This window comes from Thamnophis sirtalis, unplaced genomic scaffold (assembly GCF_051295495.1).
Source record: "Thamnophis sirtalis isolate CommonGarterSnake01/CBP01778 unplaced genomic scaffold, rThaSir2_p1.2 scaffold_5, whole genome shotgun sequence".
NCBI lineage: Eukaryota > Metazoa > Chordata > Lepidosauria > Squamata > Natricidae > Thamnophis > Thamnophis sirtalis.
Genome location: NW_028261385.1, coordinates 77,256,024 through 77,393,217, shown reverse-complemented (window position 1 = coordinate 77,393,217; position 137,194 = coordinate 77,256,024). Strand labels below are relative to the sequence as shown.

Sequence of the window (137,194 nt, the reverse complement as noted above, 5' to 3'; positions counted from 1 at the left end):
TTGGATTAAAAGTTGTAAGGGGTACCTTCAAGAATCAGTTCTTGTATTAGATGTGCAAGAAGCCTTGAAGGATTAGGTTAATTTGCTTCAGGGTTTATCATCTTATTTACAGCCTCAAAGCGAAATCCATTTCATTTGGGCCAAGGTTTTCAGCATTGACATGAAATTGTATTATGAAATTTCCTAACTGGGAGATGCTCAATGTTTGATATAAGATAAGGGCTATATCAATTTTATAACCAACCAACTCAGAATTTCCCAACATTTCTGGATTTGCAAACCAGTGGAGTGAGGAGGATGGTTCTGTGTGAGTGGCCAGAAAATGCACACGTACCTGCCGTTCACACAAATGGAGCGTGCACATGTGTTTGCCCACTGCTCGTGTAAGTAAGGATGTGCATATGCACATACTTGTTAACAATTTCCATGGCCCTGTTTCAATCCCCTCACAGCCCACTACTGGGCCACAGCCCACAGGTTGGGGACTCCTGAACTAACTAACTAAATGTCCCAGTTACATTAAGGAATATTAGAGTTATCAGTTTGCATTTGTACAGGCCTGGAAAGATGGTCTATTTCCATTGAAAAATATTGTAACCTGATTCTAAGATATTGACCTGTAATTATGCGGTTCTATCATACAGTATGCAGATCTGTTTAAATAAACCTTCTTATTCAGACTGGATAGAAGCTTTTTAGTTGACAAGAAATAAATCCGACAGAGTAGTCTATAATAGAATTTTGATGTTTTGACCCACACATAGTTATATAAATAAATCTGATTGCTTGCCAATTTAGCTTCAAAATCCAAACTGGATCACTTTCTCCAGTTCTACCTCCCCTGTGTATTTTCTATAACGTGGGGGGAATATTATTTACATGATAAAAAGGCAGTGTGCAAAGGGAAGAACTGATAACCTACTTTTCACTAGACCGAAGGAAGTTAATGATCTATCTTTTATTCCCTGTGCTGTTGCTTCCCCTGTAGCTGTGACTGAAAAAATGTGTGCTAAGTCAACATACAGCGGTCACGCATGAATAATCAATAGTAAGCTATTCACAGCAAACTTGTTGTATTCAGTAGAATCAGAGTACAAGTTCAAACAAGATCAAGGCGAAAAGTTGGAAGTGGGGGGGAGGGGAAATCAGGCGGCAATTCTCTACATTGAGTAAATTCTGAGACAAAAAGATTTGTATTCTTACCCATCAGAAACTTCCATAATATCGTATTTTCAGCCGTCACACTTATTGAATAAATCTAATCACTCTTCTAGAAAGAGCCACATCCTCAATATATGATGGCAATGAACACATTTCCAGCTTCAGGAAATCAGCAATTCACAACATTTTGGGGATTCAGGGCATCCTCTTTAAAAAAAATTGCCAGAAATGTCAGGAGATGTCAACATTTCACAATAGTTAGAGATTTAATGCAAGAATGATTTGATAAGATTGTAGGATTTTGTCCATTATTTTTCCAGGCATTTCAAGTTTTTTTCAACAACATGGTTGATGATTTTGGAGGTAACATGTATTCCAATACTGCTGTTGCTGATCTGCCTAATCACAACCAAAGGATTTCCAGTTTATTGCCTGTTCATGCGATCAATTTTATTACTGATCAACATATGTCTAGAATTGAAGTGTTCCGATCCAAAAACAAACAGTAATCCATCCCAATTCTCTTCAGCTCCATAGCTATTTGGTATGGGGGATATAGGATGGAGAGGACCGGTGCAGACATCCAAATATAGATAGTTCTAGATAGTTCTAGAACCTACAGTTCAAAGTTACACTGGTAAAAAAGTAATTTATGAGTTCATAGTTATAATTGTTTCAGCATGCCCATGGTCATCTGATCACAAATCAGAAGTTGGCAATGGAGTCAGACTGATGATAATTGCAGTGTTCCAGTGTCACGTGATCACCTTTTGCAACCTTCTGACAATGGGGAAGCCAGGTTCACTTAATAACCGTATTACTACTGCAATGTGCTCTACATGGGGCTGCCCTTGAAGAGCATCCGGCGACTTCAGCTAGTCCAGAATGCAGCCGCGTGAGTGATTGTGGGCGCACCGCGGTTCGCCCACATAACACCTATCCTCCGCGAGCTGCGCTGGCTACCTGTTGATCTCCGGGTGCGCTTCAAGGTGCTACTTACCACCCATAAAGTCCTCCATGGTAGTGGATCTGAGTACTTGAGAGACCGCCTCCTGCCAATTACCTCCCTTCGACCTATTAGATCGCACAGATTAGGCCTCCTCCGAGTTCCATCCGCCAGTCAGTGCCGACTGGCGACTACGCGGAGGAGAGCCTTTTCAGTAGTAGCTCCGACCCTTTGGAACGATCTCCCCGTGGAGATTCGCACCCTCACCACCATCCAGACCTTCCGCACAGCCCTTAAGATCTGGCTATCCCGTCAGGCCTGGGGATAAAGATTTTAATCCGCCCCACCCGAATGTTGAATGAAAGTTGTGTTTTATTGTTTATTTTTTTATTCACGTACTGTCTTATGTTTTGTCTTGCACACCCCCTCCCATGAATTGTAAGCCGCCCTGAGTCCCCTCAGGGAAAAGGGCGGCCTATAAATAATAAATAAAATCTAAAATCTAAATCTAAATCTACTAACTCAACAACTGGAATGACTCCCTTAACAACTTTGGCAAGAAAGTCATAAAGTGTGGCAAAACTCAGTTAACAACCATCTTGCTTAGCAACAGACATTTTGAACTCAATTGTGGTAAAAAATCAAGGACTGTCTGTACAAGTAATACTCAGTTAACGACTACTTGTTCAGCAACTATTTGAAGTTATGATGGTGCTGGACAAATGGTGGTTGTGGCCAGTTCTCAAAATTCTGGTCTTCCCAGCAGTTGCCACCTCGCTCACGCCTACAATGGTTGCAGTGTCCCAAAGTCATTTGATCACAATTTACCAATTTCCCTGCCAGCTTTCCCGCAAGCAAGTCAATGGGGAAACCGGCAGGGAATGTCACAAGTTACTTTGTTAATTCTCCCTTACCCGTATTTCCTGCCTTAGACCTTCTGAACTTGCACTGCCCCAGCCACCCACATCCTGTTCCAGTGCCTTGTTGCAGGTCTTGCCTTTCCAGTCACTGATGCACCCTCTCCATCAACTTGTGCTTTCTTGTACAACCTTGCCTATCCAGAAGCAATTATCCCAAGTCTGACTCTGCTTGTATTAAATTTTGGGGAATTCTGGGAGTTGAAGTCTGCGGTCTTAAAGCTACCAAGTTTGAAATATACCGCTATAAAGTTATAACTTTGCTTCCCTCTTCCCTTTTTAAATTCTAGAGTGTACAATATTCAGCCCGAATATTGACAACATTGTGGTGAACCGAGTTAAACCTTTGTCCCACACTGATCTGGGTTTCCATCTCCCTGTTTAAACCCTGAAATTAAAACTGCCAAAACGAATTGGTTTGGTTTCATCCGTGCACTTTAAAGTAAGAGAGAACTCCAGGGTCAAAATATTTGGATGCTCTGCATAAGCAGGTAACTAAATTGTAACTAATTTCATTTGGGAGTAAATGAAGTATGGCTGGCAAAGCAGTTTGTGCAAAATGCCAACCGAAAAGACAATAAAAATCACAGAAAAGCAGATTTGCCAGCGGTATACCCCAGCAATTTATTTTTCACTGGAGCAGAACACAGGGTGGTTTATTCTCTTTCAGAAGCAAACTTTAATGGCATCAAAGCAAAGGCACTGGGGGGAAAATCCTGATCAAAATCAGCTCAAAGACCTGTGGTTATTCATTAAACTGGGAAATGGCTCTGTTAAAAATAATGTAGTGTTATAGAAAATATTATTTACCGAGAGAAGAATTTTGCAGTCCCAGCAATGGAGAAAAACGGCAATGAGCTTTCAATTGGTATAATTCTGATAGAGAACATTCTGAGATTTTATCCATAGCTCTCACACTTAAAGAGTTAACGTGCCCATTGTAACATAAAATACTGCTGGTTTACTGTCAGTTAGTCACATTTTTATGGTCTCAAGATATTGTATTGAAGCTCATATCCAGAAGGGAAACCAAACAATGCTTGCTTGTTTCAAGAAGAGAGAGACAAAGACAGAGGGAAAAGCGCGCGCGCGTGCGCGCAGACACACACACACACACACACACACACACACAGAGACACACAAACACATGGGGGTGGACAGAGACAGAGAGAGAGAAAGAAAGAAAGAGAAAGAGAAACAGACAGGGAGGGAGGAAGAGAGAGACAGCAAGAGTGAGAGAGAGAGGGAGGGAGGGAGGGAGGGAGGGAGGGAGGGAGGGAGGGAGATTCTTCTGGAGAGGAAGCAATAATGCAGGATCCATTGGTATCTACCGAATGATATCCTTTCTTGGACATTGAGAAGCAAAATTATCACAGTTCACCAAAGCACCCAAGAGCAGTGCAAAGTCCCAAAGTCACCTGTCATCTTTGGTTTACAATGAAGTCTAACTTCACAAAGTGTCCATAAGACATTCGTTCACAGCTGTAATAAACATAAGCAGAAAAGTAAGCAACAAAGATGATTAGGGTGTCAGGCTTGCCACAAGCTCTCTCTTTCTTTGCTATGCTGTTTCATTAGTGGGGTAATTGGGAGGGGGAATAGTAAGCAGTAGAACTGTAGAATGTGTTGTCAAAATAAAACATTCCTTTCTAGAAGCCCAAGGTCATTCTTCGTCTCCACACCTCTGCCCCTGATCTGAATTAGATGGGTGGAAATACCAGCGTGGAAGAGGACGATTGGACCATGTGATGGACTTGTAGGTGAGGGACAAAATCATGAACTTTCAACTTTCAACCCCAGGAAGCTTTCAGATTCGGGTTTTCCACAGATTGTACCAACATGTCTCTCTTATTAAATTGGAACTTTGATGAAAGCTATGCCTTGGACTCTGATTCTGGATGATAATTGGAACACTGACAAAACTTCCTTGGATTTGCCAATTTCTACAGACAGTTCATTCTGACTTTTGCGGAAATTGCCCTCCCATTGACTGAGCTATTAAAAACAGGACCTTCTCCAACGAAGCCATAAGCAAACCAACCCCTGAAGTGGACAATGGACCACCTCTTCCTCCCCCCATTTTGGGTACTTGGAGCTTGGCTTGGAAGGTGAAGGGATGCATGGCTGGACAAGTGGGCACCTACAATAAAGTGTGAGGATGGCATGAGGAAATTAATTATTGGCTTTGGGCCATTACCACAGGTAGAGCCAAAAGGCAACCCAGGAATAATTTAACTCAACTGCAAGCTAAAGCATATAAAGAACAGTTGCAGAAACTGAGTATGTCTAGTCTGATGAAAAAAAAAAGACTAGAGGTGACATGATAACAGTATTCCAATATCTAAAGGACTGCTACAAATAAGAGAAAGTCAATCTATTCTCCAAAGCACCTGCTTCAAGGCAGGACAAGAAGCAATGGGTGTAAACTAATCAAGGAGAGAACCAACCTAGAAATAAGGAGAAATTTCCTGGCAGTTAACAATTAATCAATGGAACAACTTGCATTCAGAAGTTGTGGTGCTCCATCAATGGACATTTTTAAGAAAAGATTGTGCAGAATGGTATAGGGTGTCCTACTTGAGCAGGCTGTTGGATTAGAAGATCTCCAACATCTCTTCCAACTCTCTTATTCTGTTCTGTTCTCTGGCAGATGGAGGGCAGAGACAGGGAAAGTGGTAGCAATTTTGGGAAATCTTAAAAAAAGGCAGAATATTATATTTCCCTAAATGAGAAAATGGAGAAAATATCTTTTTTTTAAAGGCAGGAAGCAGCCCCAGTCTCATTGCCCCCAAGCAGAAACTGAGGAGGCAGCTTTCAGAAATGCAGATTTGGTAATTCATTCAAGACAGGATATTTTGAAACTCCTTGACAGAATGGTAGGATTAGAAGCAGCCTCTCCCCCCTACCCAAGATGCAACACAGGACAAAAGTCATTAGATACAATAGGAATTGCTCAACTCCCTTTCAGAACACAAATCCCTTCATTGCATATCCCCCAGAGCAGTCCAACAAATTAGCTTAGACAAACACCTAGGACTTGCACTTTTTCTTTTGCCTATAGAGGCAGCTATGACCCCTACATGACCCCATAGGAATCTGACAACAGCCAATAAATACTTGTCCTTGCACAGGAACAGGAAGCTCAAATACAAAGGCCCAAAGATGGTATAATCTCCCCTCTCCACTCTCCACTCAATTTTCTCAGCGGCCCCAGAACCACAAACCCATGTGGTTCTGCTTCATCAATAAACCATCTTTCCAATCAGCCTCCATGTTTCAGTGTCTTTCTCGCAGCTTGAAACTGAACCAGATAGCCATTTCTTCCAAAACATCTAAGCAGAGATGAATGCAGCCCTTCTGTTTCTAGATCTGTAAAGACCAGGTTGCTAGAGGAAATAGCTTGTTTACTAATTTGTGAGTCTGTAGCTGTCATTAAGCACTGATTATGCTGCTGAGCACTTCCTGGCCATCAGCAGAGCCTGGGCCCTAGGCAATTATCAGCCACTCAATAGGTGATTCCCAAGTGACTAGAAAACATCCTTTCAAGAAGCGGAAATGCCAGAGCTCCATGGGGGTCTCTAACACACACAGAGAGATCATTTTAGAAGGGAGAAATACATTGGCAGTCATCATGCAGTATTACTAATCATTCTTTAATTGCAGAAAAGCAAAGGGAAAACTGGAGCTAGTTCTTTTTTAAAACAGTTTCTGTACATTTTCAGTTTGTTTAAGATACTTGTGCTGTTGGTTCCAGTTTTTTGTTGGATAATCTCTTTCTCATCCCTGCAATGTCTTAAATGTAGGACAGGAGGAACATTTCAGCTTGTCTTGCCTTAAAAAAAAAACCAGTGAAAATTTGAAAAGCTCTCTTCTCCCTGCTGTTTTAACCCCCCTCCCAATAAAGCAATAGCAGGCCTTACCAAAATATCTATTGCCAAATCTGTTGTTGAATTGAATCTTCCATCTCTGAATGGCTCAGAGTCGATTGGCCCTTAAACCCCAAATTCAGATGGATTCATGCCCTCTTTGACTCTTAGCCTCCACTTTCATCACATGAGGACTGATCTTCACGGATCTATTAGTTTTTGCTTGCTTCATCTTGCGGATGCAAGATGGTATTTTTAATTGAATGGTTTAACACTCAACAGTAACTGCACTGATACAAGCTCTGAAGCCACAGTCAGAAATTTAAAGTCAAAGTAAAAGTGACTCAGCTAGACTGACCTACTTTGCCAACAGAATAACCTACATTTAAAAAGTAAGGTAAAAAAAATCACTCCATATAATTCCGAAGAACATTATCTGCTTATTTCTTACTTTAATGTGCATAAAAGTCAGCCATTTAAAGGATCATTTAATGTGATGCAAAACGAGACCATTATTTGTATGAAATAATAGACCTACAGAAGGCAGAATTTAATCTTGGGTGACTTCCTCACCACAATAAAACTTTATTTCTGTATCTCTTAAGAACTAACCAACCAATTCCTCCTTACTAAATATTTCAAGTTTTGACAACCCACAGAGCCATTATTATTTTTCTTTTAGTCTACTTTGACCTTAGCTGCAGAAAAGTCAGGGCTCTCCTCTGCCATTTTAATGTAAAAAAAAACCATTAGGACTAGTATAAACCTAGCAAAGAGACATGGTGGTTCAGTGGCTAAGATGCTGAGCTTGTCGATCAGAAAGGTCAGCAGTTTGGCAGTTTGACTCCCTAACGCTGCGTAATGGAGTGAGCTCCCATTACTTGTCCCAGCTTCTGCCAACCTAGCAGTTTGAAAGCATGTAAAAATACAAGAAGGAAAAATAGGAACCACCTTTGGTGGGAAGGGAACAGTGCCTTCAACATTTAGTCATGCTGGTCACATGACCATGGAGACATCTTTGGACAGCGCTGGCTCTTTGGCTCTGAAACGAAGATAAGTACCCCCCCCCAAGTCGGGAATAACTAGCACATATGTGTGAGGGGAACCTTATAAACCTAGCGAGTACTTCACACAATTTTACAAAAAAAAAAGACACCTCCACTAAATGGAAAAAATATTATTTTCTTTGAATGTGTATTTTAAAGACTCATTTTCAATGTGTATTTTATTTTCTTCTTCTCCTATGAGTTATTCAAAAAACCAGTGACTGATGGATTAAAGTTCCATTAGGAAAGAATCACTAAGAATTATAGGTCTGATCTATACCACACGGGGCAACAAATGAAGGATGTCATTATATTTAATAATCCTACATCAGTGGTTCTTGATCTGAGGACCCCTGGAGGGCATGATGTCATCATAGGGGGTCTGTGAAGGCTGAAAGAAATATTATAATTTAAATCCTGAATTAAGACTTGGGCATCTATGGCCACAAAAGATATTTAAAGCAGGTCCATGGTGAAGGAAAAGGTGAGAACCAGTGTGGGATTAAATTTTTTTTTACTACTTGTTCTGTGGGTGTGGCTTGGTGGGTGTCACAGGGGAAGGATACTGCAAAATCCCCATTCCCTCCCAATCAGCTGGGACTCGGGAGGCAGGGAATAGATGGGGGTGGGGCCAGTCAAAGGTGGCATTTACCGGTTCTCTGAACAACTCAAAATGTCTGCTACCAGTTCTCCAGTATTCTACCACCTCTGATGAGAACCTCTGTCCTACATTATTCAAATTGAAAATTAAACACATACACCCACATACCAACCCTTCTTGCATACAAAGAACCCCAAAACAAGCTTCTAGCTCAGTTTAATCCTTGTAAACTTAAACTTAAAATGAGTTCTGTATATAGCACAAGTGATAAGTCCCCCCAGTTGCAGCTGGGTGTGTGTGTGTGTGTGGGTGTGGGTGTGGTATCATCCATCCTGCACCACATTGGATTCTTTCCTGGGGTCTTAGTGCAGAGTTAGATCAAGCGTATACTCTTTACCTCTGTAATTTATTTTCAGCAATTCTTAATGGCTTGGTTTGTTCAGGTTCCTCAATGTTAACCAGTTGTTCTTTGCCCCTTCAGAGTGCTGTACTCTTTGGCAGGTAAGCCATATCCATAGACTCAAAGCAAACAGACTGAAGCTGCTTTTACTTAGTATGATTAAATCAAACAATATAGGTTTGAAGTAGGTTAGGAAAGCATTAATTTCTCCTGACAGAAAAATCTACTCAATAACAATCCTAAACCTGCACCCACCCAAAACTTCACATGCAAGGTTTGTAAATAACCCAGAAATGTAATGTTAAGAACAATGAGCCTGCAGCCTGGCCAGTTTAACACTTTCACCCATGAAAACCCTCAAAGGGGACCAAGCAAATGATGATGATGATGATGATGATGATGATGATGATGATGATGATGACGACAACAACAACAACAACAGTTACCTTAACAGTTCCTTGGTCCTTGGTTAGGACTCGAGCTGTTAGGCTACCAACCAGCCCCAAAGGCTGTGAATCTCACCAAAGATTAACCACATAATAATAATAATAATACAGATTAAATAGATGGAAAACCAAAGCTTTGCATGGACAGCTTGAAAAACATTGAAGTAAAATGTGATGATAACTTGACATGGACATGGTTTAAGATGGGAACTATCAAGAAAGAAACAGAAGGTTTAATACTGGCTGCTCAAGAACAAGCACTACAAACTAATGCCAACTTGAGAATGAAGAAATGATAAATGCAGTAAAACCAGAAGAAGGCTACAAGTACTTGGGGATTTTAGAGGCCTCTGACTTAATGCATAATAAAGTCAAGGAATTAACTTCAGCCAAGTACAATCGACGAATTCCCAAGATATTGAAGTTGAATGGAGGAAACATCATAAAAGCCATAAATACTTGGGCTATACGTGTGATTCGATACTCTGCAGGAATAATTGACTGGACTCAGATGGAGTTGGACAATTTGGACAGAAAAACAAGGAAGCTTATGACAATGAATCATGCTTTGCACCCTAAAAGTGATGTAAATAAAGGAGGCCTTTTAAAGACAACTAAGTCAAAAGCTGAATATAAGAAAGAAGTAATTGAGAAGCGAGCTGAAAATTGGAAAAAAGAAAGTTATGCATAGCCAATACTTTAAAAGTATTGAAGGCAAAGCTGATCAAAAGCTAACTTGGAACTGGTTAAGATCAGGAGCACTGAAAAAAGGAACAGAAGGCTTTATTTTGGCAGCTCAAGAACAAGCCTTAGTCACAAACTACATGAAGGCAAAAATTCAACATGTTATCACCAACAGCATTTGAGAGGATTTCTTCTCCATGAAACGCCTTGGTGAATATGGCAGATTAAAAGTAACTAACTCCACTGGAATGCTTGGCATCACCTATTGATCATTCATGCCATCACTCATTCACTCAACCAATCAAATTTGTACATACAACTTGTGTTTTCAAAATTGCCACCGGTTAAAAAGCCAAAAATGATATTTCAGAAGCAAATCCAAAAGACTGGAGTAAAAAACAATGACAGGATTAGAAAAGATACAGTTGTTCCCAAACAAGAGGGTGCCTAAATAAAGTCCTTGGCTTACGAAGAACAAGTGAACCAACATTTCCATTTGTAAGCAAGGCAGTCATTAGGTGACTTTTGCCCCACTTTATTACCTTTTGGGCACAGTTGTTAAATGAATCACTGCAGTTGTTAAGGGAATTGTGTAGTCATTCAGCGAATCTGGCTTCCCCCATTCACTTTGCTTGTCAAAGGCCAACTGGGAAGATGCTGTAGGTCATATAGTCCGTAGGCCTATGTGTTTGTTCCTGATTGATACTTTATCAAGGCATGACTCCTAAATGATCCGTTTCTATATTATCCCATTGACAGAGGTGCTTTGCTTCCTATTTAAAGAAATTTATCTCAATATTAGTTTATATTGGAATTATAGATCTGAAATAGATGATAATATTCAACTAGTGTATGTTTTCTCTCCAGCTTTGTCTTCCATAAAGATGTCAAATTAGTCATATTCTGTGAAGCTGGGTTCCATTTTTCTGGCATTCCTTGACACCTCAGTAGCTCCTTTGAAAGATTCATGCTGTTAATTTCAGTAGTCTGAAACTATTACTCAAATTCTTTTCATTCCAATGATCTATTCCTACGCAAACAGAGCTCAGATTTGTCCAACTATGTCCAACTTTGTCCATCATATATTCTCTGAATTCTAAGATATTTTTTGGTGATTTATGTTTACATATGGCTGCTCTTCTCACAACACAGATGTTTAATATATTGTTCTGTAGAGAAACTATAGACATGCTGCCAGTATTTGTTCAATACTGCAGGGGAAGAAGGAGATACTTTCTTCTATATGGATCAGAAGTGCGTTGCTACTGGTTCACACCGGGTTGGGCAAACCAGTAGTGGAAATTGTGACTGGATCGCTGAACCAGTAGGGATGGCAGGCTTGCTCACCCCTGAACTGGTTCTCCGGTCACAGTGGCATGGTTTTGTTTGACATTTTTAATGTTCTGCACATGCACAAACCTACTTACAGACAACTGTGCACGTGCGTGGAGCAAATCATGCATCAAACTGGCAATAATGCTGGCAGAAACCCACCCCTGATATAGATCATTCCAGGTTTGAATTATTCCAAAGTTGTATATAAACTGGTTTCAAGAGTACAGCTCTTCCTAAAAAGGAACTTATGAAAACAGGGAAATATGAATGATCTTATAGTCCTTACTCCAGTATGGCAATCAACATGGCCTAGATTTCATTCACAGGATATATCAAATCTATTTTATTGATCTTCAGAGCCATGTCATCCCTAAATATGCTACTGAATTCTAACAAATTCTCTGCTGTTTTAAGGTTTATTTTGAACTTTGCAATTTAGAATAGACTTAAACCTTTAAAACCATCCTTAAAAAGCCCTCGAATGTCCTTTAAAATGGAAAAAAGAGAAAATGATTCCATTTTTAAAACAAACAGAACAAAAGTGCAGCCCTTCTTTTATACCAATTGTCAATCTCAAGGCTTGTTTTAATGTCCAAAAACAGGAGCGAGGAAACTATTTTGATAAAATAAAGTTAGTCAGTGATTCTGATTTTTTTTCCTGCCATTTCATAATTTTCAGAAAGAATTGCATTTCCCACCCCACTCCCTACATGGCTGAAAAAAGATTGACCTAAAGCGAAGCTATGGCACGCATGCCCAAAGCGGCACGCGAAGCCATGCCGCCCAGCACACGCAGCCTTGCTTGTTTGTCTTCTGGGTTTCTGGTGCACATGCGTGTGCAACAATCAGCTGTCCTTCGTACTCATGGCAGTGTCAAAAGCTGATGTGTGCATGCATGCCAGCCAGCTGTCAGGTGCACATGCATTCCAGAACCCAGAAGTTCGGCTTTTCCGGAGCACGATCTCTTTGCATGTGCAGCAGTGCCGAAAACCAGCCTGCACATGTGCGCTGGCCAGGTGATCATTGGGCACACAAGCACTCTAGAACTAGAAGTTCAGCTTTTCCAATGAGCGTGAGCACATGTGCACAACGTTTCCATAAAATCTTTTTGGCACACGGTGCCGACAAGGTTCGCCATCACTGACCTAAAGTATTGATCTAGTTCCTGTTGCACACTAAGTTGAGATAGGCTCACTTACTCAATAATAACCCAATGCCCAAGTCAAACCAGAGTACTTAAATTGTGAGAAAACATGTATGAGGATCCTTATATAGGTAGTCCTCGATTTACGAGTACAGTTAAGCCCAAAATTTCCATTGCTAAATGAGACTTTTGCTCCATTTTACAACCTTCATGCCACAGTTGTTCAGTGACTCACTTCAGTGGTTAAATTAATAACACAATTGTTAAGTGAATCTGGCATCCCCAGTGAGTTTCCTTGTTAGAAGGTTGCAAAAGGTGATCACATCACCATGGAATACTGCAATCGTTATAAATATGAGTCAGTTGCCAAGCACCTGAATTTAGATCATGTGACCATGGGGATGCTGCAACAGTTGTAAGTGTGAAAAATAATCATGTCACTTTTTTTTAGTGCTGTTGTAACTTTGAACAGTCACTAAATGAACTGTTGTAAATTGAGGGCTCCTGTATGTATAGAGATTATGCTAGTCTAGCTCTCTGTGTTTACCCATTTTTATTTGATTATTCATAGTATTGTATTGGGCATTCTGGAACAATAATGGAATAATAAACAATAGTTGAAAATTCTCTTAAAATGTGGATGAATCAAGGTTGCTGTGATAACATACTAAGTACAAATGTAGAACAATTGTATAAGCTTTTTTTTTCAGCTGGCAACCAATAATATTCACCTTTCACAAAATATTTGTAAGTTGGTTCAATATGTATATGAACATATATATTTGAGCAACCAATAACAGAGTTATGCTTTTGAACCCAGAATATCTATTCTAATGAATTTGGCCCATACCATACTAACTAACTAACTAACTAACTAACTAACTAACTAACTAACTAACTAACCAAACAAACAACAAACAAACAAACAAACAAACAAACAAACAAGAACAATAAATCCCCAATTATAAAAAAACAATGAAACCCACAAAATTCTGTCTAGATTATGTCTAGTCTATATTTTCCTACATGTTTGTACTATTTGGCAACATTTTGCTAGTAAACTATACCTTTTGCAGTTATCCATAAATGAATGTAGGTATTAGCTTCTTGTGTAACAACCAGAACGATATTACTAACAGGTTGTGAGGATTTTTTTGAAGGCCAAAAAATTGTATAGAGGGGTTTATTGGGCGCAAGAGAATGAAATCTGGAAAGAATGCTGTCTTTCTGGATGATCATCAGAGAAGCTCCTTGGAAAAAGATCAGATGAAATACGTAGCAGCAAAAAAAAATATATATTAAAAAGAGATAAGGCCAAGCACTTGATATTTTTCCTTGGCAAAATCTGATATTGGCAGAAACATTTGATAAGCTTACAAGGTATTTTCCATCTTTAATTTCTATGTCTCTAACAGATATACCCATCAAAGAATGCTGAAGCAAGAATATCTATCCTGCTTCCCTGAAAATAAGAAAATAAGACCTCCCCAGATAATAAGCCCAATCGTGCTTTTGAACGCATGCACTAAAATAAGCTCTCTCCCCAAAATAAGCCCTCCCTGAAAATATTGCAACAAAGCAGCAGCCATGAGGTGACCTCACTTGCTGCCTCCTGCACCTCAAAAATAATAAGACATGGTATCTCAAGGGCTATTGGCAGTTCTGTGACATATATTTGATTAGATGGACACAGTAACCATTTTTATGGCCCTGACTTTCACTTAGTTGCTGAAAATATATTTGTTTGTTGTTGTTAACAAATTTGTACATATTTGTGGATCTTCTTTCTTCTCCTCACTTCCATACCTATTTCCTTGACAAGTCGTTGTTAGAGACAGTAGTCTCCAACTGGCCTCTGTGTCTCTGCTTTAGCTAAATATAAGAAGTATTACTATCTCTTGGAAATTATCAGATCAGCTGAAATCCTTGGTCAGCAATGTAAGTGTGGGAAGAATTTATAAATTTATAGCAATAGCACTTAAACTTATATCCCAGCATACAATGCTTTACAGCACTCTCTGAGTTCTGCATATTGCATATCGCAGTGTCAGCATATTGCCCACAGCAGTCTGGGTCTTCATTTTACCGACCATGGAAAGATGGAAGGCTGAGTCAACCTTGAGCCCCGTCAGGATCAAACTCCAGACTGTGGACCGAGTTTGCCTGCAATACTGCATTCTAACCACTGTGCCACCAGGACTTTATATAATTCTGTTAGAAATGTTGTATACTTGGGATGTCAAACTCACAACCCATATCACGAGCTGGCCATGTCCAATCTTGTTTAGTGAAAGGGAAAAAAGAAAAAAGAAAGAAAGAAAGAAAAGCAACCACTAGATCAAAACAGAAAGTTAGAAGTTTCTTGATTTCTTTGTTGCTAGCTGGGAACCATTTGGATTTTTTAAAGCCTGCGTGGGGCAACTGGACACATCTCTTAATCAAAGAGAGCAAGGAAGTAACTCAAAAACACCAAACTCAGAACCAGCTGAAAATGAACAGGTCCCTGATATTTGGAGGGTAACCAGACCAGGAACTTGAGTCCAGGTCTCCAACCACTTGGAAAGGCTGGTGGTGGCATAGAAAGAGACTGAAGATTGGAAGACACATGAGTAACTGTTAGCAAGGGAGGTTGGGGCATTGCAGAAGCTGACCCAGTAAATCAGAGTAGTCCAGCTGCAGCTGCATATTTAGATTTGGTTTTGGAGCAACTTCTGTACTAGTTTCTACTTTACTGTTTTGGAATTTGCCTGGTATGTTACTCTGGACCTGGCACTAGGTTATTTCATTGTTCCTTGAACCTTAGTCATTTTTCTTGAACTCCTCATTGAGAGTTTTAACTTTGGCCTGATCTACTTTTGGGTTCTTTACAGGGGTGGGTTCCTGCCAGTTTTAACGTCTTCTATAGAAGAGGTTCCATAAATCTACAGTGCTGTTTAGAACCGGTTCCCACTCCCTCCCCCCACCCATCCACACATCATTAAGATGAAGAGCAAGAGGAGGAATTCTGGGAGTTGAAGTCCACAAGTCTTAAAGCTGTCAAGTTTGAACACCCCTGGGTTTTTTTTTCTAAAGGGTTAGGGGTGCAAGGGTCTTGTAACTTGACAGCTTTAAGACTTGCGTGCTTCAAATGCCAGAGTTTCTGAGCCAACATTTTGGTTGCTAAGCAAGAGCGTTGTTAAGTGAGTTTCACCACATTTTACAAGTTGACCATGCCCACCCAGTCACATGACTGCTAAGTCACTCCCACTCAGTCACATGGCTGGCAAGCCACTCCCATCCAGTCACATGGCTGGCAAGCCACTCCCACAAAGCAGGCCATACCTACAGAAGAGGTTCTAAAAAAATTTGAAACCCACCACTGGTTCTTTTCCAGTCAGTCCCATCACAACTGACTTGACTATTAAATGATTTAAGTTTATCACTGTGGGAAGAAACATACAGAAGAAAACAAAATATTCAAGTTCTCAGGTAAAAACTGACTCATATCCCATTTAACTGGGTGGTTCAGTGAAATGGATCCCAATATGCTATTGCATTTTCAAATGATAAGCTGTATCAATGTTGCTGATAAATGCATAGAAATGTTTAACATCCACTGAGCAGTAGGGTTGTTCAGATCGGAAAGAAAGGATGCTGTATTTTTGGTTTCACCTAGTGATCAAAATGGTCCAGTGTTTTGAGAAGAGCTCATATTTTAATTAGAAGTTATGTTTTCAGCAAGATTGGTAGGTGGTTGTAGCAGACACAGACATAAAGTACTGATTGTACTGTCCAAAATTTTTTGGCATGGTTTTGAGATGTTGTTCAGCAGTTTAAAATATTTTTATAGGGTGAGAATGTGGACAGTATCGACCGAAATGAATGCTTTGAAGACCTGAGGTTGATGTGAATGGAAACTGAACTGTTTCTGGCTGGTCTACAAAGGAACAGGACTATTTTCTTAAATGAGAGAGAGAAAAACTCATTGTACGGTACTCTTACAAGTGCGCTTCTGCTATTGTTACTAAGAACACATAGGCATACACTCCCAATGCGTGTCCCGTTGGATCTGTATTGAACCAAGTATGTGTCTGCTGCTAAGGGTTCTTCCAAGCAGCTATAGCTGGATAATGGCCTTTGTCTATTGCTATCAGTTGACAGATGAGACCCTCTAAGGGATACTTTGTGAAATGTAATTTGGGAGTTTGTCCTCTGAAGCTGGTTCATGGGGTGCTTTAGTTTCATTTGGGCTAATGGAGGTTGGCTGATGCCCCCATCCTCAGATGCAATTTTATTTAATCTAGCTGGTATTCTGATCTTGAAAAGGGATGGGATACAATTTAGAGCAGTGAAAGGGGACATTTTAAGGCCCTGACCTCCAAATTACAGCATTTCAGATCTTTAAAAAAAGAGAGAGAAAGAATCATTTTTGAAAATAGATTGATCAAATAGATTGATCATTTTCTCTTAGATCAGTGCTGCAGAGTTTTTAAATTCAAGGACCAAATTATGAGTGATATGAAGCACATCATGTAACACCATACCACAGCAGCCTTCAACCTTTTTGATACCAGGGACTGGCTTCAGGGAAAACAATTTTTCCATGGACTGATGGTGGCGGGGGGCGGGGGGATAGTTTCATGTGCTACCGATATCCTGCACACATATAGATGAAGTACATGCTCATTTGCATGGGGGTTGGAAACCCCTGCTCAGGAGTGGGATTCAGCAGGGTTGGACTGGTTTGGGCCAACAGGTAGCTCCAACAATCAGCTGTGAGCAAATCAGTTTGCTCCAACAATCAGGTGGGCCTGCCTGCCCACTTCCTCCTTCTCTATACTGACATATATTTTCTTTGTTGGAAGCCAAGCTGATAGACGCGGCTCTTAAGTTGTTTTACTCACTGATGCGGCAGTAGAAGGTAGGTTTTTGAGTTTTCAACTGCACTGCATGTACACAAAGCACATGCTCAGTGAGCTGGTTGTTACACCAGTTGAATCCCATGACTGCCAATGCTATACTGCATTATTGTGTGTGTGTGTGTGTGTGTGTGTGGGTAGGTATTTTGGCAACTTAAAACTGCATCAAAATCTTAACTCAAAACATGGGATTTCAACTCTTCCTCTCCATTATGGTTTTAAGTAAAAATGGCTGCACCATGATGCTGCTGTTTAGCTTAAGAGGACACCTTGCACTGATAGTTTAACATTGTGAACTTTAACATTACCTGAACTTGAATTCTCACCATTGGTTTCTTGGTGTCATCTGATCTTGCTTTTCTTCTTGCAGATATTTCTAGACTAGGTAACATCAGCAGTGCACAATGGAGTTATGTTTGATGGCTATTTTTAATTCTCATTGTTTCAGGGCTGATTTGCATAAACCATGCCATACCATGAGGATTAACCATTGAACTTTTTTTTTTTGAAGACAAGAATATACAATATTCTCTGTTTACTCCCAAATTCACAAAGGAGGCAATATCCACCCATCTGTTGCTTCTACATGTCAACTTGTGCTTGCATAAATGGAGCTGCAAGGCTCACCTGTCTGGTTTAATTCCCTTCTGGCAAGTGAAAAAACTTCCTTGGCTACTTTGTGCCATGACAGATTCATTCCCTCCCTTACTCTTATTGTTCTCTGCCCTCTATTGCTACTTAATTCTGTACTACTGGATGAATTTGGTGTTTATTTTTTTTAACAAGATGACTGTAGAAGAGCAGGCAGAATTTTGGGGTCAAGTGAGTAATCACCCTAGAGTCATTAAAGGTAAAGGTAAAAGTTCCCCTTGCACATATGTGCTAGTTGTTTTCGACTCTAGAGGGTGGTGCTCATCTCTGTTTCAAAGCTGAAGAGCCAGCATTGTCCAAAGACATCTCCGTGGTCATATGGCCGGCATGACTAAATGCTGAATGTGCATGGAACGCTGTTACCTTCCCACCAAAGGTGGTCTCTATTTTTCTACTTGCATCTTTATGTGCTTTTGAGCTGCTAGGTTGGCAGAAGCTGGGACAAGTAATGGGAGCTCACTCCATTACATGGCACTAGGGATTTGAACCACCGAACTGCCAACCTTTCTGATCAACAAGCTCAGTGTCTTAGCCACTGTGTCCCCACTAGAGTCATTACATTCCCACAAATGCTCCAACCCATCTTAAATTCCATTAACTCTTATCTAGTGCCAATTTAGTGATGATGGTTAGTTGACTAGATTCTTGTGTATAGGCATGAGTAATAAATTAGCTTAAGTGGAACTTAACATATGATCCTGATTCTTCACACCTGAAAGTGGCTAATGGAATTATAAACATCTGAAACTTTTTAAAAACAAATTATTTAGTTGACTGGTGAAAAGTATTTTATTTTAATAGTTCACTACTAGAATAATAAAAGCATAGTGATAAATACGGTAATGAACAGCAGAAAACATCTTGGCAAGTTTCATGTACAATGTTTGTGGCATGAAACTAGCCAATTATGACTTAAGGAAACAAATGTAATAGGAGAATCCAGTTTAAAGCATCACTTCAGGAAAAATCTGATGTACATTACCTTTTCTGAAAGACTTACAGCCTGCTCAACTCAACAGCAGGTGTAGTCTTTTATGGCATCACATGGCAATAATTATTGTCTCTCTCCATCGCCATAGTCCAATCTATTGTTGAAAGCTGATGTGTGAAAGCTGTTTTTTTTTTAAAAACAACAATGACCAACTGCACACACCACCAAATGTAAATAAAATAAATCAATATGTTTCCACGAGAAATTTGAATTTTCTTTTGACAACTAATATATACTTCAGTTGATAGAATAGATTTTGTAGAGAACTGCAGTATGTGAAGTAAAGTTGATTCTCAACGGGACAATTTAGTGACTGTATCAACCAAACTGCAGCTATTTACTACTACACTATCATATATAACCAAGACAAAATATCAGGTCATAAAAGATTCTTCACATTTCCTAAGACTGTTTTCCCCTCCCATTAGGGCAGTATTTCTCAACCTTGGCGACTTTAAGTCCTGTGGACTTCAACTCCAAGAATTGGAAGTTGAAGTCCACAGGACTTAAAGTCGCCAAGGTTGAGAAACACTGCATTAGGGTGTTTACTAGATTCTTCACTATCTTACTAAAACAGAAAGGCCTGCTTTTGTTCCCGCAACAGAGTCTCCAAATAGGCAAGATTTCCTCATTCTGTCATATTGTTTTGTGCTGATTTATGGACAAACTTGAAAATGTTATGCTGCTGGATCCAATCTCTTTTTGAGTGAGGTATTGCAATTGCCTAATAAGGCCCGAATCTTTTTCTGCTTCACCTATGATTTCACTTTTTGTTTGCAGTAAGTAAGGAGTGGGGCCATTTCCCTGTTCCACTTGGACTAGGACCCTGCTAAGTATTTAGTTTATTTATTTGTCAATTTTTAAAATTGCCCATCTCTGGACTCTGGGTGGTGTACAATTAAAACATTAAAAATATTATATAAAATTTAAAAGAGACAAGCAATGTTAATAATTAAAAAGCAGGGGGAGGGCTTGCATCTCTGTATGTCCTAAGCAAGACCACGGAGCCATGTTTTCATGTCTTTCTGCAAGCTCAGGAGAGGTGTGGGTGAGTGACTCACTTCTGAGTGGAGAGTGTTCCACAGAGAAGGACAATAGCAGAAGAGGGTCTCTTCCTGGAACCCACCAGTCAGAATTCCTTGGATTAGGGGGTCTGCAACATAGCCTCAGGTGCTTCAGGTATGTTTTTTCATTGTACAAAGTTAAGAGGATGTAAAAGTGAGGGGGACACCAAGATCATCTCTGTAGACAAGACCAGGGACAGAAACAGAATTATGACAGAGTATGTGAACATTTTCAGCACATATTTTAGAAAAACTGTCTCAATATTAACTGTTTGCAGTGTACATTATTAGTAATGGACTACATTTAGTTAGGAGCTGAGCAAAAAATGAGATTTGAGAAATCAGCTAATCTTTAATCATTCTTTCCTTTCTAGTTTATTGAAAATTTCAGATCAAAACTTTTTTGCACACACTTATAAACATTATTTAGGGATGCGGTGGCTCAGTTGCTAAGACGCTGAGCTTGTTGTTCGGAAAGGTTGCAATTTGGCAGTTCGAATCCCTAGTGCTGAGTAATGGAGTGAGTGCCTGTTACTTGTCCCAGCTTCTTTCAACCTAGCAGTTTGAAAGCATATAAAAACGGAAGTAGAGAAACAGGGACCGCTTTGGTGGGAAGGTAACAGCATTCTATGTGCCTTCAGTGTTTAGTCATGCCGGCCACAGGACTACAGAGACATCTTCAAACAGCACTGGCTCTTTGGCTCTGAAACGGAAATGAGCACCACCTTGTCGGGTCAGAAACGACTAGCACATATGTGCAAGGAGAACCTTTACCTTTACCTATAAACTTTATAACAGAATTGCTTTCCTCTGGTTTCCTTTAAAGCCTTGATTGAGACAAAATGATGGCCAAATTACTATAGGGTAGATTTGTAGATTTAGAAAATTGTTAATTTCTTCAGTGAGCGCTAAAAATAGAACAATACTATTTGTGACAAACATTAAGACATTTTATTGTTGCTAATTTTATATGAAATAAAGATGATAATTACAGGTAATTTAAACCCTCAGTTTAATGGTTCTGTGTTCACCATTCCTTTAGATGGCAATGTGTATTATTTCACTGAAATTTAAAGCTTGGTAAGCCCAGAACCATGCAGTTGAGCGCTTTATGACAAAAAAGTTAAAGGAATGCAAAATGAGTATTAGGTGATTACAGAGAATCTGAATGAATTCTTTGTTTCATTTTCAACAATGTCTTCTATTCTCAGAATATTGTGCTGTTCCCCCCCTCACATTCAGACAAGAAATCATACTACCTTAAATCTTGTTGAGGCCACTGTGTGTAATGGCTGTGAGAATAAAGTTGAGGAAGAACACAGCCAAGGCAATGGTCAGATAAGAGAAACCTCAACCCAAGGCAGAAATGTAATCTGAGAAAGCATCTCAGGCTGGATCCTTCCTTAGTTGTCCTCAGGATAAAGGCAGAGATGAGAGAGGCACATTCAAAACCGCAAGCTTCTGTTACTGTAACTCTATAATAAAAGTCATTTTAGTGTATTTACTATAGTTTGAGGATCTAGTCTGATCTACATCGAATGGCTGACAGTGACCCTTTGTCCTGCAAAAGGAACAAATCTGTGTTGCAGTGCTGTCCATGCAGCTTTAACAAGTCACATCCTGAGGACTTCAATTGTTGATTCCCTGGCTGAAATCTGAGCTCCATCTAATTTCATCCTACCATTAAGGAGCCTCCTGCGTACAATGTTCTACTTACTCCATGCCATCCTGTAATGATTTGATTCATGTTATCTTTTATTTTTTTATTTTTAATATGTCTACTTGGAATTCATTTTTGTTCCTGTGGTAATAAAGATAGGGATACTGTAGTAAAAATAATTTCTAGTCATCCTGCCTCTGTTGACTTCCTGTTTCCCTAATCAGCTTCTGCATTATTGTATCAAAGTCAGAACAGACTCTTTATTTAAAAAAAATCACATGAGAAATCACATCATTGTTATGTAGTACAACAATCGAGATCGCAAAGTCATAAACCTTTTCCGTCTCGCTGGTAGAAATGCTATGGGCTCACCCCAAAACCCAATCATAAAGTGATTTGGAATGTCTACATTCCTGCTGTAGAATCTAGGTCACAAGTGGAACAAAAAGTTGTGTAGAGGAAATGAATAATGAAAGCCTTCTGTTCATATATGTATTGGGAGAATGTGTGAGAGCAGACAAAGAATACTGCACATTGTACGTTGTCCTGCGTCATACACCTACAATAAAAAAATGAAAGTCAACACAACTCCCCATCCCCTTAGGCATCTTAAAAGATGAGTCTAAACTGTATGGGACATGCTTGCTTTTCAAATGTGTAGCCTCTCTTGATAAAAAATCGGGTTCTTAATTTGAGAGTCAAAATTGTGAATTACTCTGCTATCTTGCTTTGAGAGCACTTCTGGAGTGATATCTTAATGTATTCTCTTGTAAAGATAAGTAATACAACTGAGATCAAAAGAAGTATTTGAAATACACAATAATTTGATCTGGGTAATAAGTGCAAAACTAGATTTGAGTATTGTGTTTACCAATTCAGCTAATGGATTGTTTGAATGACAATAATATAAAAGCACAGAAAATAATAGGATCTTTTTAAGGAACTGTCTTGTCGCAGTTCAATAAACTCATGAAAATAAGCTTATTAGTACTATTAATATGACATAAGGCAACAACATATGATATCATATAATTTGTCCCAGGGTAGATATTTTTTTTTGCAAATTACCTTATATTAGCACAGTGTGGCTTTAGGAAAACGTTCTCATCTAATACAGCTAAAATGCAAGGAAACATTACATTTAAACAGAACTGCATAATGAAGTTGCTACTGAAAATGCAATCTTCTAATTCTAGTTCAATTTACCTGGCATTCTTGCAATGTGTTGGGAATAAACTTGGGGACTGGCCAACATGGTTAAATTGAGGGATGTTGTCCTAGTACATTTGGAGGAGCCCTGGTTGCTGAAAAGTGTTGGAATTCATAATTTAACATTGTTTGACCATATCTATTTTGGTCTAGAAAAGCTATTTTCTTCTTTGATGGATGGTATTCAAATCTATTCCTTCTTCTCTAGAACAATAAAATTAGGAGTAAAGAAATTAACACCCTTCCTTCCTTCCCTTCCTCCTCCCTCCCTCCATCTTCTCTCCTTCTCTCTTTCTCTACTAAAATATACTGTAATGAGATAAATATGCTTCCATTGGATTATGATGAAAGGTTAATTACTGAACAAGATTTGTAAAACTGCACAATGGCATATTGTAAATTCCAGTGCTATGTTTAATGAATGGTTTTTATTTTGATTGTAATCCAATATACTTGAACTCCTTGCTGCCCTAGTCTCCTTCAGAGACGGATCACAATCTGAGTTAAGGGAAGAAATTAAGTTCTTAGATACTATCTTATGCCTTCAATGTAATATCCGGTTGAGTTAGATACGGACTGCCCTGAATTCAAATATCTTTGCTAGGAAATGGGTAACATTATATTCAGGTACATGCAAATAAAATAAAAGTAGGATAGAGTCTATCCTGGAGCCCATTTTGTTTCCTTAGTAATTTCATTAGTCATGACATAAAATTGCTACTTAGTAGTCACGCAGTAATGAATACAGTGGAACATTTGATGGGCTTACAGTGTGGGTAAGTGATGCATTAGAATTAATGCTACTCCAGAAGGAGCAATGAACCTAGTGTCAGGCCTAAAACCAAGAAGGTTACATGGCATTTCTTTCAAGCTGAGTTTTTTATTGCTGTGCACCTATAGACAAAATAATATCTGGGCTGAGTGGACCTCTTATCCCTCTGAAATGCAGCCCCTCCTCCTGGGGATCCACATCCTTGCTACATTCCATCAGATCTAGTAAGATCAAGATGGTTCACTCCCTCCCCCAATCAACTGTTATCTTTCCAATACTAGTGGTGACTATCATGATTGATACAGCATAGATCCTTTTTCATCTCCTACATGACCCTCATGGTTGTGGCCCATTATATAACCGCAGCTGAAAAAGCACAAATGACATTTTTAGATGTATTTCTTCCATTAATTCTAATGCATTACTTGCCTACATGTAAGGTAGACCAGACTAAGAAACCAATGCCATATAGTTAATTTTACATTGACAGAATCTTGCACATCTGAATAGGTTTTTCTTCCCTTCTCCCTCCCTTCTCTCTCCTCTTCATTTGAACTCAGAAGGGGCTTGTTTGAGAAATGTTGTCAAATTAGTTTCCTGGCTTGGGCTCAACTCTCGCTTTTTTTGACTGTTGACTTAGCAGCTTTTCCTCCCATCTTTCAAGGCTATTCCCTATGCCTTTGACCAACTTCAGCTGGTAAGCCAGTTAACAGTTCTACCTACACCAGAAGCCATCAGCAACAGTGACTCATACTCTTATCATCATTCAGTGGGACAATAGCAATGCATACTTGATGGGTCTGCAATTGAAGATGATTCAAAAACTACAACTGTTTGAGAAGGGAGCAGCCATATTGCTGGTAAGTAGATCCTGGCATTGCAAAAAATGACTCTGTCTGCTTTTGTAACCATCAGCAAAGGATCTTTGGATATATGCTTCACTCTTGGCTGCTAAGAAGCTACTTAACCCCCCCTTTTTTAAACAGGTCAGTGGAAAAGAGTGAGGGGCATCCTTTAGATGGCTATAATATTCAAGTGATTGAAGAATCCTGCCCAGGATTCTAAGACTGGCAGTATAAAAATTACATGAGTAAATAAATAAACCCATAAGCAGCAACTGAAAAATAAGAAATAACCCCAAAATTTAAGAGAAATTTTATAAGAAAATTAAATAATTAATAATGTCAGCATTACCTACCCACAAAGAAGGCTGGTAGTATTCTGAGGTATTATGTTTACAAGGTTGATATGCTGACTAAACTCCTTTGAGCTTTGGATAGGTTACCATAATAAATCCAAAAAGAGTTAATAACAAGCAAAAATATAAACACTGACAAACTCATTAAACAGCGTGGGTAAAAAGTTTATACATATTTTTTCTACAATGTACTTCTAAGTTTTTCTTTGGCTTTTTATTTGATTTTTGTCCTATTGTCTGGCTTATGTTAGCCATTAACTGTGTAATTGGACTTTAATTGCATATTATTAAAATTTTATGAATTTTGTAAGGGCTCCTGAGAGACTCATTTCATCCCCTCAGATAAATAAACAAACAAATAACATCTGCATAATGCCTGCGATTCCATAATTGGAGCCATTATCAAATTGTTTATAACAGTATGTAGTTTTCCTGAGAACTATACATTTCATAAGGTTACCATTTCTCCTCTTTGATAATAGGACAAGAATTTCAGATGATAAGTATGGAAGGTATATAAGGTATATAGTGGTAGGATTAGAAAAACAAATCAGATTTAGTTCTGATGCCTTTATTTGAGATGTGTATATAGAAGCCCTATACCTTGGGGAAAAAATCTTGGATAATTCTTCCGAAGTTATTAGCAGGAAATAAGGATTTTTATTTTATAGAAAAGTCATCATATATGGTCTTCCATGAAAGGCAGATTTGAACTATCTCAGAAAACTCAGGAGTTGGGACCCAGGTTGCTGTTTATGTAAAAAGAAAGTAAATCATTTGGTTTGGTTTGCAAAGAAAGGAAGATACCAAGGATTTCTTCTTCTTCTTTGGTCTACTTGGATCCCCATCACCAGCCTGACAGTGATGGATATTGATGGATAGTACCATCCTGATAAATTAAAAAAATTAGCCATTTTTTTCCTGAAATTTTGGAGGTAGATTTATGTTCATGCGTAATGGAGGTCTTTGGATCTTGCAAAAACAAAGCTCTCCCCAATAATTATCAAAACCCATCAATTTTTGTCAAGATGATAGCATTTGAGTGTTAGGAAACAGACCATAGAGATGAAGTAGATGTAATAGTTTTCTAGTACTTAAATTTCTTCCTGAATTACTTAGAATGTAGTAAGACTGATTCACATTAGTTAAGGTCGCTACTTATCCAAGGTCACAATTTACAACTAATTATTAAGATAAGGATTATTGGCACCATATAATTTGCTGTCTCTTTGGAATGTGAGTACCTGAATCTGATCTAACAGTCCAACACAGCTGCAAACTTTCCAGAGAATAAATCAACCCTAAAGGCATTTTTAAACAGTGATTTGCAAATAGACCAGTTTATGGTTCTCTGCCTTCTGCTAAAAGAGAACATGGACATGGAATAGTGGGAATAAAGCTAGGATCTCTATATTAGCAGGAATGAAGAAACCCAACATTTTTAGACTGAAAACAGATGCAGATTATTGGCAGTGGTTGCAAATTAAAGGCGCGTGCTGGTGATTTCTTTCACAGCTGGAAACAAATCTGTGAGGGGAAGAAATCCTCATCAGGGGCTTATGACTGCAAAAATAGTCTGGCAGTATACATTGGGTCATAGAGTAATTCCAAAATATGTGGAAGAAGAGGCCCTGTTTCAGGGGAAAGGTTTTTTTTTAATGTATGTGTGAATGGCCTTGGGGAATGAAGGAAAAATGCTTATTAAACAGTCAGACAAGAGAGCCCCTAGTGGCTTATCAAGGAAACTTAGGAAGGATCAACTCTAATGGGTCAAAGTTAAAAGTGGTAGTGGGAAATTTGAATTTTCAGACTTGTAAGATTCTGTTAATGTAGCTATATAGTAAAGTAGAATTAGCTCATCTGGTCAAGTTTTGCTCCTCATTTACCTGGTGTCAAGCCTACAAGTCATCTTTTCTTTTGGACCTCAGGCCTGCCACACTTTCTATTATTCTACTATACATTTTCTATTGTGAGAAAATGGGGGGGGTGTATGGAGTTAGATAATTGAATGAGATGCAAAATGAAAACTACCTGTACATTACTCCTATTGCCCTCTGTCCCCATCTCAGCTTAGGCTTTCAATATTAGATAAATGGTATATGATTACATTTACAGCAGGCAAAGATGCAACAGTTTCCTGTGATTTAAAGGTTTACATACAATGTTTTCAGACATATTGTAAGCACCACCATGTTCCTGGAGTGGAGTTTGCCTCACAAGGTTACTGCTAATAAACACACCAGGCTTTTCCCCACAATTCTGCAGTTGCTTTCACTTATAATAATCCAGAGAATAGATCTAGTCCTGGCATTAGAGAAACTGAGGCAGCACATTTTGGAAAGTGGTGGACAGATAATGCTGAAGAGGAACAGGATGTCCAAAAACTCCTATCATGGCCAATCCAATTTCTTTAAAGTTATTCAGTATTGATGGGGATTATAAAATGTCAGAATCTTATCTAGAAAACCTAAAACTGTTAAGGTTGTCACTTACATGAGCCACGGTGGCGCAGTGGTTAGAGTGCAGTACTGCAGGCTACTTCTGCTGACTGCAGGTAGCCTGCAATTTGGCAGTTCAAATCTCAGCAGGCTTAAGGTTGACTCAGCCTTTCATCCTTCTGAGGTGAGTAAAATGAGGACCCAAATTGTTGGGGACAATATACTGACTCTGTAAACAACTTAGAGTGGGCCGTAAAAGCACTATGAAGTGATATATAAGTCTAAGTGCTATTGCTACTTAGCAGAAAATAAGTCCCATAGAACATAACAGAATTTACTTCCACATAGATCAGTGTTCCTCAACCTTGGTGATTTTAAGATGTGTGGACTTCAACTCCCAGAATTCCCCAGCCAGCATGGGAGCTGAAGTCCACACCTCTTAAAGTCACCAAGGCTGAGAAACACTTAGACATATATAGACAAACAATGTAAAGTATTTTCCAGAAAAAACTCTGCCACAGTTAATAGTAGGAAATCATTAATCAGGGAAAAGTTTCCTTGCTTAACTGTGTGGTCATGTAATCTGTGTTTTATGAATCATGACCCATTTAGGAAGTTATAGTCCAGAGGGAACATAGCAAAACAGACTGGCTTAGATCAGCAAAGGATTAAGGAGGCTGTATACTTTCTCCTTATTTGTCCAGCCTATGTGCTGAATACATACAGTATAGTGGGAGGGTGGATTGGAAGAAAAGACATGATTTTTACAACTAGAAGACCTAGTTCAATAACTTAAACTATGCAAATGATAAAAATCTGTAGAGATTCTTAGTCATCTAGGTATGGTTATCCCAATGGTTGTCCCAAAGGTGCTTTTTCAGGAAGCAACTGGAATCATCCAAGAGGCTTCTTCAGCTCCAACAGGATAGTGGGGAATGGAAAGGAATGGAAGAAGCTTCTTGGTTGAGAAGCAAAACATCTTCAAAAGAAAAAAAAAACAAGAAAGTCCAGTTGCCTTCTCAAAAATCACCTTTGGGACAACCATGACCTGGATGACTGAAAATCTCTACAGACTTTTAGCTATACAATTTGGGATGAACACCCTTTGAATGATGTGGGAGTAGGAATGAATTTCCAGAAGAAACATTGCAGACTACAGGAACCAGGAGCACTACTCAGGTGACTCTGAGGGCACAGAGAAACCTCCAAGTGCTTCAACAAGCCTCTAAAAGGATGCAAATCACCAGCTGTCTGCAAGGACTATAAATCCTTCCATTCCCTACTATCCTGTGAGCTGAAGGAGTTTCTTGGATGAGAATCAAAAGTCTTTTAAAAAAAGTCCAGTTGCCTCCTAAAAAAGCACCTGTGGGCTATGCAAATGATACTTCTACAATAGCCCAAAATACAAAGCATCTGCAAGCTCTAATGATAATCAAGGAATGCAGAAAGAAATTGGACTAAGATTAAATATGAAGAAGACCAAACAAAAGAAAGCAAAATGTAGCAGCCATCCTTGTTGAAGTTGTTGAAGTGGTGGGTAGCTTCTGTCTTTTAGGACCTCAGTCAGTGCTTCTCTCACTGCACTGGTGCCTTCCTCTCTCACACTTCGTCCTACTAAAACAGAGGTTTCTAACTCAAGGCCTTTTGGCCAGATCCAGCCCAGGGGGTGCTTAAATCTGGCCCACTGCAGGCCAGCCTAGAAGTAGCAAAGGACTGGCCTGTGGTGCAACCAAAATGGGGCACAGGGTGTGTGTGTATGGACCCCATGCCCATTTTCACCAGCAGGGTCCTTCAGGAAATCATCCAGGCTGAAAACTGGGCGGGTGTGTGTGTGATCTAGTGTAAGCTCTGGTGAGAGCTCTGACAAACTGTCAGGTTCCGAAAGGTTAATGAAAACAGCCAAACACAGAAACAGTTTGTAAATGCAGTTTGTATTCTTCCTCTGGCACAAACTGACCAACAAAGCACTAAGGCAATGAATAAATAGTCAGAGCTGCCACCCGGTGCTCCCCCCACCTTTTATAGTTACTTGGTAATTAGGATAACCTGCACCCTGCACGTGCGCACACCCATCCCCTCGTGACCCAGAATGAAAACCACCCGGCAATTAATCATGGATTGTTTCTAATCAGTTATCAATAGCTTTGTAGATTACTCAGCCAGACTGCTTGTTGAGGAGGGGAAGCTGGTGAATCTTGGCAGCCCATTTTGGATGGCAGGGTGCTGCAGGAGGCCATCCAGGCTGAAAATGGGTGTGGCAAAATAAGCAAAAACATTAATATTTGTTTATCCTTTCCCCCTATCCCCTCAATATGATGCTATGAAGAAAACCAACAGGAAGTTATAGATGGAATTATATTTAGTAAAGAAGGAAGGGAGGGAGGGAGAGGAGGGAGGAAGGAAGGAAGGACAGCCAATCTACTCTGATATTTTAATACTATTCCTTTGTTATATTTAAGCATATCTGAAAATTAAACTACAACATAACAGTAGCTTTACAAAGTTTGTTTTTTTTTGTTTTTTTTTGCTGTTTTAAGAAATACAAGAAATTCAGTTCTCCAAATGAATCAGCATCAAGTGATTAGTTAAACTGGGCTATCATAAGACTCAAACCAAAATTAGTACAATTTAATTTCTTTACTTTGGGGAAGAATATGGGTCAGTCTTGTTAAAAGAGTCCATTATGAAATCTTCCTTTGACTGCCTGGGAAATTATCAGCTGCTCTCAAATGTACTATTTCTAGCTAAGGTAGAAGAAGGCCTTGAAAGTTTGAATGAATGTTGAGGATGTTGATTATGGATTTCAATTGGGCTATGAGTTGGGATGTATAATTGAGATTGCTTGGACAATCTTGGTAGATATTTATACGCTTACAAAGATCAGAATATTGCAGGCAGTGTCGTGTGACATTTTACAGAAGTAAAGATTGGGCTTTTAAAGAAATAGGATAGAAAGAGTATTGAAATTTTTGAAATTTGGTGTTGGAGAAAATAGCAATAGTAATAGCACTTAAACTTATATACTGCTTCCTAGTGTTTTATAGCCCTTTCTAAGCAGTTTACAGAGTCAGCATATTATCCCCAACAATCTGGGTCCTCATTTTACTGACCTCAGAAAGATGGAAGGCTGAGTCAACCTTGAGCCGGTGAGATTCGAACTGCCAAACATCTGGCAGCCGGCAGTCATAGCCTGCAGTACTGCATTCTAATCACTGTGCCACCACAGCTCTTAAATGAATGAAAATGAAAGATGTCTGAGGAAACCATGGTCAGTCAGATTAATCCAGACCAATATATGAATAAATGTAAATTGAAAATCCTATTTTCATAATTTATTATTTGGGTCCCAACAAACATTAGTTGGTAAACATAATCAAATTTATATTTTCCAAGTTTTTTATACATTTGAAAGAATGCAGGAAAGGAGTATCACAGGTCAGAAAAAGTAAAGTACAGATTCTGAAGTATGGGCTGATAAATGACTGATCTAAAGCTGATATATTTCAATATCCCATTAGAAAGTAGTAGTATAATGAAATATTTCATATCCTTTATTTAGTTAAAATCCACATTATCCCTAGAAGAAGAAAAAAGATAGAATGAAGATTGACCCCGTAGTCCAACAGTAAATTTGATTTGAAATTTGCTTTTTAAAGACAAAGTTATTTTAGACACTGTCTAACTGTCTTAGTTAGCTGTTCTTCCAAGGAGGGAATCAATCCTTATAACTGTTAATATTTAGAAATGCCAATTTAGGTAAAATGTAGCACAAATAATTCAGGTTGCAATGGGACAACAATTGTCAGAATTTTTTCCTTTCATTAGTTAATCATTTCCCAGTATCCTCTGGTGTTACAATATTGCCATGTAGGACAGAAAGATCCAACCTACTTGTTATTTTTCCAACATTTTTTGGAATCAAAACTGCCAATTGTGAATATATTTAAAGAAAATCAACAATTAATTCTTCCATTGAAATTCCCACTATCACATCTCTATAATTATATTCATATTCTGATTCATCGTAGAATCTTTCTTTGGATTCTGAGTGATACTTCACTAAAATTTTATATATCATCCTAACAAATAACCAGCAGTACATTTATGAGATTTTCAAATTTGCTCAGACTTCTGAGTATTCCCTTTTGTTTCTGTATTTTGTTTATTGCTGCTCTGCTTGTTTGATGATACTGAAACCAATTACGCGTGGAAGAGCACTGTGTAGTAAGAGACTCAAAAGGATTTATTTTTGTTTTATTGTCAATAAAGTCTTCTAATCTAAACTGAGATCATTGTCTCTCAATTGGATACCTTTTTTGGGATTCTCCATCTTCATAAAAAGGGTCACTTAACTGGTCAAGCTTAAACTTAACAGCAAGCCAAATCAAAGTTTTAAAAAAGCTTGATTAATCCTTCTTTTAAGCATGTGTTTATGTGTGTGAGAGCAATGTCAAAATAGTGGGTATAAGCAGGTGATCAAAATCTTTCTCTATTTTTAAGGTGGGGATCATGCATCGGCAAGGTTTTTATTGCCATTATTTTTTATTTAATTTTATTTATTTGTCCAATGAATTTAAGTACTCATCACCTGTGATTCTGGGTGGCTCACAACAATTAAAAAACAACATTGAGCTTAATGAACAAGATAAAAAAAAAAAAACAGCAGACACATTCTTACTGAAAACCATACTAAAAATATGCAACGTATTCAGTGGCAGGATACAATCCATTCTTCTCATTCCATACAGGTACTCCTCGACTTCCGACCACAGTTGAACTGAACATTTTTGTTGTTAAACGAGACATTTGTTACGTGGGTTTTGTCCCATTTTACTAGCTTTCTAGCCGGAGTTGTTAGGTGAATCACTGCAGTTCATAAGTTAGCAACCCAAGTTTTAAGTTATATCTGGCTTCCCTATTGACTTTGCTTGTCAGAAGATCACAAAAGGTGATCGCATGACCTTAGGACAAAGCAACCGTCGTAAATATGAACTGGTTGCCAAGCACCTGAATTTTGATCACATGACCATGGAGATGCTGCAAAGATTGTAACTATGAAAAATTGTCGTAAGTCACATTTTTCAGTGCCATTGTAATTGTATTTGGTCACTAACTAAACTGTTGTAATTTGAGGACTACCTGTATAGCCATTGGGCAAGCTTTACACCACATCTTTTATCCTGCCATTTGGATACTGACCCCAACTGGTTGTACTTACAGGAAGTCCTTGACTTAGTGTCCGAGTGAAGCTATGACGAAGCTTTCCCAAAAACTACCTATGGCCGAGATTTTAAATTCCAAAATCATCTCCTCCCACCTCCCCATGGTCATGTGATTGCATTTTGGGCACTCCTGTATTGTTGCAGCTCAACCTGCAATGCACTTTTTACCAACTCAGTGTCCTCTAAAAATGTCAGGACTGCAATTCCCTGAATCGTAGACGGGGCAGGAAAGAGGAGTACATGGGAGGGGGAAGGGAGAAGACAGGGATGATAGGCATGGGAGTAGGGAAACAAAAGGCCCCTCTCAATGGCTCCCAGTCAGACAAATGCTTCAATGTCTATAAATACCCAGGCAACGCCATGTTACCAGCTAATGTCCACTAAAAATGTCAGGACTACAATTCCCTGAATCCCCATGTAGCACGGCCAATGTTGGCTGAGTATACCCTGACCTTTTCAGTATTTTAAGACACAGATTGTTCTAGGTCTTGGTTTAGTCCACTGTAACCCTTAATCATGCAAAATAGTTGAAGTAATGGAACTGAGCTATTGGCAAAGAAGAATATCTTCGCACAAAAAGGAAAGAAAGAATAATTAACCAGAGATGTTGACAGAGGGCCTGATAAATATAATCTCTGACTCACTTTGATTATATGATATTGATGTACCACACAATACAAGCTTTGTGCACTGTGTTACATTGGGGGGGGGGGAAGCAGCTTCTACTGGGTAAAATTACCTCATCTTGTTCAAACTAAGCATACATACCTGGCAAAGTATCAAGACACACTGTGCTAACAAGACTGAGTATGTGAAATTATCTGAATACGAATATACATATTGGGAGAAGAATATTAGTCATGCAACCTATTTGTTTATCTGATGGAGAAGGAAAAGTACATATTCTTCTTCAACTTAAAACTGGCTAAGTATGTGCAAAGGGAATGAGAAAAAAGAGAAAAGGAGAAAGAAATAGTTCAGACCAAGCTGAAACTTTCTCAAAGTGGTAAAACGTGAGTTGCAACATCGTGCCATAAACTCTACTTCTTACATACATTCATAAAACATATGAAGAACAGTTGCAGGAACTGGGTTTGTCTAGTTTAATGAAAAGAAGGACTAGGGGAGACATTATAGCAGTGTTCCAATATTTCAGGGGTTGCTACAAAGACGAGGGAGTCAAACTATTCTCCAAGGCATCTGAGGATAGAACAAGAAGCAATGGGTGGAAACTAATCAAGGAGAGAAGCAATTTAGAACTAAGGAGAAATTTCCTGACAGTTAGAACAATTAATCAATGGAACAACTTGCCTCCAGAAGTTATGAATGCCCCAACACTGGAAGTCTTTAAGAAGATGTTGGATAACCATTTGTCTGAAATGTTATAGGGTTTCCTGTCTAGGCAGGAGGTTGGACTAGAAGACCTCCAAGGTCTCTTCCAACTCTGCTATTTTATTCGTACTGTTGTGCATATCACAGTGAGAGCATAATAAATGGGGAGTTTGTATTGTGATTTCATGACACTGCTACCTACCAGGTCTATCCCCTCCCTCTTTGATCCCTCTCCTAGCAACAGCACCACCCCCAGTAACCCATGATTTAGCTTATAAATAATTTGTATCCACAACTTTGATCTAGACTGGAAATGATCCACCCCAATCATGCTTCATATAGATATATGCAGTAGTGGGATTCAAATAATTTAACAACCAGTTTTCTGTCCTAATGATTTCCTCCAACAACCAGTTTACCAAACTGTTCAGAAAGTTAACAACTGGTTCTCCTGAAGTGGTGCGAACTGGCTGAATCCCACCACTGGATATATGTAATAGCGTTCTGTAGCAAAACTTCCTTTTCAGATTATGGTTTATGAAAAATGAACAGAAGCGTGTGGAGAAAAGCATTGCTAGATGCTTAATTGCATGGCCAAAATTTGATGTGTTCACAACCACATTTATAAATACTCACAGATCTGTACTGAACACTAAGGGGACAATGTTATATCTACATAAAGGAACACTTCCTGGAGGCTTTTGCAGCCCTGAATGGGTTAACAGAGTAAGGACAATATAATCTTTCAGGGGCAAACTCCTTTGACTTAGTAGGCATTTAAGTATGATTTAGAAATAGGTTAGATGTTATTAGGTTTGAGGCTATCATGCATGGTGAAGCAAGAGTTACTGGGTGCTTGGCATTTAGGATCAAGGGATGGGCTATGTGGAGCAATAGATATGAGGATACATGTGAATCAATTATAGATCTGACTGCATGCTGACAATAGCAATAGCACTTAGACTTATATACCACTTGACAATGCTTTATAGCCCTCTCTAAACTGTTTACAGAGTCAGCATATTGTCCCCAACAATCTGGGTCCTCATTTTACCCACCTCAGAAGGATGGAAGGCTGAGTCAACCTTGAGCCGGTGAGATTTGATTTTCCAAACTGCTGGCAGCCAGTGATCAGCAGAAGTAGCCTGCAGTACTGCACTCTAACCATTGCGCCACCATGGCTCTGAACAAGGGCAAGGCTTTCAGTACACTGCCTAATCAGCAATGGTCCACTTCTTGTTCTTCTTAGCACTCACTCACGTAATAGAGCTCAATGGAGGCAAAGCTTTTTGACTGGAGTAGGATTAATTCAGGGGTGGGTTTCAACCGGTTCGTGGCGGTCCCCACGAACCGGTTGGCCGGCGAACCCGGAAGTAAGTAACTTCCGGGAACGGCGAAGGGCCCACCCGCCCGCCCGCACTCCTTACCGGTCTTTGAAGGCTTCTCCGCTTCCACGCAGGCGTCTGGCACATACAGCGCCTACGCGAGTCTCCGCGAGCAGCTGGATGGCACATACAGCGCCTGCGCGAGTCTCCGCGAGCAGCTGGAGCATCGCGCAGGCGCTAAGACGCATGCGTGAACTGCGCGCGTGCACAAGGTCACCGCCGGCCCCATTCCAACCGAACCGGTTGGAACGGGATTAGCAACCCACCCCTGGATTAATTCATGTGTTTGTTTTACCTGTGACCTTAATAATTGCGGCTTGTAGAAGAGATATCCAGCCTGTTAGGTCTGGTTTGTGCAAACAGGTTGTTAAATCTGACTGCTGCTTCTACTGCTATGGAAGAGGAGGTCCAGAAGGTTAAGTGGAAAGCTCATAGACTGTGCCTCCCCAGATTGCCTGCCCTTCTCTATAATTATAGCTTCCATTGGACATGCACTGTTGCAGTTCAGGTTTCAGCTCAATCATATTCCACTTCCCCACTAGGTATGGCTTAGAATGAGACTCCTACAAGGTAGCCAAGCTAGAGGAGCAGAGGTGGTATTCAGCTAGTTCTGACAGGTTCTGGAGAACCAGTAGCAGAAATTTTGAGTAGTTCGGAGAACTGGCAAATAGGCTGGCCCTGCCCCCACTGCCTCCCAGCCTCCCAGCTGATCATCTTTTGTTGTCCTGAACAGGAAAACGGAGCTGGAAAGCTAGTTAGTAGGGTGGGGAGGGAATGTGGATTTTGCAGTAACCTTCCCCCAGGAGTGGGGAGGGAACGGAGATTTTGCAGTATCCTTCCCCTGCCACACCCAACAAGCCATACCCACCAAGCCACACCACACCCACAGAACTGGGAGTAATTTTTTTTTGAATCCCACCACTGTAGAGGAGAATCAAATAAAGAGGGATTGCATAACAACCACCACGTTCACTTAATGATACAGTATTCACTTAACAAACACAGAGTTTACTTAACGATTGTGGCAAAAAAGTTCATAAAATCAGGAACAACCATGTGCTGACCCACTTAACAGCTGCCATAACTTACAACTATAATTCTGGGCTCAATTATAATCATAAGTCGAGGACTACCTTTACCTAAAAGTACCTTGTAGATCATAATCGATCAATTATGAGCTTCATTTTTTTCTTATATACCAATTTTAAAAAGGACCATCTGGTTTTTAAATTCAAATAAAATAAAACAGGCAACCACCTCAAAAATATAATTCTGCCATAAGTTGAAAAAGAATAAAAAGCATTCAAAATCCTGTTTGAGATTCATGTCTAAGCATGTAGTGGAAGCACTTTAGATGATCACAGAGAGATTGTGCCTGCAGCTATGTTGGAATTAATGTTTAAAAGAAAAAAAATAGATTTTGGGGATCAGTGCTCCCAAATCAATGTACCAAGATGGCTTAAGCTGCAATCCTATACATACTTGAGAATGAGTTCCATAGATCTCAGCAAAGGTTATAACTGAATTATCGATATTGAAGAACTCAGTACCAAAATGCTGAGATCAGGTTGCTTTTCAACAATCTGATTTTTCCATAACCTGAAGTTATACACAAAGGCAAAGTTGTGTATACACAAAGTTATACACATACACAAAGTTATACACCTGGTTATAAAAATGCAATTAATTAAGTCTGATAGATTTAATAAACTAATATTCATCTGTTATGTGGTAGACAAATACCAACTCGTCTTATGTATAAGATTTACAAGACAACCATCCACCTGATTGTACTATATAGCACTGAATGCTGGGCAGCAACAACAGGGAAAGCTGAAAGCTATCTCCATGCATGGAAATGTGAATGCTCCATTGGATATTGGGCATCTCCCTTCCTGACCACAAACCATTTGACAACATTTGGTGTGGCACCAATTACACAGAAGATGAGAAAAGAACAACTCCACTGGTGTGGACATGTCCAGAGAGCAGTTGCTTCCCCCATGGACAAGACTGCCTACCAATTAGAAGTCAATGTCTGGTGACCTCGCAGGCATCCAAAATAGGGATGGCAAGACACCCTCAACAAAGATATGCAAGCCATGGGCCTGCACCCTGGAGACAGAGCTAACTGTGCAAAGTGGGGTTCAATGATCTGAAAAGTGGGCACTGCACCTGTGGAAATATACTAGGAGGAAGAAGCGGAAGTGGAAGAAGAAGACGAGGAGAAAGAGAAAGAGGAAGAGGAGGAGAAAGAGGAATAGGAGGAGGAGGAGGAGGAGGAGGAGGAGGAGGAGGAGGAGGAAGAAGAAGAAGAAGAAGAAGAAGAAGAAGAAGAAGAGAAGAAGAAGAAGAAGAAGAAGAAGAAGAAGAAGAAGAAGAAGAAGAAGAAGAAGAAGAAGAAGAAGAAGAAGAAGGAGAAGGTGGTTTAATAACCTAATATTGAAATGTTTAATATTTCTTGTACCAGTTTCCAATGGTTGACCAGGGATGTTATCTGGCTGATGATTTCAATACTTCTACTTCCTCCATTGAAAAGATAGAGGTCCAAGAGTATCAGATTGAGCAGAAAGCTAATCATTTCCTCCAGCAGGCCATCCATGCTCTCACTGCCTTCTCCTATTTCCCTGTTGATTGCCACAGCTCCCATTAGTTTCTGTGTTGTCCTGACTTGAATGCAGTTCCTAGCCAAGCAAGATCCAAACCAGGAAGAGAACCTGAGTCAGACCTGGTTATTACCTAACACTTTTGTGTTTGCTCTTTCAGAATATTTACTTTACTTGTTTCAACAGTGCTAATGCTTCAGTTGGAGCAGATGGTGTTGGCCTGCATCACAACAAAACATCCTTCAATCCTGAAGCCTACAGACAAATGCAAAGGTCATGCTAATACCATACATCAGAGGGGGTCAAGCATTCCAGCATTATGCTGGAAGAGTGGCTTGACCCCTGTGATATATACAGGTGAAACTCGAAAAATTAGAATATCGTGCAAAAGTTCATTTATTTCAGTAATGCAACTTAAAAGGTGAAACTAATATATGAGATAGACTCATTACATGCAAAACAAGATAAATCAAGGGGTGATTTGTCATAATTGGGTTGATTATGGCTTACAGCTCATGAAAACCCCAAATCCACAATCTCAGAAAATTAGAATATTGTGAAAAGGTGCAATATTCTAGGCTCAAAGTGTCCCACTCTAATCAACTAATTAAGCCATAACACCTGCAAAGGGTTCCTGAGCCTTTAAATGATTTCTCAGACTGATTCAGTAGGATTTACAATCATGGCAAAGACTACTGACCTGACAGTTATGCAGAAAACCATAATTAGCAATAGCAATAGCAATAGCAGTTAGACTTATATACTGCTTCATAGGGCTTTCAGCCCTCTCTAAGCAGCTTACAGAGTCAGCATATTGCCCCCAAAAATCCGGGTCCTCATTTTACCCACCTCAGAAGGATGGAAGGCTGAGTCAACCTTGAGCTGGTGAGATTTGAACAGCCGAACTGCAGAACTGCAGTCAGCTGAAGTAGCCTGTAGTGCTGCATTTAACCACTGCGCCACCTCAGCTCGTGATATCATTGACACTCTCCATAAAGAGGGAAAACCTCAAAAGGTAATTGCAAAAGAAGTTGGATGTTCCCAAAGTGATGTATCAAAGGACATTAATAGAAAGTTATGTGGAAGGGAAAGGTGCACAAGCAGCAGGGATGACCGCAACCTGGAGAAGATTGTCAGGAAAAGGCCATTCAAAAGTGTTGGGGACTTTCACAAGGAGTGGACTGAGGCTGGAGTCAGTGCACACAGACGGATCCTGGACATGGGCTTCAAATGTCATATTCCTCTTGTCAAGCTGCTCCTGAACAACAAACATCAGAAGCGTCTTTCCTGGGCGAAAGAAAAACAGACCAGGTCTGTTGCTCAGTGGTCCAAAGTCCTCTTTTCTGATGAGAGCAATGTTTGCATCTCATTTGGAAACCAAGGACCCAGAGTATGGAGGAAGAATGGAGAGGCACAACTACAAGATGCTTGAAGTCCAGTGTGAAGTTTCCACAGTCTGTGTTGATTTGGGGAGCCATGTCATCTGCTGGTGTTGGTCCACTATGCTTCATTAAGTCCAGGGTCAACGCAGCCGTCTACCAGATTTTGGAGCACTTCATGCTTCCTTCCGCAAACAAGTTATATGGGGATGCTGACTTCATTTTCCAGCAGGACTTGGCAACTGCCCACACTGCCAAAAGCACCAAAACCTGGATCATGGGATTACTGTGCTTGATTGGCCAGCAAATTCACCTGACCTGAACCCCATAGAGAAACTATGGGGCATTGCCAAGAGAAAGATGAGAGATATGAGACCGAACAATGCAGATGAGCTGAAGGCCATTATTGAAGCATCCTGGTCTTCCATAACACCTCAGCAGTGCCACAGGCTGATAGCTTCCATGCCATGCCACATTGAGGCAGTAATTGCTGCAAAAGAGGCCCAAACCAAGTACTGAGTACATATGCATGCTTATACTTTTCAGAGGTCTGATATTGTTCTATGTACAAGCCTAGTTTTATTGACTGCATGTAATATTCCAATTTTATGAGATTGTGGATTTGGTGTTTTCATGAGCTGTAAGCCATAATCACCACAATTATGACAAATCACAGCTTGAACTATCTTGCTTTGCATGCAATGAGTCTATCTCATATATTAGTTTCACCTTTTAAGTTGCATTACTGAAATAAATGAACGTTTGCACAATATTCTAATTTTTCGAGTTTCACCTGTATATATATTGGCATGACCTTTGCATGCTATAGTCATATTGCCCCTCTACCTAATCTAATTTTGATATTTGGGTTGCTAGATCTACTTTCCTTTTCTTGTCCCTTTGACCTTGACAACCATGCCAGTTTACATTGCGAGACACATTTAACACTTTTAATTTGATAAATATATTTATATCCACAAATTTCATGGTCCTCTGCAAAATCCCATTATCTTCACAATAACCATATGAGATGCAGTAAATGAAATGAGAAATCATGTTTGAAGCTGAATCTACATAGTTCTTCCTTAATGTTCTACTATGTCATTCTGGCTTTGGCTATAAGATAGCACTAGCACTTTTTGGGGAAAAAATAAGGCCTTGGCTTGGTCTTTCATTAGTATGGATGTGCGCTGACACAATATAATTCTATGCAAAATTATATGGGCTACATAAGGCCAAATGAAAATGGGGTTGAATACATGTAGAATCTCTTCTGCTATATCCCTGCATATTTGCTCGTTTCTACAGATACTCACACAGAGTTAGCACAAAGATTTTAATTCAGAAACTACATTTTGTACATTTTCAAAATTACTCTACCACCCACGCTAGAAATTGGCCAGAAATTAAACATTGTTCACAAATACTACAGTTCATTGTCTGTCTGGCTCTCTCTCTCTCTCTCTTTTCATTAATGATCTGTAGAGTATGAATTACACAGAACTATTTAAAAAAAAGCAATGGGAGGAATATTTTTAAAAATGTCATCCTATGGCACAGTGTTAAAAAATTCTATTTCCTGGTTCTGCATAAAGTGCTTTTAGTCACAGTTCTTGTTGACTAACGTGGATGATACAGAATAAGGAATTTTGGACAACCTTAAAAAAAAACAACTGGAACCCACTGATCTTGCTGAAAGTTGTTAATTCAGTCTGAAAGATAAAGGCCAATTACAAGTTAAAGATAATTCCAGAGATAATTACTGTTGGACAGTTTAGCCATGCAAATAAGCTGTTAAATTAATGGCTCCCAAATATTGTGATACCACAATCCCTTAAATTGATAGATGGATTTATTTAATACTGTGATGCCTCTGTGAATCAGTCACAGAAATGTGAAGGCAGCCCAGAAATCCTGGACCAATGAGCTAATAAGTACAACTTGGCAGTAGGGGAACACACTGGTTGTGTGAGTGTCTGAGTATGCTTGGCTCAGAGGACCTGCTAGGGAAGGCGGGGGGTACCGGGGTGGTTGGGGGGACTACGGCCACGGGAGTGGGTCGGAGCATTGCGGTCGTGACAGGGAGAGGCAGATATGGCGGGGACCTTAGGGCTAGCCATTACCGGGGAAGGAGGGTTCGCTACATTACAGAGATCCCTCCTTCCGGCCCTTTGAGTCCCACTCCAAGACCAGATGGCGCGAGTAGCCAGGACCCTGGTCTCAGGCTGCTGTTGCTAAATGCCAGGTCTGTTATCCACAAGGCTCCCCTCGTCCGGGACTTAATTGTTGATGAGAGGGCAGACCTGGCATGTATTACTGAAACCTGGCTGGGCACAGAAGGAGGAGTCCCCCTTGTAGAGATGTGCCCAGAGGGATTTCAGGTGCTTCATCAGCCGAGAGCCCAGGGAAGGGGTGGCGGTGTGGCTATTGTTATCCGGGAGTCTCTGTTACCTCGTAGGGTCCCTGCTCCGGAGTTTGTCGGGTGTGAGTGCCTGCTGATAAAGTTGGACCTCAAGGGTCAAGTGGGTTTGCTGCTAACGTACCTGCCTCCCAACTGCGTTGCAGCATCCCTCCCCTCGCTCCTCGAGTCAGTAGCCGAGCTGGCAGTTGAGTTCCCCAGGCTTATAGTTCTGGGGGACTTCAATTTGCCATCGCTCGGTGAACGCTCTGATGGGGCGCAGGAGTTCATGGCTTCCATGACAGCCATGGGCTTGACCCAGGTAATTCGGGGCCCAACCCATGCAGCGGGTCACATGCTCGACCTCGTATTCCTCTCGGAGCAGTGGATGTGTGATCTTGGTCTGAGGGGTAATGAGATCATACCCCTGTCGTGGTCAGACCACTGCCTACTGAGGCTTGACTTCCGGAGGCCAAACCCCCACCGTAGGGAGGAGGAACCGACCAGGTGGTTCCGCCCCAGGCGACTTATGGACCCGTTGAGGTTCCAGACGGAGCTTGGGGTCATTCCTGACACTCTCGCCCACAGTTCGGCGGAGACTCTGGTTGCCGCCTGGCATTCGGCGGCGTCGGAGTCCCTTGATCGGATTGCGCCACTACGGCCCCTCCGGGTCAGTGGATCCCGGAGGCCTCCTTGGTTCACCAAGGAGCTCCGGGAGAAGAAACGCCGGAGGAGATGCCTAGAGCACCTGTGGAGGTCCGATAAGTCCGAGGCGAACCGAGCACTTCTGACTACCTGCACCAAGGACTACGTTCGAGCATTAAGAACTGCCAAAAGATCATACATCTCTGCCTTGGTTGCGTCCGCCGAGTCACGCCCAGCCGCCCTGTTTAGGATAACCCGCTCCCTCCTTAATAGGAGGGACGCGGGAGACCCCTTGCAGGGTAGGGCTGAGGACTATGCTCAATTCTTGGCGGACAAAATAGCTCGGTTTCGGTCGGACTTGGACTCCACCGCAGTAGATCCAGCCGAGACACAGGAGGACTACTTGGCAAATCACCTCTGGGTTGAGTTCCAGGATGTTGCCTCTGGGGATGTGGACAAGGCCATTCGAGCTGTAAGTGCCTCCACCTGCATTCTGGACCCGTGTCCCTCCTGGCTGGTTGCCAACAGCAGGGAGGTGACACATGGCTGGATCCAGGCGGTCGTGACCGCCTCCCTTCGGGAGGGGCACTTCCCCGCCGTACTTAAAACGGCGGTGGTGAGACCCCTCCTGAAGAAACCATCCTTGGATCCAGCCATTTTAAACAACTTTCGTCCTGTCTCCAACCTCCCCTTTATCGGGAAGGTTGTTGAGAAGGTGGTGGCCTTCCAGCTTCAACGGGCCTTGGAGGAAGCTAGTTATCTTGACCCCTTCCAGTCTGGCTTCAGACCTGGTTACAGCACAGAAACCGCTTTGGTCGCATTGACCGATGATCTCTGGAGGGCCAGAGATGGAGGCTATGCGTCCATCCTGGTTCTCCTTGACCTCTCAGCGGCTTTCGATACCATCGACCATGGTATCCTTCTGCGACGACTGCGGGAGGTGGGAGTGGGAGGCACTGTTCTGCAGTGGTTCTCCTCCTACCTCTCGGACAGGTCGCAGTCGGTGTTGGTCGGGGGGCAGAGATCGTCCCTGAGGCCCCTAACATGTGGGGTGCCCCAGGGTTCGGTCTTATCCCCCCTACTATTTAACATATACATGAAACCGCTGGGCGAGATCATTCGGAGGCACGGGATAAAATACCACCAATATGCGGACGATACGCAACTGTATCTGTCCGCCCCGTGCCAACTCAATGAAGCGGTGGACGTGATGAACCAGGGCCTTGAGGCCGTTAAGAACTGGATGAGCGCTAACAAACTGGTACTCAACCCGGACAAGACCGAGTGGCTGTTGTGTTTCCCTCCCAACAATTTGACTAATGTACCAACTCTTAGGCTGGGGGGTCAAATTTTATACCCCTCAGATAGGGTCCGCAACTTAGGAGTCCTCCTGGACCCACAGCTGACTTTTGACTACCAGCTGTCAGCTGTGACCAGGGGGGCATTTGCCCAGGTTCGCCTGGTCCGCCAGTTGCGGCCCTACCTAAACCGGGAGGCTCTCGCAACAGTCACTCGAGCCCTTGTGATCTCTAGGCTGGAATACTGCAATGGGCTCTACATGGGGCTGCCCTTGAAGTGCATCCGGCGACTACAGTTAGTCCAGAATGCAGCCGCGCGAGTGATAGTGGGCGCACCGCGGTTCGCCCACGTTACACCCATCCTCCGCGAGCTGCACTGGCTACCTGTCGGTCTCCGGGTGCGCTTCAGGGTACTGATGACCACCTTTAAAGCACTCCATGGTAGTGGATCTGGGTACTTGAGAGACCGCCTCCTGCCGATTACCTCCCTTCGACCAATTAGATCGCACAGACTGGGCCTCCTCCGAATTCCATCCGCCAGTCAATGTCGACTGGCGACTACACGGAGGAGAGCCTTTTCTGTTGCAGCTCCGACCCTGTGGAACGATCTCCCCGTTGAGATTCGTACCCTCACCACCATCCAGACCTTCCGCGCAGCCCTCAAGATCTGGCTCTCCCAGCAGGCCTGGGGATAGGTTTCCAAGTTACCCGCCCAAGTGTTGATTGCTGAATGAAAGTTGTGTTTTATTATTTTTTCTTTGTTCACATTTTGTTTTGTCTTTTGATACTGCACCCCCTTCCCTTGTGATTGTAAGCCGCCCTGAGTCCCCTCAGGGAAATGGGCGGCCTATAAATTTTAATAAATGATAAATGATAAATGATAAATGAAATTTAACAAAGAAAAGTAATGACTGACAATGTAAAATATATATAGAAGTGATGATTTGTGTGTAATAAAAAGTAATAATGGTTGGGGGCTAAGAACAGCATGGTAGCCTAGTGGTGAAAACATTCACCTCCCAGGCAGGAGGCTGAGAGTTCAGTCCTAGGTAGTGGCAAAGAAAAAAGTATCTGCTGTGAACTCTGCATAGGCATCAGGAAGGCATCTGGCCAGTAAACAGTTCCATGCAGTTGCTCTGACTCTACCCTGAACAGAGACTACACCAGTGGTGGGTTTCAAAAATTGTTCGAACCTATTTTGTGGGTATGGCCTCCTTTTGTGGGAGTGGCTTGCCGCCCATGTGACCGGATGGGAATGGCTTGCTACCCATGTGACCGGATATGAAGATGCCTACGACACTTGTCAGAACCACCTTAAATTACCTCACACACAGCACTGGCATGCATAAGAATATGATGTAAACTTGTTTTTTAAAAGGCATCTTTGGTTTGCGTTAAAACAACTTCAACACACGCAATGTTCTGATTGCACCACAAACGCAGTAGTCATCCTTACCTTTCATAGAGGCACTGAGTTTTATAAATATGAGCATGATAGTGTAGAATAATCATATCCAAGGACTAGTGGTGGGTTTCAAAAAATTTTGGAACCTCTTCTGTAGGTGTGGTCTGCTTTCCGGGTCCACTGGTGGAACCTCTTCTAACCGGTTCGGTAGATTTGACGAACTGGTTCTACCAAACTGGTGCAAACTGGGAGGAACCCACCTCTGGACTACAGAGTTGTAAATGGGAATTTAATGTTGGTTGGGGACTCTAAGATGAACTGATCTTTGTTAGATGATTTCTTTAACCAGAGACGACCTTGAAGACTCCTGAAGTAGAGCAGGGTACAATCCAGATAAGTGCAGTAAAAAAAAAAAAGTAAGGATTAGGGACAGAATCGATCTATGGAATGGTGTGTGAAGAGACCTTGGAAGACAAAAAGAGAACTCCATTCTGGTCAACCAACATAAAAAAATATATCTCGACCCATAGAAGGATGAGGACTTGGGAAGTCTTTCAGAAGGGATTCCCTTAGTTTTGTGTAAAGTAAAAGGAAAGGAAGGAAAATAATATAACACAATGTAATAAAGACAGAGCTAGTATTCATTATTGTGTTCTTTCTCTGAACTACCTCAAAGGGCTGACAATCCCTTTGTAAGAGCTGATGTGCGCAGTGGTTAGAGTGCAATACTGCAGGCTACTTCAGCTGACTGCTAGCTGCAGTTCGGCAGTTCAAATCTCACCAGGCTCAAGGTTGACTCAGCCTTCCATCCTTCTGAGGTGGGTAAAATGAGGACCCAGATTGTTGCGGGAAATATGCTGACTCTGTAAACCTCTTAGAGAGGGCTGTAAAAGCACTATGAAGCAGTATATGTTTAAGTGCCACAGTGCTATAATCTGTCAGAGAGGTGACACCCCACAAGTGGGTTGGATGGAGGACAGGAAATCAGAATGGGATAAAACAACAAGACACGAAGCCAAAACCACCTGAAAGAGAATTTTAGTCATTGTCTTTATCACTTTTCTAAACTCTAAACAGAAGTATAGTCCTTAGCAATAGAGCAATATGTATACATGTTCAACCAGCATTATAGCGATTGTATACATGCTTAATGGAACATGTAATGTTCAACCAAGGAAGGAGGTTTGATTTTCAATATATTTGATGTGTGGCTTCATCCCTTCCCTGCTGTTTCTCAGTAAAACGAAGTAGGAGAATGTTGCTGGAATGGAAACAAGTTCCTATTTGCCTTAATAAAAAGAATGAAAGAAAAATCTCAAGTTTTGTTGCACAGTGTGTTTTTCATCAGATCCTGAGAACTTGTGGATTCTGAGAACTTGTGGACTGCAACTCCCAGAATTCCCCAGCCAGCTGGCCGAGAAATTCTAGTAGTTGAAGTTCACAAGTCTGAAAGTTGCCTAGGTTGAACAGTTTTGATTGAGAAAAAGCTTGTGACATACCTAAAAGTTATTTGTGGCTAAGATTTCATAGGAGTATACTCAAAAATCTGAGCTCAGCTCCCTGGCCTGAGGCAATATTTAAGAAAAAAATATGGAACCCCTTTTAGTGGTTTGGAGTTTCCCAGGAGTCTTGACCCATAAAACTGCTTTAAAAGAAAAATGGCCTCCAAATATAAAACTATACAAGATATTATTAGCAACAAATAATCCTAGTTTAATATAACCTCTGGGGAGAAAACTGAAACTAGAGTTAATTATTCTCTTATTGATATTTGAAATCTGTCCTTCAATCAAATTGTCTTTTCTTTATCTTTCGGTATTCGCAACATAGAAGAGCATTGACTGGGTGCTTTAAATATTAATTAAATTTACTCATTTGAGGCTTATTATGAATTGGGAAAAACAATGAAAGAAGAGAGTATAAGATTAAACATCTAATTTATGGAAGAAAATATGCATGTATAAAAATGCTCCTGGGACCAATTTTCTGCTTTTGGCACTGTCTATTTCCTTCTATAACTGCTCTAAAACCTGCATAGTTATAATTATGTGCATAATTAAAGGATCATGTTATAAAGATAGATAAAATGTAGGCATTCTAAAAAAAGGTTGCCTGATTCAGCTAGTCTCACCATGTGCTTTTTGAGTATCTCAAACAAATTATCTAATTTTTATTATTATGCTTCATGTTTCAAACCTGTTCCTTGTTGACTAGTAGTAAACCAAGTATTTTCATTCAGGAGTTCTCATCACACCATAAAATACAGGGAGTTTCCCTTCAGTCCATATATCACTTAAGTTTTACTGCAGTTTATGAGTGCTGCGGATTGAGATGAAGTAGTCTGGAAACAATGTATCATAATGATTTGTTCATCTATCAATCCATTTCTTCATTTCCAATATTTATATCTCACCCCAGTGGCGAAATTCACATCTTTTTTAACTACAGGTTCTGTGGGCATGGCTTGGTGGGGCATAGCTTGGTGGGCGTGGCAGGGGAAGGATACTGCAAAATCTCCATTCCCACCTTTCTCTTGGGCCAGCCAGAGGTGGCATTTGCCAGTTCTCCGAACTACTCAAAATTTTTGCTACCGGTTCTCCAGAATCTGTCAGAACCTGCTGAATTTCATCCTTGTCTCACCCCTAATTGATAATGGGTAGATAACAGCAATCTATTTTTTCCTTACATAAACAAAAACACACAGCTACAAACAGACACAAACACAAAAACTTTAATAGACATGGTAAAATATGTATACATTGTCTTTCCTAAAAACTCAGGGATGAGTTGATCTCACCTTTGAAGCATGAAAGAAGAAAGAAGACAGTAAAATAAACATGACATTTTTTTAAAAAAATGTGATTGCATCTGGGATGTGTGATACAGTATGTGTGACCCCAATTATTAAGGACCTTCAAAAATTGCTTCTAAATTGCTCTTCTTTATTGTGGCAAAAGAAAAGGAATCATGTTAACTTTAATTCAAAAGATTTAATGTGATTTTAAAGAAATGGAAGTGAATTTCTGGGTCAGATTAATTATTTTTGAGGAATGTCGCCACTGTCCCACTTTTCAAAGGTTAAGTCTAGGTTTTGTCTCCTAAAATCTTGGATAGCAAAAATATTAGCATCTAGACTTATATACTGTTTCATAGTGCTTTATAGTCCTTTCTAAGCAGTTAGGAGTCAATATGTTGCCTCTAACAATCTGGTGCTCATTTTACCGAACTTGGAAGAATGGAAGGCCGAGGTAACCTTGAGCCAATCAGGATTCAACTTTTGGCTGTGAGCAGGGATAGCCTGCAATACTGCATTCTAACCACTGCACTACCAATTGTTCTGTGCATGTTTCCCTCAAACATTGCCATCTTGTTATACTAAGGCACCAATTGCATTAAATATATGGTGTGGACCATTGAACACATTGCTTCATCGACGCTCTTGTTAGGAATTTGCTAGCCACATTGGCACTGTCAAGAGCTGGCCTCCGTAGAGCTGCGCTTGAGAAAAATCTAAGTTTGTGTTGAAGGTTACCCATTTGTATTGTCCATTAGTTGCTAGCAAAGTGAGCTTGTGTAGAAAGGTCATTAGGGCTGAAATGTGAATTGGAAGGTCGAGCAGATTTCTTCAGCACTGCACATCAGGGTGTGTATGTGTATGTCTCTCATAGGGGAATGTTTGCATAAGTGTTCCATTTATACTTCTAGAAATGTAATGTTCTTGCTAGGGGGCACTCAAATAGCAAAGCACAGAACAGGAAGTTGGATCAACCAATCAGCATGCAGGATGCACACATCTGCACATGTAGCTGGGATTTTGGAAATATGCACATAACCTGTCTGCAGCCATTCTCAACCTATGCTTACCCATCAACCTCATTGGATCATAGATATGGGGTGACATCTATGTACAGTTGCGGACAAGTCTAAATCAGCTTTTAACTTCACCATCATCAGCCTGCCATGTCTTCATATACTGTTTCTCAGAGGAACAGGGGTTAGGGAAGGAACACGTACTGGCCAAAAATAGATTTTTTTTGTTTACAATCCTGTAATATCTTTTATTGGGGTGGAGGGTGGATCATTGAATAGAGCTGAGCATCTACTGGCTGGATATGCTTCCTGACACCTACACGAAGTTCACAGCAGATATTTTCTTTTTGCACCCTGATAGAGAAACATCTGCCACTGCCTAGGATTGAACTCTCAACCTTCCAAGTGGGAGGCCAGTATATTCACCTCTAGACCACTACACTGCTTTCCTGCCAAAAAGAGATTGGTTATTGCTGAACGTGTGTGAACCAGAAGAGACAAAGGTAGAGAAACTCTGTTCCCTGTTTCTGTTCTTTCATTGTCCCAGGAGCACATATAACTTTAGAAGAGAATATGTGTAATTCAGGGTTGAATTGCGGGATCCTTGGTGCTCCCTGTGCTTGGTGGGATTTTTTGTAGACGCTTCATTACCAAATGTCTAGTACTGACTATGGATGACGTTACCTAGTTTGGTAATGAAACATCTGCAAGAAAACCACCAAGCTCAGAGAGCACCAAGGACCCCCCCCTCCCCGGCAAACTTTCTCATATATTTATTTACGTGTACATGTTTAAAAGTTCCAGGTCTTCCACGTCCTATTAGCAACATGGGTTTCTAATGTTCTAATTGAAGCATAAGTCCCTACAAAGGCTTTAATGCTAGAGAGTTTCTTCCTAATTTCCAACCTTACAATTTACAGATGTTGTACACAAGTTGATTTTAAAGTAGCAGTTTCATTCACATGAAACTCTTCCTTCAACAAGTATCAGTGGTGGCACAAGGACAATACCATCACAATGAACAAACTATGGGGTTCATCATGGGACAGCCAAGGTTCTTAGAGGAGATCTTGGAACTGGACTAAGCCCTGATCTCACGTATTAGTAGTGGTGAAATTCAATTTTTTTTTACTACCGCTTCTGTGGGCGTGACTTGGTGGATGTGGCAGGGGAAGGATACTGCAAAATCTCCATTCCCAGCCCACTCCTAGAGAAAGGATATTGCAAAATCTCCATTTCCATCCCACTCTGGGGCCAGCCAGAGGTGGTATTTACTGGTTTTTTGAACTACTCAAATTTTCTGCTACTGGTTCTCCAGAACCTGTCAGAACCTGCTGAATTTCACCCCTACATATTAGCTATTGGAAAGTAGTATTATAGCACATTTTATCTTAATACACTCATTATATTTCCTTTTAAGGACATTTGGTGGTTGATAGAATTAAATTTAAAAAAGGTTTATTACTGCCATGTTCTTTTAATGTACAGTATGTACAAATAAAATTTATTAATGTGATAAAGATTCCATTACCTGGACTCCAGCTATATTAGTAGGCAGAAAATAAATTAATTTTGGGAGACGTGTGTCCCAGTCCTCTCCACAAATCTAGCACCACATTCAGCAAATATATATGTAGGCCAGTCTTCCAGACTAGATGCTCTGCTAATCGACCTGGATTTCAATTAGCCTTTGGCCAAGCTGACTGGAGTCAACCTGAGTCTTCAAATCCCAAAACATTTATCAGATGTCAGATTGTGGAAGCCTGACCTAGACAGAAAGCAGAAAGATGTCATAAAATCCATACGATATCAAAGGAAGAACCTAAACATTGCTTTCTTCAAAATACCTAATGCACCAAGTGCTTCATATTTTGCTTCAAAGAAATTTGAGATATTGCTCCAGCTTCTATGTTATATAAAATGCCATCCCAGAGCAAAAGAGACATGATCACAAAATTTGAGATTAAGCATTAATACCAGATAATACCAGCATTATCTGGATGACAAGCTGCAGAACACAACAAAATCACCAATGCCTCTCCTCCCTAGGCATGAATCACTAGGAGTTTGATACAGCTTTCTTAATCTTGGCCTTTGCTTACAATTAACCCTTGCTAAGGTACTTGCTCCCTGTATTTTTTTAAATGAATGAAATGAAGCCTACAAGCCATCTCCCGTTGCTCTTCTGGGTTCTGGTGTGCTGGCCACTCAGTCTTCCGGTTTCCTGCACACATGCGCAAGCAAGGACCAGCTGGCTGGTGCTCATGCACATGCTAGAGACTAGAAGATCATCTTCCCAGCCTGCACATGCGCATCAGACAGCTGCTCTTCCGGTTTCCAATGCACACGAGTGCACGCACACTACCATTTTGACATTTGGTGCCGAAAAGGTTCACCAACACTGGAGTAGAAAGACTGCCTCTTTAAGTGTTCTCCTCTCATTTTGCAGTGAATATGATAACTCTGGAGAGGGAGGGATTTGAAGTGGGATATGGCATTAAAGAATAGTTATTCCATGCCCTTGCACTCTGGTTTCATCTGACCAGTTCTTAAGATCTTTGATCTACCTTCTGCACACAATTTCCTTCTCATCCCAGATTCTCATAGCAAATAGTTGTGGATCTTCTATGTCAGGTCATTTTTTATCTTTATTGCAGAAACAGGAAGGATTTCACCAGCTTAACCAAGGAAGTTGCTTTTGCCTGTAGTCCTTGATCCTTCACCACAGCCAAAGGAAGTGTTAAGTATTGTGGATCATCATCTGGAGTCCTGGGCATATCCAATGAGGAAAGCACATAAGTAAATGACACCATCATGCAACTTATATACTTCTGTTTGATTTTACTGAATAATGGCATAATTTGGGTGATGATGTCATCACACAAGTCATTTTGATGTCATAAAACAGGTCATAGTGGGTGTTGCTCTCTGAACTTCAGAACTCTTGATAGCTATATAGCAGAGGTCTCCAACCTTGACAACTTTAAGGCTGGAGGACCTCAACTCCCAGGAGTTGAAATTCTCCAGGCTTAAAGTTGCCAAGGTTGGAGACCCCTGCTATATAGAATGGAAAAAAGACAAAAGAGGACACCAGGAACCAATCTGATAGCTTTAGCTCTGCATCAAATTTTAACATTTGATGTAAGAACTTGTAGGAAAGTAGCTCCAGATGTACTGTATATCCATCTCTGCACTTACTGGGTAATATCAAAATAAAAAAAATAAAATGAAAAAATAAAAAAATAATCCAAATGGAATTATTTGTATTTTTGGGAAAGGGGATAAAAGAAAAGCTGACACTCAACTTGTTATTATCTACCATCAAGTGACAGTGGCTATTGTTACACTGCTATTACATTGTCTGAAAATATTTTGCCTTTCAATTTACGGAGACTATGATCCATGGCAACAGGGAAATTTTGCAGTGGTTAACCCCCCCGCAATTCTGGGTTAAATATTTTGTCTATTATTGGACTAGATAGTTTAGATTAGAGATGATTGGTGCTCAGGAGGATTTTAAATTCCTAGCCACAAAGTTTTCCTATGCTTGATGTTTTCTATACACACATCATATATCCCCATAGTGATTTCCAGAAAAACCACAGGCACATATTTCACAAAAGGTTTATTTCTTTACATCTCTGGATGGCTTTATAACCCACCTGGCCTTTGCAGCAAATTTCATTTGTAAATGGAATTTCACAATGTTTTTGTTCGAATTTCTGTTTGGGCTTAGAGGAACAATGGCATTTTGGAAATAAAGTACGGTTTCTAAAAAGGAAAGTCTTAGCTATGAAGCAACTGTAATCAGGTTTTGAAAAGAAAATAGTGCTTTGAATTACAATTTTTTTTTGACTAACTTCTGAAGCAGATGTTGAAAATAAAATACTCTTATGATTAAGCAATACCGTTAATTTTACTTTTTTATAACTCTCATTTGCACTGAATTTCATATACACCTTCTCGTCAGGTCTTTCCTGCAGGAATTGTGTGATAACAGAGCTTTATACAAGAATTTGATGCATCAGGAAGAAAAGCACCATCCCAATATTTATCATCCCTATGGAAATCAGAGATCAGAGAATTCTTCCACAGAGATGCAACTGCCTAGAAAGAAGTGAATCTAGTGTGGTCTTGGCATATTCTCATTCCACCAGCATTTGTCCTATCTTGGCCCCAGTGGGGAGAGAAAGATTGACCTTGCTCCAGTCAGAAGCAGGCAGTGTGAGGTTTTCACTGGCCACAATTTCCTAGGCTGGCCCACATGAAAACAGCCTTTAATCTACCCTGGCCTGCGTGCAACCCTCTTTGAAGTGCAATTTATAGGACAAGCCCCAGGGCATCAGACGTTGCAGCCAACCATGTGCCAGTCTTCTGACATAGCAGTACAGACAATTACGGTGCAGCACACTGCAAGACCTCAGCATACCCTTCCTACAACCAGTTCTCTTAGCTTCTTCTCATTTTACAACTATCAGTCATTTTGGATGACTTCCAAATGAATGCACCTTCAATTAATGACTGGAGCAACAAAATCATCAAGCCTAGTTCACATCACATGAAGCTTGGGAGTGACAGAACTTAAAACCCTATTCTGGTTTTGTTTTGTTTTGTTAGTTTATGGAAAGCAACTGTAGGAACTGAGCCATGATGCGGGCATAATTTTGCCCACACACAAATAGATTTCTCTGCTAATCCTCAGGAATATCATTAATTAATAGGGCTTGAGAGTCTTTTCCAGTGCAGTTAATGAACATTTTCAGGTGCAACTCAGATTAGTGGCATGATGCTACACAGCAAACCCCAAAGCAGTTGGAATCTCTGCATTTGGGAATTTTTATCCCCCATGTCTTGTTTTTGAAATGATGCATTGCTGAGTGGTTTTAGCCACGAGCCATTCATCGATGGCTGGAATTTTCTCAGCAATTGAAAGTAACTTCACAAAAACCCAGCTCTTATCTGAAGCGTATTAATAAATCAACACTCAGCTAATTCCAGAATATTTAATTCTGGCAACATTTTAAAGGAACTAAGTAAGGTTGAAAGGAGAAAAGATTTATTTCTGTTCGTGGCAGTAAAAAAAAATGTGGGGAGTTGCCTGTTTAAAGATATTTCAACTCAATGTACCATTACCTGAAAAGGTCCCCCTCAAAATATCTGAAAAGTAGGATCTAAACAAAATGCTGTGTAACATTTTAATTGAGAGGAAGGAAAAACATGAAAAGAAGAGCCTCTTAGGTCCTCCAAACAATAATAAACTATATGACCTATTATGATTTCCCATATTCACAAAAAGTACATATGAAGTTCGTTCCTAACTCAGACATAAACCACATTGAACCAAGTGTACTTATTCCCAGCTAAATGAGTGCAAATCTATACACTTACAATGGCAGGATTCATCAACCACATGAAACTGTGACTTACTGTATTTGGTGTAATGATTAAGGCATTAGGCTAAAAACTCAGAGATGGCACATTGTAGTCTGCCTTAGGCACAAAGTCACCTTGTGACCTTGAGCCAGTCACTTTTTCTGAGCCCCAGGAAGGAAATAATGGAAAATCACTTCTGGAAAATCTTGCCAAGAAAACTACAGGGAGTTGTCTAGGAAGTGTCTGAAAATTCAATTGAATGGAAGGGAAAAATGCTTTACCATAGTTATTTTATCGGTCCACATTTGGCTGACTTTACACACTGCCTGGTTAGCCAAAACCAAACCAACCAAACTTGGATTTAATACAATAAGCAAACAGGCACTAAAAAAGAAAACAAACAAACAAAAAATAGTTTTTTCCTGATACACTAAATATCAGAGGGAGATCAGAAGAGCTAAAATATGCAAAGTACTTCATCTTGCTCCATTCTTTCTTTGCATCATCTCCACACAAGTTCTAAAAAGTACCCCCCGCTGCATCACATATATGCTTTGATCTGTCATCTCAACTCTAAATTATTCCAAGCCCATCATTCTTAATATAAAAATGTCATTGGCTGACATTTGCAGTACCTGTTTCATTCATTACTATCAAAATTGGTTCCACTAAGATCATAGCTTGTTTCAAAAAGATGAGTTGATTTGGTCTGGGCAAATTCACAAGTTTTGAAATTTTCTTCTGGCTGGAATATATGTCCCATTTTTTGCTATTTGCTTAGCTCAGTTGTGTTCTCAGTACAATGCAGCGTGAAGTAAAAAAAAAGGATTAGCATACCAAATAAAATGTTCTGAAAAGGTCAACCACCAGACCCTACCAACTCTTTGTAAGCAAATGTTAAAATCTGGACTGCTTAATTCTGCCAACTGCAACCCCTAGTAAAGACAGAGCAAAAGACAAAATAAATATTCAGATTGGCATTTCCCATAAATCATGGGTGAGCAAGCTTTGAATAGCCATTCTTAATGATGGGATACGGCTTTTACACGAATGTGTGCATACAGGTCTGGATTGGCACTAACTGCATACAGCTTGCTTCTCTGGCCTGAAGTCATCAAAATCTATTGTCCAGAATGCAGCCGCGCGAGCGATCGTGGGTGCGCCTCGGTTCACCCACGTAACACCTATCCTCCGCGAGCTGCACTGGCTGCCTGTTGATCTCCGGGTACGCTTCAAGGTGCTAGTCGTCACCTATAAAGCCCTTCATGGTATTGGACCTGGGTACTTGAGAGACCGCCTACTGCCAATTACCTCCACTAGACCAATTAGATCCCACAGACTAGGCCTCCTCCGAATTCCATCAGCTGGCCAGTGTCGACTGGCGACTACCCGGAGGAGAGCCTTCTCTGTGGCTGCTCCGACCCTCTGGAACGAACTCCCCGTGGAGATTCGTACCCTCACCACCCTCCAGGCCTTCCGCATAGCCCTTAAAACCTGGCTGTTCCGACAGGCCTGGGGCTAAAGACTCATTGCCCCACTTCGAATGGTATGATTGTTGTATTTTAACTATGTATGGGGTTGTTTTTTTTTGTTACTCTGTTTGTATTCCTCTTCCTTTGAGTTGTGAGCCGCCCTGAGTCCCTTCAGGGAAAAGGGCGGCATACAAATAAATTAAACCTAAACCTAAACCTAAACCTATTCCACTGCAACTCCCATGCTTGTTGGGAGATGATGAGGAGTGCAGTTAGAATGGGGAATCTGACTCAGTGAATTAGCTTGATCCCATGGCGGGTGGCCATGGGTTCAGATCTCACCTTGAGAAAGGTATTATTTCACGTGCATAAACAAAAGGGAACTCTAGAAAGGTATTTATTTATTTGTAGAAGGGCAAACCCTAAGTAGCTTATAATAAAGAACAAAAACAATGCTTGAAACAAGCAACGCAAAGTGAAACATACCCAGGTTAAGGTTCACTGTCAGTCAATTGGACACAAACCCCTAGAATAAAAAAAAATGAATACCTTTGTGGAATGCAAGAAGGAAGGGCATTGTCTGTAGAATGTAGCACTCCTGAGCTCCGTTTTCGCTGGCAGTGGGTTGCAGGAGACCATGGCAGCTGAAAACTGCCATAGAGCTTGGGAGCCCGTTTACACTGGCAGAGTACTCAAGCCACAACAGGTGCCCCCGACACAAGTAACATCAAGTTGGCCAAGCCCACTCTGGCCACACCCACGCCAGCTCCTCAAGGTCAAATACAACCCTAATGCGGCCCTCAATGAAACCAAATTTGACGCCCCTGAACTAAGGGAAGGTCATTTTATTCAGCTCATATAATTGTAACACTAAACTGGAACTATTACTTGACTACCCAAAGGGGCTTTTCCAAGAATCAGCTGGACTTTCTGTTTTTTCTTTGAAGATGTTTCACTTCTCATCCAGGAAGCTTCTTCAGCTCTGTGCTTCTTAGATAAGAAGTGAAACTGAAGATGTTTCTTCGGTTTCAGATGAAGTAAAACCAGAAAGTCCAGTTGGTTCCTGAAAAAGCACCTTTGGGACAACCGTGATCTGGATGACTGAGAATTTCCATAGACATTACTTGGACTACTTGAAGAATATATAATAATAAATATAAAGTAAATAAGTACCGGTAAATGCATTAGGAAAATGTTAAATCATACCTTTCTTCTCAATTTGCTATAATGGTTAAGTTGCTGACCTAAAAACCAGGGGACTGTGAGTTTTAATGCTGCCTTACCACGAAAACCAGCCAGGTGGTTTTGAGTCAGTCTGTCTCAGCCTAACCCACCTCACAGGGTTGTGAATGTGGGAGGGGGGGAAGAGAAGGAAAGAATATAGATATGTTAGCTGCCTTGAGTTTATTATTTATCAAAATATTAAAGGTGGGATATAAATGAAATGAATAATAAAATAAAATAAAAACTTCAGTCTGTAAAACTACTTCCTGGTGGGGAAAAATAAATGTTTTCCACATAAAACATGGGATCCAATTAATAATTTAGACTTTATTATGTAGATTATTGCTATACTCACTCAGGTGATGCCAAAAGAGCCGGGCAGAAGACTAGCAGATCTGTCAAAACTCAGAAAACGAGAACATTTTTCGGTGCTCTGAGTTGTTTTGCACATGTCTCTACCCTTTCTAAATAGGCGCCCCACAGGTCTGTTTTTCTCCTTTCTGCAAATCAGTTTGACAAATCATTCAGTCTTGGTAGTTGGGCAGAATTAATTTCTTCCCACTGGCACTTTTAATATTTCAGAGCCAATGCTCGAAGGATTTTCTTTTCTTCGGCATCTTTTTACTATTTTTTAATGTTCATATAATTTGCTAGATAGCGAGAATAATACTGCACAATTTTCTATTTTCTAGTGCCATTCTATTGCACGGGTATTATTTAGGGGAGAAAAAAACCAAGGTAGAAAAAGACTTGGGAAAATAAATCCTGGCATTTCCTCAAACCTTTTACCCCAGGAGGCCATTGGAGGTGTCTTATTTTCCTCTGTGTAAAAAAGTAATAAGTTGTATCTAAGTACATTTTGCCTACATTTTATTTTGTTTTGTTTTGTTTGTTTGTATCTTGCCTTTATTATTATAAATAACTTGGCAGCAAACATACCAGAAAAGCAAGCACACACAATAGTATAATAAAAGGACATTTTTGCCACTTTTTTAAATCTTTCCCCAGGCAGCTGGGGGAAATCTTAATAAACTTAACTAGATGTTTGGGCATTCAGCCAAAAGCACTTAACATCTCTAAAATGTAACAAAGCTGAATCAACAAACCAGCCCAGCACTTGCTTGAAGGAAACCATTGAGAAACCTCAGCCATAGGAAAAATCCCTGCCTTGCCCTTAAAGGGATTATCTCCAAAAGAATAGAAACTTTCTGCCTTGCCCTTGAGAGGATTATCTCCCAAAAACAGAAATGACAAAAGAAGTACCTCTTAAGGCAGTGTTCAAATCTTTCCTTGGCTTCTCCCAGTTGGAAGAAACACTGGGTAGTAAAAATATTTGAAACTTTTTTTCAGCCCTAATGAGGTGCTAACAATCCGATCTTCCATGCTTTGCCTGAAACAAAGATCAGATCGCTTCACTTCTTAGCACCACATTAGGGCTGGAAAAAAGCTTCCAAAAAGCTACATTCGAAGTATGACACACCCAAATTTCTTCCCTCTTTTTTTGGGGGGGGGAGGGAGGGGAAGGTGCATCTTATACTCCAAAAATATGGTAATTGTTATATTAATCAAACTTATATAATTCTAGTATTAATATACATGGTTTCTTTTAAAAGTAAATCAATATTTCAATATTCCATTGCAGTCATTGCATCATCCCCAATGTCATGTGGTAACTCAACTGCCATGTATTTATGACATTTTGCACCGTCCTGGGGTCATGTGATCATCATTTGTAACCTTCCCAGCCAGCTTCTGACAAACAAAATCAATGAGGGAAGCTAGATTCGCTTTACGGCCTCACAATTCACTTAACAACTGCAATGATGTGCTTAAAAATTGGAGCAAAAAAAGGTTACAAAATGGTGCAAGTCACTTAACTGCCCTGCTAGCAACATACATTTTGGGCCCAATTGTGGTAGTAACTTGAGGGCTATCTGTATAGGCCCAAATATTGACATTCAAGAGAATCCTGAATCTTGTTACTTGTTCGCTTTGGACTGGGAGGTGATCCAGGACTCAACTAGATGATATACAGGTTTTGTTTTTATGTGCTTAATTACAGGTATGTGATACCTTTATTTGAATCAGGACAATCACTCAAGGAAAGGCAGGCCAAATCCTTCCTTGGGACCCTTTGGCTTTCCTTTTTAAAAAAAAGTGTTATGTTCTGAGTGAAGAATGGAGCTGAGGCCTGAGTGACTTCTAATAGCTCTTTATTCAAAACTGCCTATGAGGCAACTGTTTCTCCCTGGCTGACACAGTTCCTTTTATAGGGAAGCTGATCAGCCCACAACCAATCAGGAGAGAGTATTTTCACGCTCCAACAGAGGACCAGACTGAGAACTTCAACTGACATTATATACAACACATAACAGAAAGAAAAAAATAATACATCCTGATTGCATAGGATGGGCTTTTTTAAAATTGTTTTTTAAGCTATTCCTATGGGTAGGATAGTTCCCCCCACCCCAAAGCCAAGGATCTAAGAAAAAAGATGATCCTTTCACTAACAATGTACAATGGTCTTGATTCAAATGAGATTACCACATATTTACAATTATGGAAATAATAACACAGTGCAAACTGATGCTACACAATTTGGGCTTTGGCTAGGCTTTAGATTGTGTTCATATGAATTCACTACATCCTGAGAAGGTCATAAATTATCTTTTTAAATATAATTTTACTAAAAAAAATTAACAAGCTAAAATAAATACAAATATTCGAAAGGAAACAAAAAATAAAGAATAGCAACTAAGAAAGAAAGGAAATGGAGAAAGAAAAGATTTTAAAGAGTGGCTTACCATTATTATTATTATTATTTTACTACACATGCATTTATATTTTACCCTTTCTCTCTAAGGCTACATTGTAATTTCCTTTTTCCATAAGTTACCCTTTCTAATTGTCAAAACCATAAATCAAAAATTCATTTTTTCCCAAGCAAAAAATCATTAAGGAGTTTCCAGGCCCTAATATATGAATATGTGATTTTCTCTAAGCAACCAAGTTAACTTTGCCATCTATAAATTACCCATATGTTTGGCCCAGTGCAAGGATCATACATTAAATAATAAGGCTGTGGCTAAGATTTATTGTCATAATTTAAAATAAAATGCTATGAACGTCCCAAATGCTAGATAAATGCAAAACAATATTGCTGCAAGAGAAAAGTCTGTTACTCATGCATGATCTATTTTACAAAATTGTATTTTGCTAACATGTAACCCAGGTGTTTGCGTCATGATGTGTTTAATAAAATTTAAAACAAAGGCCCACAAAATATTAATTTAAGGGAAGGAGGCAAAAGTATTCCTTGAGACGTTTCTCTTTTCTGTGGAAATGGGAATACTGCAACATTCTATGACATATGAATGGCATAATCTAAATTACAAGCTAGATTAGTTCTCTTAGATGTTAATTAGTCTCATAATTTCCCAGTAGCCATTTCTTGTCATGGCATTTGTTTACTCTCTCAATTATTGAATAAAAATAATTCAACAAAGTCTGAATGTGAAGATACCATGCTGTCACTGAGAATGGTAGAATGATGGGAAATGGTAGCATTTAATTTAGACTGCAGATGCCTGTGCTCTGAGAGTGAATACCATTTTCAGGGCATTCTGCTTACAGTTTTAAAACTTTCTCATGGAAGACAACTTGTTTTCTATTTTGGAGGGGGGAAACTCCCCTCCCAAAAAATTCAGAACAAACTCCAGTATATTGATTTTGATTGTAGAAATACTTTATGCCAGAATTTTTTTTAAAAAAAGTAGCATTGGTAACACAAAATAACTTGTATCACTGCTTGGGGATACAGCTTTCTCCTTTCAATGACCCTGTGAAGAAGGAAGGAAGGAAGGAAGGAAGGAAGGAAGGAAGGAAGGAAGGAAGGAAGGAATGTTTTCATAGAATATCTTTCAATGCTTGTGGCAATACTGAACCTTTATTTGAAAGACTTAACTGTCTTTAAACCAAAATAAACACTGATAAATCTCCCATATTTGATGTCTTTTTCAAAAGATGTTTTAGATGAGAGCCAAATGTGATCAAGGAGAATAACAGAATAATAGAATAACAGAGTTGGAAGGCACCTTGGAAGTCGTTAGAAAGAGAAAAATGGATATTTAAACTATGTGCATTAAATTATGTTACAGACTTCTTCCTTTGGTTCTGTCAGATATTTTAGTTACTATCTTCATGATTACTACCAGTTTTATCTTTTCCCTAAATACCATCACAAATAATTAATAACAATCCTGCTGTTTCCTTTCATAAATAATAACATTATTACCATGTTTCCCTGATAATAAGTCCAATTGGGCTTTTGAGTGCATGCACTAAAATAAGCCCTCACCTGAAAATAAGCCCTCCCCAAAAATATTGCAACACAGCAGCAGCCATAAGATGACCACACTCGTCGCCTCTTGCACTTCAAAAATAATAAGACCTCCTGAAAATAAGGTCAAGCTCTTATTTCAGGGGTTAAAAGAAAATAAAACCCTGTCTTATTTTCAGGGAAACACAGTAGCATGCACTATCAAAAGGCTACATACAATATAGGACATTAAGCTGGGCTGACTATCTAAATCCTGAAGCTCTCTAGATACATGGCCTACACCTTCTTCTACTTTGATCATAGAATTACACAGTTGGAAGAAGAATTGAATCTACTTTTTTTAGTTCAGTAACCCAAATTAAAGTATTCCATAGAAAATATATTTATTTTAGTGATCAGATAAAAGAAAACACATATAAACTAAATATAGCAAAGAAAAAAGAAAAATAAACCAAGCCACCTCCCCATCGACATAGCCATCAGAAATGGAAAAAAATGAATATTTGTATGAATGTATTTTGAATTCCAATAGTCTAAAGTATTAAACTAATTCTTAAATATGATACTAAAGAATGGGAAATAGTATTTCATTTGTACACAAGATAAGTGAATCAGTATGACAATATCAGACATACATGCAATAGTCAATATTTTGTACACATTCATAGAACTATACAGAACTTTGTTATGTTGTGGGTGATAACACTTTTCTTGTCTGCTAAGAGGCAATTGTCATGAGGTTCCTTGGGATAATTTGGTGCATATAACAGTGAAGGGAACATGACTCTTTTTCAGATATCATTATACAAGGAGCAGTTTAGCAGCAGGTGGAGAATAGATTAAACTGAACTATTATCACAAGGGCTAATCATAGTTGTTTAAAAAATTAAATCTCCAATATAAAAGTGCTGAGGGTAGAGTATTCTACCCGATTCTGATATACGTTACTACTAGGGGTGGGTTCCGGCAGGCACTACTACCGGTTCGCTCACATGTGCATTGCGTATGCATGCACAATGCAATTAAAATTGTTCTGCGCATGTGGAGAACTGAAAAACAAGATGGCGCTGCCAGTGGCGTCGCCTGGGGAACCAGTTTGGGAGTATGGCAAGCCTGGGTGGGTTGCTGCCAGTTCCAGTGACCCAGGCTGCCAACCACTACCAGTTCGGCCGAACCGATAGGAATCCACCACTGGTTGCAACAACTATTATTTCTTGACCTACACTCCAAGAAAAGAGAGCTGATCATTGCTTTCTTCTGTGTCCTTCTTCAGATACTTGAAGAGGTCTTTCATATCCCCATCCATCATTTCTTAAAGTTAAATGTTCATTTCCCACCCTTCAAGGAGCTTAATTCTGTCTTCTGATTTTCAGTCCTAAATTTATCAGTGGGTCAGTCATGAAATGTGTTGCCCTTGAAATTTTGATAAGCGCTCAAAATTGTAGTTTGAACATCACAGAATAAAATGAAACTATCGCTTTCTGTGATTTGGACAATACACTTTTATTCACATAGTCTAAATTTGTTCTTGCCTGTTTTGCAGGCATGTCAGACCAGGTCATATTCAGCTTTTGATCAATTCGAATTCCAAGATCTTTTTCACTTTTACTGTAACTAAGCCAAATGTCCTCTGTTCTATCTGATTTCTTTTTCCTGAGTGAAAAAGGAAGTTGTTCTTTCAGGTTCATTTCTCTGACTTATCAAGATTCTCTTGAATGTTGCTTCTGTCTTCTCGAGTATTAGTTATCCCCCCTTGCCCCAATCTTGTATTATTTACAGATCTGATAAACATTTCCTTCCCAACTCTTCATCCAAGCTGCTAATAAAAATGTTGACAAGTACTAGGCCAAGGGCTGACTTAAGAGACCTTCCAAACAATATCCAAGACCTCAAAACTTCACGGTAGAAAAAGCCAACATGGCTGCTCAAAAATACTTTATGAGGACATGAAAAGACATTCATTCAATAGCAACAGAGACTGTTATTAGAGTTCATCACAAAATCAGCCAGATGTTTAGACTGGATTTAGCATTTTTATCAATCTATCAAGTACTTCCTAAGAATCTGGGATCGGCAGATGTTGTTTCATGGTATTTAATCACAGGTTGTAAACTGTGCCAAGTAAAGCTGCCTTTTCCAATTGACTGATGGTGATTTTTGTCAATGCTGATGGAGTTCAAGTGGTGCTCCAGCTGTTTTGAGATTGCACCTATTACTATTATTATTAAATTTTTATCCCAACTTTTTCATATATACAACTCAAAGCAAACATATTCAATACTCCTGCCTCCTATTTTCCTCACAATAGCAACCTAAGTGAGGTGGGTTGGGTTGAAGATACACAAACACACTAAAGTGCGCTGTTGTTCCAAACAATCATCATACTTGCCTTAATCTTCTGAGGAGCCATTAGTCTGGCTTTATTGCATTAGCAAGTATCTATTTTACTACATGCTGGAGCATTTTATCCCCTTTTGCTTTCTAGCATGGCAGAAAGGGAAGAGAAAGGAGCTGGTATGGGGGAGAGTTGGAAATATGAGGATAGAATTCATAACAAAAAAAATATTGTAGAGGTCATAGCAGGGGGAATGAAAGTACTTGTCAAGCTTCTGAAAAGACATTAGACCTACTAGAACCTTGGCAACTTTAAGGCTTGTGAACTTAAACTCCCAGAATTCCCCGGTCAGTCATGTTAGCTGGGGTTAGAGTTAGGGTTTGGGAGTTGAAATCCACAGTCTTAAGGAAACAGAAATCATGCCCAGAGGTCTTAGGGTTCATGAAGGGACACCTTAAATATCTAAAGAGAGTTTTACAATAGCTGAAAATAGCAGACATTATACGAGCATTTTACCAAACACAGTAATCAGCCACCTCTAGGTTCAGATTCCATCATTCATAGTACCAACATAATGTTAATGTTAGCAATAATTATTTTGACTTCTTGTGGCATCTTTTATACAAAATTGCATTGCACTTAAAGCATTCACACAACCAAATCAACCATTAAAATAGTTGAAAGCAAGTCAACAATATTTAGTGTGCATTTAATAAGAAAAATAATTTAGCCTGAAATCAGCTCTTTGTTGCAATAGGAACCAACCTATTAATACATTTAAATCCAGTCTCAATCTGAGTGATGTTTAACTCCCAGAACTCCACTAATTGGAAATTCTGAAAGTTTGATGTCGACACATCACAATGAAGCAAGTTTTGGAGAAATATTCTAGGGTGTTTTAAATGGAAGTTGGTGGTATGCACAGCCTACATCTAGTACACACATACACACACATACACACACACACACACACACACACACACACACACACACACAGAAAGTTAATCAATTTCCACTGTATCCTAAAATCATGGGGGAATTTGTTCCGCTCACCATTGAAATGAAAATTAGGTAAAGCTTTCTTTAATCCTTTCAGGTGTGGGGTGATTATTATATGAGGAAATGCCAGCTGTAGCAAATATGTTATTACTGCACATTTAGAAAAGTTTGTATTGTACCAAAAATGAGCTTATAATTCCCCAGAAATTAGAATTTATTCTTTCTTGCTCTTGCTGCAACATGTATTTTAATTTGGTAATACTACCAAATTAAGCAATAGTTACTTAAGCTTCTTGTTGTGTCTCTTATACAAAATTACACTGAATTAAAAAGATTCACACAATCAAACCAACAATTAAGATAGCAGAAAGTAGATCCAGAAGAGTAGGCATTTAGTAAAAAATAATAATCAGTGTGTCACCAGCTCTTTATTGTCTTTACTGTACATTTTGTTCTTTAAATTATTCCACACACACACCCCGCAGCAAATTCCATAGTTGCTCTGATTTCACAGTGACACAAAGAGTGAAGCCACTCTTTTGAAGAAAATTTCCTGATAATAGCTCACTGCCTTTAGGGAAGCAACAACATATAGAATGTAGCAAGTTCATCTCATAAGTTGGCAGATCCTGGTGCCAGTCTATTAATACTATACATTTAAATTCAGTCTCTATCTCATGATGTCTAACTCCCAGAATTCCTAGTGGCATGCTAACGAAGTACTAATTATACCAAACACATTAACTTTCTATTTATTCTACTAAAGAAGATTGTGTAGGTTCATAAAAGCTTCCCATAACTCTGATCTCTTGATTGGAATTGTCAGTAATGCCTGTAGATCTGGAAATATATTATAATATATAAAACATAATCTTAGGGTTATATAAGTTCTGATGTACAACGAAGGAGAATGTTTGTAGCTCAGAGTTGAAGTGAGGGGTCCTTGGTGCTCTCTGAGCTTGCTTATGTTCTTGCAGACATTTTATTACCCAAACTAGGTAACATGATCTATGCTAATGTCTAAGAAATATAGCCATACTGGACCATGCCAGGCTCCAATTAATCTAACATTGTTTTCTTACACAGGGTCAAATGACTATTTCTGGAACCCCAAATGCAGAAGACAAAAATGATGATAGTCTATGCCTAGTAAGTGATAAATATTTTTGGCTTGTAATGTCTTGTGTGGTCCTTTTCTTAGTATTTATTGTTCATCTTTCAGCTGAATTTCCATCTTGCGGTTTTGCAAAGGATTCTCCAAACGTCTGAAGGCACATAATTACAAATTAAAACCCACTTTAAATAAGAAGGCAAAAGAAATATAAACTCTAATTGGAAAGTCCTGGTCTTCAACAAAGAAACAAATTCAGAGAACACCAATTGGGACGAGCAGGGCACAAAGTATAGTAAGAAGGAATGGAGGACTGGATATGTTTAGCCTTCAAAGCAAAGATTTAACGCAAACAGGGACATGTGAAAGTTGTCTTCAAAATCTGATATATGTCATATGGAAGACTGCCAGGACCTGCTCTCTATCATCTTAGAAAGCCAAACATGAAATAAAATGTACAAATTGCAAACTGGCAGATTTTGATTAAATATTGGGACAATATCCTAGCAATAAAAAAAATAGTGTTATAGTGGAATTAATTACCTGCAGGAAATGGAGCAAAGACAGACTTTGCTGAATGATAGGGACATCTTGGGAAGCCATGGACGAGTGGATAAAAGAAAGATCCAAATGAAGTGTGCAACTAACTGTTTTCCCGAACCCCAGCCTTTTTAAAGTGCATGAGTGTGAAAAGGGGGCAGAGCTTCTTTCATTGTTTGTTTATCTCTTGACATTTTGACTTCTTCCTTGCACTTGCTCTTACAGCAACATGTAATTTAATTTAATACTATCAATAATTATTTAAATTTCTTTTATACAAAATGTATTAAAAACATACACACAACCAAACCAACCATTAAGTAGCAGAAAACAGATCCAGACTATAGATAGTCCTTGATTTTCGGCCTCCTTTAAGTGCATCACTGCAGTTGTTAAGTTAGTAACTATGTTGTACAGTGAATTTGGCTTCCCTGTTGATTTTCGCAAAGGTCGCAAAAGGTATTTTGTAACAATTGCAACCATCGGACATACATGCCAGTTACCAAGTGTCCAAATTCTGGTTGTGTGACCATGGGATCATAAGTGTGAAAAATGATCATATCAACTTTTTTTTCAGTGCCATTGTAACTTCATACATCACTAAATGAATTGTTGCAAGTTGAGGACTATTTGCATGCAGTAGGTATTTTGTAAAAAAAAAAATTCAGTGTGACACCAGCTCTTTATTGTCTTTACTATATTCTTTCATTTTACTTGTTCTTAATATTGTTTTCCTCACCAAATTTCATGGTTTCCTATGTTTTCCCATAACATAAAATGTTTGCAATTAAGCCACTTGTTTTAAGATTGTCTCTGGATAAAAGCCTCCTGCCTTTTGGGAAGAAACACTGTATGGAATATAGCAAGTTCATTCCATAAATATCTGAAAGGCAGATTCCTATAGGAGTCAGGCTATTAATACATTTGAATTTAGTTTCAATCTCAGTGATGTTTAACTCCCAGAACTCCTAGCACCATGCTAATTAGAAAGAGTTTGATGTCAACACATCATCAATGGTAGCAGGTTTTGGAGTAATAGTCTAGGGTTTTTTAAAGAGAAAGTAGGTGTATGCACAGCCTGCAGCTTGTTCACATACATATATACAATAAGGAAGTTCATCCATTTCCACTGTATCCTGTAATCATATGGGAATTTGTTCCCTAAAGCAAAGAGACTGAAGTGAAGGGTGTTTTATTTTAGTCTGCTAGGTGTAGAATGGTTATAATGAAATGCCATCTGTAACAAATATGCTATCAGTTCATCTTTGGTCCGCTTCCTGGGTCTCGGTGTTATATCAATGGTGATAAACTGATTGATTAAGGTGACCAGATTTTCAGATTGGTAAAGAGGGACACCTTTGACCGGGGGGGGGGGATTAAAATTTTTATACGGAGCAACAAAATTTTTCATACAATGCAAAAAGAGTATTGTAATTTTTTTAAAATTTCAACATAACTACAATTTACAAATATAAATTGTAACTGTTGCCAAACATCAAAATTTTGATACGTGACCATGAGGATGCTGCAACGGTCGCTAAGTGTGAAAAATGGTCATCAGTCACTTTTTTCAATGCCATTGTAACTTTAGTCACTATACCACCTTTCTTGCCACAGTTCTTAAGTGAATAACTGCAGTTGATAAGTTAGTAACATAAGTGAATCTGGTTTCCGCATTTGACTTTGTCAAAAGGTGATTATATGACCCCAGGACACTGAAACCATCATAAATACGAATCTGTTGCCAAACATCAAAATTTTGATCGCCTGACCATGAGGATGCTGCAATGGTCGCTAAGTGTGAAAATGGTCGCTAAGTGTGAAAAATGGTCATCAGTCACTTTTTTCAATGCCATTGTAACTTTGGTCACTAAGCCCATTATACCACCTTTCTTGCCACAGTTCTTAAGTGAATAACTGCAGCTGTTATTTTGTATTTTGGATAGAATCTTTTTTTTAAATAGCCTAAGACAATTTAAAAAAAGAATCCACACAGAATAAATTGAAGTAAAACATTTCAAACTATTCTTTCTATGCAAAATATATTTCAAAGTATTGTGCATAGAATTTTTAAACATGGTTTCACTTCAATTTATTTTGGATAGAATCTTTTTTTAAATAGTCTAAGACAATTTAAAAAAAGAATCCACACAGAATTTAAAAAAATCCTATGCACAATAAATAAAATATTATTTTAAAATACATTAAAAAAATAAAAGAAAAAAACCCAGCTCACTTAACAGCAGGCTTGCACTCCAAGTCAACCAAGAATGGTGTAGATGTTAATACAAAGAACTGAGCAAATTGAAATGGTGAAATTAGTCAGGAAAATATTTTTCAAAGAAACTTTGCCACCATTTTTCACACACGAGCAGACCTCCAACCTCTGTGCCCCCCCCACTCCGGAAAATCCAGGAAGTAACACTCGCGACCTCTCTAGCCAAGTGTTTCCTGGAGCTCTATGGTACTTGGTCATTTTTTCTTATAAAATGAGGCAAAAGAGGCACGCGGGGGGTCCATTTTGTTGCTTTAACGTTTTAATATCTGAAAGTACTGAGAGTACTGAGACACAGAGAGGGATTAGACAGGGTGTCTTTTGTCTTGCCCCGGTTAGGATTTCTTAAGCAAATCCACTGGGCTTTCAACATGAAGCCAGAAAATCGGGACTTTTTAAAAATGGCCTGGGACACGGGACAAATTGTTATAAAGCGTGATTGTCCCACTGAAATCGGGACATCTGGTCACCTTATGATTGATCTGTGTCAAAGATGATATGCAAGTGTTCACCAACAGCTATTTTTGACACCATGCCCTATCCTTATGTGAAAGCTGTGAAAACTGCCTGGAGCTGTGCACATTTGTGTGGGTTTTGCAGGGTGCCCAGTGTTAGATTGGGTAATAGATAGGCACACACAGGCTAACGGTAACAGCTCTTTATTAAATGCAACAAGTGAGAATCCAGCGAAGGTTGAGTTTGACAGCAGCCCTGTTACAGGGAGCTGTCAGACCCTTTGACCAATGAGATTAAACCTCTGTTCCTGTCGGAACAGAGGACCTTGGTGGAAACCACTATAGTTGAAGCAAGTATCTAACACCCAGGCTATAGACAGAGCATTCTCCAAAGCTGCTTCAAGAATGAAAACCTTGTGTATAGGAAGCAGAGACTCTTGAAAGAGAACCCTGCCTGATGGGTAAGGGTGTGTGGCAGATCATGGGGACTGCTGGGCCATGGGGACAATTGCGTCTTTGCCCCAGGCTCATATACCTTGGGTAACAGGGTGAGGTGACCTTTTTGAAGGATGTGGAAACACGCTGTAAGGTAGTGGTAGGCCTGGATCTTGTTATAGTAAGATATCAGCTGGGTAACAAATATAGCATTGGTCGATCTGTGATATCTCAGGGATAGTAAATCTATGGCATGTGTGTCGAAGGTGATGCGCCAGTGTTTGCCAACAGCTGTTTTTGAAAACATGCCCCATTCTTCTGTGACTCTGGGAGACTGTAGAGGCTGTTGTGACAATTGACTGAGGACTGATCCCTCTGGAAGTTGTGCAAGAGGGTTTTGCTCTTGCACAGCCTCCTCTAGAGTTTTTGAAAATCACATGAGAGTGGGGTGTGTGCAATCTGGAACAATTTTAGGTAGGTGGCAGAAAGAGATCACTGCCTGAAGGGAAGGGGTGTGTGGCTGATTGGGGGAATGCTGGGCTCGAGGCGGTGTGGGGGGGAAATTTCACCATTCCCCAGGCTCACATACCTTGTGGAACAGGCTGAGGTGGCCTTTTGTGGGTTTGGGAAACATGCTGTGAGGTGGGGAATAATACCTGGGCTTCTACTTCAGGCCCAGCCTTGGCATTGCTGCTGAATGCCGCTGTTCACAGCGGCCTAGTCGAAAACTGAATTTTTTAGAAAAGTATGATTTCAATGTTGCCATGGTCTCTGGGGAAAAATCTCATCAGATGCCATATTCGTGTTCATTATTTCCATGTCACATATTTCCCTGAGTCCAATACATATTGCGATGTTGAGCTCAGCTGCAGTCTCAGTGCAGTTGATTAGTGCAATAGAAATTTACTGCTGGCTCTGTTAATCTGTTTTGCCAATAAATATGTTATGGTATGTCTGTATGTATCTAATTACACATTCTGGAAATTCTTACCAAATTACTGCCCTGTTCTTATTTTCTAGTCTGTGATTGGGGGCCAAGAATACTTTTACATACAACTTGACTCCATTGTAGATATGGCCTTTATTTCACAAGTTACCAAGTTGCCATTTATCTCTGAAAGTTTCATACATCTCTTCTGCAAACAACTCTCGGTGGAAATTCCATGACAAGTTTTTCAACAATATTTTTTGCACAGCATGCTGCACTCTTTGAGATATGGAAGCTTTGACAAAATACTAATGTCATTTGTTAGATTTTTTTTATTGCCCATTTTATCAAATTCTCCTAAGCCTTTCAGGAATGAAATTCAGAATTTTAAATTATTAAAAAAAAGTTCTGAGTGTAGGTGTGCAAAGAAGCCTTAAGTTCTGAAAAATAATCACCTATTCTATGTGTATTGTCTGTCTCTAAAGCTTGTAGATGTGCTGTTATTATGTTATTTTAATGTTTATTCTCTCTGGTTCTGAGAATGGTCATCATTATATTGCGCAGTTGTGTCAAGTGAATCTACAATTTATTTCCTAATTCCAGAGTTATGATTATTATAAATCAAAAAAGAGAGAGCCAAATTACTACTACGGGGTGCCAGTTAATTTTTGCATAACAGATGCTGCAAAAAACTAAATAGAAAGGCTGCCATATGACAGCAGTTATCAATATTGACAGGAACAGGATGTGGAATGGGCCTCTGACTAGGTAACAAAGGGCAGAAGTATTGAAGTGGTTTGAAGCAAGGCTATATATTCTTTGGACCAGGGGAGTCCAACTTTGAGACCAGAAGATTTCAACTCCAAGAGTTCCCCATGTTGGCAAAGCAAAATTGCCAAGGTTGGAACCTCTGTTGAACATATTTGTTCTAACTTCTAAATTTGTATTAATTTCAGTGGTGTTTCAGCAGGCAGAGATGGACTCAAAATTACATACTGTATCACACTTGTATTAAATATGTGAATTGGAAACATTGCTATCGATGCCAAGGAAATGAAATGGAGTCTAATTTCAGAAGCTCCATTTTGATCCCACCTTGCCATTTCTTTAGTATGGTTTATTATTATATATATAGATTATACTTAAAAACAAAACAAAACCAATTTCATTGTATTTAAGTACAATGGCAATAAAGATTATACTATTGCCCAGAAAATGTGCATAAGATTACAGGTAAATCCAATTATACTTCATCTCTAACTGGAACAAAATCTACAGATTCAATTGCATGTATACATCTTCCTGTCATGTTATTTTCATTTCCACTCTGTGTTTAAATTTAAATTATATGTTTTCTGGAAGAAACAGCCTTAGAATGTGCAGACATTCTGTAAGTCATGTGCTGCTACAAATAAATCCTCTTTCATGTTATTGCCAAGTGGCAATTGGCACAATATGGCCTGGATGGGAATATAGGTACTGAAGTTATTTCTTTATGGTAACTCAGTTCCAAGTTGGTTAAACTTTGTAGCTAAGAATAGCACCCTGTGCCTTGCTTAGCATTGTTATTTTAGGACAGGAATATTATGGCACCTCAACCAAAGATCTAACTGCTATGTTGTGCAATGATTGTACTTTTTGACCGGTGTCCTACATAGACCCCAAAACAGTAAACCAGTCTTGACATTTCAGTGCTTGAATCGTAATAGCAATACTGTCTTGTCTATATAATGAGCTTTCCTACTCTTAAAGTAATTCCAATCTCTAATGGTGCAGTGATCAAAGTTTTGATTTAAGACTAGAGAAACCCAGATTTAAGTCAACCTTCAGCGATGGAAATTCACTGGGTGACTTTTCTATCAATCAAACTTATCTCAGAGGGATGTTTGATGAAAGGTGTTGGTGCCTCAGAGACAATCTTGATTATGCTAACCATGGTGATGGAATCTCCAAAACATCAATTTGGAACACTACCCCATCTCAAGCAAATAATTTCCCACTCCTTTTGAGGCATTTTTTTCTAGCAATTTTAAATGAATGATTTGGGTGACACTGCTCAAAAGGAAAGGAGGGAGGGAGGAGGGAGGCAGGGAGAGAGAGAGAGAGAGAAGAAAATAAAATAAATCATTGACATATATATATATTAGTTCTAAAGTATGGTTTTAATTACTTAATAGCAAAATACACACATTTAGGAATTATAGAATTTTCCACAAGTTAAGAGAGAGGAAAAGAGAGAAATGCAAAACACTGTCCTTTTCAACTCAATGACAAAATATCCAATAAGTTTAAAGAAATCGTAATTTATTTTCAACTCATAAAACTAAGAGGAATATAAGTTCAATACTCATTACTTATGATTGCACAGTAATTTAATTATTCATGTGCAAAAGGATCACATTGAAAAGATCAATGATTCAGAGAATGTTTTCAATAATAATGCTCTTTTGGAGACGCATCAAGAAAACGTAATACCAGCATACCTATCTACTAGTTTGTCAATAGAGCTGCATAAGAATAGCATTTGGCGTATTCTAAAGCATGCGCTACTTCCAGTTGATTCATGGCTTTATTCCATGCTTCCATTATTCTTTACTGACATGTCTTAATTATTGTAATGCATTACACAATATTAGAATGTATATTAGAATTATAAAGTATAATTAGCTTAATTATACACCACAGCATGCTTTGGGGTCCTTGGTTGGGAAACCTGTGCCATATTCTTGTCCCATACAATTTGTGGTTTGTTGCTCATCCCTAGATTACCATCATTATCTTTGCGAACACAGTCATCCCCATATTTTTCTATGCTTGGACAGATGTCATAGCCATTCCCTTGGTCCCTGTGCAACAGCAGCTTTGTCATGTGAAATGCAGAATGGATGTGCAAGGAGGAGAGGAAACAGGGGTTTTCAATGAGACAGAGTTTGAAATAACACAAGCAAATAAGCAAAGCAGATGAGGGAATGGTACAACTATAATATTCATGATTTTTTTAAAACAGTTTGTTAAAATCAAGGCTTCACTCTTCCAATCCATAATGTGTTTTGATTTGGATTTAAAAGGATGAGTGATAATCAGTTCTCAAATTGTACGTTGTAATCCATGGGAGGCACAAGTCACTTAGTGGAGGGGAGGATGGTACCTTAAAAAAAAGTGGGGATGCTGAAATCACTCTTGTTTTACCTGAGCAAGAATTCTTCTGCTTTATCCCTTTCTTTTGATTTATAAAACTGCAAAGGTTGTAAATATGATGATTGGTCACAAAGTTACTTTTTCACCCCAGTCATAATTGCAAATGGTCACCAAATGAAGCGGTCCTTAAATGAGGATTAACCCTGAAGTTTTTGTTTAATTGTTCACTGTTTTGAGCTTTCTCCTGTTCAGGGTTTTTACATTCTACAATGTCACTGTAATTTTGCTGTTGCAATGTTTGATTTTCTTTTCCCATAGGGCAATATCAGTAACAATACACATCCTGAAGGCTTTAATCTGGCCATGTTGTAAACACGATTAGTACACTGAGAGAAGCTCAGCAATTCTTCCATAGCACATTGTGTGTCATTCGATTTGAGGAGGCCCAACATCTGGCACTGTATCATCAATCATGCAGTTTATATTTTCTATCCGTGATATTTTCTTGGTAAAAATGCAGGAGTTGTTTACCAATATCTTATCCTGTGCTGTATGATTAGACGCCTTTGTCATTGTCACTAAAATGATTATCTGCCTCCATCATCTTATGTTGCTTCTGACTAATATAGGAACTTGCTTGCTTGGCTGGATAGCTGGCATGACTTTCACACTTGGTAGACCATGCTAGAAATATATACTCCTGTAATACACTCCTGGTGTTCTTTGTTCATTCCTTTCAGAAACATTTGTCCCTTCATCCCCAGACCACAATGAGGCACCTCAACAGGATCTTAGAGATCTCTCTATCCCTGAGGGCACAATTTTATTTTATAGTTTTATTTTATTTTATTTTTATTTTTAGGTAAAGTATCCTCTTAGTCTTAGCCACTAAGCCACCATGTCCCTTTTTATTTTATTTTATTTTATTATTCCCCACATTTATTATTTTCACAAATAACTCAAAGCAGCAAGCATATTTAGCACATCCTCCTCCTCCTATAGTATTTTCCTGACAAAAATAATTCTGGTGAGTTGGGCTGAGAGAGGGTGCCTGGCCAAGGTCACCCAGCCAGCTTTCATGCCTAAGGTGGGACTAGAATTTATAGTTCCCAATGAAGGGCAGCTACACTTGTACTTTTCTAGTCCAAGATGAAAATAGATTTTTCTGGATATCACCAGTTCAAGTGTGGCCTGTCTTGCTTGTTGAGCTTTACTTTCTTCTAAACAACTCCCTGTACCTTCATCAAATCAGTAGTTGTTGCCCTCTAGCTCTCTCATTTCTGCGGTTCCACCACAAAAGCGCGTAGGACAAAATCGCGCTCGACAAAAGCGCGCTGTGACGTCATCACAGCGCGACGAAAAAGATCGAAAAAATGTAAAAATAAAGCTAAAACCTTCCCCTAACCCCCCCAAACCTAACCCTAAACCTAACCCTAACCCTAACTCTTAACCTAACCCTAAACCTAACCCTAAACCTAACCGTTAAAGTAACGAAAAACGTAACGCTAACCCTTATCCTAACCCTAACGCTAACGCTAACGCTCTAAAGCTAACCCTAACCCTTACCCTTACCCTAACCCTAACCCTAACCCTAACCCTTACCTTTATGTGAATCGGCTTGCTTTAATTTAATTTTTATTAATTTTTATTTGAATTTTTCGATCTTTTTCGTCGCGCTGTGATGACGTCAAAGGCGCGATTTTGTCGATCGCGCTTTTGTCGTCCGCGCTTTTGACGGGTCACGATTTCTGCTACTGCTACTGTTGAGTAATAAGAGCCTAGTAGCAGGAGTGAAATTCTGACGGGTTCTGAAGAACTGGTAGCGGAAATTTTGAATAGTTTGGAGAACCAGAAAATACCACCTCTGGCTGGCCTTAGAATGGGGAGGGAATAGAGATTTTGCAATATCCTTCCCCTGCCACGTCCATCAAGCCACACCCACAGAACCGTTAGTAAAAAGAATTGAATTTCACCACTGCCTAGTAGCGTAATCATTACAATTCTTGTATGCGAGTAGTTCTCAACTTATCACCACAATTGAGCCCATTTTTTGTTGCTAAGCAAGACAGTTACTAAATGAGCTTTGCCCTACTTTGCAACCTTTCTTTCTACAGTTGTTAAGTGAATCACTGAAGTTGTTAAGTTACTAGCACAGTTGTTAAATGATTCTTATTATATACTCAGCATAACAAGAATAGTCTGAGGCGATCCTATCTGGAACAACACTCTTTATTTATTAACTTCAACAATCTAATAAGAACAGAACCAAGAACTCCGGTTTGACAGCTATTTATAGTGCGGCTGTCAAACTGGCAACCAATCAGACAGCACTCGCTCCTGTTGACAACGCTCACGCGAATCAGCCAATCCTGGCACCCGCTGGTGTTGATTGACACTGCGTGGTCGCCATGGCTCGGACACAACAATTCTGGCTTCCCCATTGACTTTGCTTGTCAGAAGGTCACAAAAGGTGATCCCATGATTCTGCCAAGCATATGAATTTTGATCACATGACCCATGACTGCAAGGGTCGTACATATGAAAAATGGTCATAAGCCACTTTTTTCAGTGCTGTTGTAATTTTGAATGGTCACTAGATGAATTGTTGTAAGTTGACAACTACCTGAAACAAGTAGAATGCCCTTGGTTCAATGTCTTTTTTTACCCTGAGTGATTAACGTGTCCTCCACATTTTTGAAAGATAAGCCAAATGGTGCAATCTTTCATTAAGTGACTGGCCTGAAGGCCTTCATCTACTGCTCCAAGTGAAGTGCTATACTGAGGTCAGGGTAGTTTGTGATGGAGGCTTAAAGGAGGAGCTAAAACCATTTGGACCAGGGGTGTTATTGACTTATCTTCCCTACTGGTTCACAAATATGAGTGCAAGCACGTGTCACCTCTGTGCATGCACACAGCCTTTCACGCATGGACTTTTTGCCAAAAAAGCGCCTAAATGGGATTCTGTAGAGCTGGGGAGGATGGGTGGGACCACCCACAATTTCCGCTACTGGTTTGGGCAAACTGATCCAAACTGGTAAAATACCACCTCTGGTTTGGACCAAACATGAATATATTTTGTGGAAATGTTTACCAGGAACAGCCTCTGGGAGAATAGTTATTTTGAGGTTTTGGAAGATCCAAACCTGAGGTTCCAGAATTTTCAGCAAAATTCTGAATCTCTTATAGTGTGATTTTAGATTTCTCACAAGAATTTATAGCTATTGATAGGTACAGTAAATAAATTTGGTTTTGTGACTAATGATCATATGATATACTTAGCCTGATGAAACATGTACACCAAGTGAAAGTATCCTGGGTATCCTGATATGTACATGCCAGGATACCCAGAATATTGGACAAGGTTAAAATGAATAAAATTTAGCATGTTGTACAAATACAGGCATTTGTTCTTAAGGTGTATATAATCTGAGGGACAGTAATTGTAGGAAACTTTCTTGAAGATGTGTAATTAGGCTTCATAGCACATTTCCTTAATTTTTTTCCTGGGTGAGGGTTATATTCTGGTGTGGTCTGATCTGCACAAAGTTCTAAACCAAACTGGATGGATTAACATACAAAGTCTAAAACAAACAAACCACAGTGTGGCTGACTCTGTGAGAGCAAGGGCTATTGACAGACAGAAATGGTTGGTTTGCCTTGTGGTGTATCTGTTTTGGAAACAAAAATTATTAGTCCTGGGTTAGTTTTTAGTTGTGGTCATCCTATGTGGCATTGGGTGTGTGAAGAGGGATGGAAAAAAATAGAGGTCAATGTGGGTGGCCATTTTTTCTGCCTAAGGAACAAATACAGAAGAAAAAAAAACCAAAAGATTCAAGTCCCATATTTACTTCTGAGAAAATTGGTTTTAATTCCTTGTGTATTTTACTATTGCTTTGAAACTGTGTTTGAGTTGCTAAACTTCTGTCCTTTATATTGATGAATGCTTAATTTTCAATAATTACGTAGCACACAGGTTCAAATAGGCAATTTCCATGCTGTAAATAGTGTGGTTTAGTGGTTAACATGAGTTATCCTGGGGCAGCTTACTGAGTGACTTTGTGACAGTTGTGCAGACAGTAAGGAAGATGGTCTTGATAGAGAAAAGCTGGAGCCATTGTCTAGACAAAGGTGGGGGGCGGGTTCAAAGCATTTTTTTAAAAGTCCAATGCAACAGGATAACATTTGGAAGTGACTCAGGCAGATGCCTCCCTGATTCACTGGAGTATAAGAAGTGGGAGAAGGTACAGCCCAATCAGACTTGCTATTGGCTAGAATCGATTATAGTCAATCTAGTTTTAGCCTTAGTGAAGGTCATTTCCCGGTCTGCCCTATCTAGTGGGGCTGACAGTCATTTTCTCTCAGTTCAGCTGATGTCACAGGATTGTTGTTGTGAGAAATAATGACAAGATTATTACTTTTGCTCCTGTTTTTTTAAAATCTGTACACAGGTTAAGAGCACTATGACCAATCCTTCTGTTTTCAAATTCAAGATGAAGAGAGAGAGAAGGAAGAAATGGTTGCTGAGCTCTTACATGGCATGGAAGATTGTGGAATCAATCATGGTTTAGAGATTAAAAGCGGGCAAGGGAGTGAATGTGAATGAACGAGCATCTGCTCTTTCTCCCAAAGTTGCCATAATAATAATTAAAAAAAAAAACAGTTACAATTCCAGGCTAGATTTACACTTTCAAAAGTCTCTCCCTTTTTTTTAGGGAGAATGTAAGAATATATTTTATGTTATGTACCACCAATAAGGACACCCAGCACTGCCCAGCTCTACGTGGGGGCTGAAACGTTTTGCCAAAGAGCCCAACCTCTTACAAAAATGATTAAAGAACCTTCCCTTATCTCATCCTGACAAAATTCATGAAGGGGAACACTCCCCTCCCCATTTTAGGTCATTTTCCCAGAGGGCTACTGTTGAATACACTTGGCAGAGAAACAAGAAACTTTGAAAGACAAACATGTTTGACAGATTATTCCAATATTAATGGCACCTGTTCATTGCAGCTGAAAGTTGTAGAACCCTTTTTTAATCCAAGCATGGCATAAAAACTATAATTAATGATAACAAGCATTCAGATTTTTGATAGTGATATGGAGACTTGTTAAACTGGAAAAAGAACATTAAAAAAAAGAATTTAGCTGCTTTATGATTAAGAAAATTATTCTTATATGCATGTATCCAAAAATTGGTTAACATTTCATTATTAGTCTAGCTGGAACACACTTTAAATAATTACATTAATTATTGCTATTCATTCAATAATACATTCTTTGGACCCATTAGTCCTTGCTCTGAGAACATTTAAAAAAATTAAATTAAGAAACTGGCATATGCAAATTAATTCAGGGCAAAACTCCAGATTGAACATTTTCTTTTTAAAAAATATATTTTTATTATTTACATATAAGTCTATTGAACACAGTGTGATTGTCCTGGCATTTCACTTGCCATAAAAACCAAAGTGAAAACAAATAACATATATACTACTTAAACAGCTAGTGTTGTACAATTATTTTTGACCATCATATTCATTCTAATACCACGATGCATATATAGTATCTCATTCCAGGTCCTCCTACTTCGGACTTCCACCTCGTGCTTCTAACCATTGATAGAATCTGATCCATGTGTCATAATATTCTGTCTCTCATTTGTCCTTTATTTTTAACGTTAGTCTATCCATTTCTGCACAGACTAGTATCTTCCTTATTGTCTTCTTTGAAGGGGTGTTTTCACTCTTCCATTGCTGTGCCTACACCATTCTTGCTCAGGTCAGGAGCATGCAAGCAGATTGAGCATTTTCTAATTCCCTGAATGAAAGGTAAAGAGAAACTCAATTCCTGATATCTATATAGGCATAATACAGAATGATACACCATTGATTTCCTCTTCAAGATGAGCTAGAGATACTTTCCAATTTTGCCTATACACCTGGAATTTCCTACTGATTTCCCAATTACAGTATATACTAATGACGTCTTGACTATTTAGTTTTTTTTTCTAGATGAATCAATATTGGCTAGAAGATGTTACTTATTGGAAACATATAACAATATCTCATAACTCTGGGTAAAATTAGGCCTTTCTTGAACAATATGTTAAGTAATAAGTATAACTGAACAATTGTTCATTTGTGCACATCTTTGCTCTTCTATTACTTTACTATTGTGCCTAAATCACCGTAGCATAGTGATGGCAAACCTATAGCACACATGCCCGAAGTGGCATGCAGAGTCATGTTGCCTGGCACGTGTGGTGTCACCCATCCCTCTTCCGGGTTTCTGGTACACATGTATACATGATGATTATCTGGGCTTTGTGCATGTGGCAGTGCCAGAAACTGGCCTTCTGTTTTCCAGCATGAGCATGCATGCCTGCCAGCTGATCATCGCACACACATGTGCGCCAGTAACCGGAAGACTAGGTGGCCACTGCGCATGCATGCGCTGGAAACCCGAAGTTCATTTTCCAGCATGCTCATGCCCCCTTGGCAGCTTCTCTTCCAGGTTGTGTCCCAGACAAACACACAGAGTGTGTGCAAAGCACACGTGCACGCTCCCTTTTCGGCACTTGATGCCGAAAAGGTTTGCCATCACTTTCCTAGCAATATGTTCCTTGATTTCACTGAAAAAATATGATGTTCAAGAGAAAGCATCGGCTTACATACTGTGTGTGTGTGATCATTTCATTTTCACAGGAAAGGAACTACTTCTTTAGAAGACATGCCATAGTAGGAAGTGGAATAATATTTCTTTTTCTTTAGGCTCCTATGTAAACTTCTCTGGGTAATGGCTTGGATGGCTCCTGCAGCCTCCCCATTCTCGTCCTTACCCCCCCCAAAAATAAAAAAAATTGAAAGAGTGGAAAGCTTTTTTGAAGCATAGCTCAAAATTCAAAGTGGAGTTTTAGACAATAGTCATTTTTAATGTCTCAGGAAAGGCAAAATATGAAATGACTGCAGGGGAGTCATCATGTTAACTGCATTTAATTAAATCAAAACAAATTTAATTTAGGTTAATCTTGCTCCACCAATTTCTATGGCCCAGCTCAGTTGTTGAAATGCACCTCCAGGTATGTCTTTTGATGACTTTCTCTCCCTGGATCACATCATTTAGGTCCTGATTTTTTTCCCCTTTTGGTTTTGATGTGCCAAATGAACCAGATCCAGCACCGTCTATGACCAAGGCTGTTACTAGTTGATTTATACCCTTTGGTCTTTTCTCTCAACGTTTCCCCTTTCTCCAGAAAGACCCTCTCATTCTCAGAACTCATGCCAAAAGTCCTTCAAGATCTGCATCTGATAAAATCACATTGTGGGAAGCTTGAATGCACCTGGCTTCCAGACCTGGTTGTGTGAATACTAATGACAAAAAGAAAAGGAGAAGAAAAAGAGAGAAGAATTGAACATTTATTTCAGAGAAGATGGCTGCCATCCAACAATGTGTTGTACTTGTCAAGTGTGTCTGACTGAAGTCCTTTATTATCATATGCTGTTGAAATGACTTGCTTGGAAGGGACGTGGATCATTAATAAATGGGATGAATTGCTCTTTGTTCTTTGTGACTGCACCTTAGAATGTTCTTCTCTGCATTGCACATTCCAGTGTCCATTCACACTTCATTACCTGGTTGATAATTACGTTATTAGATCACTAGAAAGAACTTGGGATAGGAGCAAGAAATCTTTCTGAAAAATTCCCAAGAGAATGAATAGCAATGGCCAATCTCCATGCACTGGTAATTACTGGCATGAATGTTGACTTGCCAAAAATTATAATTCCTTTCTACCTTGTCAGTTTTGTAAACTGGTTAATCTCTATGTGCAGTGTGACATGAGTGAAGTATAAAATAAAATAGGTATAGGATGAATTGTTGGAAAAGTTTAATTCCATAACATTCAGATACCATAAGGAAGGCTGAGCACCAAAGAATTGAGGTCTTTGAACTAAGGTGCTGGAGAAGACTCCTGTGAGTCCCTTGGATTGCAAGGTGATCAAACCAGTCAGTCAGCTCAACCCTGACTGCCCTTTAGATGGCCAGATCCTGATGATGAAACTCAAATACTTTGGCCACCTAATGATAAGGAAGGACTTACTGGAGAAGAGCCTCATGCTGGAAATGATTGAGGGCAAAGGAAGAAAGGGACCACAGAGAATGAGGTGGCTGGATAGAGTATCTGAAGCAGTTGGTTGAGCTGGGGGATGGTAGAGAACAGGAAGGCCTGGAGGAACATTGTCCATGGGGTCGTGATGGGTCAGACATGACTTTCCCGACTATCAGCAAACATTCAGATTCTTTTGTACATTTGACATTCTGCAGTATACTTGCATATTTAAAGAAGTTAAGATGTCACAGAGGTAAAGTCAGAGAGTGTTTTTGAGACATAGTACATGTAGTGTCTATGAAGAACATTTACCTATGACATGTTTTAGGCAAAAATCTGGTTTGTACTTGATGAAGTGGGCCTTCATGTTACATTTGTTTTTATCTAATAATGGATCTCCAATGGTAGAGGCATAGATACTGTTGAGTTGGGTGCTCTATTAAGGCAAATGTAAAGCATGTAATGTGCGTGGCTGCCTGTGAAAAAATATCTTCTTCAATAGTGGACAATTGTACATATCCAAATCCTTTTAGGTAGTTTCTTGGCTCTTTCAGTTGTCTCACCAAATTTTGGTTGCTGAAATTTAACATTGTAGATTCTTGTTATTTTAACAAAGGAAGCGGCAGAACTAAAATATTCTCCCTAAAATAATCTTAAGGTTTTTTTAAAAAGCAGCCAAATGATCATACCTCCCTCTTAATATATAAAAGAAATGGAACATTTTTGAGAGATGGCTCCACTACTGTCTGTTATCTTCCCAGTCTTGTGCTCTTCCATCTCCCATTAATGTTAACTGTACGTATGTTCCACACCATCAAAAAGTAGTATTTGTATTCTATCAGCATGGATTTTCTAATTGCAGTGCAGCAAACTACTCAATGGTAAAAGTTGTCCTTACTAAAGGTGATGGCTGGAGAACATGACTGATGTGGACATGATTTTGAAGATGGTAAGGACATACTGGGGGCGTACCAGTCATAACCCACCACTGATGTGTGCACTTTCGGCACACAACGACAAAAAGGTTAGCCATAACTGTCCTATTCAAATAGATCACCTGAAGAATGGAACTCCCATTCAGGCACACTAATTCATGGGAAGAAGGGGGGCAGAGTTATTGACAAATACACATTTACTTGGCAACCTGAACTGCACTTCTATTAAAGAGCAGGCAAGAAAAGACAAGAATGGCCCCTAATAGCCATTCTTGATGTTTCCAATCTCCAGATACTTCCCCTGGCCTGCTGGTTAGGATAGCCAGTCTTGCTCCACAGTCCCATTCTTTGTCTTGCAACAGGTAGATGCCAGTCACTGAACCTGACATTAATCTTGAAAATATAAAATATTAAGTGTCAATTGTATGCCGCATATTAATAAAATGAATAAAAGGAAAGCAAGAGAGGCAGTGACGGTATGCCTTTCAATTGCTCAACCTTCCACAATTTCTTCCTATTTCTTCTAAAGGTATATAGCCATAAATGAACTAATCACAACTTTTACTGAGTAGGACTGGTTATTAATTACAATATCCTTATGATTCCTGTGATGCTTTTTAATTGTGACTAAAGGGGTAAAAATTAGAAGGCGTGTACAGTATTAACTAGCCATGGTCTCACTCAGATCATTTTTTGCACATCTTAGTCTTGAGAAGTACTTTTGATTAAATGCCCAGGGGAGAATGATATATTCTCTGACATTCACAAGAGAGCCGAGGCACTAAAATTGTACCCACACTATTTTTAGAAATAAAAGGAAAATGGAACAATTTAATGTAATCTCTGTTGTTAACATTCCTCTGATATTTTTCTGGAATGTTTGATAGGGTTTCTAAGCTCATGTTGTTTTTGTGCAGTTATTTGAGTAGATTTAGAAGCTGAATAGCAACAGAAAGTTGTGAGCATTTGAATACAAACAACATTGTCATAGACTGAAGCCTTTCTGACATATTAAAGTAGTTCTAACAAAACTGTAGGTCAGGAAAATATTTTTTTTTCATCCATATTGTCTTTTAGTGATAAGGCTGTTATTAATTTAAATTTCAGCTAAATGTTTTTTATCTCATGCAATTAGTTTTGTAAGATAGTGTACTCACCAGTGATGGGTTCCTACTGGTTCGGACCAGTTTGGCAGAACTGGTAGTGGTTTGGCGGCCTGGGTCACTGGAACCGACAGCAACCCAGGCATGCCACGCCCCAAACCGGTTCCCCTCTGCCATCTTGTTTTTTAGTTCTGTGCATGCGCAGAACAAATTTAATTGCACTGCACATGCGTGCACAGTGCGCATCAAGCATGCATATGCGAACATGCACACTAGCGAACCAGCAGTAGTGCCTGCCAGAAGCCACCCCTGATACTCACCTTGTAAAGATCTCTTTGGGGCGGTTTCTGAAGAGGGGGAATCAGAAAAATCAACTCAGTGGATAGGAATCTTACTCATTATTTTTGCATGTGTCATACATGCAACATACTTAAATAAAAGTTGGGACTTCACGAAGTCAGGGCTGTCATCTTTACTTTTTTGTGTGGATGTCCCTGAGTATCTTTACAACTTCTACAACAGTTCAGCAAAACTAAAAATAAATAACCCTAGCTAAGTTGAATTCTTCTATGTCTGATGCAAAATCATAGCCCATTAGCTCCTACTGCTTAAATGAAGTGGTCAAAGAAATCACCTACACCCAGAGATAGTATTCATCAGGTTCTGACCAATTCTGAAGAACTGGTAGTGGAAATTTTGAGTAGTTTAGAGAACCAGTAAATACCACCTCTGAATGGCCCTGCACCCTCTATTCTCTGCCTCCCGAGTCCCAGCTGATCGGGAGGGAATGGGAATTTTGCAGTATCCTTCCCCTGACACGCCCACCAAGCCATGCCATGCCCACCAAGCCACACCCACAGAACCAGTAGTAAAAGTTTTTGAATCCCACCACTGCCTACACCCTGAAAAAAAACAGTGGGAGAAAAACCCAAAAGGATGTTATAAATAAACTTCTCCTGGAATACTCTGGAATGAAACAGAACAGCAGCATATCAAAAAAAAAAAACTTTGTATGGAAGCAGCTCAACTTCATACCAACTGTTTTTTTTCCAAAATGAAAACTTACAGCAGGGGGGAAAATGGCAGAGACAGAAGACAGATCTCTAGCAAAAAATGGATCTTTGGCCAGGGTGTGGCGTGGCATTGTGATCCAAAGAAAAGACTGAAAGAGCAGATGGTCTCAGCCTATGATCTTCTCCCTTCAACCCTGTTGGGGTGTTGTGTTTGGCAGTCAGTGGGAAGTCACATTATTTGCAGTTTTTAGGTTTCCAGAGAGAGAGGGCCCCAAAGAAGAAACAAGCAAACATCTCATGAAGGACATGGGGTCACTCCAAAAATTCACAGAAGCATCATCAGAAAAGGTTGGCATGCAGCCATGTATAACATTTAAAAGAACAGAAAAATAGGCTGCTGCTTTTTTGACCCAATTCACCTACTCCTTATTAAACTTTTAAACAAACTTAAAAACCTGACTTTTTCAAAGGCCATCTGGGGACATAATGGCATGCCATTCATTTCATTCCCTGGAGTGTAAGCACGTTAAGTTGGACATTATTTACTTTTTCTGGTGTTTGTTTTCTCTACTGTGTTTGGGGTCTTTGTAAGCTGCTGAGAGCCAGTGGACTGGAGTAGGATGTAAACTGGATAATAAATATATTAATACAGGGTTGACTGTGACAGAAAGGACAGTTTTCTTATAACATAGAATGCACATCAGTGCAGAAATCAATTTTTTCCCCACCAGTTCTGTGGGTGTGGCTTGTGCAGGGTGTCATGTGATTGGGTGGACGTAGCCAACATTTTTTCACTTTTTAAACCATTTTTTTCCTGCCTATTTACCCAAATTGAAAAAAAGTGAAAAAAAAGAGCTTCCGACAATCACACGGATTATTCTGTGAGCTGCACAATTGTGGGAAGCTTCACTTTTTAAAGCTTCACTTTTTAAAGCATTTTTTTCCTGCTGGTTCGCCTAAACCGGCAGGAAAAAATGCTTTAAAAAGCGGAAAAAAAGATTCTGGCGATCGGGCGGTTCACAGCTGAGCTGCGTGATCCTCAGAAGCTTTTTTTTTACTACCAGTTTGCAGAACGAAGGACAATTGTCCCTAACGGTTCAGCCAAACCAGGTCGAACTGGGAGGCTTTCACCTCTGATGCACATGTTTTGAAAAGAACAGGGAAAGCCTTATCCCCTTGCCCATGGGAAGTTGACATTTCTGTCCCACAAGACATCAGTTCATTAGTCCTACATGAAATGGAATTCGAAGTTAAATTGTACAAACGATGGGCAAATAATAGAAAAAAATTATATATGTCTACTAACACTTGAAACAAAAGAAAAATGGGTTAACGATCGCATGATAAAAGATTGCACTAATGGCTATTAATTTGGAATATGATATATAGGCAGATACTTGACAGGGTATGTGGGTAATTGCTATTTAAATTTACACTGTCACAATTTAAAAGAATTATTTAAATAAAATGAAATTTTGGTATGACACTAAAAGAATTATCAGCATGAATGAAAGTATTTCCAACTAAGACAGAAAAAGTAAAATAACATGAGGGACATTTTGTCATGGGTTCCAGACTTGTGAGAAACTAAGAAAATTTGATATTAATTCGTGATAATGCAAAATATTTTAAAGATAAATATTCTGAAGAAACCAGAATTCTTTTTAATCAGAATTTATGGATAATTTATATCCATAATTATCTAATTCTCTAATTAAATGAATTAGAAAAAACTAATGGAAGATTGATTTTTTTGTATATGATAACAGTAGCAAATAAGTATATGTTCAACAATGGAGAAATAAGTATATGTTCAACAATGGAAAAATAAATATATGTTCGACAATGGAAAAATAAGTATATGTTCAACAATGGAAAAATAAGTATATGTTCAACAATGGAAAAATAAGTATATGTTCAACAATGGAAGAATAATGAAATTTTCTCAGCGGAATGAATTATGAAAATGTCAGAATTCAGCAAAATACCAAAGTTTTCTGAAGGGCTGGAAACTTCATATGGACTCTGCTGAAAAAATGATACAAATTGATGAATTTGAGGATTAAAAGTAATGCTAGTGGTTGAAGAAATTTGTATAGCTTCTAAAAAGATAATAGACTGTAAGATTGTAATATGTGGAAGAGAAGGTCGGGAGCTATTATATTTCATTACTTTATTTAATAAATAAATGTACTATTTAAAATAAATATAATAGATTGTTTTCTTTATTTTCTTGTACCCTTTTCTACTTTTATTTTTCTTTAGATTTGTATTTCCTATAAAATTGTTAATAAATATAAATAAAAGAGAGAGAGATCAGTTAATTAGTACTATGATAGACTGCTTAAATTTCACCCTTGAAACAATTTTAATACTACTCATCGTACCAGCATTCAAAGGTCAGAAACCACATAAAAGGTCTCCCGTTTAAATCCCAAAGTTCCATGAAACATATGTCATCTCCCTGCATATGGATCTAATTATGCTAAATAAATATTTGCTTAGCAGCCACAAGACAGCAAAAACAGTATTGTTACACATTTAGATGTCTGTCACTCTGTTAGCACTTGAGATTGTATAAAAGCATGCATAGAAGCGTCCGGGCAGGTAGGCAGAGTCTTCTGCCACCGTTACTATAGTACCGATAGTACTATATTCACTGTTGTGAAAAAAACAGCAGCCACAAATCCCCATCTTTTTTGTCCATTCATTTCCGAAGTGCTCCTGCCACTAGGAAGCAACTCCACAATCTGTCTGACGAAACTGAAGGAGAAAAAAGATCAAATGAAGCTCCATAGTTGCTGTGCTTTATTGCTTCAGAGAATTTCCTGGGCAGAAGGATACTCAACCATAATTAATTGCACTCCAAGACTACAGCCAATAAACCAAGAAAATGCTAGTATCCATTGTAGAAGGTAGGCTTTCTCAGATGAATTGAATTCTGGGAATGCCATATGTGACATTATGTATAATGTTTCCTGAAAGCAGATCTGAAGCAGTACTTACATACTGTGCCTCAGGGGTGAAATCCAGAGAACCGATAGTGGAAATTTTGAGTAATTTGGAGAACCAGCAAATACCAAGTCTGACTGGCCCCAGAGTGGGGTGGGAATGGAGATTTTGCAATATCCTTCCCCCAGGAGTGGGGAGGGAATGGGGATTTTGCAGTATCCTTCCCCTGCCACACCCACCAGTAAAAAAAAATGAATTTCACCACTGCTATGCCTGCCCCGAGCAGAAAAGATATCAACAATTGCAAGTAGATGGCATCTGAGAGCCTTCTTCCATACTTCAAATGATTTTAACGTTTATGGATTTCTATTGCCTAATAATTCTGTTGCAGCTTTAGGTTTACTCTAAAGATGTTAGGAGCACAGGCAGTGAACTGTCAAGGTATATTCATTATTTCACACGGCATTTCAAAATACAGCTACATACCTCACCAGCCACCAAATCCTTTCCAAACAGTTGCTTCACGTTGTCATCGGCTATTTTGCTAACCAGATTGATTTTATGCAGGGGATGTCGAAATCTTTAATCTTCCCCTGTTAAGGCATTATTCAGTGGCCAAAGATGTCCAAGGACAAAAAAGTCATTATGTCCACTGTAGCGATGCAGTTGAAGTCCTCTCTCCTTTCTATGTGTCTCAAGACCATATGCCTGCCCACACGGGACATACGGGGTTGCACAGTTGTCATCACATCTTGACTATTTAAATCACCATACCATGGCTGCACAAATCTGAGGACCCCTTTAAGGTTTTCTATATTTCTTTTCCCCCAGTGAACAGCGGATACATAGGAGCCCTCTATTGTTAAAAAATAGTTATTAAATTTATATGCCACCCATCTCACTATCTCAAGCAATTATATGCCCCAGAAGAGTAATATTTCTGCAGGCTGGGTTTATTGAAGGAGTTTCCTTTCCTCTCCTCTCCTTTCTTCCCCTCCCCTCCTCCCTCCCTACTCCTTCCCTCCTCTCCTCTCCTTCCCTCCTCTCCTCTCCTTCCTTCCTCTCTTCTCCTCTCCTCCCCTCTCACATATATTCTTCCTTGAGATAGTAGGATTGATATCAGGGGTGGGTTCTGGCTTCTGCCACCAGTTTACTCAGGGATGCACCATGTGTGCTCATTTGCACAGTCCTAAAATGCTTCTGTGCATGCGCAGAAGCCAAAATCAAGATTGTGCCACCTATGGCACCGCCGAGAGAACCGGTTCAGGAGCATGGCAAGCCAATGACCCAGGCCACCAAGTTACTACCTATTTGGCCGAATAGGTCCGAACTGGTAGGAACCCACCTCTGGTTGATATGGTCTGATAACCTGGCATTTGTTCAATGTAAGTAGTGTAAGAGCTTTAACTAAGCTGGAGAATTTATTTAATTTGAAAAGGTTTCCTATTCTCATAGTTAAATGATGCTTCTGCACATATGAAAACAGTTCTTTTCAGATGGACGTGCTCTTTTCAAAACCCAGCACAATCGAGAGGCCAAAACCTCAGAAATGGGTGGGGCGCACTTACTGGTTCACAATATTTTTTCCCCATAAACAAGGGGAAAAGGGTATGATTCCTTCCTCTCTTGATACTACAAACTGAATTTGAAACCATGCTGGAAGCTAACATTAAGTTGTGAATGCAATTCCCCGAGGCTTGTTTTATCACCATTAATTTTAGAAAAAGCAGCAGTGATTGCTTGGGGAAGAATGTTCTTGCACCCCCTGTTGCTACAGTAAGCATGACAGCCTTTTGCAATGGGCACACTGGTGATCTTTTATTCTGTTTCTAATAAGAAGAGAGTGAGAAACCTCCAGAACACAAGTGGGCAACTATGGCCCTCTTTATGACCTGTGGACTTCAACTCCCATAATTCCTAGCAAGCAAAGCATGTTAGCTCAAGAATTCTGAGAGCTGATGTCCACAGGTTGTAAAGGGGTCATAGTTGCCTCCAGAGGATAGTTGAAAATGTATCTTTTGATAAGGTATAGGTAAGAATTATTCTTCTAAGGAAGCAAAAATTAAAGTGAAGCAGCCCAGCCCACAGATGTACATCAGGGTCTTCCCTTGCTGCTGGCATTGGTACATCAGCCATTCATAGCTGCTGGGACTACATATATCTTAACAGAACTGGAGAGCAGAAGCTTGAAAAGCTACATGCAGTTAGTGTTTGCAAAGGCTCAGCCGCAAAGATGGCCTTGCAAATAGAATCGAGGCAGTGATGGGATTCAAATAATTTAACAATCAGTTCTCTGCCCTAATGACTGGCTGGGTGTGACCATGGTGGGCATGGCTAGGGGGTATGACACGCAGCACTCAGCCTCTTGCACACCCCTTGGAGCAAAAACAGGCCACAGGGGAGTGTGGCACAGGGGTGGGTGGGCATCCTTGTGCCCCATTTTACATCTAGAAGGCCTCCCTGCAGCCTCCTGGGAGAAAAAGTGGGCCACATGGGGGGGGGATGCCACACACTACATGCCCCATTTTGAGCCTAGTAAGCCTCCCTGCACTTACCTGGGAGGCAAAATGGGGCATGTGGGGACTCCTGGAAAGGGTGGAGCAGGAAGGGGCAGGGCCAGCCAGCAATATAACAACCAGTTTGTTCGAACTGGCCTGAACCGACTGAATCCCACTACTGAATGGAGGGTAGGAGGAGGTCAGGCGCAAAGAATGAACAGAGGTGTTTATTTATCAGTTGGGAGAGTAAGGCACAGCTTGACATTGAACTGCATTGCCATTGCTACAGGGTGATCATTTTATGTCGTCAGTTTAAAGCCAAGATTTTGTCTCTAATCTCTACCCTTCTCCTTGTATTTTCAAACTAGTATTTATCTTAGTTCATTGAACATAGTGGCAAGTTAGATATGAAAGAAGACATGGTTTATCTGGAGATTTCTGGCCTTAATGGGGCCTATTCTTGGGTCCCCCCCCCACAAGTTTTTGATCAGAGATGAGAGAATAATTACATATTTTTAAAAAAAGAAAAAAGCAGGAAATGGACAAATCAGCCAAGATTATTTTGTTTGTTAGCAAGGCTAAAAGAAATCATGGATTAGAATGATGGGTGGAAGTAGCACATATTATTATTATAGCCTGATTTGGGTAGATTAAACTGTGTGTGTGTGTGTGGGGGTAACATTGACAGAAACAAAACTAACTTTGTCTGAGTTGACATGGTTTCAAGCGCAGATGCACCACCCCAAATATGCATGTGAAGTTATGATTCATTCACCTTACTTTTTATTTTTTGAAAAATTCATTGTTTATAAGCCAGGGTTTGAGATTGTTTCAAGATGTGGTTATTCCCAGTGTTAGGCTTCGATTGTACTACATTCTTCAAATGAGCGATAGTGCACCTTGAAATTTATTTTGTGGGGGGGGGGCAAAAAGGAGGGTGTGAATGAGCCAAGTCAAGTCGGGCTCATTCTTATGCTGAAGAAAGGGAAGCCAACGTGTGAATGCAAATAAGGGGTGGGTCTTACTGGATGTAAGAACCCTCTCCCTTAGAATAAACAGACGTTGAAACTTGAGCATGTCTTCTTATTTTCCTTTTGCAAAATTTGATGTTTTTTTTTCAAAGCTTTAAGTTCAAGTATGAAAGGCCAAAAATAACATGCTGGGGTTTTGAATGGTTTGTATTTCCACTAAGATGGTCCACACCCATGAATGTTATTTGTGCTCTAAAGAAACTCTCATTTTCAGTTCAGATCTTGAGTTATCTAAGATTAAAACCCATAACTTTTTATACCTTAATATGCTTATTTTAACTTTACATCACTGTGGGCTCTTTTTTCCATCTGATTTGGGTGAATTCTCAACCGTACTGAATTTGAAAGGCAGAGGTAGTAATTAGTTGGTGGGTTAGTTCCTGAATAAGTGATTTTGTAGAACTTCATAATTTCCAGAAAGTACCGGTAGATGGTTTTCTAAAGAGCAACTTGGTTTTTGTATTTATTGACTGCCAGATAGTAAAAAGGAAGTATGGACAATAGGCCAGTTAAGTTTACATAATTATTACGTTGAGCCAGTGTGTTAACAACCTAATTGACAGACATTTTGTTAAAAAAAAAGGTGGGAGGACTGACAATTTTATGGGTATCAAGAGCAAATGTTAAGTAGAAACACACTTATCTTTACAAAATGCAGATTGTTTCCCCAAAGGCCTAAAGGAAAAGGAACAGGATTATTGCAAGAAGAGTAAACCTAGCAAGGAGGATATAAATGGGCAAGAAGAGAGACAGAGGAGAATGTCAAAGAATCAAGAGAAAATAATGTGAAAGTGAAGGAGCTGGCTGGGTGTCTTCAGTGGAATGCTTCTATAACTTTATATATTTTAGATCTCTAGAATAATAATTGCATTATTAGTTTCCTTCTGGGTCAGGGGTGGGTTGCTGCCAGTTTTACTATCAGTTCACAACCCATGCACATCAGGTGCACACTGCGCACACATGCACTGTTCAATGTAAATTGTTCTGTGCGCATGCTGAAATCCAAAATGGTGGTGTCCCAGCGAGGGAACCAGTTTGGGGGAAGGCCTGGTCACTGCTGATTTGCAACCCAGACCTGATTTCCACTACCGGTTTGACTGAACCGGGCTGAACTGGCAGCAATCCAGCTCTGTTCTGGATGCAATTCAAGGTTATTACCTTTAAAGCCCTGTATGGCTAGATTATCTGCGGCATCACCTTTGCCTAAAGAGATCTACCTGTCCTACCAGATTATATAGGATAGACATGCTCCTAGTCCCTTCCCTTAAAAATTACCACCTTATGGGAGCTGCCTTTCCCCTCCCCTATGAAAAGCCCTATCCCATTAGGTTTGGTTAGCTCCTACCCCCTTAGTCTTCCAAAAAGGCACTGAAGACTTGGCTTTTCCCCAGTTGCTGAGATAGGCAGAGATGACTAAACTTAACTGGATACCAAGTTTTTGTTTTAATGTTTATGATTGTAATAGTTTTAATTTTAATTTATTTTTTTAAAGCCAACACAGCTCTAGGCTGCATTAACAGAGAGATAGAATCAAGATCACATGAAGTATTAATACCACTTTATAATGCCTTGGTAAGACCACACTTGGAATACTGCATCCAGTTTTGGTTGCCATGATGTAAAAAAGATGTTGAGACTCTAGAACAGGGGTGTCAAACTTGTGTTGTCATGGCGGTGTCACATGGCATATTGGGACTTTTTTTCCTTTCACTAAACCAGGCGGGGGCGGAGCCAGCATGTGACGCATCTGACTTGCAGCCCACTGGTTTGACACCCCTGCTCTAGAAAGAGTAAGTTGGAACAATTAAGCAGTGGAAAAACTTGCCTCCAGAAGTTGTAAATGCTCCAACACTGGATGTTTTAAAGAAGAGATTGGACAACCAGTTGTCTGAAATGGTATAGGGTTCCTACCTGAGCAAGGGGTTGGACTAGAAGACCTCCAAGGTCCCTTCCAACTCTGTTATTCTGTTCTGTTAATATAGTTTTTAGGTTATTTTATTATACACATCATTTTAATTCTTTATTGGGAACTGCCTAGAATTTGATAAAAGATGGGTGGCTATATACATTTTTTTTTAAAAAAATGAAACATTTACTTAAAAATGTTTTAAAGAAATAACTATTCTTAGAAATAGAGTATATATACATTTCTTTCCTCATTCTTAATGGGTTGTAGACTTGCCCCAAAGATATGCTCTTGGTGGCCTGATGAATCCTATATCTGAGAGATAAAAGATAGAAATGAAAAAAATATGTTCATGTTAAGATAAAGTCCTTTTGCCCAAAGACTGTGACTGAAGATAGTGAAAAATCAAACAATTTAGGACATTAGAGTGCTCAGTGAACATTTGTATGCCTTTAAGGGAAGTGCAGTGTCTTCAAGGATTTTTCAAATTCTTAATCCAGGGAGAAAAATCTGTCCCTAGCAGCCTCATGTAGATGTTAAATAGAAGCGAAGAGAGCACCAACTCCAGTGATCCCTTCAATCATCATTAATGGGAATCAACCCCTATGGAAGGAGACAAGCCAGCAAAATGACTTGCCATCCACTTTCAATCTCTGAATTGATCCAGAAGGAAATCAAGTTATTCCATCGTCTTTCCCTTGCTACCCATTACCATTAGGAATAGAATAGAATAGAATAGAATAGAATAGAATAACAGAGTTGGAAGGGAGCTGGAGGTCTTCTAGTCCAACCCCCTGCTTAGGTAGGAAACCCTATACTACTTCAGACAAATGGTTATCCAACATTTTCTTAAAAGCTTCCAATATTGGAGCATTCGCAACTTCTGGAGGCAAGCTCTTCTCTGCACTCTTTCTAGAGTCTCCACATCTTTTTTACATTTCAAATGTTGGCTTCTGTTTCAAATCAGCCAATCACTACTCACCTCTCAAGGCTTACCATCAGCCAATTGTAGGCCAGAGGGAGGTGGGAAAGGGGAGATGAAAATGGACATACATACATCTCTTCCATCTTCTCTGTTGACACATAACCTTGGGTCTCTGGGTAGTTGGAAGGTGCAGTGGTAGTGAAATGGCCACAACTTTGCCAAATTTTAATTCTATGGAAGTAATGGATTCCAGATTTTGGATGCATTCTTTAAGGTGCACATTTGAGTACGTTAATACAAAAGCTTTTCCTATGGCACACCATTTCATCCAGCTAAAGGCTACAAACAAACATAGAGTTTAACAGTGTATAGATTTTTATCAGGGTTATCTGTGACTGTATATATTACTAGGGGCCAACAAATATATATGATACCAGTTCTTGAAAAGGAGAAGGAATGGACAATCAGTAAAGTGAATGGATAACAATTTTCTTCCTTGTATTGCTTAAGACAAAAAGAGAGAGCAAATTCATCCTTTGAGATTAATGGCTGGTTGAAAGTAGCTATTCTACTACTTTCTCTACTTTTATTTGACAATATAAGTGGACTTTTACTGTCCAGCAAAAGCTATAATAAATGTAGACACAATTATTTTGATATCTGGACGATGGTCACACACTATAGATGTGCTTATGTACTGTATATGCCTATGTTAAGATAAGCGAATCTTCAAATTGTTAACCAAAATTCCATGAATAAGCTACCACTATTTTTTTGGGTTAAAATTTGAGGGTCCACTTATTCATGGATGGACTTACACATGATTCTGTACAAGATGTATGGATAATTTTAAAAAGTATTACCATATATATTTGTGGGTAACTCATCTCTAAAATCTTTTCTTCTCTCATTGGGCGCATATATATATAAGGTTCTTTTTTTGGTTGCATGTTTGTCCCAATGTGAAAGAGGAGAAAGGGATAATAATCAGTGGATTTGATTATTTGGATAAGCCTCTTTGTAACATGTTTGATTTTTGCACCAGGGAAACAACATAGCTCCCTTGATAGGTTGTCTGGTCTACACATTTCTATTCTGTTCCTCTCAAGTAAGTCACCAATTACCACATGCCCTTTTCTTTTTGGTGAACTGTGAGACTCCTCCTCTTTGTGAGAGACTGAGCTACTTTCCTTCCTATCACTGGAATATTTGATGAAGACACTACTTCATATGCTTGCTTGCTTTCTTCCAGGGGAAAGATATGAAATTGTTTACTCCAGTGGCAGGGACACTCTCCTTTTTTGGTCCTCTGAGTGATACCTTGCTATTGGTCTTCCTCTCTGGCAGGAGTCTTCAACCTTAAACAGTCGAAGAACCATTTGGACCCATTTCCCACAGAAAACACAGGGAACCACAAAACCTAGGTTGGTGTGGCCAACTTGACATCACTCCCACCAAGTCACATGACATCCCCCAGGCATGCCTACCCAGGTTTTGTGGCTCCCTGTGTTTTCTGTGTGAAACAGGTATCTGTCTCTCTTTCTCCCTTTCCCTCTCTCTCATCTCAGGCGATGCAAGGTGAGAAGTGACTGGAAGGGGAGGGTAAGGAGTGGGGCTAGCCAGTGGTGGATTCAGACAACAGGGAGCTACAGTAGGGGGTCGAAAGAGCCGCATGGGGCTCTGGAGCTGCGGGTTGCTGACACCTGTTCTAGGGCTCATTTTTCATGGTAGTTGTTTCTTCCTTGCTGCGTTTAATTTGAATGTAGACTTCTGCCTTTCTGAAAAATTATTTATTTTTATGGAGAAGACTCAAGAGTGGTTAGACATGCCCCTAGACCAGGAGTGTCAAACTCATGTTGTCATGGCAGCGTCACATGACGTATTGGGACTAACTCCTTCAATAACCAGGCATGGGTGTAGCCAGTGCATGAAGCATCTGGCCTGAAGGCCAGGTGTTTGACAGCCCTACTCTAGATCTTCCACCTTCTCCTCTAGCAATCTAACAATCTGATCAAGTCTGTCCATGGATAAGCTGAACCTATTTTTTTAGGTTGATTTTGGCACCCAAAATTCTTGGTTGTAGATGGGAACATACAATATTCAGAATATATCTACCCTGTTTTCCCCAAAATAAGCCCTCCTCAAAAATATTGCAACACAACAGCAGCAGCCATGAGGTTACCACACTCACCACCTCCTGCACCTCAAAAATAATAAGACCTCCCTGAAAATAAGGCCAAGCACTTATTTCGAGGGTCAAAAGAAAATAAGACCCTGTCTTATTTTCAGGAAAACATGGTATCTTGTTCCTAAATTAAAACTCAACTTTTCTACTCAGTTGACTCTACTGATTAACCGTGACCAGGACAAATCCAAATCTCACCCTTGCAATTTAAAACTCAATAAGTGATGTACTATCGAAGTGACTTTAAATCAGAATTCCTTCACCACAGAAGGCTAAAGAAGAGGAAACTTGTACTTTCTTGGCAGAGAGTTCCAAGGATTCCTGGTTTATAGGTCATAGACAACCCTTTAATTAAGTGTATGTGTTTGTGTGTGTGTGTGTGTGTGTGTGTGTGTGTGTGTGTGCATGTGTACACACATGCAGATATATGTATAAAGAGTGGAACATTTTCAACAATGTCTCCCCAATTTTTACTAGTCCAGCATCAGTACTTACAGGCCCATAGAAGTTTTCAAACATCAGACTTTCCTAATATTATCAATGAAATATTTTCCTTGAAAACTCCCAGCTGAGCTATGAAAAGTTTTAGATTTTTTATTTTTAATTATAACCATTCGTCTCTCTCCAAAATCTATTTTCTTTTTGTATCTTACAAGCTTATAAGAAGGAAAGTTGCATTATTAATCTCCATAAGACACTTTGTAAGCTTTGTTTGGTTGAATGCCCCAAATGAAAGGGGTTTAAATAATAATCACACCTGAAATTATCATCCGCCAACACTGTATCCAATCTTCAGATAATGGAAGTGTTTTATTGTCTGCAAGATGCAGAATTAAGTAAAAGTTCATTCATGCACTTAGGATTGCAGATAAATTTCCTTTATCTTTATTTTTTATATAAAAAAAGAAGTCAAATGGGATATTATAAAAAAGGGAGAAAGAAATCACAATAAATTAGAATAACAAAAGGAGGACAACCATCCAGGAAGAAAGGAGAATAAAACCTAGGAGCAGCAACCAAGAGAGGGGAGCAAATTTAAAGTACATTGTATTTGCTAAAGGTGCTTTAAAAATGCTTACATCAAATAGCAGCATAGAGGAATCATAAATACAAGTGCATGCGTGTCTCTCATAGATCTTCGTTTTATTAACCAAAACAGTAGTACTCGTTGGATTCCATCTTGGGATGTTTATGTAGGGGCTGTGAGTCATCTATGAGAGAAGAGTCACTGAACTGGTCCACATCTGAAGGAGTATGCTGGCCAGGGATATCGTCTACCAAAGTGTCCAGGTAACTTCCCACCGATATACCATCCAGTCCATCACTACAGTCTTGCAAGCTGTTGTAACTGCCTCTTAAGGAGGTATCCTGGCTGCCCAACAAACTACAGAGGCTGCCACTCAAGCTGCTGCCTCTACTAGTGATGGTCCCTTTTTCCTCAATGATCCACTTGATGGATTCAATGCTTTCATTGATGATCAGAAGCTGTCGCATTAGCTTGACATCGGTGGCTCTGAGATCAACCTGTAACCACAAAGACAAGTGGCCAATTAGAGACTATGATCAGCACAGAAAAGGATCATAAGGCGGTCCCCATGGGTCTGTACTACTGGTAGGCATAAAATGTTAAATATAAGATGAAACATGCCGAATTGCGCAGATTAGTCTGTTTTTGAGAAGATTATCAGTTGAATTCTCATTAGCATGAGCAAATTGAGGCCAATCTTTCATGCACATTTCATGAGCCTTTGGTTCGCCAATAGAAGAAGCTAAGTACACAAGGATATCTGCTTGAAAGTATATACTAACAGTTTAAAAAATGCCCATTAAATGCTGGACTGTACATAGAAATGCACTCTATAAATCTTCATTACAGCTGAATGGGTTGGCAAGGACTAGCTTTGGCTTACTTCTCTATTATTTATTAAGCTACTATGTTGTACAATGTAAAACTTGTACATGCTTATTTTCAAAGAAAGTCCCGCTAAACCAGTGGTTCCCAACCTTTTTTTGGCCATGCCCCATCTAAGCATCTCTGCCCCCCTCCCCCCGAACATATAATTCTTACTTTGCTCAAAAAGTGAACTCTACCTACACAGAGAAATCCTAAAAGACCATTAACTTGGTTTAAACAAGATTCAAATTGCTCCCATTGAAAATCAAATTGCCCCCCTGTGGGGTATTGGGAACCACTGCGCTAGACTCAGTGGGCTTACTTTAACATAGGCATAGTTAAATGTTTTTGCATTACATGTTTTTGTTTTGCAGGACTGCCATACAGTGGCTGATTTTTGCAGAGATTATAAAAATAAAATCCAGTAAAATAGTCATTTTGCTTAGGGAAGTAAAGGTATTGTTAGTGAGGCAAACAACTATGGTTAGATAATATGACCTTGCTAGTCCTATCACATTACTTTTATTTCCTGTCTGTTTTGGTTTGGCATCTCCTGGACTGATAACAGAACTCAAGAAAAGAAAGCAGCAGACTAATTCTCAAACATAATAATAAAAGTTTTGCATATGGGTAGAAAGCACAGCTGGTAATAACCTATCTACTGAATCCTTATTAGGCATTTTTCCTTAAAAATGCTTTCCTTAAGTATTTTAAGATGATGATATGCACCCATCGGTAAAGTTTATATGCAGACAGACTTGCAATCTGTTTCTCTCTCATATAGTATGTATATTAAACTTCCCTGCAGTAATAACAGGTGGAAAAATCAATTGTTGATATTTTAGCCGAGGCGCATCAAGCTTTTCCATTCAGTTCTCCCTTTTGGGGAATAAAACATAACTATTACATACACTTTATTATTTCATACTTTAATTGAGCAGCACACCTAGCATGTATCTCTGTGTGATTTAAAGTCCAATGAATATGAATTTTGGAGGAAATAATAGATTGCCCAGGAAATAGATTGCTCTTTCTTCTCAAACAATTAATTTTACTTACTTTTCCAAAAATTAGCTGATAATCTGTGTCTTTTAGCATACTAAATATGAATATGTATCTACCTATTTTTACTGATTAAAATAAAAGAGGGTTCTAATTAAAATAACAGGCATTGAAAAACAGTAGATTTCAAGTGAGAATATACATAGATACAGCACTGGCATGCAGGTATTGGTCCATATATCTATGTGTATTTATATAAAATTAACTGTTATCCTCTTTGTTACCCAGCTAACCCAGAGTAGTCAAATTGGATCCAACAATCTCCATAGATTTGCTGATATTTAAAGTGGGCATTTTTCTGGGTAAAATAGGAAAAATGAATAGGGTGCATTGTGTAGTATAGCCTTTTATCCACCACTCTTAAGCACCCCCCCCCCCTTTTGATATATGAATATAACATCTGCATTATTAGCTCGCAATAAACTGAAGGGAAAAAATCCAGACTCTGAGGAAGTGAGTTCTTTATCTTGTTTTTGGCACATTTCCTTTTTTGCATATAATTCTTTCCATGGTTGCTCTCCCCCACCCATCCATAAATTCAACTCTGTTCAAATATACTCTTTTACACATTACCCTCTTTTTCAAAGGATTCCTTTGGTGGTGGTTTCCTGACCACTGACCAAAGAATTGGTGCATTCTTCTTCTTCTACAGTTCTCACATCTGTTCCACTCTTCTCCATTCATTCTGCATTTTAAGAACCCTCTGTAACTATTTCCTCCCCCATTTTTTGCACCCCATCTTCAACCTTTCAAATCAACCATCTTCCTTTCTTTCTTTTTCATGATGCAACTTTTTCATCCTTTCCTAGAAGACCTTGCCTCTTTGATAATTCAACCTTTAGGCTGTATCATAACCATGTGTCCTAAGAGGAGGATCCACTAAATGCACAGTGGCTCAGTGGCTAAGAAGGTTGGCAGTTCAGCAGTTCGAATCCCTAGCGCCCATAACGGAGTGAACTACTGTTACTTGTCCCAGCTTCTGCCAACCTAGCAGTTTGAACGCATGCAAAAATGCAAGTAGAAAAATAGGGACCACCTTGGTGGGAAGGTAACAGTGTTCCATGCACCTTCACCGTTTAGTCATGCCGGCCACATGACCACGGAGACGACTTTGGATAGCGCTGGCTCTTCGGCTTTGAAATGGACATAAGCCTCTAGAGCCGGAAATAACTAGCATGTATGTGCAGGGAAATCTTTACCTTTACGTAACAGCTTTCCACAATTTATATCCAAGCAAATATCAAGGAATACAGTCTGGTACAGATCTATAAGAAACTTGTGATTTGAGAGACTGGGCACTGGTAATTATATTTAGGAGTTGAGACACCTATATTATTCCCTCTTCATTCTTTCAGTCCAAAAATTCATTATTTAATCTATTCTGCATGTAAAGGGACACTGCCTTTTATAAGGCTACTCTATTTTTTAAAAAATCAACCAACAAAACTCCTTCATGATATCACACACAAATTGGATAAAGACTAGCAACAGTTATGGTCACATCCTGTTCTCATTTAGCAGTTAGTATTTGAATAAACATTATTTGAAACATTCTCTTAGTATTTCTGCTTTTAATTTGCTTTGGTTTTTCCTGTAGAGTATGATAATGCATGCACCACATCAAATAATGAAATAGTTTCAGCTGTGTTGTAACAGCAGCTATTCTAAACTGTCTTTATTGCAAAAATGCAATGTTATTATAATTAAAGACTTAGGTTCAGTATCTATACTCATCCTTCTTAAAAAGTGAAGAGCAAATTGTGAAATTATTATCATCAAACCCAAAGGGCTGTCATTAAAACATTAGAAAACTGCACTTGGTATATAAAGTAACAGGTAAATATCATAATAATTTGTCCAAACATAAATTAATTAATTAGGAAGTATGACCATATAAATATCCATATTGAAAACTTGTATCAACATTTTACAATTCCCACTGACTTTGCAAGGTGGTAAAAAGTATACAGAACCTAATCCTAATCTGTGGCTGTTCAAATGTTGGTAAACTACAACTCTCCGCACCTCATTTTTAGCTATGGCAGCTGATGGTTGTGGATAAATTCATCAGTATATTTAACAGTGATGCACATTTTTAATAACGTTGCATACTTTTAATTTGCTTCAATAAGTTGTAGGTTGGAACCAATATTGTGAAAAGTATCAATACTCCATTCCCTGAACATCTTATTCAGGTTTTCAGTTATTTAAATTTTCATTATGTTTTAGTCTTACATTTTAAGTCAGCTTCTGAATGTTCATACTAGAAATATTTTTCAGTAAATAAAATAGAGACTAAATTACTTACTAAACTGTTCACATCAGGGCAACTGTAGTTTTTATTTTATTTTTGCTTTTGTACATGGTTATCCCTACACTGCAAACTAGCAAAATCACTTGGAAATATATGGTCTTATGTTACATGTAAATGTAAAAGCTGTTAAAAGATAAATATACCCATATTTCCAATGCAATTGTCCTATTATTTCTAGCATACACACAGAAATTGTGTATTACAACTAAGCTACTGAAAACAACTAAGTCAATGCAGAAGTTTTTCTTCCATTTTGCATATGGCTTGAGAATCGTATGTTTGCTGTCTTTCCTATAAGAAAAAGCAGGATATTGCTGACTATGAATATTTTTTCCTGTCTTCCAAAACTAATGTAAGAATCTGCAAACCACATTGAAGGACTCCACATAGAAAACCACAAAGAGGTATTTGAGAGGCTGCCACCAAGAGGAAGGGGTCAATTTATTTTCCAAAGCACCAGAGGGCAGGACAAGACACAATGGATGGAAACTAATCAAGGAGAAAAGCAACCTGAAATTAAGCAGAAACTTCCTAACAGTGAGAATAGTTAATCAGTGGAACAGCTTTTCTTCAGAAGTTGTGGGTGCTTTATCGCTGGAGATTTTTAAGAAGATACTGGAGGGTCACATGTCTGAAATGGTATAGGAACTCTTGTCTCGTTACTTGTCTCACTACCCATTACTCTTGAGCGCCATAAAGAAGCAACATGGTAGAGTTTCCTGGGCTTCTTGCAGGGGTGAAATCAACTTACTTTTGCTACCTCCGCACTTGCGCAGGACCTTCCATGCATGCTCTGAGCATCAAAAACGGGACAAGATGAAATCTGGGCGGGTGGGCAGAGCCTCCTGCCGTCACTGCTACTGGTTCACCCCGAACCAGATAGAATGGGCTGAATTGCACCACTGGCTTTTTGTGTTGTATGAGGTAAGTCTTTTGTTCCACTGGTGAAGCAGAAGAGGGAATACAATATGGATTTAAATCTTTGAGTAACCTAAACTTTTGTGTTATGAGAAATGCCATGATATGGTGATTAACCTCAGAATGGGAAAAGCAAAGTTGAAATCCTCATTCTCTTAAACTCTTGGAGAATAGAAATAGATGAATGAATAAATGAATGGATACAGCACAAGATGATTCTATCTCAGCAGGACTTCCGAAATCTAACCTATTTGTGTTTCACCAGGTGCAGAAATGCCCATTTAGGCATAACTCATAATACTTGATACTTCAAACTGTAAAAAAAAGAGCTTGTTTCAGACATAATTCATTTCCCAGTGGTGATTCTTTATATTAAAACTACTGAGAAAACAGATGGTTTCTTTTAATACAGACATAGCTGCAATATTTAACACTATCTTATATTCTTTATTCTTTCTTGATTATTATTTTATATTGTCTTTTATGTGTATGCTCTGTAAAAGGTAATAAAAATATTTGAGACAGGAAATTGTAATGCTAATATTATAACCAGGTTGAAAACATATTAATAAATTCCTAAAGTTTATGCGCATTATTTTCTTTTAAAAAAAACCACAGCATTTTTTTGCCAACCCATAAATTATTGGTCAGCACCAAATGTATTTCAATGGAAACAAAAGCCCAATTATAGATTCCTATAATTTAGTTACATTATTATTTATAAAATCAAAGCCCATTTTCAAGGCATATCCACAAGTAGATTGTGTAAATTATAAGATGAACCAAACAAGTTAAATCCCTTTGCAATCTCATTCACACAGTGAATACACTAAACATAAAATTTGTTTTAATTTTGCAATTTAAATTCACAGATTTTTAATTGATTAAACATTTATTATTCTCATTTGTTTGATTATTTTAAGGTTCACTATGTAAATATATTTATATAACTGAAGAACAGAGTTTTCATTTTTATATTTGGTTTATTATACAGGCAAGATATATAATCTTTAAGAACTTACAAAACCTTAGCATCTGCAGAATAACTAAGGCAAAATGGAACATTTGTACCACACAGCAGTAAATGAATTTTCAGATACAAATTTCATGAGCCAAGAAAAGCAGTTAGCTGATTCATCAATAATGCAACAGCACACTCTTGAAAAACACTTAAGAGATAAATTGCAATTTAATTTCTGCTGGACCTTACTAGCACTTCGTTCTTGATACCACAGAACACTAAAGACTTGAATATGATAAGGTTACGCGCGCGCGCACAGACACACACACACTCCAGCACATTCCTTAGTATGATAGATATGTGCATAGCCTCAAATTCCTTGAACATCCCTCTCAATAGATTCATTAATCCATCGTATATTGGTTTGCAATTCAATCTTTGTTCTCTTTATATGAATGAATCGCTTCAACTGTTCCTTTTTGTTCGTTCATTCCATATTTATTCCACTTCCAACCATGTATTCCTTATAACTTCTGTTTTTATCCTATATATTTTGTAAGAATCTATTTCCACTTCTTTGTTTTTCCTTATACATCCAATGTCTATGTAACAAAAAGGACTTCACATTTTCTTCATCTCTTTTAATTGCTTGTTCTCATTGCAACTGTCCTTTTCTTTGTTTATAGATTATAGCAATAGCAATAGCAATAGCAGTTAGACTTATATACCGCTTCATAGGGCTTTCAGCCCTCTCTAAGCGGTTTACAGAGTCAGCATATTGCCCCCAACAACAATCCGGGTCCTCATATTTCTCACATTCAATTCATGTTCAATTCATTATTTCAATTTCAGCATATTGCCCCCAACAACAATCCGGGTCCTTATATTTCTCACATTCTCATTTCTTTGCATTAATCATTCTCTTATGCATTTTATTCACTTGCTCACTATATTTTTCATTTCATTATTCTATAAGCATCATTATTTCTATTTCCCATCACTGGAACTTCATTCACTTCTGTGGCACTCTCTAACGTAATTCTTTTTATTTTGATCCAAGGGACATCCACATATACTTGTCTTATGTTCACTTTCTATTCATTCTTATAAATCTTTATAAATTATAAATCCTTCTATTCTGGATAAAAACTCAAAATAAAAATAATTGATATTTAAAGTTGCCTTAAACACAGATTAAGGTAAAAGTAAAGGTTCCCCCGCACATGTGTGCTAATAGTTTCTGGCTCTAGGAGCGGTGCTCATCCCTGTTTCTAAGTTGAAGAGCCAGCACTGTCTGAAGACGTCTCTGTGGTCATGTGACTAACATGACTAAACACCGAAGGCGTACGGAGTGCTGTTACCTTCCTAACAAAGGTGGCCCCTATTTTTCTACTTGCATTTTTTATGTGCTTTTGAACTGCTAGGTTGGCAAAAGCTGGGACAAATAACAGGAGCTCACTCTTTTTTCATGGTGCTAGGGATTCGGACTGCTGAACTGTTGACCTTCTGATTGACAAGCTCAGTGTCTTAGCCACTGAGCCCTAAAATAGATTATGGTACAAATGCAAAGGTGTTAGGTGCTGACCATACATCCATGATTGTCTCAAAACTACAAAACAGAAGGAAAACTATCAATTTAAACATGTAAGATTATCTAGATTTACAGCTAACCATATAATGTAAACCTGTATTCCAATATGTTACTGGACACCTTATTGCAAAACTGTCTGGGGCTTCTCAACCTTAGTGCTTTTAAGAGATGTTGACTTCAACTCCCAGAATTTTCCAGTCAGCACAAAGTCCATATCTCTTAAAAGAGCCAAGGTTGAGAAACACTGGTTTGGATCATTCTTTTGGCTAATGGCAGGATTATCCACTTGACCTCTTTGCTCATATGAACTGGTCTTGCTATCCTATTCCATCTCTTCCTTTGGTCATTCTGCTTGATTTCTCTTATTTCTCCCACATTTCAGAAGACCATTCTACCATGACATGTTCACTTTTTGGCGTGGATCACAACAGCAAAAGAATGCCACCGTCTCGTGTCTCTGTATACAGAAAGAAAAGCAGTGCTGATGTAGATATTTTCCCATTCTGTCTCACACACTTTTTTCAGAGGCTTCTCCTGCATCTTTCTACAAAGCCGGAAATATCGTCAGCAACAAAACAGCTTTTATGATCTAGCAACCCCTTTGATTTAGGACTCATATATAAGATTAAGATTGTGAACTTCAGCATAACTTATTAAGATAAGTAAAGACATATCATTTGTAGAGGGTTACTCTCCGAAATCACCAAGTCTTGAATTCAATTTGGTGATATGACATAGTACACAAGAGAACAGTAGTAAAGTTATTTTAAAAATGTTGAACTTAAAAAATATTTTGAAAGCTGTTGGAAAGTTAATAGTTTGGCTGCTGAAGAATGAGCAAAAACTTGCAGTCAAATTATCAAAATAAATATCTTTTTAATAAATCTTCTACAATTGTCCTAGATCTTTCTCTATGTACTGTTTTAATTGTACAAACTTGGATAATTGTTACTCAAATAACAATAAAATGTAGCTGATATCATTCTCTTATGTTTGTTCCTATATCTCTGGGGTTCCCAACCTCTGGTCCATGGATCAGCACTGGTCCATGGCATGCCAGGGTCACACAAACAAGTGAAGCCCCATCCATGGGATGCAGGCAGCACACAAAACCACAGCCCCTCTGGTCTGCAGAAAAATCTTTCTCTGCTAAACTGGTCCCTGCTGACCAAAAGGTTGGGGCCTGCTGTTATAGCTGAAAAGCATTTTACTTCTACACAGCTACATCTCTTCTTCACTTAATACAGCTCAATGTCTATGGAGATTCTCAGTCATCCAGGTCATGGTTGTCTCAAAGGTGCTTTTTCAAGAGGCAACTGGAAAACCAGAGAGTCTACCCATAAAAATAAGATACTCTTTTCTGAGCATGTGGAAGCTTCTGAGCATCCTCATTTCTGTATATAAGCAAGTGGGATTTACCCAAGCAGATATACTGTTTCCCAACATCTGTATAAATTGTATATCCATCAGCATGGATGTCATATGTATTCCTGGTCTTGATATGCATAGGACTTTTGAGATCTGATACTGAGAGCACTAAACTGTAACCTAAGTGCTATATTAACATTACATGTTTGCAAAGAATTAATTACAGCAACTGTATTCAAATCAGTCGTTCTATTGCAGAGGTAGAATGCCTTTGGATCTTCAAAAATAGTTGGTTAGCAATCCCTACAGCTTACCCTATATAAGTGATGGTTAACCTTTTCCAGACTGAGTGCCCAAAATGTGCACGCATGGACATGAATGTGTGCGTGTGCCCGAACCCCCAAAATGCAATATATGTGCAGCCCCTGCATGTGCCCCACCCCAACACCTTGCTCCACATGCATGCACATGCAGCCCCCTGCAAACCCCCGCACATGCATGGCAGAGACCCAAAGATCAGCTGGCTGGCAGAGGGCACACGCACATGGGAGCTGAACTGGAGCAACGGCTCGTGTGCCATCAGAAAGGATGCAGCGTGCCACCTCTGGCACGCATGCCATAGGTTCACCATTACAGTCCTATAGGATCTTTGCCTAGGAAACAATTGAATCAAAGTTGACTATGAGAAGGATGCTTCAGATGTCTTCAGCTTCTGATTGACATATATCATGGCTATCTGCTTAGATGGCAAGTGATGCTGCATATACATTTTGGGGTCCCAATTTTTTTTTTCCAACAAGGGGCACTTTTCTATCCTACCTATACCCATTTTACCTCATTGAAATTCACAGGCAAAAAATGTTGTTTGGCAGAATATATGTTAGGGCTCTGGCTAAGGTACACATGGCAGGTTCACTCGGAAGGTATCACTGTCCTCTTCAGTAATGGTTTTCTCTTACCTTCACTACTGGTTTGGAACTGAGAGCATGCGTGCGCGCGTGGGGACGCTTCTGGGCATGCGCAGTGTGTCCATGATGATGGCTGGGTGGGTGGGCAGAGTCTCCCGCCACTGCTGCTACTGGTTTGGCTGAACCAGGGAGAACCGGCAGAATACCACCTCTGGTCCTCTTGCTGAAAATTCATGGCAGCCCATTCCAAATTAGTATAAAAATAACATGCTGAATATTATCCATCCAAGTTTAAATCCTTTTTCTTTAAACTCAATTATCAACTTGGCCAAATGTGTAGTTGACAGATTTTAAAAAATGTTTTACTGAACTAAAGACCATGTTAAATAGTAACCACTTACATTAAGTGCAGTGGTGGGTTCCGGATCCCATTACAACCAGTATGGTTGAAATGGACCCGGTGTCTCCCACATGGATGCGCGTATGGCACATGCCTGCGTTGTACCTGCCAGTGATGCCTGAGCAAGCCTCCCCAACACTCCAGCTGCTTGGAGGAGCATTGCGCAGGTGCTGTACACGCCATGCCCGTGCGTGGAAGCGCTGAAGGCTTTAAAGGATAGGTAAGGAGCTCGGGCAGGCTGGCGGGCCCTCCGGAGCACCATACCATAATGGTACCCAGTGCTTCGGGCAGGCTCCGGTACACCCGTACTGGGGCGTACCGCCTACAACCCACCACTGATTCAGTGTATCTAAATATTAGTTTTCCTGGTTGGTATTGAAAATGTGTAACTTGGCAACAACAAACATATAAGACCTCATCTCAGGAATTGGTAAAGTAAGCTGTTCATTGCATTGTTTGGGGCTTAACTTGCTGCCACATGAAGACCAAAACTACCTTTTTCCTTTCCTTGAATAAATAGCAATTAAAGCATGTAGAGGAAATGTTCCTATATCCAGCAAACACATAATTGCTGGCTATGTACTATTAAGTGCTCTTTCCTAAAGTGAGGTTTTTTAGATGTAAAAACCAGATAGTGGGGATTTTTAAGGGAAAGGGAGATGAGAACAAAAATGTACATATATCAGACCAAATATTAAACAGTTATTATTCCCATCAAAGTATATCTATTAAGTCTTTAAAGGGCATGTCATATAATGGGATAGCTAGTTGTACATGATTGGCATAAAATTGTGTGCATTAAAAATAAATACACATGATTTTATGCTGAGGTCAGAAAATTCATTTCCTTAGAAAAAGCGGAGCAATATGAGTATCGTAGGCTGAAGTGCTTCTATGATTCTGGATATAGTTTGGCAAGGAGTATATATAAAGAACATTAACTAAGTAATTAGATTGCTTTGGAAGCCTTCAATGTCAACAGGCAAATTAGAAGCTTGCTGCTTAAGATTTTTATCTACTCCTCCTGTGTATATTTCCCCAGCCACAGAAGCATTGTTGGTTAATACTATCCCTAAGGTCTTTTTTGTAGTAGCATCCTGATTGTGAAACTCCTTCCCTTAGATGAAATTGGCTCTTTTATGTGTTTTAGAGTGCGTTGCTTTGTTAGATTTTTATTTTAACAGTGCCCCGAGATTGTTTATCTTATTCTATGTAGCATTAGGTTGTACAGTAGTGTATTACCAATGGGAACAGAATACATGTAGCTCAGGGTTGAGTTTTCGATGCTTTCTGAGTTTGGTTGTTTGGTTTCATTATCCCACTAGGTAACATAGTGCACTGATGATGTTCCTTAGTTGGTTAGTGAAATGTCTGCAAGCAAACAAACAAGTTCAGAGAGCACTAAGGATTCCATTGTAACAATATCAGATTGTTTTAAAAACCTTCAATACCAAGAGGGAAATTAGAAGCTTACTTCTGAAGATATTTATCAGAGCTCTTGTGTATATTCACCAGCCACAAAAGCGTTGTTGGTTGAGACTATCCCTGAAATTAGTTTTTTATGTGTTCTACAGAGCAAAGATTGCTTTGCTTTGTTAGACTTTTATTACTGCTCCAAGATGGTTTATCTTATTCTATAACATTCCTTGAAATATATATCTTAGGTTGGGTTTTATGAATGATACTGCAACAATGTTTATTGTTATACTAAGAATGCTTTGAATGTTTGAGTGGTATTTATATTGCATATTATTTTAAGGACCTATTAGGAAACAGTGCTTATAAGGAAGCCAATCAAAATTTCTATGAAACAGAGTTACAGAATCTGGCAGTTTTCCTAAATCTGGTATACTCCCAGTATTGCATTATATTACATTACATTGTATTATATTAATTCATTTCTGAAACTCCCCAAATTCTCAACAAACATGTTGTCCTGGATAAAAAAGAAGAGCACATGTCCTTCACTTTTCTTTCTTTAATTATACCCACCTTTCTTCTAGAAGTGATACTAGCCAGTATACCTGCCATCTATATCTTCTTTTACCTACTAACATCACAATCCTTACATAGGTTATATTTTGTTCCATAATAGCTTTCTTGATTATTCACCATGCCCCAGGTAACTGGAGAAAGCAGACCCTGAGAAACCCTCCAAATAATTTAAGGTGGAAATAGTCATCTAAGTCTACTTTTCTACTCCTTCACTAATAGTATATCTGCTCCACTTTTCTTCCATCTCAGACCTACCTTTTTTTGCACACAACATGAAAACCTTAGGCAGCAGGAGAGAAAAGCAGAATCATAGAGTTGTAGGAAGCCATTCATATCATCATGTTCAGTACAAATATATCCAACCTATACCTCATTCCATTTTTTCAGCACTACTCTTCCTTCAGCCAGGATAATAGAGAAGAGGAAACGATGCAGGGATAGTTTTGAATCAGTTAAACCGATCAATCTATTGATAAATTTTGAAGGACTACGGGGCCCTTAGTTGTCTATCTTTATTTTATCTTGTCCTGCTGGCTACATCTAATAATTTGAAATCAGTTGCTCTAGGGCACTGTGGGAAAATCAAAGTAGTGTCTGGCTTCCCATTCTTGCTACCATAAACTTGCTACAATCTAGAGAACTTGGAAGATGAGTAGGATGAACTATTGCACACATGCGAGAACACAAATGAGAGGAGATCCAAATTCATTCGAAGCTTTATACCGCAATTAACAAGGCCATACATTCAATTTCAAGGTTACTACAATTGTTGGCCAAGCAGGGATAAAAATAGCCAGAGAAATTATTGAAGCCTGGAAAACAGAACCTTTGTTAGTCAAGAAGAGTGCTGATTTACCACCAAATTATCAGGTATTTTAGAAGCCAAGGATGCAGTGGCACAAGGAAAAAACAACCAACAAGTTAATAGCCAGCCACCAACACCCTAATTAACAACTAAAAGCTACATACAACCAGGCACCATAATAAAATACAATGCCTAGAATAACACAGTGCACATATTCTGGAGAGAGAGAATTTCCCTGATGATGGGATCCAGCATGACCCCAAAAGCAAGGAAGAATAAACCTCTGATCCCTGTGACTGACTCAAGATTTGATCCAGTTGCACAAGTGTCTAGGATGATTGTGTTCCAGCAACTATTTGAGAGTGTTTGAGTGCTCTTGACAATCCTTCTATGTATCTTCTTAAGATAAAGACCTTCTTTTTTTTTTTTTAAGAAAGCTGAAAATGTCAAGGAGCAAAGTGAAATGACTTGAGAAGGCCAAGCCAATTGCTATGCTGTGATAGTAGCCACTTATCTTCTTTTAGTCTCTGATTCCTTTGTATAAGAGATGCTACGCTGAAGAGAACTGACGGGGAAGTATCAATGCAACCAGAAGATTGTTATCTTCAAAAGAACTCAAATTTCTTTACAAGAGAACTATTAGCAGAAGTATTTGAATTAGTCAGCAAGTACTTATTCCATAAAGTAGGAATGGAAGATTCTTTTGGAGAGAATAATCTTATCATCCAGGCTATCAAAAAGTTGTAAGTCTATGTGGGGCAGAGCAAAGATCTGTGAGAGAAGATATTCTCACAATGTATTTGTTGATTCTACTTGGAAGGCATGCTTCTCAAGATTGTGAAACAATCATGAGAACATCTTTGAATGTTTCACTAATAAAATGAGAAAATTAATTTTGAAGTAAAACTTGTTTTAATAATACTCCTTATATTTCCTTGCATTTAAGATATTGACTATAAATTTTAATTGGATATATCAGCTTACATTTAATAGTTTATTTCATCAGTATCTAGCATGCGGCCCTCAGTCAGGATTCAGATCTCGGTATGGGACAGAAACGGCACTGGTTGCACTTTAAGATGACCTCTGGCATGGGTGGGATGGGTGTACCTAATACATCCATCCTTGCCCTACTTGACTTCTCAGAGGCTTTCAGTACCACCAACCATAGTATCCTTCTGGATTGACTCAGAGAATCGGGGGTGAATGGCATGATGTTATTCACCTCCTTCCTTCACAATTGGCACAGAGAGATCCCACTTTCCACTCCCATATGGGGTGTTACAGGGTTAGGTGCTTTCTCCACTCCACTTAACATCAACATGTGGCCCTAGGTGAGTTCATTTGTGAACCTCATACCTCATGCAGTATGCTGATGATAAGAATATATCTTCACCCATGCCAATTTAAGTGATATCATGAATATCTTGTCCTAGTGCAGGCGTGTCAAACTGGTGGGCTGTGGGCCAGATGCGTCATGCCAGGCCATGACCACCCCAGCTCCATGAATAGAAAAAACATCATGAAACGTCATGTGACGGCAACGTGACAGTGAGTTTGACACTTGTGTCCTAGTGTCTGGAGGTTGTGAAAGTCTATATGGGGAACAACAGGCTTCAGCTGAATCCTGGTAAGTGAGTGGCTTTGGGTTGTGGGTCTACTGACTCCAGGGCTTTGCCATCTTTGGTGCTGTATGTAGGGGTGGGTTCCGGCAGGCACTACTGCCAGTTCGCTTGTGTGCACGGGGGCATGCTTGATGCACAGGCAGCACAATTCAAATTCTTCTGCACATGGGTAGAACTGAAAAAAAGATGGCGGGGTCACAGGCACTGCCTGGAGAACTGGTTCAGGGACATGGCAAGCCTGGGTTGCTGCCGGTTCCAGCGATCCAGGCCGCCAAACCACAACCAGTTCGGCCGAAGCAGTCTAAACCAGTAGAAACTCACCATGGCCTGTATGGGATTGCGTTATCTCAGACAGATTCAATCCATCCCAAAGGGTCTTTCTAGACTCATGTCTCCTTTTCAAGGAGCAGGTAGTAGCCCTGACTAAGACAGCCTTTGCACAGCTTTATCTGGTACAGCGGTTGTGCTCTGTCCTGCATCATACCTTGATCACCTCCATATTGAATTATTACAATGAGCTCGACATGGGGCTGCCCTTGAAGAGTATCCAGACACTTTAGCCAGTACAGAATGCCACATCGCAGATGTTCTCTATACAGAATTCACTTCCATTCCACAAACTGCATTACCTGCAGGTTTTCTTTCAAGTCCAATTCAAGGTGCGGGTTTTAACTTTTAAAGCCCTTCATGGCATGAGACTAGGTTATCTGAGGGACTACTTCTCCTCAATTACATCAGCCCACCCCACTAGATTTGATAAAATAAGCATTGTGTAAGTACCATTGCATAGGGACATTAATTTAATGGGTCCCATGAAATGCATTTTTTTCTACTTTTCTACTACCTCCTAATGGCACCTGCCTTATGGAACATTCTTCCCCTGAAAATTAGATTACCTCCATCCTTTTTGATAATCTGTAAAGCTCTGAAGTCTTGGCTGTTGTCAGGGCTGCAGCTCCCTGGCGATTTGATTTAAATGGCTCAGATGGCTCCATTGTTTAGGTGGACTTTTTAAATCTCCCTCTCTTGTGGTATCTTTCATTATTATCATAAATGTTAATATGGTTTTTCATATTGTGTCCTCTTTTTTTGGTTTTGTGTATGTTTTTTATGATTATTATTTGCCACTCAGAGTCTCCGGGATGGTAGGATATAAAAATCTGATTTATAAATAAACAAAAGGAGACTCAATGTTTTTCAATATTTAGTTGCAGTGAGATCTGGGAATCTAGTTTCATAAAGAGAAGGGGATCGAAAGGGTAGTAAGGCCTTTCATTGCCTTTTCACAAAAATTGTATTCTTCGTGAACTTTCATCCAAAGTTTTTCTGGTATGTTTTCCCAGCTGTTTCAGTTGATATCTGAGGCAATATCTGCCAATGTCTCTTCATTATTGGACAAGCTACTTGTATAACTAGAATACAGTGGCAACAAAAAGTGAATCCCAGAAAACCTCACAAAACACTTTCTAGTTGTTCTGGAAATCCTGGTGTTGAAAAAGCACCACAATGTGTGGTGAACAACCTCATGTGGTATTCCCTTCAGATAATCTGTAGGAGGATGCTTGTCAACAAAGGTGGGGCTGAAAAACATGGATGAGACAAACTTGTCTTTTTTTCAAATATTCCTTTTTTATGTCATTCATACCTTCTTTCTTTTTCTTACTCCCAATGTAGAAGTTTGGAAAAAAATTACTCCTACAATGTGAATGGGTGGCTTTTAAATAAACTCCAGGAATGCATGAAATTAATTTAAGGGCGGCTAGAAGCTCTGTGGCCAGCAATTGTTCATTTCTTGCAATAGAAGCATAGAAGCCAGCCGTGAACATTGTTACAAATATTCCAGAGGAGGGATTCAGCCGATTCTCTTTGGTTCAGGCGAACCGGTAGCAGTGGCTGCAGGAGGCTCTGCCCACCCACCCCGATGTAATGTGTGAGCACTGTGCATGTGCAAAAGATGGTGCCCATGCACAGATGTGGAGTGTGTGCTCACATTTGTGAACCGGCAGGGAAGATAACTGAATCCCACCTCTGAAATATTCCCTATAATTATCTGCTCCATGCAGAGATTCTAATGTTCAAATATACATTGCTACCAAATACACAATTTCTATTTCAAGTGTGACATAACACAAGACTCTATTGAAGAAGGAAGAAATGCACAATTGTCCTGGGGTCCATACATGGAAGAGGCCCCATTGAAAAGATACGTCAGCTATTGGATAGGTTAGCTGGATCTATATTTTGCAACAGAAAAGAATGTATGTAGCTCTGGTTGAACTTCAGGACATGAAGTCCTTGGTGCAACCTGAGCTTGGGTTGTTTGCTTGCAGATGTTTCATTACCCAGCTAGGTAACACCCTAAACACTAATGATATTACTTAGTCGGGTAATGAAACCTCTGCAAGCAAACAGCCAAGCTCAGAGAGCATAAAGTATTTTATTGTTTCCCATTCAAGGAAGTTTAAATAATGGATTGAAATATACTTTCATAACTTACTTCAGCTATTTCACTTCCGTACAAACTCCCATTTATTGGATTTGTTAGACATAAAAGAAGAAAAATCAAACACTGAAACAGGACCCAATGAGGAGAAAGTTGAGGACAGAGATCTCAAATCAACATAATGGTCCTGGTTTCTCATACTCTTAAAAACCTAGCCTGCTCCTCTAAAAATAGAGGGATCATTAAAGTGATTTAGTCAATCCTAGTCTTTTGCACAAGTTCTCACATTAAGTATATCTGACAAATATATGTCCACCGATCCAGGATCAGTGTGGGGAAAAAATAATAGTGTAAAGGGAAGCAGAGTCCTTTCTTAAGGTAAAGATTCCCTCGCACATAGGTGCTAGTTGTTCCTGACTCTAGGGGACGGTGCTCATTTCCGTTTCAAAGCCGAAGAGCCAGTGCTGTCCAAAGACGTCTCCGTGGTCATGTGGCCGGCATGATTAAACACTGAAAGCGCACAGAATGCTGTTACCTTCTCACCAAAGTTGGTCCCTATTTTTTTACTTGCATTTTACATGCTTTCCAACTGCTAGGTTGGCAAAAGCTGGGACAGTAACGGGAGCTCATTCCATTATGCAGCACTAGGGATTCGAACCGCTGAACTGATGAGCTTTCTGATCGACAAGCATCTTAGCCACTAAGCCACCATGTTCCTTTCTTAAGTATAGGAAAATGGAACAGTTCAAACTCTATTCAAGTCCGCATTATACAGTATAGCTACTGTAAATATGAACTGCTGTATATCTTCAAAAAGATATGTATCTGGGAACCATATGCATTGTGTAATGCTAGTTTCTGCTTCCCTGGCACTGCTACTTGACAACTATGATTGCCTCTCAGGATAAAGAACAGCAGCTGCTGAATGTGTCTTTAGAGTAGAACAGGTGCTTCAGATAGTCTTTAGGTGCTCTTTTTAGCAACACATGGACAAACAAATTTACCAACACAGTAATCCTGAATTATCTGAACAAGGAATGATGGCCCGGCTAAACCACACGTATGGAACATCATTAATTTATCTTCTTTCGCATCTAAACTATAGGTCATGGTTTGGGTAAGTTTCAGCACACACACAATTTCATTTTTCATTCTTTGTAAAAAAAAAAAAAAAGGCAAAGGAGATTAGAAGGGTGCCAAACTGGTGCTGTTTGGATGGATATGAGGGTCAGCAACTAATTTAAGAAAGGACTGGTCAGAGCATGCCAAGGCTCTAAATTAATCTACCTTTTTGAAGCCAGTCTTTTCTTTTCTTTCAATAGTTTCAATCGCTGCTGGTAATTTTTAGAGTTTGCTGAACTTCATAGTGGAGACTGAGCAGGAATCTCCCTCTAAAATTCTCACATTCTTATTATAAAAGAGGACTGCATAGCACCATTATTGGCTGTTTTGAATTTCATGGGGGGGGGGAGTGGGACTGTACTTCTTGAACAGTTCTGAATAAATATATAAGTTGCTTCAAAACGATACTATGTGAAATGAATTATTAGCGCAAGACAATTTTGCATGCTTGTTTGCTTTGTGGATAAAGTTAAAAGGAGAAGATGTGCTCCTAATAGGTATGCTAAGATTACATATTGCAATTCTATTTTTCCTAGTCAAAGGACCATGGAATACTGAAGTCAATATATTAAAGTTAACAGAGTTAAGATTATGAGCAATGCAGTTAGTACAATGATCGATTGATTATAGTAAACTTCCTGGGTTTAAGAACACTGGGATGCATGTGGTTCCAGTGAGTCAGTTGTACATACTCTGCATGTGTCCAGTGGCATTTTTCCTTACAGTGACATAAAAATGTTCTAGGAACTAGCCATGGTCCTGAGAAGAAATTCGGGATTAAATCAGGGTACAAGTTAAAGCTTTGAAAGAATCCCAAGGAATGGAGTGGTGATGGAGTTGAATCCAGCATTAAGAAATAACTGAATTCTAAGCAAAGGTGAATCCAGGCCCTCAACTGGGAAATGTTTAACTTATCAAAATAATCCTTCTGTATTTGTAGATTCCTGACTGAACACTTCATTAGGAAGTATTCATTATTTTCAAGTTATTTAATTATTAAAAAGACACTTCTATTAATTACAGAGGGTTCAGCACATTAGTGGATACTAAGAAAGACAGACTTTGGAAGTTGGAAGTTTACTCCAGGAACCTATAACATGCAAGAGAAACTGCACACACATGCACACCCACAAGTGGGTTGCAATCCACTTTCCAATCTTTTAGAGCCAGACTAGATACATGGCAGTAAGAAGAAAATGTGCTGTGGGGTCCATATGAAATAACATGTCCATCAACTACATTTTGACTTCTGTCCATCATTTACCTGGATTATTTAGGGGACAGGTGATTTTTCCATCCCTTGTGAGGAAAAAGGGTACTAAGGAAACTCACCTAAAACATATCTTTGAGGAGTCCAGAAGGAAGGAGACATGCAACACGTTGCTGAAATGTCTCAATGAAATATCCTTGTTTTGAAAGCTGGATCTCAAGCAGACAGTTTCCCACCGAATACTTAATCCCAGGATCCCAAGGGAGCCAGCAAAAGTCTGCCTTCCCCTGCACTTGCACCACGCTCAGAAACACTCGTTTATGTCACAGGCATTTGAAATCATCACACACAAACAAACAAACAAACACACACACACACACACACACACACACACACACAGAGAGATAGGCAGACAGCCCTAATCACTTCTGGGCCCATCTGGCGTCCTTGGCCTCCCTCCCAAGTTTATTCTCGCTCTCAATTTCTCTCGGAGAAGGGGGCACCCAGAAACGCTTTCCAAACCGAGGAGCGGCGCTCCAAAGTGAGCAGTAGCGCACAATGGTCAGATCCGGCGCTGCTGCCTTGTTATTGGCGGCTGGCTGGCTGGCTGGCTGGCTGGCTGGCTGGCTGGGAGGGGGGGGGATACTCACCATTTCTTGCCTGAGGAGGTGAAGTTTGGTCTCCAGTCTTTCCAGCGCGCTGGAGCCGCTGCCGCCTCCGCCACCGCCGAGCATGGCGGCTCGGGGGGCTCGAGCAGCGGAGAAGCCGGCGACGCCAGGCCCTCCGCCGGACTGCTCCCGGTCTTTTTCCTTGTCGCGGGTAGCGGCGGTCTCGTCCCCGCGCAAGGAGCGCGCGAGGCTCTCGGGGACTTTGCGCCCCAGCTTCAGCTCGACGTCCCGCAGGTCGGGCAGGGCGCAATCTTCCATGGCTTTTGGGGCGAAGGCGGCTTTTCGGATTAAGGAACAGCAACCGCGGAGGGAAGAGGGGAAAGGGGGAGGGAGGGAGGGGGTTTGACGGGGAAGAGCTAAGCCTTCAGCCGCGCCGCCCGACACTCGGCGACCTTCCCATGTTCGTCCCGCTGGGGTTGTAATCCACCCCGGCCGCGACCGTCAGAGGTGGAGCGGGGGACGGGAGCGAGCGGCCAGCCAGCCAGCCAGGTGACACGCCGTAGGAGGCAGCCCGAGTGGTCGCCTTGGCCGCTTTCCGGCAGCAGCATTATTTGGCTTGCAAACCCCAGCCCCTGGGTTGCATCGGCGGCGGGCGGGGAGAGGGCGGTTACGGAAAGCGGGCACACTCACATGAACCTGCGGGGCGTTGTTATTCTTTCATTCGGACTATTCTGATCTCGCCTCGGAAGGCAGCCTTGGCCTCGCTTAGCAGCGGCGGAGAATACCATTAGCAGCAGCATTTAAGACTTCTATACCGCTTCACGGTGCTTTGCAGCTCTCTCTAAGCGGCGTACAGAATCAGCCTCTTGCCCCCAACAATCTGGGTCCTCATTTTACCCACCTTGGAAGGATGGAAGGCTAAGTCAACCTTGAGCCTGGTGCGAAACTGCACGCAATCAACAGTCTTCAGTCAGCCGAAGGGGCCTGCAGAACTCCATTCTAATCACTGTGCCACCACAGAGAAGAGGGCAATTCCCCCCTCCTCTTTAGTACAGGTAGTCCTTACTTAAACCAGTTAATTTATGGACTGAAGTTAACAGTGGCACTGAACCTTTTTTCACACCTTTCAACCATTGCAGCATCCCCATGGTCCTTAACGGTGTTATTAACTTAACAAGTGCAGTGATTCACTTAACAACTGTTGCAAGAGAGACCCTAAAATGGGGGAAAACTCGCTTAACCAATGTCTCGTTTAGCAACAGAAATTTTCTGGGCTCATTTGTGCTTGTAAATTGAGGATTACCTGTTGTTTTGTTTTCATGCTAGTGTCAGTGCTTGGGTTAAAAGCAGGGGGTGTCCAATGTTGGCAACTTTAAGACTTGCAGACTTCAAATCTCAGAAATCCCCAGCCAGCCATTTCCCCATGTGGAATGGGGAATTCTGGGACTTGAAGTCCACAAGTCTTAAAGTTGCCGAGGTTAGACATCCCTGGATTAAAGTCTGTGTTTATGGTACACCTCTATTAGGAATGCAATTTGTAGCAATTGTGCTATATTCAGCCTCCACTTTGAGGCAAATTTGGACAAGTAGCTGGTTTAAGTTGTCCCCCAAATTGGAAAATTTACACTCCTGCAGCAGAAGGGTCAGCCCTTCTAGTCTATAGCCTGGAGAAGATGCCTGTTCCCCTATTTTAAGTTAACCTGCAGCTAAATTTTGCCAACTCTACATTTGATCAAAAGACGTATCTTCAATGACAATAATTAATAAAGTACATTCCTTTTCCATTGCACTTCTAGGGAAAGGAGCAAAATTGTACACCTGCTCTGTACTTCAAGGAGGCAAAACTGGGGTTTGCAACAAAATGTGGTTGTGTAAAAGGTACCTGGCTAATGTTTTGATCTGCTGAACCAGCAGTGCCCTTCTTTAGGCTACTCCCATGATGGCGAACCTATGGCATGTGTGCCACAGGTGGCATGTAGCACCCTCTCTCTGGGCCTATGAACCATCACCCTAGTTCAGCTCCACTTTGCATGCGCACGTGCCTCCCATCAGCTAGCTGGTCATCAGGTCTCTGCCGTGCAAGCACAGGGTGAATGCGGGGGCCATGTGTACATGAGGGGGGGCAGGACATGTGTGGAGGGGGCATGTGTGGGGGTGCATGCATGTGTGGGGGTGGGGTGGGACCCATGCACAGGGGCTACATGCACATTGCATTTTGGGGGTTTGGGCAGACATGCATGCCTTCGCAAACGCATGCACACACTTTGGACACTCGCTCCGGAAAAGGTTAGCTATCAACAGACTACTCCATTCCATTTTGGTCCTCTTGTTTCTCCACCAGCAATAAGCTATTGAAGCTTCCGGGATCTCTTGTCTTATAGAATTCTGCAACTTGTCCAGTTTCTTTGAAACTTCTAATACCTTCCCATCTGTGCAGATGGTTCCTAAGAAATCACTCAGGAAATGAGATTTGCAGATTTTCTTAAGATGAAACCCTACTGGGAATTCAGCTGGAGATAATCACCATCTTAGCTTGTTGTTGTACTATAATACTGTATTATCAAGGGCATTTTCCTGCATCACTCCCAAATTATGGAATGCATTTCCTAAGGAATTGTGTGTGCTTCAGTCCAAATTTCCCATCTTCCTTTTCAAACAGTGCCTTTTCAGTGGATTAGCATTTATTTTAGCTCAAAACCAACAATTAGATTTAATTGTTCCATATTTTCTTTTGGCATTTCTACCCCAAGGAAACTTGACAGTAAATTTTAATAATAATAATAAATCTTAAAGATATACTTCAGAGGGAAGAACTAATGAGTTTAAACAATAACAAAATAAAAACTCAGCGGAAGTTTTATCTAGACTAAAACATCATAATAGTTCCATGTTCTCTCTTCCTTAAAATTCTAGCTGAAAACCCTTTTCTTCAATGAAAAAATGCATTACACTGAAGCTTAAGCATTAAACTAGGTATAGGATTTCAAAATTTGATTACATCAAAACACAACCATAAATTATATTTTGCATTTCAGATACAAGTGTATTTGACTGTATTATTGTAACAGGATAGTTTAACTCTTTCTTCTCTTACTTGAAACAACAACTAGATTTGGAGGAAATGCCCATCGGATTTACGAATACATTTCACAAAACATATTTATAGCCCGATGAATGGGAAAAAAAGGTAACAATGCTTGTCTCTGATGGTCACCATCTACCATCCATCTCCAGTCACCACTTAGCTGGTTTTGTACTTTATGGACTAGAAAAACTTTCCATTTTATATTATATTTTTTCCAAGTAAGTTAAGAAGACCAGAAACTTGTTAAAGGCTGTTTCTTTGGTGTATATCCTGGACGGAACTGATAAATCCATTCATTCATTTATTTTGTTTGTACATTAAGAGTAATTTATTTCCCCAAAGTTTCCTGTAATGATGGAGAAATATTGGGGAACCTAATTCCCTTGAGACATGAAAATTAGGTACATTTTAAATTATTTACTTGATAGATTTTTATCTTGTCTTCCTTGCAAGATCTCAAGGTGGCTTAAATGGGATTCATCAGTTCATTTTATTTTGAAAATAAGCATGTGGGTCAGTTTGGGTTGAGAGAGAATGACTGGTTTAAAACTACCATGGTAACTCCCAATGGCTAAGGAGGATTTGAACCCAGTCTTCTCTGATCCTAGTTCAACGTTTTAATCACTACACGTATTCATTCTGCCATATAACATTTTTCTGAGACTTGCCACTCAAAACATGAGTTTTAAAATTGCCATTTATAGGCTCTACTATTTGAAGACTATATCATGCAGGTCTTTGCAGTGTTAGGTGCAATTCAGGACGATTTGTACATTATCTGTCCAGATCCTTGAGTAATTTTCTTTTTTTCTTCCTCTTGTGTCTCCCTTTCTCTACTCACTGGCTTCCAGTGTGGATTATGAAGATCATCATACAGTTAGTCCTCATTATAGTGACCATAACTTAGGGTGACCAGATGTACCGATTTCAGCGTGACAAGCACGATTTTTAACCATTTTTCCCGCGTCCCTCCGCCTTTTAAAAAAGTCCCAATTTTCTGACTTCATGTTGAAAGCCCAGTGGATTTGCTTAAGAAATCCTAACCGGGGCAAGACAAAAGACACCCTGTCTAAATTCCCCCCCTCTCTCTGTCTCAGTACTTTCACTGAAGATATTAAAACGTTAAAGCAACAAAACGGACCCCCCCCCCCCGCGCCGGTCGCGTTCACCTCATTTTATAAGAAAAAAGTGATCTAGTACCATAGAGCTGCAGGAAATGGCTAGAGAGGTCGCCAGTGTTACTTCCTGGATTTTCCGGAGGGGAGGGGCAGGGAGGTTGGAGGACTCTCCAAAATGGTGGGAAAGTTTCAATTTGCTCAGTTCTGGTAAGTGTGCTGGGTTTTTTTCTTTTATTTTTTAATGCATTTTAAAATAATGTAGGTTTTTAAAAATGTGCAGCTGCTGTTTTTTTATTCAAAACAATATGTGTAACACTATGATGTGCCATGGAAAAATCATTTTAAAAAAACCCTGAAAGAACAAAAGGTTTTTTTTAGGGTATTTTCCTGATCAAAACTATAATTGTTTCTGCATGATACCTTAATCACAAATAGCCAACTACAATTCATTCTAAATAGTTTTATTTCTTTTATTGTATGTGATTACTCAAGTCCAAAAACTGAGTTAATTGGATAAACTCAGCTCCACAATTTACTAAATATACAGTTACAGGAATTTCATGTATAGTATGCTGTCTCTTAGGGTTTATTGAACATAGGAGAATAATATGAGAGCGATTTGATGTAAAATAAGCTCTTTTAATGAATTCAAAATCAACGCAGCAGACAAGACATGGGAGTGAACATAATACACACTTTTTTTTCTTTTAGCCATCAAATACTGCAGCAAGTGTGTCAGTAATAATAGCAAGACAGGCATAGGATTTTCCAGCCAGGTTAATTTTACTTTTTTATGGTTTCGATGTTGTATTTAATTTTATCTGTATTAGAAACTTATGAAGGCTGTGCAACATTTTGAGGTGATATAGAGTATGTAAAGGCATGAATACAGTAGAACCTCTGGTCACAACCATAATTCGTTCCATAACATTGGTCGCAAATTGATTTGGTCATGAATCAAACCTAATTTTGGAAATTTGGCGCTTCCAAAAAAAATGGTGCAGAAGGGGAAATCAGCAGCGTGGAGAATGTGAATATTTTGGTCAGAAGCATTCGTGACCAGAGGTTCTACTATATAACATCTTCACTTAAGACTTAAGATTCACTTAAGATATAACATCTTCACTTAAGATTCACTTAAGAACTGTGGCAAGAAAGGTGGTATAATGAACAAAGTTACAATGGCATTGAAAAAAGTGACTGATGACCAATTTCACACTTAGCGACCATTTTCACACTTAGCGACCGTTGCAGCATTCTCATGGTCACGCGATCAAAATTTTGATGTTTGGCAACAGATTCGTATTTATGATGGTTTCAGTGTCCTGGGGTCATATAATCACCTTTTGACAAAGTCAAATGGGGAAACCAGATTCACTTATGCTACTAACTTATCAGCTGCAGTTATTCACTTAAGAATTGTGGCAAGAAAGGTGATATAATGGGCTTAGTGACCAAAGTTACAATGGCATTGAAAAAAGTGACTGATGACCATTTTTCACACTTAGCGACAATTTTCACACTTAGCGACCGTTGCAGCATCCTCATGGTCACACGATCAAAATTTTGATGTTTGGCAACAGATTCGTATTTATGATGGTTTCAGTGTCCTGGGGTCATATAATCACCTTTTGACAAAGTCAAATGGGGAAACCAGATTCACTTATGTTACTAATTTATCAGCTGCATTTATTCACTTAAGAACTGTGGCAAGAAAGGTGATATAGTGACCAAAGTTACAATGGCATTGAAAAAAGTGACTGATGACCATTTTCACACTTAGCGACCATTGCAGGATCCTCATGGTCACGTGATCAAAATTTGGATGTTTGGCAACAGTTACAATTTATATTTGTAAATTGTAGTTATGTTGAAATTAAAAAAAAACATTACAATACTATTTTTGCGTTGTATGAAAATTTTTGTTGCTCCGTATAAAATTTTTAATCAACCCCCCCTTGCCCCCCAGTCAAAGGTGTCCCTCTTTACCAATCTGAAAATCTGGTCACCTTACCATAACTGGAACCAGCAACTCAGTTGTTAAGCCAAGCAGTCATTAAGTGAAATTGCAATTTTGTTTATGATCTTAGTTGAGCTTTCCTTTCCATTATAGATTTCCCAAGGCGATAAACATAAAGACTGGTTGCAAAGTTAATTTTTCATCAGAGTAATAAATGCAAATAAATAAATGCTACATGAAATATTCACTAAACGAGGACCATCTGTACATGATTGGTGAGTTAAGATTTCATCTTTCCATAACTGGTTGTAACATGGCATGGCTCATTTTGGCCACATTGATTTCCCGTGTGTCTGACTCGGTAAGTGTGTTACCCTTATCTAACAATTGGAACTAAATATTGGGCCTGATATTTGTTCAATGTAACTTTTCTTTTTCCACTTATGGTAAGGAATAAGAGGATTCCTTGAGCTCACTGCATTATTGCTAAACCATGGGGAACAGGCTGAACAACTTTACCTGATCTTTTATTTGTTTTTATCTCACATAGGCTGCCCTTTAAAAGAATAGCAGCTAATCTGCCTGTGGCTTGCTTTTCTTGAGGCCTCAGCAATGTATACAAGATGAAAACATGATAGGTTCTTGTCTCAGAAAATGAAATACTGTAATCCGAAACAACACAAGGCATCTAATCTCTTTGCATAATTAAGGCATACACCCATTTTAAAATAAGCTGTTACGTTTACATTAGGTAAAGGTTCCCCACACACATATGTGCTAGTTGTTCCTGACTCTAGGGGGCGGTGCTCATCTCCATTTCAAAGCCGAAGAGCCAGCGCTGTCTGAAGATGTCTTCATAGTCATGTGGCCGGCAGGGCTAAACTCCAAAGGCACCCAGAACGCTGTTACCTTCCCACCAAAGGTGGTTCCTATTTTTTCTACTGTACTTGTATTTTTACACGCTTTCGAACTGCTACGTTGGCAGAAGCTGGGACAAGTAACGGGAGTTCACTCCATTACGCGGTGCTAGGGATTCGAACCACTGAACTGCTGACCTTTCTGATCGACAAGCTCAGCATCTGAGCCACTGCGTCCCTTTACCATGTACATTTACAGACAAAGGCTAAAATACAATGTGATAACAATCAGCCACGTTTACTGATCCACAATATTTTTTTCTAAATTAACTTTTTTTTGCAACTGCACATGCATTTTAAAACTTTGCCCTTTTGCTGATCTATAATCAGCCCTTTCTCCCTTTCCATATCTGCACACCTCTATAACCCCACTTTTTAGTTTGCGGTTGCCATGGCTGCAGTTTTTATTTTATTTTAAAAAGCAACAACAAAACTTTGGACACGAAATCCATCTCAATGAATAAGCTCTTTAGCGTCATTCATTGCCTACATGACTGACTGGATGCTCAGTGGGGAAAGCAGGGCACAGTCCTTGGTCTGAACCTGCAAGCATGTTGTTGCTATCCCTGGTCCAATCTATTCAAATAGGACAGTCTCCCCTTCAGATGCAGCTCTGTTGTGTGTAAAGCATAGCTACAGTGAATTATAAGATCCTGAATTCCCTCCAGTTCTTATCAACATCTCCCACTCCTTCCACCCAAAGTGTTTTCTGGATTTTTTTTCTTTCAGTAACGAGCCACACTTCAGCTCCCATTGAATGCACTGCTGGAAGACATTGCCCTGGGATTACAGGGAAGGGAACATATCAGTTTCATTCTAAAGTGGCCAATGAACTTTGATTTTGTCAGTGGTATGAGAGTTCATGACTTGGCAGAAGTATGGTAACAAGGTCAGACAATGATTAGGCATGGCAACTGCATCAGTCATTGGGGACTGTTTGGAAACTGAAACAGTATTTGCTGTGTGAGCAACAAGGAGGCAGCTAGGAGCCTGGGCGTGGCTTAGCTCTGTACTAAAGCTCTGAGTCTGTGCTGAGCTAAAAACTAGTTTGCTGCTCTGCTCTGAAACTGAACTTGTTCTCTCCTCTGCCTATGTTTGCTTATATTTGCTAGCACATTGGAAGAACCAGCTTCTGGTATTGTATATTTACTTCATGTATTATATATAAAGAGAAGTTAGTGAATCCTGCTGAATCAGTTATCTATGTGCTTTCTGGATGTGATTGCTGCTGCAAACTCTGACAGGTTTATTCCCAACCCTCAAGTCAACTGATTACACCTATTGTGACTGTTCAGAATAGTAGATAGCAAACAAGTTTAATCTGTTGGTTAAGGCATCAGGTTAGAAACTGGGAGACTGTGAGTTGTAGTCCCATCTTAGCCATGAAAACTGGCTGGGTGACTTTGAGCCAATCGTTCTTACTCAACCCACTTCCTCAGGGTTGTTTATAAAAAAAACAATCAAGGTGGAATATTAAATAACAAAAATAATTGGATTTTATCCATAGGGAAAAACTGCTAGGATGGCAGGGGGAGGGGGGTGATCACTGATTTTTTTTTTAAGAAGGGTGGACAGCCATTTGTCTGGAATGGTACCAGGTGTAATGGCTCCTCTCCTAACTTAAGAAAGTAAAGACTCTTGAAACGGATTATTTCAAAAGGAACCTTTAATCAAGCAGGATGGAAAACCATTAGAGGCGAAGCAGCATCTGAAACCCTTTAGGTAATACAAGTGGGATTTAACTGATAATGACTTCCCCCCCCCCCCATGCAGATTCTGACCAATACACAAGTGTGAAGATGTTTCCTTAACTCTTCTGCCCTGAGAGTCAAATAACACACGTTCCCATGGCTATCTCTAGTTAGACATTAAAGTAAGATATCCTACATGGCCATCATAAACATCCCTTCAGAGGTGCTGGGACCTTCAGTTTTCCAGTGACAGGAAACCAGTTGTAAAGTTGGAAAACTCAGTTGTTACAGATACAGCTAGTGATTTAATTCCGAGGCCCCCCCTTCTCCCAATTGAATGGCAGTATCACTTTTAGGGATCTGACACCAGGTCTCTTGCTTGAGCCGTGGGTTGGACTAGAAGACCTTCAAGGTCTCTTCCAACTCTGTTACTCTGTATTCCATATTTTTTTAATACTGGAATAAGTAGATGACTTAAAGCTGCCTCAGCTATGGACTGGGGAATAGAATAAAGTGTTATTGTTCATCGTATCTTACTGTATGTTATGTATTGAGTCAGTTTTAGATTGGGTGTTTCAACTGCAGTGGCATCGAAATATGTTTAATAAATTCACCCATACAAATCATGGAAACCCAGCAGGAAAAAAAATGGTTCTTGGAGCATATTTGTGAGAAAAGGTTCTGTGTCTCAAGGCCTTGTATATCATTTATATCCAGGCCAAAAAGGAGATTATTCTCCTCTCAAAAAAATGGGGATTAAATAGGAGTCCCTCATCATCTGCCATGCCTGTTTTTTTAAAAAAATAAGAATATCTAGGGATTCTCCCATCATCAATTAGTCGGGGAAAAGTATATTTTGTTTCAAGTAAATTCAGTGCAAATGAATATTGTTGAGTTTCTATTTGTTGTCATTTGTGTGCCCTGCAAAGATTGTAGGTTAAAACATGGAAAGGATTAAAACAAAATTCCCTTAGTGGTTGCCTTCCAGTCTCAAAATTTTGAGATTCCTTCAATGTTAGTCAGATTCCTTCAATGTAAGATGCAAAAATAGAAAATGTTTCATTAAGCGTAAAATAATGCCTTTGGCAACAGACTTTCAAAGTTTGTTCATTCATGGCAATAGTGTTAAGTTAACAGCCTCTGACTACACTGAGGTTTACTAGTATGAAGGTTGTAACTGGCTCACAGTACAAAAGCCTCTGACTTAAGGTCAATTGTAGTACTACAGTAATGGATGTTAGCATGGATACATTTTTTTCTCCAGAGAGTCATAATCTGCAGGAAGTTAAAACCCATCCCTCTCCCAGAAAAAGTGGGGGAAACGACACTGGAGACATGGAGACATGCAGAAAAGGTGATCACATGCTTCAATGTTGGTGTAGGAAAAGAGAAGGGTTGAGGGAGGGGCTTGCTAGGCTTTTTATAACCTGTTCAGTCCCACCTCTCTGTTTCCTGTTCCTGTATAAGGAATGTATTCTGATTGGTTGTCAGACTCCTATGGGGCCATGCAGGGGCAACTTTCTAGGCTGCGTTTTGAATCCAGGTTTGGTTGAATTCTCAGATGCCATGTGGTGAGTTGGGTAAAGGGCAGATATTATCATGCCTTAATCCCATCCCCTGGGGTGAAGGGGAGAACTCTTTATTATGTAAAGGGACTGGCTTGGACATCTTAATGGCCCATTGACAAAGTGAGTGGGGGCAGGAAGCTGCAGGGAATTAGTCTCTCTTTAAAACATGTTTCTTCCTTTCCACATCCAGGGAAATATTCTGCCTTTTCAATATTTCCTAGCATATTTCATTTTTCTGGGAGAGTGATGGGTTTTAACTTCCTACAATCTCAAGATTCCCACCTTTCATTTTTTGAAACAAGTTTTTAGCTATCTTAGAAGCTGAGACAGGAAACAAAATAAAACACTGTTCTATCCATTTTGTTTTGTTCTTACCTCTAAGTGTATTTGGCTGGTAAATGAAGTCTAACTAATCATTAACATAAAGATTAAACGAAGAACCTTATTGTCTTTTTCCAGACTTGAGAGAAACTTAAAAAAAAATTTCCATGGTGATCAATGGTTGCTACCAGCTTAAAACAAAAACATTAATGGAAATCTAGGAAGTAAACGTAGTTGAACAGTAGCATACTCCTTTCCCTACACGCAAAATTAAAACTAGTAGCAAATACAGGAGTTCCTAATCTGTGTAATTTGGGACATCTCCAGATTGTTTTTTTGGGGGGGGGAATCAAGATGATAGGTGAAGGAATCTTTGAACATGTATTCTTTCAGCTGCAGGTAATATTCACCATTTTGTAGTGTGGCAGGAAGTAGGAGGCCTACCAGTCATACAATGTAGACCAAAGTAATCCAAGTCTTCTTCTGGAGAAATTTTTTTTTTAAAGGAAGTACTAGGACAGAGAATTGGAGTTTACTTTAAAGTGTCTAACTTGTTAAGTACTTGAGAAGTTTGTGTTATATTTACCTGTGACTATGATATGTTCAATGAAGTTGCAAATGTTAGCATGTTTTGTCTCTTGGATAGAGCTTCTTTCCTTCCTTCCCTTAGCACAGACTCTGAAGTTTAGGCAGCATGCCGGATACCTGCTCAAAAGTTAATATTTGGTTTCCAAAACCGATTCTATAGTTGCTGAAGTTTCCACATGCTTTGAATGTGAGTCACCCTCAGGCAACTGCATTCTAATAGTACAAAAGTCAACACAGTGAGATCCTCAAGAAAGCTGCAGATGACGATCTAGCCTTAGCTGAACAAACCCACTCTTGGCAATCAACCTGGATGTTGTTCAGGTTTGAATCCAAAAACACATCAAACTATGAACCTGACTTTCAAAGAAAATATAATCCTATTCAACAAAGGTTGAACACATATTCCTCGGATTGCCTTTTGACAGTTCATTAGTCCTTCTGACTTGTTTGAGATCAAAATTTCTTTGCCTTCCTACATTGCTTTACTGATATCAGACACTTATTTGGAGTGTGAATGAGCTCTTAGGAATTCAACTCTCACCTGGAGATTTAATCCATGAGTGGAAAGTTACTGCATTTGTGTCCTTGATCTATCCACCAAAAAAAGAAGAGTGTTTTATAAAAGTAGACTTTATTGACTTTTTGCTGAAAATAGATAAGAAATGAATTGGTGATCAAATTGGTGACTGGTAATATTCACCATTTTGAACCTGTACAATATGGCAGGAATTAGGAGGCAGTGTCTGCTATTACCACATAATGTAGACCAAAGTAATCCAGGTCTTCTGGAAAATTTGGCTTTTTTAAAGGAATTATTGATTGAAAATATTTTTTATGGGAAGAAGGACCCATGATACATAATTTGGAAGGATAGAAATGGTGATAATTATGTTTCCAACTGTTGCAAAGAAGATCAAAAGTCACTTCTTTAAATGCCTTTCTTTTTTATTCTCTTTTTTATTGTTTCTCATTGTTTCTATTGCCTTTTATACTTTTTTGTTTCTCTTTTTTTACATTTTTGTAGTTTAAAATTCTTTTTCAATAAAATATAAACATATTTTTTAAAAAGGATAAAAAGGAGAAAATCTATATTTCTCTGTTCTAGAAATATCTGTCAGGCCTGCAGCCATGTTCCTTTTGGATCTTTGGCTTGCCACACTTCTATTATTAAACTATGCTGTTTCTATAGTGGGAATAGGGAGGGGTACAGAGTAGAATGTTACGTAGCAAACATAAAATTCCTTTCTAGATTGCCAAGGTCATCCTGTGTCTTGGCACTTCGGCACCTGACTAGAACTGGATGGGTAGAACTGCCAGCATGGCAGTAGAAGATTGGGATATATGGTGGACTTGTGGGCATGTGGGCAAGATCATGAACTTTAACTTGGGTGGGGAAAACTGTGAAGCTTCAGATTTGGTTTTTTCCAGATGTACCAGCATGGCTCTCTTAATAAATTGGAACTTTGAGCAGTACTTGGCCTTGGACTCTGATTTAGCTTTGGATGCTATCTGGAACGCTGACAATATCAATCTTTGGTCCCCAGATCACTTAACAATCAAATCCATACCTTAAATAACCATAAGTGATGTAAATGTACAAAAAATTACAGAAGAAAAATTGCTAGTTTTATCTTGCACATAACAGGAGACTATATATTCCTCTCCCTTTCCGATATATTATCTTCTACTGGATTTCCAAAGAGGAAGCAATTTGACTAGGAAAATAGCTGGAGAAAAGAGATTTATAGAATGGTAAGTAATTAAGTTGCAGGAAATAACTTTTTCTTCATATACAATCATAGTGGTACTTTGGTTTGCTATTATGACCTAGATAAATTCCAGCACAATTTTTTTTCCCACTTGCTTCCTACACTTTTTTCTATCAAACCTTATGTATCTATTTACATTGAAGCTTGGTATGTTCTTAGACGTAGAAAATAAATGTATGAATAGGTGCTCAAAATTCAAGTTAATGAGTGGCAGCAGCTGCCTATAAAAGTTGATCAGGTCTCTTATCTGTATTTTTCATCCTTGGTATGTTGCCAGTTTCACCAAAAGTTCTATTATTTTTGATCCATTGGTTTCCTCCAAAAATGGTTGAGGTGATACTTAACCTGGCATTACATCATGCTAAAATTGATATCTGGGGGGTGGGGGATATTTGGTTTCTAGAGGCAGCGTCTATATTTTTCAGCTCTTTTTGTTTTGATGTAACCAAGTAACTTCTAATTATTGAAGTCTGGGCTGTTTAAAATAGTAAGGCCAAATGTGAATATAAAATTTTTAGCTTGCTAATGAGTTGAGTAGCTCTTCAACCTATAGGAATCCTTTTCCAGGCAGAAATCAGTGAATTCTTGGCTGTTGTTATACTCAAGACCAGGGCTCCTCAACCTCCCTTCCGAGGCCTGGAGCCAGGCCACAGTCCATTTGGAACTGGGCCATAGTTGTAGAGGGCAAGTGTGTGTACATGTTTGTGCATGAAGCTGCATTTGTGAAAGCAGTGTGTGCACATGTGAAACCATCCCCTCTACTCCCCCTTGCCACCACTCACTGCCTCCACCAATCCACCGAGCAGAAAAGATTGGATACCACTGCTCAAGATCACATCTCATTTTACTAAATTGCATTGGCTATCAACCAGAAGGCATTTTTATAACTGAAATGTCAATTCCACATTTCTTATTTAGGCAAATCATGACCTTACAATGACTTAATTTGTGTCAAGGGCTTTGTTGCTTTTTCTTCTTCTCAATTTGCTGGTTTTTTTTTAAATGTCTAGCAAGCAAGATTTACCCATAAGGACTTCTTGAAAGAACCATCAGTACCTTTTATAACTAGAATCCTAATGCTTTGAATAATCTCTACTCATTACATAAAAGTCTAAGTATCAAAGGGAAAGTTCTCTCTCTTTGCTTCTCATTATGCATGAGATGTGAAACCTACAGGGCTTTGTCTTATTATGCAAGTACCTATCTCCTTGTTTATCTACCGCTCCCTTTTCTTAAGATTAGGTCACCTCACAGAACATTTTGCTTTTCCATTTGATGTGGTGTTCTGTTAAATGTATGAAGCATTGTAAAGTCTTCTGTTTTAGATGATGTGAGATGCTATGACATTCTGTCTTGTATCCTGGATGAATCATTCGCCCTTTCGAAACTGATGTCTTTCAGTGAAAGAGAGACGGCTCATCATCTACAATATTGTGTTTTCTGGGTCAAAAGCAATGACCCACAACACTACTATGTACTAAACTACTGTGTGGCTAGGCAGTCATCAGATCATTCAGAGCTGGAGCGATGAGGTCAAAAATGAGTCCGCAAGCTATTGAGTAGTAAATGATTCAAATTACACGAATGGCTTGCAATTTCTCCAGCTTGTTCTTAGATTCTTGAAAAAGAGGATGTGGTTCTAAAAATGTCTGTGAGTTGTATTCTGTTGACCAGTTTTTGACTAATCCAGCTTGCCTTGCTTGGTTCTGACATGCCTGCTTAGGGATCATGTACTCACAATGGAGCCTCTCTTGAAACTGATTGAAGCCAGATCAAGGTAATTTGACAGGAAGAGGGCATTTTCCAATGAAGGCAGAATATGATTTCTTATTTCAATCTAGATATCCAGCCATAAGCTTTGCCACTCTAGTAACTGCTCATACATAATTTAATTTTTTTAATCATTTGTATTGGTTTTTTTTTTTTTAAAAAATCAGTTTTCTGGTGTTTTGTATTTTGGTATATATTTTATAAGGGACATGGTGGCTCAGTGGCTAAGATGCTGAGCTTGTCGATCAGAAAGGTTGGCAGTTTAGCAGTTCGAATCCCTAGTGCTGCATAATGGAGTGAAATCCCGTTACTTGCCCCAGCTTCTGCCAACCTAGCATTTGGAAAGCATGTAAAAATGCAAGTAGAAAAAATAGGAACCCCCTCTGATGGGAAGGTAACAGTGTTCTGTGCGCCTTCAGCATTTAGTCATGCCAGCCACATGACCATGGAGATGTTCTCGGACAGTGCTGGCTCTTCAGCTTTGAAACGGAGATGGGCACTGCACCTAGAGTCAGGAACGACTAGCACATACGGTATGTGTGAGGGTTAGGGTTAGGGAGCAAAGCATGCAGTGGTGAAATTCAAAAAAATTCCCTAACAGTTCTGTGGGCGTGGCTTGGTGGGCATGGCTTGGTGGTCATATGACCAGACAGGCATGGCTTGGTGGCCATATGACTGGGTGGGTGTGGTTGCACAACTGACTCACACACAATGTAAAAGCAGCTGGACTTCACACAAAATGTTCCCTGTAACAATCAGGAACCTCACAGAGTCATAGAGAGCTCAAAAACCAACTATTACACTTTACACAAAAATAACACAAAAGTTACACAACTGACTCACACACAATGCAAAAGCAGCTGGACTTCACACAAAATGGTCCCTGCAACAAGCACAGACAATCAGGCCTAGCTAATTGTTGCACAGCTGATCGTGAGAACTTTTTAAAGCATTTTTTTTACTACTGGCAAACGGTCACATTTTTTACTACTGGTTCAGGCAAACTGGCTCAAACTGGTAGCATTTTACCCCTGAAAGCATGTCAAGAAGGCTAGAGGATAAGCTGCCTCATTGTGTCATTGGGATTAGGGTTCTCAGCTGCTATCCAGTCAATCAGAGGGCCCAGGGACTGAGAACGACAAGGCTTATCACTTCAAAAAGATTTCAATCTTATGTAGCTCAGTGTCAGCAGGGATATAGGAAGGAGGAATCCTGTTTGGCTATAAAGCCTTTTCAATCTAAGGAGGCTAAAGAATTCTTAGCAACATTTATTTGGGCAATTTGATAAAACATACTCTTAAGCTATTTTACAATTCCAAGAGCTGGAATGACAGAAAACATCCATTGGAATAGAAAGGATCCCTTGGAAATATTAGGCTTTTGCAGTAAAGCTGAGTTCTTCAAGTATTTGACCCCTTGGTCAGGATGTGCTTTCTTGCCAGAAGCTTCAGTAACATCACGTTTAGATCAGTTTCTTACTTACAACAAAATTGAAGCTGTATTAACATAGAAGATCCACATTTTATAGTGCAGTGGAACAATTACTGACCTATTTATCTCTTAGAGTTATGTTCTGTACTTCATTTGGGAGCTCAAGATCACACACACACAAACACATGTATGTATGTACGTACATGTGCATGTGCATACACACACACACACACACACACACACACACACCTCTGTCCTCCTGCTTTTCCATAACAACAAATTGTGAAGTATTGTATATTACAGTGATGGCTAACTCTTTTCTCCTCGTGTGCCGAATTTCCATCTGTGTGGGCTGCGCATGCGCATGCCCACACTCATAATGCAATGCACTTCACCTCTCTGCACATGCACATATGACCCCCATGCACTCCCCCACACTATGTGCATGCATACGACCCCCACACTCCTTCTGTGCATGTGCACAACCCCCCATGCCCAGTTTAGGCCTAACAGGCTTCCCTGAAGCCTCGTGGGAGCAAATATTGGCTGCAGGGGGGGCAACCACCCCCTACGCTCTCCCATCCCCATGCATGCATGCATGACCCCACCATGCATCCATGTGCTCATGTGTGGCAGAGACTTGAAAATTGGCTGGTAGGAGGTGTGCTCATGCGCGGTAGAGCTGAGCGATGGCTTACGTGCCTGCAGAGAGGGCTCCGCATGCCACCTGTGGCATACATGCCTTAGATTTGCCATCACATGTATATTAGATTCAGTGAGCGTGATTGACCCAAAGAAACACAGCATGTGTCTGTGGCTGAAGGTAGACTGGAACTGGGTGTCAGGCCTGCAGTTTTCTTTTGGATCTTTGGCCTGCCACACTTTCTATTATTCTACTATGCCTTTTTCTATTGTGGGAAAATGGGAGAGGAGATTGTACGGAGTTACTTAATGTGGAACCAAAACAAAATTACTTCTAGAAAGCCAAGGTCATCCTTTGTCTCTGCACCTGACCGGAACTTGATGGGTAGAACTGCCAGCATGGCAGTAGGAGATTGGACCATGTGATGGATTTGTGGGTATGGGGAAAAATCTTGAGCTTTCAACTAGGTGGGGAAAACCGGGAAGCTTTCAGATTCGGGTTTTCCCAGATGTGCCAACATGGCTCTCTTAATAAATTGGAACTTTGAGCAATACTTTGCCTTGGACACTGATTTAATTTTGGATACTATTTAGAACCCTGACACTGGGACTCCTTGGTACCTGTTGAACATCTGAATTACTAAAATACATTATCTCTATTTATTCCAAAGTTAAGGTATAGTCATTTCTATACATATTTCTGGGTCAATAATATTGGCTGTTCCTTCAAAGTCAAAGAAGGAGCTGGCTATGTTGACCCAATAATTCTCTTGACTGTGGGAACTGCTGATTCTTGTCTCACCAGCTTCGCCCTTAATGGGCACTCTTCTATCTCATTGGAATGCTTTCTCAATACCAATGTTTAAATAACAATGGGAACACATAGTCTCTTCCTTGTTCAAAGTCTGACTTCTGAAATGGGAAAAAAAATAGGGCGTGTACGAGGTGGAGAAGAAGAATGAATTTTTGTGCTTCAAGATTGTGATCTCCGCTCATGAAAATATATTCCAGATCCAAGATTATGTTCCAGGACTCTTTTATTGGAAGAATATTGGCATTCTAATGAAAAACAAACAAACAAACATTGAGGATTCAATTGTCCAGGTCAAGCCCTTCAAACATGGAGGTCCAACTTTTTGGCATGCCTGAGCAGCATTGTGTGAAGAGGAATTGTCTTGGACTGTGTATAAAAATATATGATCTAGTTAATGTGTAGAAATCACATAATAATGATAAAAGTTTATGAGCTTGTGGAGCCTCGTTATTAGCTATCCAGGGCCACATACAGCCCATGGGCTGTGGGTTGGACATGCTTTACAATGTTGTCTCTGAATGAAAAGATGTACAGATATAAAATACAGAAGAAAGCATTCTTAAAAACAGATTGGCTTCACCACGAGCACGTCGAGCTCACCAGCTTGCTCCCATTAGATCACATCTTAAAAGAAGGGAAATCTGGAATTGTGTTTGGTTAGGTAGATAAATTTTATGGCTAGACTCTCATTCTTAATCATAACAGATACCACTCCTTGAGTCAGCGAACTGCAATCTGTGAAATCATTCTCAGCTTAAAGAAGAATTTGGCACGGGAATGTTTTTATGTATGGCAATAGATAAGATCTCATTCCATATCATTAGAGGATCAAAGCTACTAAATTACTTTCCTTGTTGAGGAATATGACATTTGTTGCTTGCACCCTTTTTCTTGAGGTTTCTTCTTATGCTTACTTAGCATGTGCTACAAATCAGATGGAAAGGAGGATGAAAGAACAACCACATAGTCACCTTGGGCATATCTGTTATCACACTGTGGTCTGTTCATCTGCGAAATGAGAATCACCATTCCTCACCCTGCAATATTTTTATGTGACAAGAATTACTGCTGAAGAAACATCTCATCCTCTGATGCATGATGTTGTGGTGAGGAACTCTTCTGCAAAACCTATACCTTGAAATGCTGATTTAATTTGAGGAACGACTGCAGCTAGCCACTTCCTCAACTATAGAAGTATTCCAATTTCATAAACCTGATATAGGTAGTCCTCAACTTACAACAACTCAGCTCCAAATTTCCACTGCTAAGCAAGACAGTTGTTAAGAGAGTTTTGCCCCATTTTATGACATTTGCTCAATTTTACGACTCAAAAACCATGGTAGTGCAGTGGTTAGAATGCAGTATTGCAGGCTAATTCTGCTCACTGCCAGGAATTCGATTCCTTCGATTCTGATCGGCTCAAGGTTGACTTAGCCTTCAATCCTTCTGTGGTCAATAAAATGAGGACTCAGATTGTTGTGAGCAATATGCTGACATTGTGAACCGCCTAGAGCAGGCTATAAAGCACTGTGAAGTGGTATGTAAATCTAAGTGTTCAGGCTAAGCGCTGGTGTTGTTTCTTTCTTGCCACAGTTGTTAAGTGAATCCCCATTGACTTTGTTTGTCAAAAAGCTGCAAAATGACTCTGGGATATGAGCCATCATAAATATGTGCCAATTGCCAAGCATCTGAATTTTGATCACGTGACCATGGGGATGGCTGCAATGGTTGTGTGAAAAATGATATCACTTTTTCAGTGTTGCTTGTGGATGGGGACAAACTAGTGGCCACATTTGGGTCACTGTCACACAGCCCGGGGACAAACTACTTTGTTCTACTGCCTTAATAAGGTCTCCTCAATGTTGTAGAAGTAGTTTGTCTTGGGCAGTGAGAGCGAATCTTTTTGGCACTGAGTGCCCAAACCAGGGGTGGGTTTCTCGCCCCGTTCCAACCGGTTCGGTTGGAACGGGGCCGGTGGCGTCCTCGTGCACGCGTGCAGTGCACGCATGCGTACTAGCGTCTGCGCGACGCTCCAGCTGCTCCTGGAGGATCGCGCAGGTGCTGTATGCATCCTGCACATGCGTGGAAGCGCAGAACTCATCAAAAC

At 39.6% G+C, this 137,194-nt stretch overlaps 1 protein-coding gene and 1 long non-coding RNA gene across 3 annotated transcripts; one reads left to right on the top strand and one right to left on the bottom strand.

Annotated features, from left to right (window-relative positions):
• The first annotated feature begins 20,110 nt into the window (after nucleotides 1-20,110).
• On the top strand, nucleotides 20,111-81,192 carry LOC106538425 (uncharacterized). Of its 2 annotated transcripts, none has more exons than XR_015696733.1 (6): nucleotides 20,111-20,265; nucleotides 24,456-24,651; nucleotides 49,269-49,410; nucleotides 51,565-51,706; nucleotides 65,736-65,798; nucleotides 80,784-81,192. It is a non-coding gene; the product is annotated as an uncharacterized LOC106538425 (long non-coding RNA). The 2 variants fall into 2 exon arrangements; XR_015696734.1 differs by lacking the exon at nucleotides 80,784-81,192 and adding an exon at nucleotides 65,872-66,484.
• Nucleotides 81,193-97,051: 15,859 nt separating this feature from the next.
• On the bottom strand, nucleotides 97,052-118,210 carry LURAP1L (leucine rich adaptor protein 1 like). The gene is made up of 2 exons (XM_014052917.2): nucleotides 117,456-118,210; nucleotides 97,052-97,713 (listed from the first exon to the last, which is right to left on the bottom strand). The coding sequence occupies exons 1-2, from the start codon at nucleotides 117,729-117,731 to the stop codon at nucleotides 97,336-97,338; spliced, it is 654 nt and encodes a 217-aa protein (XP_013908392.2). The 5' UTR covers nucleotides 117,732-118,210; the 3' UTR covers nucleotides 97,052-97,335.
• Nucleotides 118,211-137,194: the final 18,984 nt, after the last annotated feature.

What these genes read in the sequence shown, in the direction of transcription:
- LURAP1L (XM_014052917.2), bottom strand. Translation starts at nt 117,731, where the DNA reads ATGGAAGATTGCGCCCTGCCCGACCTGCGGGACGTCGAGCTGAAGCTG. An exon ending in ACCTCCTCAGGCAAGAAATG is followed by an intron (nt 97,714 to 117,455) that starts GTGAGTATCCCC and finishes TTGTGGTTACAG; the next exon opens with GTTGATCTCAGAGCCACCGA.